Genomic DNA, 144,179 nt, shown 5'->3' on the forward strand with positions numbered 1-144,179 from the left:
CCCTTAGGGTGGGCCCTAATCCAGTCTGACTCATGTCTTTATAAAAGGAAGAAATTTGAACACACAAAGAGGCGGTAGAGATGCACACAGAGGAAAGACTGTACGAGGACACAGTGACACTGTACGAGACACACCTGCCTGCCAAGGAGAGAGGCCTCAGGAGAAACCAAACCTGTTGCCATCTTGATCTTGAACACTCAGCCTCCAGAACTTGGAGAAGACTAATTTCTGTTGTTTCAGCCACCTCGTTTTTGGTATTTTGTTATGGCGGCCCTAGCTAACTTATCCAGCTTCCTAAGTTGTGTTTCTTTGGAAGAAGCTCTGTATTGCCTTATGAAATATGTGCAGTTGTTAATGGATAATTCTTCAGTTTCTGCAGCTAGAATCCCTAGCTGACTGACAGCTGTGATTATGGATTTCGGTTGCACATGAGCATCATTTGGAGAGTTTTAAAAAATAACAGTGCCTGGGATCATTGCCTAAAATTCTGACTCCTTTGGTTGGGGTTGGTCTTGGGCTCTGGTTTTAAGGGCGTCCTAGGGACGCCTGGGTGGCTCAGGCAGTTGAACTTCTGACTTTAGCTCAGGTCATGATCTTGTGGTTTGTGAGTTTGAGCCCCGCGTCGGGCTCTGTGCTGACAGCTCAGAGCCTGGAGCCTGCTTCGGATTCTGTGTCTCCCCCTCTCTCTCTCTCTGCCTCTCCCCTGTTCATGCTCTGTCTCTCTTAAAAATGAATAAACATTAAAAAATAATAATAAAAGTAAATAATAAAGGCATCCAAGGTGGTTCAGAGGTGCAGCCTGAAGTAAGAACCATTGATGTAGAGAGAAGGGTGTCCCTCCCTAAAAGGGACTAAGGCTTCTACATTTGTCACCCGGGTTTTCCTCAGCTGACAATGAAATCCAGAAATTGATGGGATATGTTTGTTGCCTGTGTAACAGGACTTCTGAAGGCCTTGAGTAAAAATGAACCACTTCAGGTCTGCAGAAAAGCCACAGCTCTGCCTATGAGGCACTTACTTACTCATGCAGTATGGTGACCTGGCTGGGATCCTGGGTGGTTTTTTGTTTTGTTTTGTTTTTAAATCTCCTATGTCCCTGCCCCTGATATCTTGTGTTTAATTTCTTGTCCCACCCTCCATACCAGTTGAGGGTGGGGCACTAGGAAGGTTTTGGCCTTCCCTCAGTACCCTGGGCCTAGAGCTTAGAGACTGACAGAAGAAAGAGCCATTGGGAGGAGAGTACTATTAAGGCCTAGATCCATACAGTTTACCTTCCCTAGCAGCCGAGAGAGCCAGGGCCTTGCTGGAGTGTTGGACTCTCCTGTGGACTGGGCTGCTTTTTGCCACATCTCTTACAATTAAAATGGCATTTTCTTTCTTTCTTTTTTTTTTAATTTAAAGTTTATTTATCTCGAGAAAAACAAAGCAAGTGGGGGAGGGACAGAGAGAGAGAGAGAGAGAATCCCAAGAAGACTCTGCATTGTCATCAAGGAGCCCAGTGAGGGGCTCGAACTCACCAACTGTGAGATCATGACCTGAACTGACACCAAGAGTTGGACGCTTAACGGACCGAGCTACCCAGACACCCCTAAAATGGTGTTTTCTGATGTTGATGGCTATCTAAGCTTGCTGATTTTATTAGCTTAATTCCTGGCAATTTTCATTAGTCTCCCATGAGCCTGGTGGAATGAAAACATTGCCCCGTTCTAGTATTTTCCACGAACTGCCTGCCCTATTCATGTACAGAGAGTGTGGCGTTTTTGAGAGACAGATACAAGTTAACTGAGCCGGGACAGTGCTTGCCCCTTCCTTCAGAACCTCTGCCTGGTGTTTGCTATGTCTAATCTTTCTCTCTGACATCTGGCATGACATCCTGATCCCATGTCATAACTCCATTCCCTGTTAAGTGCTGTCCTGGTGAATTCGACTGTATCAGCTCAGACCTGCCTGACCTGACATACCACAGAAAACTTTAAGTGCATTCGGAAATTCCCACCGAATGCTTTATCACACAACCAAACAGAAGTGGGTCTTTTTCAGGACCCTAAGGATTATGGGTAAAAGCAAGAGTTTTATAAGGGATTTCCTTTTGGGCTAAAATAGTATCACCAAAATCCTAAAAAAGAAAAAAAAAAAAGAGAGAGAGCAGATTGCTGCATTTTGGGTCTGGAGGTTAGGAAAAGTCCGGTAATTCCCAGTGTCTCTTAAAGCTGGAAAAGGTGGGGCGCCTGGGTGGCTCAGTCAGTTAAGCGTCTGACTTCGGCTCAGGTCATGATCTCACAGTCCGTGAGTTCAAGCCCCGCGTCGGGCTCTGTGCTGACAGCTCAGAGACTGGAGCCTGCTTCGGATTCTGTGACCCCCTCTTTCTCTGACCCCCCCCCCCGCCGTTCGTGTCTGTCTCTCTCTGTCTCAAAAATAAACATTAAAAAAAAATTAAAAAAAAAAAAGCTGGAAAAGGTTCTGGCCTCACTCAGTACAGATGGATATTTGTAATTATAATTTTGAACTGGTCATGTGATCACCTATTATTTCAAGTGATGGTGTATTACAGCTTGCCTGAGTTAAAGTATGATGATCTTTCAACTCTCATATCTTTTAATTCCTTGAATGGACATGCTAAGGAAGCAGGGACCCAAAGAGATATCTTTGTAGCAATATTATTTACATTACTCAAAAGAGAGGGGCGCCTGGGTGGCTCAGTTGGTTAAGCATCTGACCTCGATTCAGGTCATGATCTTGCAGTTTGTGAGTTTGAGCCCTGTGTCGGGCTCTGTGCTGACAGCTCGGAGCCTGGAGCCTGTTTCAGATTCTGTGTCTCCCTCTCTCTCTACCCCTCCCCCACACATTCTCTCTGTCTCTCACTCTCTCTCTCAAAAAGGAATAAACATTTCAAGAAAAAAAAAAATGATAGAAGCGACCCATGTAAGTGTCCAGTGACAGATGAATGGATAAGCAAAACGTGTTACATACATGGAACAGAATATTGTTCAGCCTCAAAAAGGAAGGAAATCTTCCACATGCTACAACAGGGATGAGCCTTGACATGTAAGTGAAGCAAGCCAGTCACAAGAACAGATATTGTATGCTTCCATTTATACGATGTATCCAAAGTGGCTAAATTCATAGACACAGAAAGTGCAATGGTGCTTGCTAGGGAATGGGGGGACAGGGAAATGGGGGTTGGTGTTTAATCAGTGCAGTTTCCAAGCAGGCTCCGCACTGTCATCAAGGAGCCCAATGCACGCGGGGCTCGTGAGATCATGACCTGAGCTGAAACCAGGAGTCGGACATGTAACCGACTCTTGGGAAGACGAGAGCCTTCTGGAGAAGGATGGCGGGATGGAGGCACAACAGTATGAACGTACCTCGGGCCCCTAAACTGCTCACATAAACATGGTTAAGGTGGCAAGCTGTATACTGTGCATTTTACCACAATTTTCAAAAAGGAAATGCCGAGCAAGTAGAAGATGTTATTATAATTATTATGCAAACCAAAGTGAGCATGCGATGTGTCTTTACGAATTTCTTCTTTGGTCAGGTTGATATAGAGAAGAGCCTAAGTTCCAGAGAAGTGCTTTTATGATGACTGAGAAATAAATCTTTTTTTACATTTTATTTTAAGTTTATTTACTTATTTGTTTTGAGAGAGACAGAGAGAGAGCAGGGGAAGGGCAGAGAGAGAGAGAGAGAGAGAGAGAGAGAGAATCCCAAGCAGGTTCCACACTGTCACCGCAGAGCCCGACGTGGGGCTTGGATTCAGGAACCGTGAGAGCATGACCCGAGCTGAAACCAAGAATCAAATGCTTAACCGACTGAGCCACCCTGGTGCCCGTGCCAGAGAAATAAATCTGAAACGTGCAACACGACGTTCAAAAAATGGTCCCTTGTTAGACATTAGTTTGAGCACACTCACCTTCCAAATCTATGTGCCCACCTGCCTGCGGGGGATATCCACTCCTGTCTCAGAGGCCATTGCCCCAAACCGAGGCCACTTTCACATCACAGCGGCTCCACGTCTGCTCCACCCCGTTTCAGTGTGTTGCAGTGTCACCCGTGCAGTTGCCCCAGCCTGAAATCTGGGTGTCTTCCTCGACCCCTCCATTTTTCTCACCAAGTCCTGCATCTAATCCAAACAAACAAGGCCCCTGTCCTCTCAAAGACTTGTGCACAAATATTCACAGCAGCGCTATTCCTAATAGAGAAAATGTGCAGACAGTCCAAACGTCTGTCACCTGGGAAATGAGTCAGCAAAGTATGGCATATTTATAATGGAAAACTATTTAACAGTAAAAAGGAATGCACTATTGAAACAAGCCACGACATGCATGAGCCTCAAAAACATGCCAAGTGAAAGAAGCCAGACACAGAAGATAACATAGCTTATGTTTGCACTTATTTGAAATCGTTAGGAAAGGCAAATCTATAAAACAAACAGATCAATAGTTGCTAGAGGTTGGGAGTGGGGGCAGGGGTTAGGCACAAGTGAACTTCCTGAGGTGTAGAAATGTCCTAAAACTGGATTATGGTGATGGCTGCACAACTGTATACATTTATTAAACATCATTGATTTGTACACTTTTATTAAAGTTAGCATTTTATTTGGGAAAAACACATAGCTATTGAATCGTAGATTTATCATTTTTCTCTCTATGTGCCTCTCCCTTTACTCTTCTCCAACATTACCCTACGCCAGCCATTTAATTGTTTGTTCAACAAATCTTTGAGCACCTACTATGTGCCACACACCAGGTGCCTGAGTTAGAGTGAAGTAAACCAAGCAAAAAGCCCTGCCCTCCTGGAGCTTACATTCTAGGGTGGAGAGAATACATCGCCTCCAGGCGGTACTCCCGCAGCTATGTCCTGACTGGGCTCTGGCCTTGTCCCTTTCCCACCAGTGGCACTGCAGGCAAGGTGATCCTTTTAAAACACAGATGTGACCCCGTGCCTCTGCTTCAAGTGTTCCAATGCTTTCCCATTGCGTTTTGGTTAAGCTTCAAACTCCTAACCGGGACCTGACCTACACGTCCAGGGCCGGCTCAAGCCTCGGGCTCTGTCCACCGCCTTAGCCACTTCCTCCTTTGGGCTCCTCTCCAGCCGCACTGATTTCGTCCCATTCCTGGGTCTTCCTGAGCTCTCCTCCCTCCATTCTCTTTGCCCAGCTAACTCCCATTCACTCTCTCGACCTCAGCTGAGAGTCCTTTCCCATTTCATCAGTTCTGGTTTAGGATGCCTTCCTACAGTCCTCCAGCCTGCCAGACAGATTCCATCACACGGCACCCACGGCCTAGTAGCTGCTCAATAAAACATGTGTGCTAGATGGATAAACACCCAGAAAGAAAAATCTGTAGAGAGACAGGTTTAACTGGTATTGACTTTGTTATTTATGTGATTCTATGCCTCCATGCTTAAGGGAAAGAGTATTTCTCAGAGTTCTGATATAGGAAATGGGAGCTCGATGTAGTAAGGATACATTGAGAAAGTCAAGATTATTTATCCCTCTTTGAAAAAAAATGACATTAACAAGACTCTCTGTTCTAATTGCATGCATGGGACAAATATTAATGAAGTGATGTTCATACAAAGCTCGGAGTTCATTTGCCTAAAGTAAACTAAGGTAATATATTTTCAGAGAGAAATAAAACAGAAAAAAAATCTGTCCCTACTGTTGGCATTTAAGGTGATCGCGTTAGCAGTCATTTGTCTTAAATATTTTGATCAGATTCTTCTAACTGTAAATTAATTCTGTTACTTCAAGTCAGGGACTTAAAAAAAAAAAAAAGAAAGAGAGAGAGAGAGAGAAAATACCCTGTTTACCTCCCTTCCCAGCTTGTATTGATAGGAACAGTAAGCTCAAACTGTGTGGGATGTTTCTTGCTTTAAAATTTATTTACTCCCTTAAGAAAAGCTACTTTTATTTCATTATTTTTTTTTTAGCATACATGGGTTTTAATCTGGTGAGAAAATATCCTCGCCATTAAGAGGATTCTGCCTCATTACCTCTTATAAAAAAAGCCCTCCTCCTTCCCAAATTTGCAAAACTAAAGGAAACATAAATTAAAACAACAGTTGTTGCTTGTTGCTTTGATCAACAAACACTTACCTCCAAAAGAAAAAACTCTAAACTAGGATAGATTTTAAAAACAGTTCCTTCCCTAAAATAAATCAGTCAATATAAACTAGTGTCCCAACTGGATAAGAAAGAACAAATGGGATGGGGTGGGGATAGGAAGAGAATTTGAAAGGAAATTGGGTTGGGATTCTTATGTTCTTTATTTTGCCTGTTGGCATGACTGTCCTGTTAGCTCCCGGGATCTCTCTCAGACTTGTGATCTGGAATCCAGCAGCAAGAACCCAATTAGTCTGTTGTGTAGACTTCAAAAATGTCTTCGGCCAAAAGAGGTTAGAGAGGGAGGGAGCCAAAGCATAAGAGACTCTTAAAAAACTGAGAATAAACTGAGGGTTGATGGGGGCTGGGAGGGCGGGGAGGGTGGGTGATGGGCATTGAAGAGGGCACCTGTTGGCATGAACACTGGGTGTTGTATGGAAACCAATTTGACAATAAATCTGATATTAAAAAAAAACTTGTGAAAAAAAGTTTATCTAAAATTTAAAAAAACATGTCTTCTGCCATAACCCATTATACATACGTAATTTTTAAAACATCCAATTGGCTGGTGGTTCAGAAAGAGACATTTCTCCACAGCCTTCCTCTCTGCATCTGCAAACTCTTACATCTTTCTCTTTTTTTCCCTCTATTGTCCACATAAAGACAAAGGATATTGATGTGTAACTGTGAGGCAGCTTGGTAAGAGAAAGAAAAGGGCAGGGATGGGGAAGAAATAGCAGCCAAAGGAGCAGTAATGTATTTTCCTCTTCAGAATGTATTTGGCTACTTTCTTCTTTTTCTTATTTATCCTTTAATTTTTTTTTAAGTTTATAAAAATTTCTAGTCGTGGTAAAAACACATGACATTCACCATCTTTCCCATTAAAAAATTTTTTTTTCATAATGTTTATTTTTGAGAGAGAGAGAGAAAGAGAGACAGAGCACGAGCAGGGGAGGGGCAGAGAGAGAGGGAGACACAGAATCGGAAGCAGGCTCCAGGCTCTGAGCTGTCAGCACAGAGCCCGACGCGGGGCTCGAACCCACGAACCGTGAGATCGTGACCTGAGCTGAAGTCGGGCTCTCAACCGACTGAGCCACCAGGTGCCCCACCATCTTTCCCATTTTAAAGTGTGCCACTCAGCAATGTTAAATACACTCCCATTGTTATGCAGCAGATCTCCAGAACCTTCCATCTCCTTAAATTGAAACTGTGATGCTTGTTGAACAGTATCTCATTTCCCCCTTTACTGTTGCTTTTATTTATTTTTTATGTTTTATTTTAGAGAGAAAGAGAGAGTGTGTGTGAGAGGGGGAGAGGAAGAGAAAAAGAAAATCTTAAGCAGGTTCCACGCTCAGCGCAGAGCGTGACGCGGGGCTGGATCCCACCTGGGATCATGACCTGAGCCGAAATCAAGAGTCAGACACTTAACTGACTGAGCCACCCAGGCACCCCCCACTGTTGTTTTTAAATTAGAACTAAAAAGATGGATTCTTCTGATTCTGTATAATGTTCTCATGACCTCACATGTCAGGAAGTAAAAAAATTAAATGTTTATGAAAAATAAAAGATACCTGTTTTCCATGAACTGTGATCACTTCTCCACATTTCTCTAGGTAACTTATCTTTTCCCTTCTCCTACACATTCTGAGATAGGCGAAGGAGGAAATGAATCCTATCCTTGAACCTTTAGCAGACTGGTCTCTGGCTGTCTGTCTAACAGAGTGATCAAGGGTGAGTTGTCTTCTAATCAGACAGAATTATACTCCTTCCCAGGAGCACACATCAAACTTCCAGAAGACGTTTTCTCCCTCCCGCGCAAACCTCCGCATTTCCCCCCACTCTCCAGCAGCCATGACTTGCTGGTCTCTGGTGTCACATTTCACACCAGCTGCCAGGGTCCCCACTTGGGTTGGCTCCAGTTTTCTGAAGGCTGGCAGTTAGTTAATAAGAAAACCAGGGATGTAAATCACAGGCTCAGACAGTTTCCTGTGGGGGAGCTTTTAGGTTCTGATCAGATCTTTTCATTCCAGCACATGGAGAGGAGACCATTGCTCCCTTCAGAGACGAATACAAACATAGACCAGAGATGAGCAAGGTGGGATGCAGACGGGGAGCATGTTGGGAAGCTCAGCGTCAGGGCACACAGGTTTTCATTCTTTTGCCTAAAGCACATTCATTTACTGAAGAGTGGGGATCTCATGCTGGATTTAAGGAAAAATAGCCAAATTCTTAATCTGGCAGTTCCAGTACAGACAGAGGAAGAGTTCTCACTTGATAGGAATATGGAATTAAACACTGGTATTTCTAAAACTAGGTTTTAAACCACTGTTTGTTTTGTGAGCTATGTAGCTCCAAAACTCTGATGGAGGGGTGCCCGGCTGGCTCCGTCAGAAGAGCGGGTCACTTGGGCACCTGGGTCGCTCAGTCAGTTAAGCGTCCGACTTCGGCTCAGGTTATGATTCTCACAGTTTGTGAGTTGGAGCCCTGCATCGGGCTCTGCACTGACAGCTCAGAGCCTGGAGCCTGCTTCGGATTCTGTGTCTCCCTCTCTCTCTGTCCCTCCCCTGCTCACACTCTCTCTCTCTGTCTCTCAAAAATAAATTAACATTAAAAAAAATTTAAACAAAAAAAGAACAGGTGACTCATGACCTCAGAGTTATGAGTTCAAGCCCCACATTGGGTGTAGAGATTACTTAAAAATAAATAAATAAACTTTAAAAAAACAAACAACTCCTAATCCAAGACAAAGGAAATGGAAAAAAAAAACTGCAATGGAATATTTTTTGGGGATCTATTCTCTATCATGCATGGCACTAGACACTGTAAGTTCCCAGATGAGTAGAAAAGATGTGGTCCCTGCCCTCCAGAATCTCACCATCCAGTCATCAACCCCCTGGACTGTATTACAGTAAAGAAGGCTGAGGGCTGATGCAAGCTGAGGAACAAAGCCAGGGGACCCCAGTGTTCTATCAGGGATATGATAAGGTAAATGAAGCCCTCAGCAGAATGCGTGAGAATAGCATTCAATAAATCAAAGTCATTAATAACAACAGTGATAATCCCATCATCCAGATAGACATTGGCCCCAGGAGTAGCTCTAATTGGGAATACAGGGCATACACATAATAAAACAAACAATGCTTCAAAGCAGTATATAATAAGCACCAAAAATTTAGTTCATAAATTTGGGGTGGGAAATGGTTAAAGCAGTTGGGGAAAGATCTTGAAAGAATATGACTTATAAACAAAGGGGGACAAGAAAAACCTGGTCTCAAAAAGGAGATGATGGCCATGTGTATAATGGTCTAGGAACATTAATTTACCCAATACTGACACATGCTGCACACCATGGGCATCAGACAATCCGTGCTCCCGAAACACTATTAGTCTAGGAGGGGAGATTTCTGTTTTAATGGCACCAATAGCTGTATTCAAGGTAAAATGTGATAAAGGCAATAGTTGATGATTAAATTATGTATTTTTGAACATTCAGAGGAGAGAGAAATTGCTTTTGGTTAAGGATCAGAGAAGTTTCATTGTGAAATAAACATACTTCTGGTCCTGGGAGGTTGGCTAGAATTCCTTAGAAGAGAGATTGGAGTTGAGGAAGGAATCTCACCCCAACCCAGAGAGGGGGTGGGCGGGGGGGGGGGTAGGTAAATAAAATTCCAGAGAGGGAAACCAAAGCATGCTTGCAAAAATGGTAATTACTGGATTCATTAAAGGTAGTTAGCAAAACTCTCCCTTATAGCTGAGTTAATAAGGAGGGAATCAGGCAAAGTTAAGTGACCTTCATTTGGGAAAAGGCATCATTTTTAAAGGAAAAGAAAGTAACTTTCCATTTACCAAGAGGAAAAAAAGATCATTCTAGAAATGGCCCTTTGTTTATCCTCCATTAGACTCATAAGGCAAATGGGTTTTTTTCTAAGTAGTTTTCTTTTTCTTGGTGCTCTGAATGCCAATAAAAACTTTCCCTGTAGAGAATGGATATGTTCACTTTCCTTCACCCCCTAGGAGAAAACAAAACCTGTCCTATTATTAAAGCAGTTTAACCTGCAGTGTTATCTTGGTCATCCAGGATGGTTATAAGGACAAGGCATGGGCTTTAGAGTCAGATTCTTCATTCTGTCCCTGAGATGCTGTTGCACTTTGGCAAGTTACTTAAAATCTGAGCTTCATTTCTAGTCTTTAAAATGGGACTGGTGATAACCTCGAGGTATTATTGTAAAAGTTAGAACTAAGGTATATAAAGCCTGAGGCATGGTGCAGGACTAGTACTAGGCACAAAATGAAGGGTGCTCTTACTATAACTGATAGGCTGTGGCTCAGCTCTTTCTGGTCTACCAGCAAAAAATGGCAGCCAACAGTCTACCGAGATCTGCCCAGGACGCTGTTATCTTCTCACCTTTGGTCAGTATAAGCACACTCCAGACACCTCCCAAAGGTGCTGATTACAAGAACTTTAAACGTAAGTTTTCTCTCCCATCTTATTTTCTGGTTCCTAGGCAAGAGCACTAAAGTATGTGAAATAACACTGACATCCGGCTTGGAGTAGAACAGTTTCCTGAACACCTACTGGGAGAAAGTTGGGCTTAAAAACAAATCAGCTGGAGAGTAAAGAAAAATTTTTTTCATCGCCTGAATCTACATGTGAAAGTACAACATAAAACTGTGGGACTTGAGGGGAATGAAAGAGATCTTAGAAAATGAACTATTAGCGTGATGCTCAGTGGCTAGAATCCTTTTTAAAAGCACATTGCTTGTGGGTTTTTAAAGAATAAGGGGAGATGAATTGGCTTCTTTAAGTCAATAAAGTGAGACTGCCAAAAAAGTAAACAGGAGCTACATTTAATTTCTCTGTTTTTCTTTTGGGAGCCAGAGAAGTTAATACTTCAAGACCAGTGAAGCTGCCAACTAGCTAGTGGAAAATTTTATTTTCAAAAATAAGCTTACAAATGAAGATAAGGTGACTTTTTTTTAAACCTAAAGCACCAAAGAGGATTTAAGCCCTTTTGAAAAACATGTAGACATCAAATACCATATTGTCTAAACCTTAGTAGCAGTAAATCATCAAAGTGAGTCATCTACATTTCAAAAATTCCAATTGGTTTTCCCTAGCAACTTACCCCAGCAACTTGTTTTTGTCTCTTGAAGTTACACTTCTATAGCACCTTGGGTTGTTCTTAAAGCAGTATATGGCAATGTTGATGAAATTTAAGTGTTTAAAATATTTATATGTGGTCAAGATTTCATATAACACAGTCTTAGGAAGAAAGACTGGCCAGTGGAACAGGTGTCTTGATGCTTTGAATAAAATTAAGACATCCTTTTTGAAAGGCTAAGATTCTGATACAAGGCAAAGACAAAAAGTGCCAAATCATTGAACAATTCTTTTAAAAAGTGATTTGTGGTGAGGGTGGGGGTGGGTAATGCCTCAGTCGGTTAAGTGTCCGACTCTTCAGCTCAGGTCATGATCTCATGGTTCACGGGTTCAAGACCCATATCGGGCTCTGCACTGGCAGTGTGGAGCCTGCTTGGGATCCTCTGTCTCTCCCCCCCTCTCTCTCAAAAAATGAATAAATAAGCTTTAAAAAAAAGTTTGTAGGGGCGCCTGGGTGGCTCAGTCCGTTAAGCGGCCGACTTCGGCTCAGGTCATGATCTCGCGGTCCGTGAGTTCGAGTCCCACGTTGGGCTCTGTGCTGACAGCTCAGAGCCTGGAGCCTGTTTCAGATTCTGTGTCTCCCTCTCTCTGACCCTCCCCCGTTCATGCTTTGTCTCTCTCTGTCTCAAAAATAAATAAACGTTAAAAAAAATTTAAAAAAGTTTGTAGATGATTTCCATTGTTATAAAGAAACCATTATTGGTGATGCTGATGAATTCTCTTGGTCAGGGAAGCAGCTCTTTAACAAAAAATAAATCAGAGGTTAGCACGTAGTGGAATAACATACTTTTAGTCACTAAAACAGATTTCTATAAATCAGCTGTTCAGTTTGTATGCCAACTTAAAACATCACACCAGTCTCCATTTCCACACCTACTCTCTCCTTAGGTATCACCCGTGATCAGATTCAGGTACTTGCTTTAAAGCTCTCCACCTACCGCCCTCCGGGCATGCAGGTGTTTTCCACCCCAGGTCTGCCCTTCGCTCAGTCTTTCTTAGCTCCTGCACAGTCTCAGTAGCACTCACTCCCCACCAATCATCATGTGGGTTCTCAGAGAAGCAGTTTCTGCCCAAATACAAAGTGCAAACCATGACAGGAATTGCACTGAACTCCATCTCTAAATGGGTTATGCTTCTTCCTCCTCAGATTTTCCCCCAAATCCTTATTTATCTTTATATCTTCAGAAACATATGAACATTTTTCTGGAAAGAAAAGTTTTGTGTTTAAAAAAAATTTTTTTTTTAATGTTTATTCATTTTTTGAGAGACAGAGGCTGTGAGCAGGGAAGGGGCAGAGAGAGGGAGACACAGAATCCGAAGCGGGCTCCAGGCTCTGAGCTGTCAGCACAGAGCCCAATGCAGGGCTTGAAGTCACGGACCATGAGATCCTGACCTGAGCCGAAGTCGCACCCTCGACCGACTGAGCCACCCAGGCGCCCCTGGAAAGAGAAAGTGTTTAAAGCTTCCATCGGAACATTTCGGATCATGTCCCAGAAAAGATTCTAATCCTCAGTTCTGACGCTTCTTGGACATCAACTGAAATACTTGCTTTCCTTGACAGAAGATCATGTTGGCACTTCTGCTCAGGCACTGGTTAGGTTGAGAATGCTGACTGGCTCAGCCTTGTCTGCCCTTGCCCGCACCGCCTCCCCCCTTCCCCCGTGTACATTCTCCCCAGTGACAAGGGCACGCCAGTGTTTGCACTCCCGATGAACCTGGGCTGTTAACGACCTGTCACTTGTGGAGTTTTACCTTTCAGGATTCTGAGCCGTCAGTACTCAGTGTCACCTCTATCACATGCCTTTTCCTAAGAGTCAAATGCCCTTCACATACCAAGCGCACTTCACCTTGCTCTAGGAGGTTGCTTCCGCTAACAGGAGGTAGCAGCTGTTAGCAGTTCACATCAACCCTGTTAGAGCTTCGGAGCTGAAAAGGATAAACACCTACGCCAGCACAAACAACTGTAATCACTAGTGCGGGCTAGTCTGAATTGCAGCCTGACCTGTGCCTTTTATAAGTAAATTTACAAGGAAGATGTTCTTCCTGAAGTTTTGCTTGGTGACCAACATTTAAATGAATACCAGGAGTTGAAGATTTTACCATAATTATCCACCATAATCATCATTTGCCCATATAAAGCTAATCATGATTTTATGTGCAGCTTAATTAATAAGAGCTAAAATGCAATAAGCATTTACTTTATGTCAGGCTCCATTCTATGTGCTTCATGGGGAGTTATTACCACGAAACCTCCAGCAATCCTGTGAATCAGGTTCAGTTTTTAAGCTCTCATTTTATAGATGAGGAATTTGCCTCATGGGGCAGGTAATGACCAGCCCAAGGTCACATAGTAGAGCCTGAGGCCAGAATTCCAGTTCAAGTATTCTGCTTCCAGAGACTGTACTCTGAACCATGATGCAATGCTGGCCTCACAGGACTGGGATTCTCCCTTAGGCCTTATGGTCAAAATCTGTGAGGCCTGCACCTCCCATTCAGCCTTCCTCCATTACTGTGACTCCATTCACCATCAGTGTGACTTCTTAAAGGTGCCGATCTGGTCATGACACTGGTGTAAAACTTTTAGTGACTTCTCATGGCCTACGAGATAAAGTGTAAGTCCTGAAGATAGCCCAGAAAGCTTCACTCCCATCATCCACCTCTCCATCTACACTGTTTATCACCTGCCCCCTGCCTAGCCGTGTTACTTGCTGACCCCCAGTTGGCTTCAGGACCTTCAAACTTTCTGAGCTGACCTTTTTCTCCCCTCCTGTTATGCCAGTCAGCCCATGCACGTGCTTCAGGACCTCTCTCAAACATCTCTGTACCCTTCCCTGCCGTACATAGCCTCTCCTCTGCTGCCAGTACATAGATTAATCAAAATAAAAAATAGCTATCATTTTTTTTTTTTTTTAGCTCTCACATATTAGCCACACAGTGCTGCTTATTTTATATGTTTGGTGGGTAGAAATTTTTTTTTTGAAAATTTTTTAATGTTTATTTATTTTTGAGACAGAGAAAGAGTCAGCAAGCAGGGAAGGGGCAGAGACAGAGGGAGACAGAGAATCTAAAGCAGACTCCAGGCTCTGAGCTGTCAGCACAGAGCCTGATGTGGGGCTCGAACTCACAAGCTGTGAGATCATAACCTGAGCCTAAATTGGACACTTAACCGACCGAGCCACCCAGGCAAATGTTTTGGTTTGTTTTTTACATTTTTTTTTTAGTGTTTATTTATTTTTGAGAGAAGGAGTGAGAGAACAAGTCGGGGGGAGGGGGGACAGAGACAGAGGGAGAGAGAGAATCCCAAGCAGGCTCTGCGCAGTCAGCACCGAGCCCAGCGTGGGGCTTGATCCTACGAACCATGAGATCATGACCTGAGCCTCAATCAAGAGTCAGACGCCTAACTGACTGAGCCCTCAGGCACCCCTGGTGGGTACAAATCCTGAGCCACAAACACAGTTATGGAAGAAGGTAACCGTTTCTTTTTTAGAAACTGACTGTAATTTCTCTTTTGGGACCTCATTCGTCAGAGAGAAACTTAGTATCAGCTAATTCCGAGTCTCCTCCTGTTTCTGGGGCTGCTGGAGAGTTGTCAGGGCCTTAGGCAGGTACGTGTGTGTGTCATAGGGAGGCTAAGTGAAATTGCACCTTTGGCCTCCATGTCACCATCTCCCTATGCTGCTGTCTGATGTGTCTGCTGACCATCCAAGCTGGGACAGTGGTATCTACAGCTTCCTCAGATCCATCCAGCATCTATGCTGTCTTGGCCTTACCAGAAACATTCTGCCTCTCTTGGACCACTCTTGATTGGGAGGACTGGTGGGAAGCATGAAGCTCTCTCCTGACTAAGCACACCACACAGACATTTCTTTGTGACTCCTACTCCTGACCGAGTTTCCAACGACTCTGGGACTAAGCCAGATCTCCAGACTCTTGCTTGGGGTCAGGGCCCACATGCTTTCTGCTCTCAAATCTCTAAGCCTTTCTGGAGCTACCATCTTGCCCCACATTGGACCCAGAGGTGCTCTAGCTTCTAATTCCCCTTCACTTCTCTCCGACTCGCCTTGCCCTTCTTTGTTAGTCCTAGAAAGCTATAATGTCTGTGGTGGAGGGAAAACTGGCTCTAATTGAGTGTTCTCAAAAATCTTAAGACTTGTGCCTGGTTGCCTTTGTTCTATGAGTTCTGCTCAGTCACCCTTTCTTTGGTCAATGGATGGCACTGGCTGGGAGGAAAGACAGGACTATAACGAACAGTTATTCCCACCCCCCAGACACACACTCAATAACTATCTCATGTTATCTTCACAAAAAACTATGGGAGGTATAATTATTCTTACTTAGAGGAAAAAACTAAGGCTTAGTAAGATCAATTAAACTTCCACACAGCTAGCAAGCTCTTTAATCCAGCCCATACTTTTGATAACCACACTCTCTTCTTATCTTGTGGTACTGAAATAATTTCTTTAGATGTCTGAGTTTCTGATGAGCACCTTGAAGTCAAGGCTAGGACCTCATCCAACTCGATATCCTCAAAGCCTGGCACTCTGCAGGCACTCAGCCGGTGGTATCAGAAATGAAATGGGTCAAAGAGAGAGAAAGAAAGAGAAGGAGAAGGGGGGGGAAGTCAATGGGAAAATCTTATCTTAGGCTGTCCCGAAACTTCCCAAATGATATTCTGTCAATCAAAATATAAGTGGAATTTGCTGGTATCATCTAAATCATGTCCAGAAGAGGACTCTCTGTGCATTGTACTCTCAGATTATTCAAGGCATAGAAATTATTTCCTTATAGAAATAAGAAAAGGGTGTAATGTCATTGGTGACACAGCGATAACAAATGATGATCATATGCATATATGAGCAGTACGACCAGAACTAGTGACAGTTGTTATCAGTCAATGCAGTCCTAGTTGACACTTATTGACTTTCTAGACATTGTCATCCAAGACGCTGGTGGTGTATAAATCTGATAACTTCTTGAATTTCACAACTTTCTATTAAATTTTTGTCTGAAAACTCGTTACCCCCGCATTACATAAATCCCTCCGATAACAAATATCCTATTTATTAGACTATGCATCTAGGTGAAGGGTTAAAGCTTCAGGCTGTGACATGCCCAAGTTACAATCAAAGGCAGGTTTGCTGGATGATTTTCCTCCTTCTTCATAATTGCTTATTTACGATGTGCCTTATTTTTAAATGTTTTCTTATTTGATGTTATTGGGGCATCTGGCTGGCTCAGTCAGTGGAACACATGACTCTTGATCTTGGGGTCGTGAGTTTGAGACCCATGCTGGGGGTAGAGTTTACTTTTAAAAAATGTTATTATTTGATGTTATAGCAAATCCTATGACACAATAAAAGTAAAACAATAAAGTTAACATTCTCCCATGCTACCTCTTTCTGGTAACTTCCATCAAAGGCTGGTGTGTGTTCTTCCCTGTGTGTTTAACATATGTGTTCCAGCACATCTTCATGTTTCTAGGAGCTAGATGTTCCTTTTTCTATCCTCCCTCCTGCGCTCCCCCCTTGTCTTTTATCCTCCAGCTACCATCTCTCATTCCTCCCCTCTTCCTTTCTCCATCCCTTCTCTTCCTCTATCTTCCCTCCTCTCTATTTTTCATCATCCACCTTTTCCTCTCTTATTCCCTCTTAGCCTTGCAGTACCCAGGTTCTAGGAAATTGAGTTTTCACCCTCAAGATGTGGCAGCTCCGTCTGAGCTTGGGGGATGGACTTTATTCCTTGGGTTGCCTGCTGTCTTGCAAAGCCTCAGCCTGAGAAAGTGGGGAGCACGTGTGGGAAGAAATAAAATATTCAGTTTATCAAAATTAACTTATTTGGCTGAAATATTTCAGAACACATAATTATTACAATATTGTAAACATTCAATTCAAAGAGTAAATTATACTTACTGTTTTAAAATTATACTTATTGTTTTAAAAATGCCCCAATTCTCTAGAAATGTTAAAAGCAAAAGGTAAATTTAGGGGTGTCTGACTGGCTCAGTCAGAAGAGCATGTGATTCTTGGTCTCAGGGTCATGAGTTCAAGTCCCATAATGGGTGTAGAGATTACTTAAAAATAAATAAATAAGGAGTGCCTCAGTCAGTTAAGCATCAAACTCTTGATCTCACAGTCCGTGGGATTGAGCCCTGTGTGGGGCTGTGTGGTGACAGGGGAAAGCTGCTCAGGATTCTTTCTCTCTCCCTCGCTCTCTGCCCCTCCCCCTCTCCTCCCCAACACCCCCCTCTCTCTCACACAATAAATAAGTAAGCTTTAGGGGCAACTGGGTGGCTTGTCGGCTAAGCATCTGACTTCAGCTCAGGTCATGACTTGCAGTTTGTGAGTTCGAGCCCCACATTGGGCTATGTGATGACAGCTCAGAGCCTAGAGCCTGCTTCTCTCTCTTCCCCTCCCCCGCTCATGCTCTGCCTCTCTCTCTCTCTCTCAAAAATAAAATTAAAAAAAACCTTTACATAAATAAATAAAAATTTTTTAAAGGTACATTTATATTTATCCCCTGCCCCCACTCTAGAAATAGTTTAGTATTCACTTTCAGATGTTTTTCTAGACTATTGTAAAGCATGATAAATGTTGTATATACTGTGTATATAGCTTTGTCATTTAACTACATGGAAATCTCTGGATACTACATATAGGTCTACCTCTTGTAAATGCTGCATTATATGCTTCAGAATTAACCATTTTCGGTATGAACACTTATGTTGCTTCCAATTTCCAGGAGGCAATTCTAATCTTTCAATCAAGACTTTCCCAGGAGAATGCTGTCCATCCTTGTCTCCTTAGTGACCTGAGGCTGCTGACATGAGTGACTGTTACTTAACCAGTGACCCCCCCCCCCCATAACATTGAAAATGTCCTTTGTCTCTTACATGTCCATGAAGCAATCCCTTCCAGTCTCATCTGCTAATTTTGTTCTGTTCTTCCTTTTGGCTTCCATTTAGACCTATGCAGGTTTGATGCAGGATCCCAGATCTGACCCCCTAAGCTATGCACATGGCAGTTGGGTGCTATACTAACAAAAATTGTAGTGGCACACATAATGAGTGAACTTTTACCTACCTAGGCCTATCCTATCTTTTCCTTGGGTTCTGACCTCTGTAAGATTCTAAGTAGCTTTGCAGGTGACAGCCAGGTTTCATAAAGGCCTTTGCTTGAGACCCTAATCCTAGGGTTACAAAAAATGCTTTGGATTCTAGTGTGAAAGTATGATTCCTGATTACAGTCTTAATAGGAACGAAAAGACAGCATGACTTTACAGAGGCCATCTTTAATAGTTGTCTTAGAGTTTACCCATACATATACTTGACATGTGTAACTGTTTCATGGTCATTTACAAGTTATGCTTTGTGAAGGAAGGGATGGATCATTCTGCAGGAGCACTGAGAGGGAACTCCAGGTGAGGCGCCAGGTGAGGGAACTTACCTCTAGCTTGTGCAGAGAGACGTTAGCATAATTTTGTATTGCTGCAGAGATTTCTTCATTTCCAGTCTCAGCTTTGATCCCATGAGATAGGTTGTTTTCCTTTCATCTACAAATATCTGACAATGCCTCTGAGTTACAGATACAACTGTACAATGGAAGCCCAGGGTCTCTCACCATAGTGATGGATTTCACTGATATAATACAGGCTGCATGGGAGGTAAGATTTGGACCCAAAGTATGGCTTTAATCACCAATTTAAAGTGATATTTCATATAAGAATAGAGGGATCTTTCCACACTCATGAGATTTCACCTGACCCTGAGCACTGAGAAAACAAGATAAAGAAGCCACAGGTCTTATCTGTTCTTCCCGCAGAGCTCCTGGCTGAGTCTTCTAGCTAATACTTGCTATTTCCTCAACATGGTGGCAGACGCAATGTGCTGTCTATACTGAAGGGCTGGTCACTTATTTAAAGCTTAAGCTGTGAACATCACCTTCACCCTAAACTAGATTTCCACAGGACATTACACACAGGGCAGGCACACATTAGCCTTCCTGCTTCCAACACTTAGCAACAGTGTATATGCGTACCCTGTTGACTGCATGATAGGTGTGGATGTGTTTGTGCATGTTTGTAATATCATTTTGAAGACAAAATCCAGTTTTAAGGGGGATAATACCTTTTTGGAAGTGGGAAGGAAGCCTGTCCATAAAGATTTCAGTAAAGAGGTTTATTCAGTGGTTGCTGTGGTAGCTAATGCTTCTAATAACAAAGAATACAGCCAAGTAAAGACAAATGGTATCAACCCTCCTGGAACCGAGGCTTCTAGTTCCTACTTAATTAGGCATTCTCTTCTCTGTGTCTGTATCTATATATTTACTGCCTTAAATATAGAACCTGAAATTTTAACAACAGGGATTCTGCTTGAGTGAGAAGAAATAAAACCAATTTCAGACCTTTTTTCTTAATCTCTGACGATAACATGTGAAAGCAATTAAGAAAGGTGCTCTAAGAAAAAACTCTTACCTCCATTGAAAGAGGCTGGAAGAGCCTTTGAAGAAAGATGAAACTAAACACCCCACCTTCCTTACGACTATCAACTGGGCACTTGTATCATAAAAGCAAAACAAATGCAAATGTGTATATTGTCTAAAACCCAAGAGTTTGCAAAGCTGAATCCAAGCTCCCGATAGATAACAGCCATAACTACTGGAATAATCACCTGTCTCTCATGTAGAGATGATGCTCATGGAAACAAAAAGGGACTGGGAAGGGAGGTTTCAACAGCATTAGCCGGTCGGCAACAACCTGGATCTCTCCGGTTGACTTCTACTGAAGAGGACATACGAAGAAAAAGGATGGTTATTTTCCTTGTAATGTGAGCTTTTTTTTTTTTTTCCTTCCAAGCTGTGAACTTTTTACCTTGCTTCATTCATGCTTCATTTGATCAATTACTAACTGTATGGCCCCTGAAAAGCGAGCGCGGGCTTCTTAAAGTTGGTATTTTGCTCTCAGATTCCTTCTCATTTCAAAATGGGGCGGGGTGGGGGGAGGTAAGCCACCTTTCTGAGGGTGAGCTGAGAAAGGAGAGACGGGGAGCATGTGTGTCGGTCCCCTTAATACCACGAGGACCAGAGGACGTAGCCCGCGGAGGGGCGAGGGCAGCCTGACTCTCCCATCCCGGAATCCGTTTTCAAACCTTGGGGAGCCTTTTCTGCCATTGAAATGCAAATCCTGTCTTGAGCGCCCGGGCCAATCCGGGAGGCTTCCTGTGGGATTACCTGGTGGCGAGCGCGGAGCGAGCGCGGCCCCTCCAGCGCGGCCCCTCCGGCGCGGCCCCAGAGGCCCGGAGGCGTGGTCGTCGGGCGCCCCCGCACCCCCCGCCCCTGGGTTCCCCGCGCCGAGATTCGGCCCCTGGAGCCGCGCGCCCCGGGCTAGCCGCGCGGCAGCTGCAGTAGCCGGGGCGCGGCGGCGCAGGGCGCGGCCGAGCCGCCCATTGTTGAGCGCGGCCGAAACCCCCGGCGATGCCCTGCGCCGCCTCCTTGGAGCGGCGGCGAGGTTTGAACTTGGCGTCGGCCTGGAGTCCTGCACCGCCCGGGAGGCGGCGGCGGCCCCGCGAGCGGCGATGGTGAGTGCTGGGCTCGGGTCCGCTCCCCCTGGCCGGCGGTGGGTGCGGCCGGGGCGCACTGCTGTCTTTGAAGGAGGGGGGCGGGCGTGCCCCGCCGTCTGCTTTCTAAAGGGTGTCTATTTCAGTCCCTTCGGCGACTGTGGAAAAACCCTTTCTGTGGGGATGGGTCCCGGGGCTGGCCAGGTGGGGGGAGGGGGGCGGCGCTCTCCAAAGGTCTCCTGACACTCCTGGGCCCTGACACTCCTGGGCCTTGGCTTTTTTTTTTTTTTTTAATGGAGGCAGGAACTGCCACTCCAAGAGGAAAATAATTGCAGATTATTGACAGCGTGAAAACTTTTCAGAAGAAATGATCTGTGAAATATTTTAATTTTGATAAATCGCTCCGCACAAGGGCCCCTACTGGGTTTAGAAAGACTTCTCTTTCGTAATTTTACTGGATTGGTTTCTGTAGGAAAGGTCTCAAATGTGCTTTGAGGAGCACCCCCCGCCCCCGACTTGTTCCAGATCTTAAGGCAGTTTTTAAAAAGGTGTGTTCTCCGGTCTGTAGCAGAAATTAAATTAAGGAATTAAATTATACCTGACACACGCTCTACTCTGAATTGCCAGAGGGATAAAAGTGCTTTGCCGAAGGGAAAGCTTAAAAAATTTCAATACTGGGAGCATGGGGGTGGGGGGTGGGGGGAGTATGTTTGTCTCTTTCTCTGCGATGTATTACTTTTTTTTTTTTTTTTTTAATCATAGTGGTGTAGTAAACTTCTGTGCAGGGAGGCTTTTGGGCTGGGAGTGAACGAGCACCCACATGCGTATAATCTCCATGGAGAGATTAGCACAGAGGCTTCTAAAGATTGTTCTGTGCGTTTTCTGTTTCTAGTTATTTAATATTTAAGGACTAGTTATCAAAGGCGTGTTAGACGTATAGCTAAATCCCCCCCCCAAATGATTTCACCAGAAGTTGGTTTCCATTTTAATTAATTTTGATGGTTATTTTTGTCTTTTAAAATCTTTTTTTTTTTCCTGATTGTGAAAGTATTACATGGTCATTGCAGAAAAGGTGGATCATACAGAACTGAAAAAGAAGTAAACGGTTATTCACAACAATGTTTATATTGTAGGTTAAGGCTTGTGTTTCATAAAAGCTTAGTCATTTGAAAACTTTGCAGACATTTTTTTAATTGCTCACAAATCTGGTTTAGGAACTAAAACTAGGAAATGACCAGGGAATAACCTTGTACTTTAAAAAAGGTTGTAACCAACAATAACTTCTTCACAGAGTTCATGGAGCAGAATTTATTGTGGCAATTTCTCTTGAATCAGCTTCCCACATCTGCTCCTGACAAATGGTTTCTGTTTGTATAGCCTGTTTTGTAAATACATCTCTACCATTAAGGCAAAGTGCCCAAACACATATCCCTTACCAGTGCTTGTAGCTAGGCTGGTAGAGTTAATATTTTTATTGGTTTCTACATCAGAACTTCTTCACTGTATGCTTGATAAAACCCTGGAGAAGGTTACCAAGGGATGTTGTAGAGAATTTAATTCCCTGGCGGTTTTAAGAATAGGATAAACATCCATCTGCCTTCAGTGCGGTACTGTCTGGATAAAGGAAGACTGGGTCACATCTCCAAACCCCAAATCGAGGAATTCTAATTATATTTCAGCCTTCAATAACCTGGGACCAAAGAGTATAAAGATCCCCCACCCCCAAAGCACCTGAGTCCAGTAAGAAGTGAAGCCCTGTTTGCATTTACATAAAATGAAAATCCTCCTTTGATAAGGAAGATTTATAATTACTCCTAGGACTTGCCAATTCTTTTCTGTTTATGGATACAAAAATCAGCAATGATTTAATTGCTGTCTAGGAAGTTACAGAAGTTGAATACAGCATAAGTTGTGTGGTTTGAAGTAAATGAATGGGTTGATTCACAGGAATTAAAAGTTCTGCCTGAAAGGTGGGGGAGGGGTACATGTGTCCTAAAACTCTCAACTAAAGATGGTGTCCTTGGGAGCTCTCTTCACTCTGGATCCAACTTTCTCTTCAGGATTCCTATTTTGTATGTTAAATCTGATGACATCTTTACGTCAACATTACGTTTTACTTTATTCCTCAAAATGTGTTCTTGTGTAGCGCTTTTGTCCAGACCACGTATTCCTGTAACTTCTGTTGGAGGCTGTTCCCCTGGGCCAGCAGTGCTGCTGGTTTGTGGTTTCTTTCAGAAGGTCAGGATTTCATGGGTTGCTGCTTCCTCTCCTCTCCCGTTTGACAGAAGTATCCTGTAATTCTAACCACTGTGTGACCTCAATTGCAGTGACACCTTCCTCCCTTTCTGTCACGTCACTGGATCAGGAGCAGCCACCACGCTTTCTCCCCCCAGGATCACTGGGAGGGGTTCACTTTCTAGGAAAGGTCACCTCAAGAGGAAAATGGGGAAGTCAAGAGTCTCCTGGCTGGGCGGTTTTTCACTTTGCTTGAATGAGCAGTGCCTCCCCTCCACACCCGCCAGCTTGTCATATTTCTCCATGCATGCCAAGCATGTTTTCTTATGCTATAGTAACGCCCAAAGAAGGAACAGGAGTGTAACAATGGTCTTTCATTTGTTCAGCAAACATTTACTATGTGGGAGGCAGCCCTGGAAATGGAGATGGGTTCTTTGCCCTCTGGGTTCTTGTCCTGTAAGAGGAGAAATCAGATGTTCATAAGCTAATGCCATTGTGAGGGAGGATAGGGGTTAAGAACTTAGGTTTATTGTAAGTTAAACATATCCCAACCCTATGACCCAACATTTCCATGCCTAGCTATTTACCCAAGATAGATGAAAACAAATGTCCACAAAAAGTCTTGTACAGAATGTTCATAGCAACTTTATTAATAATTGCCAACAGCTGGAGACAACCCTGTGTCCACTAAGAGAATGGATACACTGTGGTACATCCATACAATGACCTACTTCTCAGCAATCAAAAAGAATGAACTCCTGATATATACAACCAGCTGGATGAATCTCAGAACCATTATGTTAAAGAAGCCAGTCACAGGTGGGGCATCTGGGTGGCTCAGTCGATTGAGCATCTGACCTTGGCTCAGGTCATGATTTCACGGTTCGTGGGTTTGAGCCCTACGTAGGGCTCACTGCTGTCAGTGCAGAGCCTGCTTCAGAGCCTCTGCCCCTCCTCTCTCTGTGCCCCTTCTTCCTCGTACTCTCAAAAATGAATAAATCTAAAAAAAAAAAAAAACAGACAAGAGAATACAAAAGCAATTCTATTTATGAAGAACAAGAACAGACAAAACTAATCTATGGTGGCAGGTGTTAGTGGCTGCCTCTTGAGGGGTGGAGAGAGTGACTGGAAAGAGGTAAGAAGAACCTCTCTGGAGCAATGGAAAGGTTCTAGGTCTTGTTTCGAGAGATGGTTGCATAGATCTACACAACTTTCAAGCTCCGTCAAATTGAACACTTAAGGACTTACACATTTTACTGTATGCAAAACATTAGTTCAATCAGGAGAAGCAAAACCTAGATTCTGGAGATAGACCAGACAGAGTACACATCCCATCTCTGCCTCTAGGTATATATTGCCTTGAGCAAATTATTAAATGCCTCTGAATCTGAAAGCTTTGGACAATAATGAAGCTTCTTCATAGAGTTGTTGTGTGGATTGAGTTAATGAAAGTATTTAGCTTAGCGAGGGCTCAGTAAATGTCAGCTAATAATCCCATGCGCTGTGATAAATATAAATGTGGTATTGGTGTATATAAAATTATTTGTACTTTTTGTAAAAGCCATCTCATTTAAGATTATCAAGGATCCTGTAACCTGTTAACTGATATCCTTAGCATTCTATATATCTTTTTTTTTTTTAATGAGTTCTGTTTTTGAGGTTATGGGGAATTTAAAGTTCTTGCCTACAACCTTACTTGTTCAGAGTACCAGTGTGGCTTTTCTTTGCCACCAGAGGTGAACCCTGGAGAGGAAATACCTACTAGGCAAACCCCTCTGTGTTAAAGGACTGATTTTATGAAATTTGTTGAAGCTGAACTCCCAGACTAGGTTCATAGCTTCCTCTGGGAATCCAGGTGAAAAGGTTACATTTTACATCGTCTTTCTAAAGATGTGGGGGGAGGGGGCAATGAAAGGCTTGAACTCTGTATCAAACTGATACTGTGCTGCTTTTTATTTTATTTTAAAATGTTATTCTAATGTTTATTTTTGAGAGAGACAGAGTGTGAGCAGGGAAGGGGCAGAGAGAGGAGACACAGAATCTGAAGCAGGCTCCAGGCTCTGAGCTGTCAGCACAGAGCCCGACGTGAGGCTCGAACTCACGAACTGTGAGATCGTGACCTGAGCCCTAGTTGGACGCTTAACCAACTGAGCCACCCAGGCATCCCTGTGCTTCTTTTTAAAGAGACAGACTATATAACTTCAATTTTCAGTAAAATACCTTGGATGGAGTGGTCAATATGATAATAGTTTATTTAATCTATTAAGCTTTAATTATTTCAGTTCAACAAAGTGTTTGAGAAAGATGTTCTGTGCTTTGCCAACTCCGGCAGAGGCATTTTGTTGTTGGGTTGGTATTCATTCAGTAAACATTTATCACACATTTACTGAGAACATATTAGCCCTGGGAATTCAATCATGACTGATAAGACATTTCACACTCAAGGGTTCATAGATGCCCCGACTCTTAAGTGTGAATGTGTATCCATTTTTCTGGGAATTTTTTTCAGAGCAAAGGGCTCCGTCTTAGGCTAGTCTTGTTTTTTGTTTGTTTGTTTTATAAAGCCTCTTGCTTGAGGAAGTTTAAATCCTGTCCCCTCCCCATTCCCACCCCCATTAAACACCAGAGTTTTTTCCTAAGGTTTTCTCTTTTTATCTTCCTAAAAATAAGAATAACAAGATATTCTTGTGTAAAAAGGCAGTGTAGTGAAAAGGTCCTAAGACTGTGGAGACAGAGCACCCTACGTCTGAATCTGAGCTCCGCTATCTGCTAGTGGTTTAGGGCAAGTTCCTAATTGTTTAAGCCTTAGTTTCCTCCTCTGCAGAACTGTGATGATAATACCTTGAAAGAGGTGTCAATAGTATCAGATTCAGGCAGTTCTAACAATTCAATGACAAAGTACATGTAAAAGTAAATAGCCTGGCACCTTGGTGGGTGTTAATTTCTGAAATTGATTGAGTACTTGCTAAGAGTGGAGCACTACCTGAAAGTCTTCTGTCTTCTTCACACTCCTGTGAGGTAGGCATTGTTCTCCCCCTTTAGAGGTGAGGAAACCCAAACACAAAGAGATTAAACAGCTTGCTGAGGGCGTGATGGTGCCAGGGTTGAAGCTCCACAAGATCCTGCTCCTCTACTGAGGAGTCTCGGAATGGAGGTCAGTCGCTTTTCCCTTTTAGGTAAAATTATTTTTAAGATTTAATTACTACAGGGGGAAAGTAACACCAATAAGTGGCACTGGTGCCACCATTATGGATGGCACACAAGTGAACACGGGTGATGAGGAATTAGTTGACCAAGGGATGGGGGGCAGGGGGGTGCTAATGAACACTTCAGATTCTTTCCCCAGACTCTCAAAACTCTGCCTGTCAGTGACACTCTCTGACCCTGTCCTTCACCCTCCTACCACCCCAATGGCTCCGACTAAGAAGTCAGTTTGGGAGAGGCACCAGGGTCTCTCAGTTAAGAATCTGACTCTTGATTTTGGCTCAGGTCATGATCTCACTGTTCTTGAGTTTGAGCCCCGCATAAGGCTCTGCACTGACAGTGTGGAGCCTGCTTGGAATTCTTTCTCCCTCTCTCTGCCCCTCCCCTGCTTGTGCTCACGCACGCTCTCTCTCTCTCTCAAAATAAATAAGCTTTAAAAAAAATCAATTTGGGAATAAAGACATACGGAGAACTAGGCCACCTGTTAGGATTTGGTCTAGGCTGTGTGAAGCCCTTGCAAGGATTGACATAGATTACCTTGGTCCAAGAGGGAAGGCCAGGTGAAAGATGGTCTCTAGAGCCCTGTCATAGTAAGAGGAAAAGTAAACTGACCTCGGATGTTGGTATTCCCTATTTCCATTGGCATTTCCTCAATACATGCAGAAGAACCTGAGCTAGAACTTTAAAAAAATGAAAGCCAAGGGGCGCCTGGGTGGGTCAGTCGGTTAAGTGGCCGACTTCGGCTCAGGTCACGATTTCACACTCCGTGAGTTCGAGCCCCGTGTCGGGCTCTGTGCTGACCGCTCAGAGCCTGGAGCCTGTTTCAGATTCTGTGTCTCTCTCTCTCTCTCTGACCCTCCCCCGTTCATGCTCTGTCTCTCTCTGTCTCAAAAATAAATAAATGTTAAAAAAAAAAATTTAAAAAAATGAAAGCCAAGTGCAGGTTGAGAACCCTACTGATTTAATGAAGACTTAAGAGTTACATTGGCCAATTAAAATAATGTGTGGTGGAGCACCTGGGTGGCTCAGTCGGTGAAGCTTCCAACTTTGGCTCAGGTCATGATCTCACAGTTTGTGAGTTCGAGCCTCACGTCAGGCTCTGTGCTGACAGCTCGGAGCCTGGAGCCTGCTTCAGATTCTGTGTCTCCTTCTCTCTCTGCCCCTTCCCTGCTCACACTCTGTCTCTCTCAAGAATAAACATTATTTTATTATTTTTTTAATTTTTTTAATGTGTGGAGGTCTAGGGGAGAAATGTAGTTACAGAAATTATAGATCTGATTTCCTGTGTAGATAAGAGCCTTTGCACTGGAGTAGCCTCCTGCTTCTGCAAGTCCCCGTTGTTGTACAAGGTGCTCTGTGTTAGTGTTCTCAACATCCAAGCCTCTCCTTTGCAGTGCAGCTAAACAGCCAGAATCTCAGGACTTTTTCCTCAACTACCCAAATGGTGCCAGGTCTACTTACGGACCCTCCAGAGAGGTTCCCCAGCACATGCTGGAAGTGGGCTGAAGCTGGGGGTGTGAGGAGGACTCCCATTAGGAAGTGTTGCTTGCAGCCTTGTATTTGAAGGCTATTGTGTACCAGTTGTGTCCACCCACCCATCTGCAACACTCCTGGCAGATGAAACCCTGAGGTTTCTGCTCTCTGAAGGGGAGAGAAGCAATCTGGAGGAAGAACCTGCAAGGATCTTTGCTCTCTGGCTGTCCCTGACCCTTCAAGCCTGCTGTGCCGTGTGCAAGTTCCACTTGTCTTTGAGTGTGACTCACAATAGATGTGCATGGCTAACGTGAGGAGAGTTGCAGGGCTGTCTCTTGAAGTCCCTCTCTGCTTCTTCACCGTTGCTTCCAGCCTCTGCCCCTCAACTTTAAGCCCTTTGTGTCGGTTCCCATGGTTACCTCTTCACCGCTAGCAGCTGGAATGCTAGTGAGAAAAGGCCGCCTTCCCTACTGAGCCAGGTCTGGCTGGGCAGAGGCCACCCTTCTATCCGTGGGTTCGTGACGTGGGGTCACAGTCCAGTACCTTCCCTTTGTCATGGGTGCTGTACCTTTTCCAGGCTTGGCAAGTTGGGGTTGCAGTGGGAGGGGAGATGAGGGGTGATATACAGGGTGTTTCTTGCCCTGGGCTGGCCTGGCTGCCCCATCCACGACCTGCCAAACTCCAGCCTGATGCCATCTCCTTCTGTGTGTTAGTGCCAGGTGGAGAGGGGAAGGACCTGCTCTGCCCAGTCAGATAAAAACGACCCCTCACTTCCCTGTCTCCCTTTGGCTTTTGTTCCCAATACCATCTGTTTATGGCTTAGTCAACAATAGTAAGTCCAGACTGTGTTCTTGAAGGAATTGGTGTCAAAAGCAAATTTCTAGGGCACCTGGGTGGCTCAGTCAGTTGAACATCTGGCTCTTGATTTCAGCTCAGGTCATGATTCCAGGGCCATGGGATCAAACCTCGAATCAGGCTTCACAGCCCTGCTGTGAACCTCTGCCCCTCCCCTGCTTGCGTGCTCACTCTCTCTCAAAATAAAAAAAATTTTTTTTAAAAACAGCTTTCCATCCAGCTTGGAAGATCAGGCAGGCACTGGAAACTGGGGTGTAGCCCAGGGACTTGAGGCTCAAGATGAGAATGTACTTGAAGCTCAGAATTTGTCTCGAAGCTCTCTCCTGAGATTCTCCTTTGGAGTCCAGCTGGCCTCAGAGTCAAGATAGAACTTGTAACTACAGGTGGAAATTAAACAGCCTTGATAGTGAAGGGAAGGAAAGGTAGTTACCAGTTAGAAACCACCAGAAATCGTCACTTCTGAGGGAGACCATACTGGATGAATTGTTATGCTCTTCCTAGGGCAAGGCTACCCTGTTTTCTAGAGACCCATCAGCCTGCAGATAATCTAACTGAGCTGTAGGCGACATGACTGTTATAAAAGGTGGTTAAGGCCACCCTTTGGAGCCTTATAATCTGTTGGGTCCTGGCTTTACCACTTTCTTTGTGATCTCAAGCAACTTAAAAGCATACCTCAGATACTGCAGGTTCACCTCCAGACCACTGCCAGAAAGTGAGTCAGATGACCTTTTTGGTTTCCCAATGCGTATAAACTTAGGTTTATCCTACGCTGTAGTCTTTTAAGTGGGCAATAACATCATGTCTAAAAAAAACCAGTGTATATCCTTTACTTAAAAAAAAAAAAAATTGCCAAAAATCCTAACCATCATCTGACCTTTCAGCAAGTTGTAATCACTGATCACAGATTACCGTAACAAATGTTATAATACTGAAAAAGTTTGAAATGTTGGCAAGAATTACCAAAATGTGCCACAGAGACAGGAAGTGAGCAAATGCTGTTGGAAAAATGCTGCTAATAGGCTTGCTCAATGCAGGGTTGCCACAAACCTTCGTTTTGTAAAAAAACACAATGTCTGTGAAGCACAATAAAATGAGGTGTGCCTTATTTAAACTACCTGTGCCTCAGGGTGCCTGGGTGGCTCAGTCAGTTAAGCATCTGACTCATGATCTCAGCTCAGGTCATGATATCATGGTTTGTAGGAATGAGCCTCATGTCTGGCTCTGTGGCCAACAGCACAGAACCTGCTTGGGATTCTGTTACTCCCTCTCACTCTGCCCCTCCCCTGCTCATGTGCATGTGTGTGCTCTCTCTCTTTCTCTCAAGATAGACATTTAAAAAAATTACCTGTGCCTCAGTTTTCACTTCTGTGAAAGGGGGCCATGTCTCACGGGGTTGTTATAAGAATTAAATTTGTCATGTAAAAATACTTTCTAAATTATAAAGCCTAACACAGGTGCCAATTTGTAATATTTTTAAATGATGTTTTGAGAATGCTATGCTAAACTCAAGACAGATTTTGTCAGGTCAGTCCCACTCTTGTGTGACATATGTTCGTGGGTCCAGAATTCCCCTGAAGAGGATAGGACAGTGTTGGAGTGAGTAGGGACATACAGGATTTAAAAGAAATAAAATTTCTAGACTGTATTACATCAATCCTATAGTAACCAAAGGAAAGGAAAAATGATGGGGCTAAGTTGAAACTCAGCCTGTTGACCATAGTGACAAACACCTTGGAAAGGTATATTGTAAATGGCAAATGATTACTTTTCCACAAATTGTCTATACCTTGGTACCTTGGCTTCCATTCAGACTTGCTTCCCAAGAATATAAAGCAACAGCTGTGGGAAAGCTTGGGAGACAGGGTCCTGCATTGGGTGATAGCAAAGGTTGGAAACATTCAGGTTTGTGATTCAGAGGCATTAAAATAGCCTGGAATGTCTATTATCTCCCCTAAACAGCAGAACGAATCTTGGATACTGTGGACACAAATGCAGTTGGCACGAGCTTAAAAAAAGTGCATGCAAGCTTCCTTCTAACACCCAATAATCCTCTTGGGCAAAGTGAGGATTAGGCCTTCCTCACAAACAAGGGGGTGAGTTCATTTTTTCTAAGATTCCTCAGCTGATGCCAAATTGAGCAAGGGACCTATTTTCTCTCAATGAATGACGGTCTCCATTTCCAGTTTTAAGGTCCACCCCTCTTCTCTAGGCAGGTTTAGGACAGGAGTGACTTAGTTTGCATGTAGATGGAGAGTGAAACCCTGGCTCCCACTGACTACATTGCAACCCCAGGAACCTTCCAGAGCCAGGAGGAGGGGAGGGATGTCTCGCTCCGTGCCTGATGTGGGAGGACTCCAGGGACTCAAAAAAAAAAAAAAACAAACAAAAAAAAAACACCCTGGGCCCAAAGTCATGTTTTTAACATATCCATGCACATACATTCCCTGAAGTGCCATTTCTGTCCGGTGCCTGGGGCTCCTCTGATGAGAGGAGGCCCCTGGAAGAGCTCCTTAGGCTAATTCTGTCATCCTTGTGCTTGAGGAACTATTTCTTTCATACCAGCTGCTAGGTCCTCTGTGTTCGTCCCTTCCCAAGGGGCCTTCCTCATGCTCCATATTTCTTGCTAATTATGTGCAAAAAATCCTCCACCCTGGAGTTAAATATTTATATCCCTCCCTAAATGCTTTGGACATTTGCAGTTTTCCTGTTTTGAGGAATTAAAGAGCCCGTCATTATACCAACCATGCGGTCACACCCCTTGATGACTTATCCTGTTCGTCTCTCTCATGTAGACCACTGTGATCATGTGATCGTAGCTGTGTCTGGTAGTGGTTCCCACGAGCCAGTCTCCCTGGATCTCACAGCCTTGCCACAAGGCAGATAATACTCTGTCCCCTTTTTTATACATGAGGTCCTGAGGGTCAGAATCATGGCCAGGGACTGGCCGAGCTCAGATGCAACCCAGGTCAATCTGATCCAAATCGTGTGTGTATGTGTCTCCAGCGAGACTGGAGATCAGAAATTGTCTTTTATTCCACACAGATTCTAGCTTGGAACCTGCATGTAGAAAGCACTCATCACTTAATGGATGAAGGTACTCAGAAATTGTGTTTTCTCACTCAGGATTGTTACTTATGCCCTTTTTTTTCTCACCTCGGTTCATAGACCATTACAGGTAGAAGAAACCCTATAGCTCATCTGTCCTAACCCAGTGCAGGTCTCCCGGCTGCCGGTCCAGTATTATCTCCCTCTATGCTAGTGTGTGCGCATATGGCCATTTTGGGTGTTCCGCTTAATCATCCCAACTGCTTTTTCCTAACGTGTGGAAAGAAGGGAGGAAGTGTTACCAAATGTTTTCCTATGTTACTTCTACCACATTGCTGCTTATTCTCTCTCTCTTGCTCCTCTCACCTCAAGTGGATCCTTTCTTAATTTTTTTTTTTTTTACATTTATTTATTTTTGAGAAACAGAGACAGAGTGTGAGCAGGGGAGGGGCAGAGAGAGAAAGGGAGACACAGAATCAGAAGCAGGCTCCAGTCTCCGAGCTGTCAGCACAGAGCTCGATGCGGGGCTCGAACCCACGAACCGTGAGATTGTGACCTGAGCCAAAGTTGGACGCTTAACCGACTGAGCCACCCAGGTGCCCCTCAAGTAGATCCTTTCTAACACACTGTCCTAGTGGTCATCGCTGGGACTATGCCATGCACTGTGGTCTGGGAGAGGGAAGCCATAGGAATTTGGACTGGGACATTTTGTATTTGGCTCCAACCTTACCCTCCCATGATGTAGGATGTCAAGATTGTTTCCTGTGTTCTTTGCTGTGTCAGCTGAGGGTCTGGGGGCTGATTGCATTATATTCTGTGCATCCCTCCCCACCTGCCTCATGAGACCAAAAACATACCTGTCTGGTCCAAGTAGGGCATCAGCAACAAAACTTCCCTCCGGGAAGACAGCAGTGCCCATCCACGTGAGACAGAGTGGGCAACTGCAGGGAGCCCACCAGGAAGCTGGCCAAATGTCCACTCGGAGCATAGTTTTATTAAATATTCATTGGGCATCATCTCTTAGAAGAGCACCTTACCTGGCCAAGGAAGAAAAGAGAAACTAAGACTGTTGCATGGGGGTGAGGAGCACAGGCTTTGTCATCAGCCAGATCTGGATTTAATTTTTGTTCCAGTAGAGCATGTTCAATTTTCTCTGCTTCTCTGAGCTTCCTTTTCCTCATCTGGAAAGTGGAGATGTAACAGCATAAAAGTACCTGCCTTAGAGACTGGTTGTGAGGATTACATTAGGCTGTGCAGGTAATGATTATGGCCTGGCTCGGAGCACTCCATAGGGTAATTGCAGCATTACTTGCTGCAGTATTGCTTTGATAACCTGCCCTCCTTGAAGCATATGACCAGGGGAAACAAGCATATATATAGACAAGGAAAGAGAGGGAATGGAAAGGAGAGGAAGGTGTGCTGAGTGTGGACTACTCTTGTGGTCTCATGTACTCTCTCTCTAGTGCTTACCATGGTTTGTCATTGTATATTTGTACAGTTGTCTTGCCTGTCTTCCCATTAGTTTGTAATTTCACAGGAGGGGTCCACTCAACTGCCATTGCAAGCCCAGGGCCTAATCCATTGTGTGGTCCATTGTGGACCTTAGTGATTGTTGATGGAGGGGTTGGATGATTGGGCAGGGTATAGAAGTGGCCTCTGAGTCTTGGCATGAAACACGTGCTGTGTGTTTTCAGCAGCATGACCAGTGTTAGGAAGTTCTGAGTCAAAAACAGGAATGCAGTTTTGGTGGCAGAGGTAAGGATGAGGAGTCCTTCAAAATCTGACCTCATCATCTCTCTAGATCTAGGGACATTTAGGCTAGGGCTGGAGAGGGTCCCGTTTGGATTTCAGTAGCTTTCTATTTTCTTCCAAAGAAGCTTTCCCTTTGAAGAAGTCTTGGTATTAAATGTTTGTCACCTGTATCAATGGACTCTTAGGACTGTAGGATCCAAAAGTAATATGAAATGAGAGAGGGTGAGAGTTGGAGTTAGGGGCCGTGGCTTCATATGCCAGTTGTGTATCTTACAAGTCCTGCACTAGGGCAAGTTAGTGTCTCTCTCTGAGGCTGTGAATGTAGATCTGTTCAGTGGGGCTAAATAGTACCCATTCTATTATGTAGGATTATTTTGAAGGCCAAAAGGAATAATGTATGGAAGGTACTTTTAAGCTATAATGGGTGAGAATAAAGTAAGGAATTATTACAGTTCAGTGTAGAGATTTGCATGGTTCTTTGGGAATGCATGAGAGGGGGTGTTGGGAAAGAAAGATGGAGGCTGAATTTTCTCAGGAAGCGTTCATTTCTCTACTGATATTTGCTTCCCAGAAATTCTGCTTCCTCCTCCAACAAGGATTTTCAGTGGTTGCTAGAGCTCCCAAAGTAAACCTGCCACGAGTGTAGTCTTTCCACTGCCCAGATTTCCTCCCAGGAGAGATCTATCCACTTTCATTCCCTGACAAAGATTTCCCTTTAAAAATATGGAGAAACCAGACTCTTAGACTCATTTTAGTTAGGAAAAAAATAAGGCTAATTTACTTTTTCTGGTAATTATACTGTTAATTGTAAACAATTTGCAAGATACAGAAAAAGAAAAATATCATCTATAATCACCCAGTAGTAACATTCTGGTATATTTGCTAGTCTTTTGTTTTCATGCATATCTTTTTGTCTCCTATAAGTAGCAAAAGGGTGATGTGGAAGAAATGCCAGGCATGCATGGCTTAACATGTGGCAATGCTTAAGAAAAGAGTATTCAGGGGTGCCTGGGTGGCTCAGTCGGTTGAGTGTCCAACTTCGGCTCAGGTCATGATCTCATGGTTTGTGGGTTCGAGCCCCGCTTCGGGCTCTGTGCTGACAGCTCAGAGCCTGGAGCCTGCTTCTGATTCTGTGTTTCTCTCTCTCTCTCTCTGCCCCTCCCCTGTTCTCGCTGTGTGTGTGTCTGTCTCTCTCCTTGTCAAAAGTAAATATTAAAAAAAAAAAAAACACACAAAAAAGGAAAAGAGTATTCAAAGCCAGTGATCTCAGGGGCATTTAACGAGGGGTGACATGGAGGAGAGGGTGTGGCCTTCAGCCATTCCCGTTTCTACTTGTTTTATTTCATTTTGCTTTCTTTATCTGTAATGAGGATCATCACTGTTTCACATGATAAGAAAATTCACTGAATAGCTGTTTTTAAAGTCCAGTATCGGATACATACCATGTGCCCAATAAATGTAAGTTTCTATTCTAAGTTAACATTTATTGCCAGGCTCTGTTCTAAGTGCTTTAGGCATATCAACTTGTTTAAGCCTCACAACTACCCTTTGGTGTAGGTGCTATTATTATCCTATTTCATAGCAGAGGAAACTGAGGCATAAGAGGTTATAAGTGATCTGCCAAAGGTCGAACACCTATTAGGTAATAGAGCCCAAATAAGAATGTGAGCAGCTGGCTCCAGAATCCACATTAATCCATATTACACAGCCTGCCACTTATCAGAGTTGATTTAAGGTCAGGCTCTGAGTATTTGAGGGGAGGACTGTACTCCTCCAGTGGTAAAGATATCATCAATTTAACTATAGGGCCTTGCATGAGTGCCCTTGGTTTTCTTACGCACTTGCTCTGGGCTGCCTGTGCATAGGCTTCAGTGGGTGGAGGGATTACAGTCAAAGGTAAATCTGAAGTGATTAAATATTTATTAGGTACGTGAAAAGATCTGGCCAGTCATCTGGCTTTTTCCCCTACCCACCCTTTTCTAGTCCTTGTGCAAGGTCAACATAGAAGTCATTACCTAAGATCTAGATATGGTTAAGCTTACTATGGTTTCAAACATCATCAGAAATACGTTGAATGCCGGTGGTACAAATTGTACATGTGGATCCATTGAGAGGTTTCAAGGGATATGAAGTGAGAAAAAGCAGCAGCAAGAGCAGGAGGTACAGACGGACACGGTCTGAGGCCTACCGATCACGACAATGCCTGACTGAAGGGTTATGCGTGGCCTTCCTGGAGTGAGCAAGCTGCCAAATGAGGGTGCATGAGCAGAAAGAAGAGGTTTGTTTTTTTTTTTTTTAAGTTTTTTTTTAAGTTTATTTATTTTGAGAGAGAGGTAGAGAACGAGCAGGGGAGGGGCAGAGAGAGAGGGGGGGACAGAGGATCTGAAGCAGGCTTGTGCTGACAGAGAGCCCAATGCGGTCTCGAACTCACAAACTGTGAGATCATGACCTGAGCCAAAGTCAGGCACTTAACCGACTGAGCCACAGCAGGTGCCCCAGAAGGAAGAGGTTTTTAAATACAAATCAGTGACATCGCTATGATGGAGAGCACCAGATAGGGTTTAGGCCTGAGAGAATACAGAGCGAGCTTCCTAGGTGGGTAAATAGTGATTTTAAAAGCAAAAAATAAAATTAAAAAAAGAGAGTAATGGAGGGACCCTGACCCAGAAGGCTAAGTCTAAATACATAGGAACCAAAAGGAACGGGGGGCTTTTAAAGAAAGGACAGTTCACTGAGGATGTCTGAAAACTTTGATAAATGGCTCAATCATCCAAGAATGGAGAACAGCTATATTAGGCTAAGAATAGAAATCTGTTCCCAATGGCATCAATTCTTCCACTCTTCTTCCAGACACTGGAGAAACCAAGAGTCCAGGCTTTTTACCCCCTCCAGGAGACAGAGGAGAAATGTGTGGGAAGCCTTTAGTAATGACCCTCAAACCTGCTACCGAGAGAGACCTGGTAATTAGGCCAGCTTCACGCATGATGGACATGGAACAGGACAAAACAAAGCAAACAAACACACAGGAAACCAAGAACACGACTTTTAATAAGGCAAATTATGAAAATGAGCACACAGTGGCATCCAGCATAAGTCCACAGGAATTTCTCCAGTGGGCTCTGAGGACAGGCTCAGGCCTATATAAATGCACTTCTGTCTGCTTAATCTGAGAAAGCATTCTGGCTGCTTCAAAACATCAGGCAGCGAAACTGCACCAGGCCGTGCCAACTGTTTGTTTGGAAGGCTCGGCCAAGGTCCCTCAACACCGGTCCTCCCCACCCCACAAACCCTGCTGCTAATGAGATGGACCAATAGGGCCAAACTGTGCTTTCTCAAAGAAATTGGCTGACAGTCTTGTAGAGGAAGCAACTGAAAGAAGAGAGAACCACCTTCCCCAAAACACGTGCAGTAAAGAACTTAATACCTTTAAGAGTTGACAGGCAGAGAGCTCCATTCTGGATGCATCCCAACTAGTCCTTTTACAGTCTCCTGTGATCCATTCAACAAATCTGTATTATGTGCCTACTGTGAACCACTCAATGTGCTAGGCCCGAGGTGTGTAGTGGCTTAAAAAAACAAAATTGGAGACAGACCAGCCAGGGGCCCAGACCTCACTGAGCTTGCCATTTAGTAGAGGAAATAGACCATGTGCCAGTGAATAATCACAGGCGGCCAGTAGTGCCATGAAAGAAAAGACCAGGTGCCAGGAAAGAGACTTTGGCAGTAGCTGGGGTGATGTTCGACCTGGGACCAGAAGGCTAAGGAGGAGCCAGCCAAGTGAAGAAATTGGGAGGAAGACTGTTCCGGGCAGTGGGAACAGCATGTGTGAAGGTGAAGAGGTTGGTGGGATGGGAGCTTAAGGCTGGCCTGTGAGGTCAGGGCGAAGTAGGTGGGTGATGTGTAAGGGAGGACTGGAAGCCAGGTCACTTGGGCCTCAACAGCCAACTTAAGGAACTTGAATTCTATCTGAAGTGCAGGGGGTAGATACACAGGGTTTTATTAGAAAGTGACATGAGCCATTTGCATTTTTTTAATTTATTTTTTATTTTTAAAATTTTAAAAAGAAATTTTAGAGTGTGAACAGGGAAGAGAGAGAGAGAGAGAGAGAGAGAGAGAGAGAGAGAATCTCAAGCAGTCACCAGGCTCCTCAAAGAGCTCAACGAGGAGCTCGATCCCATGACCTGAGCTAAAATCAAGAGACGGATGCTCAACTGACCAAGCCACCCAGGTGCCCTGAGCCATGTACATTTTTTAAAAGTGTCACTGGCTGCTGGGTAGACGCTGGATTGAAGGGGGACAGGAGTGGAAGCAGCCAGTGAGGAAGCTCTTCCCTGTTGGATGAAACACCACAAAAAGGGAGGAATTGCTGCATTTCCCTAATGTTGTAACAGTCCCTGCCAAGGAGAGATGATTCTTTGCCACTCTGCCCCAAGACAAAATAAAAGTATTTAAACTCAGTAGAAAGCAGGAATCTAAAGGGATCTGGAAAGACCATTTAAAATGTCTGGCTCAGTTCCTCACAGCTCTTACTCCAGCTTCTCCAGGCCTCCCCCCAATTTTCATGCTGTTCAGGAGAGCCACAGGGAACAGAATGATCTGGAACTTCTGATGTTGGCTGACACTCAGTTCAGAAAGCAGTGAATAACTCTACTAAAATATCAAATAGTAAAGTAGCCAGTGTATATTCATGAGTTAGGAATATTGGGGGTGGTGGGGGAGAGGGTGGACAAAATATGAGTGTAATCATCACAGGGAGTAGAAATGGAGGCAGTTGGCCTGGATTTCTTGTTTCTTAACTGTCTGGGGAAGAAAGATGACAAGAGGATTGTGGTTCACAATTTTGTTTTTAGCTCCTCCTAAACCTTGATCTTGAGACTGGGGAAGAGCAAGAAGCAATATACAAACAGTTCCCCCCGCCCCCGCAACCCTCATTAGCTTTGCCAGCCAGTTAAATGAACAAAAAGGAGATGGGAAGGAAGACACGTTACAGATCTGTTGAACATTTGGCAATATTTCGTTCATGTAACAAATGATTATCAAGCGACTCAGTGTGCCAGGCAGCAAGCTGGTCTGCTTGCCTTTCTAAGCATGTAGAGAAAGACAGACCAGCAAACAGGTGGTCAGAAGACAGTGTGCATTGCGCTTTGAAATGCACACCTATAGCTAGCACGGGGCGCAGCACCTCATGCCAACTTGCACCCGGAGGAGATGATGCCCAAACCGAAACCTGAAGGGCAAGTATGGATAAGCCAGGAGAATGTGGTGCCTTTTGGGATCTGGAAGTAGCTCCTTAAGGCTGGAGAGGCATATGGTTTACCACTGTATTTTTTCACTTGAACTTGTTTCATTGAGTCTAAGGCTTCTGCAGTGTATCTGTGGGTGTCTACCTTTGAGTATCTTTTAACTAAAAAATAAGCTCATTTGGCAACATGTTTAGTTAAAGTCCCCACCATCACCATCTCCACCCATTCTGACCAAATCTGGGTGTACTTCGAAGGCCTACAGAATTTGTGGTATAAACTAAACAAGTTTGAAGCTTTTACACTGAAAGGAAGAAGAGTAACTGATGGTTGGTGATTTTTATCCCGCGTGAGTGTGATTCCATGTATGGTTTGAGCCAAGATATACAACCTGTCTGTCTCGGCATATTCATCTGGAAGACGGGGCTCAAACAATTAGGTTTTGCCTTTATAGAGAAGTTGTGAGAATGACTCCTGATATATGGGAAAGCACACATCTCCTTCTATAGGAAAGACTTGGAATAATCTGTCCCGGGCGTGTGGAATCACAGTAGCACCAGTGGGGCACGAGATCAGAGCACATTGTAGGCTTTGCCAGTTCCACTCTGCTGAGAGGCCGGAAGCATAGTAACCTTAGATGGGTGGGAAAATGTGCATTGCAGAGACAGGCCAAGTTCAAGGTGCAGATAAGATAACTGGCGAGGGGATTAAAAGGCGAAGTGAGGAGTCCAACGGGGAGGTCTTTGGGGTAATAGGCTTCCCAACACTCATTCCATGACTAATTTAGGTCTAGATTCATCATGGATTTTTTTTTTTCATTAGAACATATAAATGTTTTAAATGTTTGTCGTCCAGATGATTCTAGAAAGAGTTTAAGGCAGAAAAGCTGTGTTCTAGGTGCTGGCGATTCTTCCTGCATTCTCTCTAGCCTCTTTTCTAGTTTGTATGATACATCCAGAAAGCCCACTCACAGAGTGCCAGGACCTCCATCTGGCCTCTGGAGCCAGCCCATCCAGGGTGGGGGGAGGCGTAGATTAGCAGGGAGGCCGTGCTGTGGTTTAGCAAGGGGGGGAGTGGGGGGACCGCAGTCAGCAACAAGCTACATGAGTTCCATGAACCCTCACACCCAGTTGCTGACCTCAGTCGGTCTCCTGGAGGTGGCAGGTGACCAGACAGCCAGTGGCCTGGAGAGCAATGCTGGGGTGCCGGTCTCTGCTTTCCTAGGGTTGCGAGGAATCCTGTATCGAAAGTCCTTGAAAGGATGAGATCATCTCCTGTTCCTTGTGCTTCCATCTCTTTCCCATTTGCCTGTCCTTCCTGCCAACCCTTCCCCGTGACAGTGCCCTCCTGGACCTTCCATCACCTGGCACCTCCCAGGAAGGGGGAGCGGGCGAGGAAAGAGGAAAGGGCTTCGCTGTGGTGCAGAAAGGACAGAGCCAGCAATTGTGGTTCAGGCCCCAAATGAGGAAGGTATTAAATGCCACAGAGGTTTTATGAAAGCTCAGGCTTGGCCTTTGCTCTCCACTAGCAGACACATAGGCATCTAGAGGAGACTAGAAAGGAAAGCTTGCTGTCAGAATGGATTATACCGGTGAGTGGTCCTGGGTGTGCTCGTGACGCACATGTAATCTTTACATTCACACATCTGATGGTGAGATACCCTTGAGTCTGTTTTCCGCCCCTGGTTTAAGCCAGGTGGTGTTGGTGCCTCTGAGGGTTGTAGGAGTAATCCTAATTGGGGACCACGGATGAATTCTGCAAAAGGCTTTGACATATTAACTCTCTGGCCAAAGCTCTTCCTGCGATTATTCCCAGCATAGATACGGTCTTTTTAGTGGTGTCTGTTTCGTAGAACATCTTTGCTGAAAGGACTTCTAACATGGAGGTACTGCAGTAAAATGATTGTGAAAATAATTCAAATACCACCTGTAGGCAGTGTGCTAGACAGGTAACAGACATCATTTAGAAGACTTAGCAGCAATTTCGCAAGATGGGCATGATAATATTGGCTAATTTGCTGAGTACTGAGCATGTGCCAGGCTCTATCCTAAGTGCTTCATCTGAATTAGCTTCAGCTTCTCAACAGCTCTATGAAAAACAGTGTTCTTTTACGCCCCTATCAGAGATGAGACAGCCAGGACACAGAGGGGTCAGAGTCACAGAGCTAGTCAGTAGGAAGAGTCAGGACTCCAAATCAGAGAGGCTGCCTACGGAACCAGCCCCCTAGTCATGCTGTGCCCTGCCTCTTATATTTATATTACAGATGTGGGGCCTAGGTTCAGAGGGCATTTGCCCAATGTCTTTCATTTAAGTGACAGAACCTCAACTGAGCCTTCAGACTTCAAGCCTAGACTTATATTGACCATACTCAACTCCAGGAATCCTAAATTTGATGAGAAAAAGTAATGTACAGAAAGGGGTAAGGGTACTTAGCTAAGGAAGCATATCTTAGAAATGGAAACTCCTTGGTCATCTCCCTCTGTGTCCTGAAATAGAAGAAATTGACAGCCGTTTGATAATCCCACCTCTTCTCAGCCAAGGCTCACACAGAGGAGAAGCTGCATGCATTTGCCTCTTCTCCGATTCCTGCTCACAGGACATGTGTGGGGGCCACCGGTAGGCTCTCCTAGTCTCAGAATGATCCTCAAAGACCCACACTGAAAACACATCACTGGTACCCAGCAGAGCAGAATAATGACAAAACTGCTTCAGAGCCTGATGCAGGCGACCGTCTGATCAAGAGGAGGCCTTCAAGTTAGGCATTTGGAAATTCAGAAGCTGAGAGTCTCCTAAGGGGAAGAAATACACCTGTTCTTGTGGCAGAATGTGTGCCACATATTGGTCACGCAGGGCTTAAAATTTTCTCTGACTGCCTGGGACTGGGGAGGAAAAGAGAATGGTGTTAGGGACCTGGGGGGTGGGAGGGTGGACTTAAATGGACACATAAAAGGCTTGCCTCCAGCACGGTGGAATCTAGACAATCTGAAACAGCTAAGGCTTAAGAGTTGGCATGCTCTTCTGAGCTGCCACTCACTGAACAGAGGAGGCCTGCTCCCCTTGGAGGTCACTCTCCTTATAATGAATTGAGAAGGGAGGCAGTGGTCTGGGGTGCCTGGGTGGCTCAGTCGGGTAAACGTCTGACTCTTGATTTCCGCTCTGGTCACAGTTTGTGAGATCAAGCCCCATTTCGGGCTCTGCTCTGATGGCACGGAGCCTGCTTGGGACTCTCTCTGTCTGTCTGTCTCTCTCCTCCTCCTCCTCCTTCTCCTCCTCCTCCTCCTCCTCCTCTTCACGCAAACGCACTCTCTCTCAAAATAAACATTAAAAAAAAGAAGGGAGGCAGTGGGGCCTGGGTTTCAGGGATGTTGCCTGGCCATTTGCTTTAGTGAGTCCAGTTTCTCACTTATTTACTGATGGAGGCTGAAATATAGGGGGAGTTCACCTTCATTGTAGTGTCTCTTCCCCCTTGGTTGGAAAACCTGGTATTTTAAACTGGGAAGTCTACTTTAGTGCTGTACAGAAACATAGATGGGAAAGGATGAAGCCCCGCAGGCATGGGCCTGCCTTCTTTGGAGCAGAGCACTTCAGTGGGTGCAGGCTGAGAACTCTGCACTCAGCCTGCAGTTCTGCTTTAACCCCTCTGTTAATTTTCATGCATTTTTCTTGTTGATTCATTAGTGCGCCCTTCCCATGAACACCATCATATTTTCCCGTTTTCCCATTCTTTTGTTTTGCCAGAGATGCGTGTGCAGACCCAGGCCCTGCAGGTACCGGTACCTCTGACTCCCTCAGCCCAGAGCCCCTCACCTCGGACCCCCAGCACAGGAAAGCAGCATGGTCAGGAGGAGTTAAGCTTCGGCCGAAGCACAGGTAAGAGACACAGAGTCTGTGCCAAGCAGTTCAGAAAAGGAATTCGGCTGCTGGAAGAAAAGGGACTGGGGCAAGGCTGGTCAAGATACAGGTAGGAGGGGCTGAACAAGGAGGTCTGATAGCAGCTCAGAGTACAATATTGATGGTTTTAAAAATAGGTTCTGAAGAACCCTAAAGTTCCCGGGAGGTAGTCTGGGGCTCCCTCAAATCATTTGAGTCAGATCTCTCTCTCTTTTTTCTTTTTGTATGTTTGTTTATTTTTGAGAGAGAGAGAGAGAGAGAGAGAGAGAGAGAGAGAGAGACAGACATAGTGTGAGGAGGGGAGGGGAAGAGAGAGAGGGAGACACAGAATCCGAAGCAGGCTCCAGGCTCTGAGCTGTCAGCACAGAGCCCGACGCGAGGCTCGAACTCATGAACCGCGAGATCATGACCTGAGCTGAAGTCAGAAGCTTTACCAGCTGAGCCACCCAGGCACCCCTGATTCAGATATCTTTTTAAAAAACACATCCGTAACTGTTTTTGAAACTACAATGAAAAACACTCACAGCAATATACCAACCAAGGTCTTACACTTTGGAAATGACAAATGTGTTAAATTGTATAGCAAGATTAATTCGTCTTTGAACTGATGATCATATAAAACTCTTGTCCTCTGTTAACTGAGGAGTGTCCTGATATTGTAAAGTTAGCCTAAAAAACATTTGCAGCTAGTCACCTGTGCATCCTCTGTGCTCCTGTGTGCTCCCACAGCTGTGGGAATTCGGTTACTGGTAGAGGACAGGTGAGATTTGCAGAAGGTGCTGGCTACAAGGGAGCCAGCTGGCAAAGGCTGTTCTGGGGCCAGCCTGAAGAGGCAGAGCCCTGAGAACTATGTCCTTTAGCCTCCTTGGATTGTCAATGTAGAGAACCAGAGCCTTCTACTTGGGAAGACTCCACTGGGCTGTGTAGGTTGGTGTGCCATCAGCACCAACGTGCTCAAGGCCAGAGGTTGTAGTTAAGAAGTTACTGCGATAGCCTGGGAAGGAAATGATCGGGATTGAACCACACAAGCGGTGATGGGACAAGAGAGGAGACATGATTCGAGATGAATTTAGGAAGCAGATCGATAGCAGATGAGGATGGGAGAAGGGAGAAGACAGATTAAAGAGTGTGACTTCCACGCTGCTGCCAGTGGGGCCCTTGGGAATAAGTGTGGGACCATTAGGCTGATGAAGGCAGGAAGAGCATAGATTGACTGAAGCCGTACTTGAGCACTGGAATCACACAGACCTGAGTTTGAGCTTGAAACAATGAAAAGATTTTATAAATCGATCTTTAACAGTTGGATGAAACAAATGAACCTGATTGTATACCTGGATGGTGTCCTATCCATGAAGAGACAGTCTTTAAAATGAGCTGGGGTTGGGGCACCTGGGTGGCTCAGTTGGTTAGGTGACTGACTTCGGCTCAGATCACGATCTCACGGTCTGTGGGTTCAAGCCCCATTGTTGGGCTCTGTGCTGACAGCTCAGAGCCTGGAGTCTACTTCAGATTCTGTGTCTCCCCTCTCTCTACCCCTCCCCTGCTCACGCTCTGTGTCTCTCTGTCTCAATAATAAATAAACGTTAAAAAAAATTTGGGGGGTTGCCTTCATCAGCATGGTCAAAGCTGGCCATCAGTGGTCTGTCTGTGTGAAGGGGGACAGGAAGGGAGTGGATGGGCAAGCAACTTCCTTTTTAAAAAGGATACATTGCTCCCACGCATATCCCTTTAACTCCGTATACTCTAGGAATTTCACGTGTGTGTCTTGACTCCACAACTATATTTATTGTAAGCCCCTGCAATAGCTGGCTTCCTCTTTCCTAGAGGAAGAGATCTCTGTATGCCAAGTGTTACTGATGTAGGACTGAACTTGGAAATGGGAGTGGTTCTCATCCAATTATACTCCGATCCTAAATCCTGCCCATTTTGGGTTTTACTTTTTATTTCAAAATAATTTTAGAGTCATAAAAAAGTTGCAAAAATAGTACAGAGATTTCCAGTACACCCATCACCTAGCTCTCCCTAATGTTTACATCTTTTATTATCATAATCCAAATATCAAAACTAAGAAATTGCTACTGGGACCTTATGAAGATAAAAAGCTTCTGCACAGCAAAGGAAACAACCAACAAAACTAAAAGGACCAACGGAATGGGAAAAGATATTTGCAAATGACATATCGGACAAAGGGCTAGTATCCAAAATCTATAAAGAGCTCACCAAACTCCACACCCGAAAAACAAATAACCCAGAAATGGGCAGAAAACATGAATAGACACTTCTCTAAAGAAGACATCCGGATGGCCAACAGGCACATGAAAAGATGCTCAACGTCGCTCCTTATCAGGGAAATACAAATCAAAACCACACTCAGATATCATCTCACGCCAGTCAGAGTGGCCAAAATGAACAAATCAGGAGACTATAGATGCTGGAGAGGATGTGGAGAAACGGGAACCCTCTTGCACTGTTGGTGGGAATGCAAATTGGTGCAGCCACTCTGGAAAACAGTGTGGAGGTTCCTCAGAAAATTAAAAATAGACCTACCTTATGACCCAGCAATAGCACTGCTAGGAATTTACCCAAGGGATATAGGAGTACTGATGCATAGGGGCACTTGTACCCCAATGTTTATAGCAGCACTCTCAACAATAGCCAAATTATGGAAAGAGCCTAAATGTCCATCAACTGATGAATGGATAAAGAAATTGTGGTTTATATACACAATGGAGTACTACGTGGCAATGAGAAAGAATGAAATACGGCCCTTTGTAGCAACGTGGATGGAACTGGAGAGTGTGATGCTAAGTGAAATAAGCCATACAGAGAAAGACAGATACCATATGGTTTCACTCTTATGTGGATCCTGAGAAACTTAACAGAAACCCATGGGGGAGGGGAAGGAAAAAAAAAAAAAAGAGGTTAGAGTGGAAGAGAGCCAGAGCATAAGAGACTCTTAAAAACTGAGAACAAACTGAGGGTTGATGGGGGGTGGGAGGGATGGGAGGGTGGGTGAGGGGTATTGAGGAGGGCACCTTTTGGGATGAGCACTGGGTGTTGTATGGAAACCAATTTGACAATAAATTTCATATATTGAAAAACAACTAAGAAATTGCTATTGATAAAATGCTATTAACTACAGGCTATATACAGAAGACTTTATTCAGTTTTTATCATTTTTCCCCCTATGAATATCCCTTTTTTGTTCCAGGATTCTATATTGTATTTGGCATGTTTCCTTAGTTTCCTCTAATCTGATATTTCCTTAGTTTTTCCTTGTCTTTTCCAACCTTGACACACTGAAAGAGTATGGGCGAGTTATTTTGTAGAATGCCTTCTTTTTGGGTTTGTTTGATATTGTCTCATGATTAGATTGAAGCTATACATTTTTGGCAAGAATACCACAGAAGTGATGGCGTCCTGGTTGCATGTCCTATCAGGGATTACGTTATGTCCATATGTTTTACTCCTGGTGATGTCAACCTTGATGACTGGGTTGAGGTAAAGTCTGCCAGGTTTCTCTACCGTACAGTTATTCATCTCTTTGTAATTAATATCTTGGCAGAGATAACTTTGAGACTATGTGAATATCCTATTTGTCCTCAGACTTTCTCCATTGGTGGATATAGTCCCTGCAACAGTGATTACTATAATGTTCTAAGGTGATTCCATATTTTCTTCATTCCTTCTGTATTTATTAGTTGGAATTCTTCTGTAAGGAAGAGCTGTCTCTTTCCCTACTTATTTTAACTGTATCAGTAAGGACTCCTTCATGTTTATTTTCTTCTCTGTGTTGTAATCCAATGCACTTTTGCTCTTACATTATTTTCATTGCTTACATTATTCCAGCTTTGGTCATTGTTTCTCTTTCAGGCTGGCTCTGGTCTAAATCCTGTCTTGAAATATGGAAAGGGGTGAGGTGCTGATGTCCTGGTCTTCCACTTTGGGCAGAAATGATGTGCTTATCAGCTTCTTAGGAGTCTTCTAAGTGTCGAGTTGGTAGGTTAGTAGTGGCCATTGAGCAAGTCTACTTTGTGATAAGTCGCAACTCTTGGAATTGGAAAGTGCTGGGGCTACTTCATGAGCCAATTCCAAGTGCACTGGGTCAGAGTTATAGATAGTTCCTTTTTCATGGAGCAAATAGCCAGGAAGGATTTTCCTCATTTACGCATAAGAAAAACAAGAGTAAGAGCAAGAAACTCCATCCTCCCCCAGATGTAGACAGCGACCAGCCAAGCAACCAGATTTAGAGAGAGAAACTCTTTCTGGCCCAGGGCTTAATATTCTCACAGATCCAATCCCATCCTTCCCTTCCTGCTGAGACCCCTGAATGCTCTCTTATCTAACTCTGTCAGTAGGAATCCTGTGATCTCATTATCTTAACAGGAACATCTCCGTAAAACCTGTCAAGCCTTCGGCCAGGCTAGTTCAGTGAGTTGGTAAAGGAGACAAAATGTTCTAGCTTGAAATTCAGTATTTCCTGAACCAGTGCTTTCCTCCACAAACCTCTCCCCCCACCCCCACCAGTCGTACCATCATTATAATAACAGCCTCATTTACTCACTAAGCATTTACCACATGGTGGTCTGTGCTCTGTAAAATAAATCAAGACAAACAGATAACACAAGCTCAGGGTTTCACTCCTAATTCTCAGCGGAGCAACACAGTTAGTTCAGCTGGGACTTTGTACGTCCCTTGGCAGTGAGTTTTGTCCCGGGGCTGCTGACTTCGTGTTCTCCGGACAGTGTGTCTAGCAGGTCTCAGAGGATGTTGATTTGGACCCCTGCCTCAGTAGCCTCCCAAACTGGGAAGCTTAAAGCAATTAACACACACTTTTGCAGACAGTGGCATTTTTGCATGTGAAGGAGGCTGAGGGTTTGGCAGAGATCATCCAAGGGAACTTCCTGATTCCAGTTGGATGCATTTTATCAGCAGATGGTTTTCCTTGCTTCCCTCCTCCTCCTGCCCACAAAATGGAATTCTAGCATTTCTGAGCTGCACGCTATTGTCTAAGGTGCTGGCTCTTGCCGGAAAAGTTACCAAGGGTCACCTTCTCTTCTTCCCTCTTATTTGGCAGGAATTGAATTTTAATTGGCCGTTTTGCAGAGGTGACTGGGAATGTGAGTCCCACCCAGCTAGCTGCACGCTTAGCGAGTTCCGGGTGGTTCGGGCGGTGTGACGGGAGGTGCAGGGGACCGTTGGGAAGCCTTTGCAACCCCGACAGGAGCAGAGAGGGCAGTAGTTGGGAGAGATGGCTTTTTATCCCAGCCCTGAATATGACATGCAGTTGGCCAGAGGGCTGTTATCTAGGATGCTTCTGTTTGCCACAAGGTAAGTCCACTACTATGTGAGAGTGAGAGTTCGCGCTTTCATTGCAGCGTTCGCAACTGACAAGCCTTTCACAGGTGTCTTTTTGATGTTGTGTTGTACCTGTTTATAAAAAAAAAAAAAACAACTGCACGCTTAAGTTTCTCATTATATGCGCATTCATGTAATTCAGTACTATTAGTATTTCTGCATAGGAATGTTTAATTATTCTCTCCTGTGTATGCAGTCATCATATTTCCTTTTTTTAAGTTTCTTTTTTTTTTTTTAATGTTATTTATTTTTGAGAGAGAGAGAGAGAGAGAGAGCGAGCGAGCAAGGGAGGGGCAGAGAGAGAGGGAGACAGAGGATCCGAAGCAGGCTCTGCACTGACATCAGAGAGCCTGATGCAGGGCTCAAACTCAGGAACCGTGAGATCACGACCTGAGCCCAAACCTAGAGTCGGACGCTTAACTGACTGAGCCCCCCAGGTGCCCCACAGTCACCATATGTCTTAGGATGCACGTGCGTATTTGGAGTGGCTTTTTATCTCCTTCAAATTAGCAATTGCTTTGTGTTGTGTACTTCATGGCTTTGCTTCCCCATTTCCCTGGGGAATTCCTAGATGACTGTTTCCATTTCTCACAAGGAATGGCTGTCTGTGTCCTAGCAGCCAAGTTCTTCTCTGTTCTCATTGCCAACATTTGTTGGAAGAGAAGGAACCTGTGACTGTGTTCTCAATGTTAGAGGAAAGGTAGGTCTCCTCATTCAACTTTAAAGTTACATGAAAAGAAGTGGTTACTGAGATTGCCGGCTGTACATTATGTAACCCCATGACAGCTGAAGGTATAAATGCTTGATTATCTTTTCCCCATTCCCACTCATTTGAATCCGCTTTTATTCTTATATAATCTTGATTCAAAGTTTTTGCTCAGAGGTCCGCTTAATGCGAGTGCTTGCTTCTAGGGAATACTGTCACTTAAGAGAACATATGGCATGGGAAAGAACAGGTGGGTGCAGCAGTCATGGTCATGTTCTAGATCTCAAGGTGATTGGAGTATTGATTACTATGGAGATTCCTCTGATCATCAGACCATGTAAAAGGTAAAACTGAAAATATGAACTGCTTATTTTATCCAACACAGAGAAGGATCACAGGGCTGGTTTTTCAAGTTTTATTTGGCATTCTTTCATTTGAAAGTGAATAAGAGGGAAGCATTCTTCTGAGCTGTATTATTTTCTCCTCCACCGGTGTCAGGTTATGTGTGAGTGGTGGTAGGGGTGGCTGGTGGTGGTTAAACGCCTGGTGTAAAATTTATTATGAAGATACAGGTAGGTAGGAACAGAGGGGCTGGAGCAAGTATTCTTAAAGTTTTTAGCTTCTCTGTCATCTTTTCAATCAGGTTTCAATGATCTTTAAAAGTTTTTTTTTAGTGAGCGATCCCTTTCTGGTATGATTTTTAAATGTAGATTCTTTTGACCACTGTTGGAAGTTTTTCTCTAAAAATGAATGCTTTCTGTCCTTTCCTTTGTTTTCTTGTTGCCTTTAATTGCTTATTTGTGGCCTCTTTCTCTAAATGACAAGCAGGTGAAATAAAGAAGAGAAAAACAGTGGGATGCATCAGACTTATCCCAAAAGAGCCAGTGTCTTTAGTGTTGGAGGTTTGGGGGCCATCTATTTGTTTTTGTTTAATGGAGTGGTGTTTGGAAAAAAGTCCCTCCCAAAAGGTAAGGCTTTTGCCTCACACACACAAAAACCCTTCCTTCGCCTGTTTTGGCAAATGAAGAGCAATGTATACTTTGGCATTGTATGAAAATTAATTAGCTTAATTTTGAAATATCTTGGTTGGTATTTGGCCTCCTTTAAACTCTCCAAGGACAGTCTTGTGTGGGTTTATATATTAAGGAGGAGTGTTTCCAGCTGCTGTGGTAGATACCCTTCCCCTCCCACCCCGAAGCCCACTGGGTGGAGGGAACGAGCCATACACACCTTTATTGTGCCCTGCTGAACTGCTTCTAACTTATCCAATGGGAGTCCTCTGGCAGACCTCTAAGCAACTTCTCTGTCAAGGGGAGCAGTAATTCAGGGACACACAACGATATTTCCAGTTCTCTGCAACTATCTTACCCTGAGATCCATGAGGGTACGTTTATTCCATCTGTGTGTGGAAGATAAAAACAAACCAGCACAGAAGTGATTTCTCCTATATGAGCTCTAGCAACACATTCTATGGCACACGGAAGTAGAGAAGAAAATCCTAAAATCATAATATGTGATATCTAAAGAAATTGGTGAAAGCCAATCTCTCCTTCTTCCTCCAACAAATAAAATATCCGATTGCAAATTGAGATTTGAGAAGAAGAAATTATCAATAATTAGAACTTATGCTTCTCGGGGCGCCTGGGTGGCGCAGTTGGTTAAGCGTCCGACTTCAGCCAGGTCACGATCTCGCGGTCCGTGAGTTCGAGCCCCGCGTCAGGCTCTGGGCCGATGGCTCGGAGCCTGGAGCCTGTTTCCGATTCTGTGTCTCCCTCTCTCTCTGCCCCTCACCCGTTCATGCTCTGTCTCTCTCTGTCCCAAAAATAAATAAAAAACGTTGAAAAAAAAATTAAAAAAAAAAAAAAGAACTTATGCTTCTCTATTTATGCTATGCTATTTATCGTAATTGGATTTTGAAAGTCCATGAAAGACAAGATGAATGCTGTTAGAGATCAGAGATGTTAGAATGTCTGTATCAGCTTCTGCCATGGCTTGGATGCAAATGTTGAAGTGTGGGAAGGAGAGTTGACTTTTCTGCTTCCTCAGAGTTGAGAGGAGGAGGATAGAAAGAGAGGGATATTGAGAAAAAGACATTTCAACGCCATCATCCATTGGTGACTAAGTGAAAGATGCCCACCCCATTGGTGGTCCCTCTCCTGTAGGATAATAGCTTTGTTTGGACATTAATAAAATTTAAATCTTAAAAAAAAATATGTCAGAATAGAGAGTGGGGAGGAGATAAACCACTAGTGAAAGGACATTGGGACAGGTGTGAGAAGTGGAGTAAAGCATCTTACTTGAAAAGGTTTTTCATCTTTTATGCAAATTTTAGGTGTTAGAGTCTTATGTCTATCTGTTAGCACACTTCACTCTTACTTATGATTCACTCCTCAAAGCCAAACGTCCCCAGGGTGTATTATCAGGATGTGACATTTAAAAAGAACTTCTCTTTCCAGAAAGGACTGTGTGTTGCTATGGGGTTATATTACCTAATGCATACCTTTCTACCCACCGAACCACTTGTTTAAGACACAGATGTTGGTGAGGCAATTATAAAAGCCTTAGAAAACTTTGCTTGGATTTTTCTGTGAATCTCAAAAGTCTGAAATACAGTCTTGAAGAGTCCTGTAGTCCTAGAAACTAGAGGTTAGCGATGCTGTAAAGGGGAGGTAAAGGATTTCTCAAGAACAGTGTCTTTGCCAATAGTGTTATGGGACAATTACCACCTTTTTTCTTTCCTTTTCTTTTCTCTTTTCTTTTCTTGTCTTTTCTTTTGTATCTTGGAAGATAATGGGCTTTTTCAACCCTTTAAAAATTTTAGGAGCTTTTCTGCCTCCTGTGAACATGTAGAAAACCTATCTCAATGTGGGGTAATTTTTATTCCAGAGAGAGTTCCATGGGGATCTATGGAATAAAACAGTGTTATGAGTACAGCTCAGTGTAGCTTGACTCAGTCATGGTTTTCACTTGCTGTATATTTTTGTCATCAGTATTTGGGGCCTATCATTTTCCTGTAAACAGCAAATGCCTAAAAAAGGCATTGTTGTTCAAATACAGATCATCTGTTCCACTATACTAAAGATATAATATCCTTCACCCTCCCCCCAAATTACTTGTACAGTGACGCTTAATTGTTCATACTGAATTTGTTTCCTCTTTAAAGTGTGAAAGGGGCAATTTAGCTTTAACTATCAAAATCACAAGTGCCTATTTTGAGCCAACAATTCTACTTCTGGGAATTTTTGCTGCAATAAGTCTGCATAGATAGAAATCAGTGTATGGGCATGGTTATTCACTGAAGCATTATTTGTAATAGCAAGAGACTAGAAATCAAAAAGTATCTACAGAAAGGGTCTGGTGAGTAAATATGATGTATGCATTCAAGGGAATACCAGGCAGCTAAAAGGAAAAAATGGTATGAAGAGGCTTTCTAAATACTGAAGAGAAATGGGGGGAGTGGGCTAGGAAATGTGGAGAGTAAGACTTCTCAATGGCTTTGATCTTTTTTTAAGAAAAAAACTATATGAATTCAAAAGAGTACCTATACCTATTCAAAAGAGTACCTCAAATAAAACGGGGAAAATATGAAGATTTGATTAATCTTGGTGATGTGGTGATCTTTATATTAATTTGAATACATTTATATATGTTTGAAGGACTTTATAATTTTAAAAATAGATTAGGAGAAAAAGGGGAAAATAGCAGTGACACACAAAAGGAACCTTAGGAAACATATTTTATCCTGGGCCAAGCATATGGTGTTCAGTAAGTCTATCAGGAAGACCCTCAGCCCACATCCATGACACGTTAACTCAGACCTGATTTACAGAATATATTAATATATTGTTTTGGGGGGTCAAAAGTGGGGGGTTAAGACTGGAATCTTGTTAAGTTGGACTTGGTCATCTATTGTTTTTTTTGTTTTATTCAAGTTCATTAACATACAGTGTAGTATTAGTTTCAGGAGTAGAATTTAGTGATTAACACCCAGTGCTCAACACAAGTGCCCTTCTTAATGCCCATCACCCATTTAGCCCAACCACTCCCCCCCCACCTCCCCTCCAGCAACCCTCATTTTGTTCTCTGTATTTAAGAGTCTTTTATGGTTTGCCTGGACTTGGTCATCTATTAAAGCATATTGTGTACTAAACAGATGATGGGTGGGCAGGTAGGTGGGTTAGTAAGTGGATTAGAAAACAGGATGTTTTATTTGGTAGTGCAGGTAGTCTATCTTGTATTCTTACATATTCAGCTCATGTCTGGTTGATAACTGGCAAGGTTTTATAATGTTCGCGCACCCAGAAGAGTCAACTCAAAGTGTCAGTCATAATAGCTCATTGAAGCACAGCATCAACAAAAAACTGAACTCTAGCTCTTGGAATTTTTTATGTTCCAAGTTGTGGTTGTTACCTTCTTGATTTATGCAAAGCATACCGATCCTTCAAGGTCATCTGAAGTCCCGCTCTATTTCTAGACCTTTTGGCCAGCTTCAGACCCTATTCCTGATCATGGGCAGCATGTGAGATGTTTGATGCTTACATCCAAAGTCCCTCTAGAGCTTACGTGGCCCAGTACCATTTGATGACTTCTACCATCTGCTTTTTGCTCCTAAGGCTTCAGTCACACTGTTGTGCTTCTTGAAAACCCCAGATTTATTCCCACATCAAGGCCTTTGCATTTCATTGTTCCTTCCATCCTGAATACTCTGCCCCCAACTCTTTGCATGGTTTATCATCATCATTTAGGTCTCTGTTCAAATGCCCCTCTCAAAGATGCTGTCCAAAAGCAGGACCCTCATCTCACTCTCACATTACCCAGTTTTATTTCCTTCAGAACCCTTAGAACTGTGTGAAAATATCCTGTTTATCTGCTTACTGTCTGTCTTCCTACTCTGCCCACCCCACCTCATTTACACTGCTCGTTGCTTAGATGGTAAGAGCACAAGCTCTGGGGCCAGATGTGTGAGTTTAAATATCAGCTCTTCGGGGGGTGCCTGGGTGGCTCAGTCTGTTAAGCGTCCGACTTCGGCTCAGGTCATGATCTCACGGTCTGTGGGTTCGAGCCCCTCGTCGAGCTCTGTGCTGACAGCTCAGAGCCTGGAGCCTGCTTCGGATTCTGTCCCCTTCTCTCTGCTCCTCCCCTGCTCGTACTCTGTCTCTCTCTTTCAAAAATAAATAGACATTTAAAAAAAAATTTTTAAATAAAAATAAATATCAACTGTGCTTACTACCCTTGTGACTATGGACAAGTTGCTTAATTTTTCTTATTTACCTCATTTCCTCATTAATAGCCCTGCACGTAAAGATAGGACAAAGAGTAAGTGAGAAAATAGGCATCAAGTGTCTAGAATGGTGCTTGGCACTCAGCAGGCACTCAGGTATTTTTTGAATGAATGATTAAGTCTGATTCTGTTTAACACTTTTTCTTGCATCTAAGACTCCCCAGCAAGATTGTAAGCTCCTTGTGGCCATCTCAGAACTCCCAACTAGAATTCATTGGAGTAGAAGGCACACAGTAGGTGATCAACGAAAACTGCTTGAAATACCTGAACTTCTTTATTATAGATTTCTCAGAAATATGCTCTGCATTCCTGACTCTGTGTTAGGACAAAATCATCTAAGAAGGACACCATGTCACTTGCTAGTTCCAGTTTCATCAGCCTACCCATCCCACGCAGTTAAGCTTCCTTGTTTGTGGTTAGGAATGCAACAAAAGGGCTTTGTTTGAATTACACCCACACACAAAACTCAGTCTGCTCAAATTTTAAAATTAAATTGTCTTCTGACCCTTATTGATATGCTCATGATGTAATGCCCTTTAGGAAAGTATTTCCTTATCTTCTTAAAGATCAAAGTGATCCCAAAATATGAAAGCATGCTGTGCTCTTTAGGAATGTTTATTAAATTATTTGCATCATTGAAAAAGTCAGTAAACAGCTGTTTGACTTTTTTTTTGGTTATCTCCAGCTATTTTTAAAATGCTGTGCTTTTAAATAGGTAATACAAGTGCATGATACACAATTCAAAGGTTACAAAAGGAAATAACAGTGAAAAAAATAAGTTTTCCTGCCCAGAGTCACTCATTTTCCTAGTTTCACAAGCATCACTCCAGAAATATTCTTTCCACTAAGACCTGTTAGGGGTTATGTATATTTTCTCTTGCATACTGCATCAAGAGATGCACAACCTTATAGTTGTCATAGATTTTGGAGATCTTTTCATATCAATATGTATAGAGCTACTCCATTCTTTTAATGGCTACAAAAGTATTCTGTTTTATGGATGTACTGCAAAGATTTAACTGGTCTGCTACTGATGAGCATTTAGCTTGTTTTTCAATCTTTTGATAGATGTGTTATTTAAAAATTTTTTTTCGGGGTGCCTGGGTGGCTCAGTCGGTTGAGCTTCCAACTTCGGCTCAGGTCATGATCTCGCGGTTCGTGAGTTCGAGCCCCGCGTCGGGCTCTGTGCTGATAGCTCAGAGCCTGAAGCCTGCTTCAGATTCTGTGCCCCCCTCTCTCTACGCGCCACCCCTGCTTGTGTTCTCTGTGTTTCAAAAATGAAGAAACATAAAAAAAATTTTTTTTTCTAGGCGTGCGTGGGTGGCTCAGTCAGTTAAGCATCCGACTTCAACTCAGGTCATGATCTCGCGGTTTGTGGGTTTGAGCCTCGCATCGGGCTCTGTGCTGACAACCTGGAGCCTGCTTCAGATTCTGTGTCTCCCTCTCTCTCTCTGCCCCTCCCCTGTTCGTGCTCTCTCTCTCTCTCTTTCAAAAATAAACATTTTTAAAAAATTAAAAAAAATTTTTTTTTTCTAGATGTTGCCAGACTGCTCTTTCTTCAGGTTGTGCTGATGTATACTTCCCCTAGCAAAGCGTAAGAGTCACTGGGCTCCATTCTGGTCCTCGTTTTTATTGTTCTTTTCCCTCATTTCATCACTTCACTGCCCACGTGGAAGAATCTTATAAAAAAAGAACTTCTCTCTGAAGCCTTCTCCCAACAGACGCATTTTTGTTTTTTAAGACCTTTTGTTTGTTTGTTTCAAGATCACTCTGTTCTTAATGTCTTAGACCTGTGGTGAGACCTGACACCCACCCAAGGGCCAATAGTTACCTGTCCAAGCTCCAGAGAGAAAAATCTCTCCAAGTTGGGTTTCCTGCCTTGGCATTACAAGTCTTGGACATATATTTTATCTTTACTGTAGGAATTATTTCTTTGTGACGTATTATTTACTGTAGGAATTCCTTCTTTTGGTCTCCCTACCAGGATGTAAGCTCCTTAAGGGCAGGACCATATCTTAGTATTAATTCTTAGTTATTAACTCTTAGTTATAAATGCTCATCAAATTTTAGCTCTTCTGGTCTCACTGTTATGTGCCTTGAGCCCCAACCTGCCACATCAACCCCCTCATGTTTCCCTCTTCTGGCATCATCATAATGAAAATAGAGGACATTGGGTGTGAAATCTCCCTGACTCGCCTCCCATCTGCCCTCTTTCATACTTAGGAGCATCAACATCTTACCTCCTACTTTCTTATTTCAGTGGGACTGCCTTTACGCATACATAAATGAGGTATACTGCCCACATGTACTGTAGAATGCCATCCCTTCCTACTTTCTCATGAGTCTTGAGGAGTGTCCTCTTTGTCCTGTATCCTTAGCTCCCTGTCTCACATAAACTTGCTTATACTTATCTTTGTTTAAAATAGGGGTCCCCAGGAGGCTCAGTTGGTTAAGCATCTGACTTTGGCTCTGGTCATGATCTCATGGTTCATGAGTTCAAGCCCCGCCATTGGGCTCCATGCACAAGCAACTGAGCCACCCAGGTGCCCCATGATCGGTTATCTCTTTAAGTTCACTGCCACTGCCTTAAGTGCCAGACCCTCATTATCTTTTACCCTGGCCAAGAGAAAAGCCTCCAGTCTTGTCTCTCTCAAATGTATTCTCCTTGTCATTATCAGGATCTTACTGAAACCCATATTTGAACATGCTCCTCCCTGGCTAAGGTTCTTTGGTGGCTTCCAAATCCACAGGACACTGTCCAGACTCTCTAGTGAGGCCTGTTAAGATCTGGTCCCTCCTACCTCATCACCTTTATCTACTGTTCTTCCCTTTACTCATCGTCTCCTCTCCAGCTTCTTTGTGTTGTTTTACCATATTCTTGTACATCTCCATGCATTAGTCATGCTATTCTAGCTAGATGGCCTTCCTTTCCCTACCCTCTTCCATCTGGAAAACCTTCCTTTCCCCACCCTCTTCCATCTGGAAAACCTTTCATGATCTAGGTTAAAGTGAAGCTTTCTCACAGTGTTAGTGAGTCCCTCCCCTGTGTTTACCAAGCATCTTGTATGGGTCTCAATCATGGAGCCCATCGCATCCCAGGTTACTTGGCCATCCTCCTCTATACTGTGAATTATGTGGGTCTACTGATCCTTTGTTGCTCTTTGTATCCCCACTGCCAGCATAGTGACTAGGATATAGAAAGTCTCCCTGGATGTCTCCTGAATGAATGGGAAAGAAACCAAAGAAAGGTTTCATGGGTTACATTTTTTTGAAAAGCCTCGCTCTTGCCTCCAAAGCACAAGGAGAAATTGTCTTCCCTTAATGTAGGTGAAACAGCTCCACTTGTCTTCACTGTTCTGTGCACAGCCTCCTTGTACACCTCAGTCTGATTCAGAACTTTCAGTGGGATGTCTGACCCTTCATGAATGTGCTGTACTAACTGATATACAAAGTCTGGGTGAGTAGATTGCACTTCAGGGCACCTCCTCTCTTTTTTCCTTTGAGATTTCAGACTAGAGGGCTTCTCCGGAACTCCTGAAATTATTATTGGAAAACAGTAGCTCACGCCTCATCTCCTTGACTAGAAGCGAGATGTTTCTGTAGAGCCTTTTGAGTTTATCAGGGCCTGTCCATTTCTCTTGGGCAGGGAAGGCTTCTTGGCACCAGTGTTTTTAGGTAGGCGTGGTCAGATACCGCTGGTAGATGAAGCTGCTGAAGGGTCATCCCTAGGATTACCACCCTCAGGTGCCGGGCCAACCTCACTCTGCAGCTATATCCATTGGCTTCTCAAAGTCCCTAGTCACAAGTCCTGCCAACTCCTCTCCCTAGGTAACCAGACATGAGGTGGGAAGATGACAGTTTATTCTTTCTCCGTATGTATTTTGGACCCATTTGGATCATTTGAACCCATATGAAATGTCTCCAGGTGCCTCGTGCAAAAAAGAGACTATATTTTTTCAGCAAGTTCTCAGTTTTTCCTTTATGGTTATTCAGTAACATCTCTTGAGGGTCTGAAGTCATAGGCAACTGGGTTTCAATCCTGACTGTGGGACTTAGGGCTGTGTGATTTGAGCCAGCCTCTGAGGGGCTTGGGGCACCAGAAAGGATTTCTAATCCCTGGATGGAACTGGAAGACAAAGCAGGAAATCTAAGTCAGTGAGGAATTGAGGTCCCAGGGAGGTAGCCTGGCTTTGAGGAGCTAGGTGAGGATCCAGTTCCTGGGGGGCTGTGTGTCCAAGGTCAGAGGGAAGCTAGCAGCAAGAATGGCAAACTGTGGAGACACTGAGCCATTAACCTGGGGCTCCCAGATGGCCCCTCTGAGAAGAGGGCAGGTTCAACTTTGGGGCAGAGGGTATGGGTTGCCTGGGACCTGTTAGGGGGATTAGAGAGGTATGGGGGCAAAGAGCCAGACAGTTGTAATATTTTGCCTTCCGCTGTTGATCTCCTGACTTTGCACCCTACGTCCTCTCTTTTGCCCCAAGACAGTGCTATTACTTGCTTTCATTCTTTCCTAGCTTCCAGGTGGGCAAGGTCTGTTCCCTGTTGGCCGGTGTTTACTTCCCTAACTAGAGGTCATGGCCACTGCCCTGGCAGCTCCCTGCTTCACCACTGTGGCCAGGGTCCTCCAGGCTGTGAGCACCATAACTCTCTGCTGTAATGATCTCTTAGGACCTTCCTGGGGAGCTCAGATGTGGGTGACTTCTGCGCCATCAATGGTTCCTGCACATTCCCCTCGCCATTCACTCCGGGCTTCTCTCACCCCTTTCCTGTCCTGCATTGTAGATCTCTCTGATGGGGTTGTCTCCCTACCCTCTAGTCTTTACCAATTCTTTAATAATGAATGATGGAAGATAATCATACTTAACATTCGTTGAGCTCTACTATGTGCCGGTACATGACCTCATTTTTAATCTTACAAAACCCTATGAATAGGTTCTGTTATAATCTGCCTTTTACAGATGAGGTAGCTCAGAATGGTTAAGAAATTTACCACCAGTTTTTAGCTTTTGGATTTGAGGTATCAGCATTAGAATCCAGGTCTATCTGATCCCAGAGCTGATAACCTTGCCACATTCCACCTTCTGTCTATCCCCAGTGTTGTATCAAGAGAGATTTCCATTTTTCTCACTTTCCTTGGCCCATGTGGCAACACAGATGTTAGCATATGACTATACGTTCCTCAGTTCAATCAGCATTTATTGACTGACAGCTAAAAATCTTGTGTGTCTGTATCTCTTGCTTCACAGAAGACCATTTTCCTATCCTTTCCTATTTTTCTTCAGAAAAAAATATGTGCACTTTTGGGAAGTCATTATCTCTCTTGCAGTCCTCCCTACACTCTTACAGATTTTAAAAGTTATTTCAGATTAAAATGAGGCTAATACAGCCTCTTTGATTAATGTCTTCATTTTTTTTTACATGAACAAAGGCTCAGAGAGGGAAAGTAACTTATACAGAGTCATACAGCAAGTTAATAAAGTCAGGGTAAGAACCCATGTCTTGACACCTGGCCTAATATTATTCTAATATACTTAACACTTTTTAAATTTGACTCATATTGGGGGAACGGTTTTTTCATTTAATTTAGCAAATGCCAATTTATCGTTTCATAGAAAAGAAACAGGTGTGTGTACTTTCAGCTTTATTTTCAGTGTATCAAAATGCACTCCTGGATCTCATACACGTGTTTCTAAACTGCAGAAAAATGCCCCTGCGTTCCTACAGTTCAAACGTTTTCAGCATGAGATACCCTAGCACACCTCACTTTTTTGCCAAAAGTACGGCACAGCCCCTCTCTCCTGACTCTGACCTTCTATAGCAGTGTAATCCTTACCAAATTTATTCTTCAGTATCGTAGCTAAAGGACACCCGTTTTTTTCCGTTTGGCTTTGTCAGCTCTTTGTGTTATAAAGGCAGGATATTTAAAAGTTGAAGTCCTTGACTTGCAAAATGAAAAACTATTTTCGAGAACATCTTGCCGTTTAGGCCATGTAGCTTAGAGCAGTGTTAACCCTGAGGTAGCTGCTAATTTTTATGTAGTTCTTACCAAGAAATTAAAATAATGTAATTTATCCAGCATCAGGATAGGACAGAGGACTTCAAAATCACCAGAAAGCTTTTTACCATACAGCCACACAAAGTCCCTTGGGAGGTGGCAAGGAATTACTGCTCCCATTTTCATATATGGATAAGCAGAGACCAACAAACAGTAAGGCAACTCTGTGTGCTTTAAATTAATAAAGCATAAAATGTTAACATACAAGGAATCTAGGTGAATGTGAAATTCATTCTTCTTTTTCTTCCAGTTTTTATTGGGATATAATTAGTGTGTAACATTGTGTAAGTTTAAGGTGTACAATATACTGGTTTGATACATTTATAAATTAAAGAATGATTCCCTCTATAGTATTAGCCACTCGTCCATCCTGTCACGTAGTTACAATTTCTTTTTTGTCTGAGAACATTTAAGATCTAATCTCTTAGCAACACGCAAGTGTATGATACAGTATTATTAGTTATAATCACCATGCTGTACATTAGATCCCCAAACCTGTAAATCTTATAACTTAAAGTTTGTGCTCCTTAACCAAATCTTCCCCTTTCTCCCATCTCCCCAGCCTCTAGTTAACAATACTCTGTTATTCTGAGTTGTCTTTTTAATTTTTTTATTTTTTTAATATTTTTTAAATGTTGACTCATTTTTTAGAGAGAGAGACAGAGACAGAGTGCAAGCAGGGGAGGGACAGAGAGAGAGACACAGAATCAGAAGCAGGCTCCAGGCTCCCAGCTGTCAGCACAGAGCCCAATGTGGGGCTCGAACTCACAAACCACGGGATCATGATCTGAGCCGTAATTGGACGCTCATCTGACTGAGCCACCCAGGTGCCCCTGAGTTTGTCTTTTTTAAAAAGATTCCACATAGAAGTAAGATTGTACGGTATTTATCTTTGTCTGCCTTATTTCACTTAGCGTTATGCCCTCAAGGTCCATCCAAGTTGTTGCAAACGGCAGGATCTGCTACTTTGTCATGGCTGAGTAATATTCCACCGTGTGTGTGTGTGTGTGTGTGTGTGTGTGTGTGTGTGTGTGTGTCTCACCTCCATTCATCAGGTGATAGACACTTGGATTGTTTCCATATATTGGCTCTTGTGAGTAATGCTGCAGTGAACCTGGGAGAGTAGATATCTCTGTAAGATCCTGATTTCAGTTTCTTTGGATATACACCCAGAAGTGGGGTTGCTGGATCATATGGTAGTTCTATTTAATTTTTTTAAAGGAATCTCCATACTGTTTTTCATAGTGACTACCAATTTGCATTCACATAGTGCACTAGAGTTTGTGTGGGAATTCTTTATACTAAGTTACAACATTTTTAGGTAAGTCTGAAATCATGTCAAAATGAAAGTAAAAATATTATAAAGCAGAGAGGAGCGATGGTTAGTAAGAGAAATAAGCAGTAAGCTCTACTTTCCAGTATTTACTTAATTATTTTTTATCTCTAAGGCTACAGCAGACTCTGCTTTTCAATCAGTAAATCACATCAGTGACGAGACTCCGCTGAGAATGCTCCTGATGTTGAGAGGTCTCTCTCCCATGTCTCCTCAGGCGCAGCGACCCTGCAGGCCGACCTCACTCTTGGCATTTAACCAAATTGGGGGAGAACCAACCAGAGGGCAGCATGATGCAAATCACTCCGGGCACGATCGGCAGTCCTTGGCCCCAAAGATACCATTCCAGGTAAGTGACCCAGCCAAGATGCAGGGCTTTGCTTCTTTCAGAGCTCTTGTTCCCAGAAAAGGTGTTCTTCTGTTTTGAGAACATTTCCTTACACTCAACCTGAGGATCAAACCTCTCTATCCACCACCTTCCTCTTCCTCTTCCTCTTCCTCTTCAAACTCTTAATGTATATGTCACCTTCATACCCTGGGCTAGACTGGCAGGAAGGGAGGCCATGTGAGATCATAGCAGGGTCTGCTCATTCTCAGTCAGACCTTTCTCAATTGCACATTGTAGCACTTCACTAGAAAAACTGACAAACTTCTTTCCTCAGTGCTTAATGTCCTTCTCAACCCAGTATGTGTCTGCTTTTTATGGAGTGATTTTATTCATGTATTTGAACTCCTTACTTGCTTTATATCCTTCTGTTAAGGTTAGTTATCCAACTTAGCTCCAACCAATAAAACGAGCACACTTAGGGCTACTCAGTGTGCACTCCTGTGATTATCTCCTGTGATACACACCTTCATCTCCACCTTTAAATCAGATACAGTGTTTTTATTTTTTTTATTGTTTACTTATTTTTGAAGGAGAGCGAGAGAGCGAGCGAGCGTGCGCATTAGCAGGGGAGGGGCAGAGAGAGAGGGAGACACAAAATCTGAAGCAGGTTCCAGGCTCCGAGGTGGCAGCACAGAACCCGATGCGGGGCTCGAACCCAGGAGCCGTGAGGTCATGACCTGAGCCGAAGTCGGACGTTTAACCGACTGAGCCACCCAGGTGCCTCTAAAACAGATATGTTATTCTTAACCCCATTTTACAGAACCTGAAATTGAAGCTTCAAGAGACAAATTTGTCCAAAGTCAAACAATTGATCAGGACCTGAGTCCAGACTCCAGTCCAAGCCAGGTGTCAGAGCCCCTGTGCATAACCGAGTTATACTTCCTCTGCTTTTCTAGTCATTGTGTCAGTCAGGGTTCAGTCAGAAAAAGGCAAGGCCACCACCGGTGTCATGGGAGAAGGGATTTATTGTAGTCATCAGATCTTACACAACTGAGAGGGACTGGGGAGAAGGAAGCCAAACTTGACCATCCAGACATATTAAAGTACTCAGTCAGGACTCCCCTACATTTATGACAAACTCAGAATCCATGCAAATTAGAATCCATTTTCTGATGCCAGGGAGTTAGACTCTCGCTTAGGACTTTTTGAAAGTGCTTGGATAAGGGTAACGGCAGAGAGGTGGGACGGTCAAGAGAATATGGGTCCTACATACAAATGAGATACAAGTGCTGATGAGTCAGGTGGGGGAGGGGGTGACTTCTGGAAGGATTACTTAACTGACAGATGGTGGCTCTGCATTTAGCAAGGACAGGACTCAGAGCCCTTAACACTCGGTCTGGTCAAATCAAGAGCCAATTCCTAGACTTCTCATGGATAGACATGGCTCTTAGCACATCTGGGTAGGTTTCAGGTCATAGAAAAGAATTTCCTGGTGACCCTCCTTGTTACAGACACTCCTCTCCCTTGCCCATGTCCCTCCCAGTAACCTTGAAAAAATTTATTCTTGCCATCTAAGCTCAGAGAACAGGGCCCACCAGCAGGGTACTGTTGGTACCCAGGCACAGCGTTTTCACTCTCTGGGCCTTTAGAAGAATAGGGGCTCCTGCGTGGCTCAGTTGGTTAAGTGTCCAACTTCAGCACAGGTTATGATCTCGTGGTTCGTGAGTTCGAGCCCTGTATCCAGCTCTGCGCTGACAGCTCAGAGCCTGGAGCCTGCTTCAGATTCTGTGTCTCCCTCTCTCTCAGCCCCTCCCCAGCTTGTGCTCTCTCTCTCTCTCAAAAATAAATAAATATTAAAAAAAAAATCAGAAGGTTAGATGTGGAGGGCCTTGCAGTGTGAAGGAAAGAAGGCACGGTGATACGGTACTTGGGCTTTTAAGTCAAACCTAGGTTTAAATCCCAACTTCACCACCTACTGGATGAGCTTGAGCAAATCATTTAACCTCTTTGATCTTGTTTTTCTTGTCTATAAGATGAAATTAATAATATGTATCCCATTCGATCACAGTGAGGATTAAACAGAACATGTAAAACATTTAGTGCAGTTCCTGCAACATAATAAGCATTCAGTAATTTTGACAATGATAATAATTAGGCTGAAGACTTACCAGAGGCACAGTGAAACCTGATAATAAACGTTAAGGTTAATGGCATAAACCAGCATGCACATAAAATGCAACTGTGCATTACCAGAGTGTCCCTAAAGAGTGGAGCCCTGTGGGGCCTCCTCACGCCTACACCGCACCAGAGCCTCTAAATCTGGTCATACTGTGACCTGAAAAACATGGGCCGAAGTTAAGACTACTGTAGCCAGCACTCAGAAGAGCTGCGTGCGGGAACTGTGGTGAGCTCCAGGAGGCCGCTAGAGAATGGCAGAGCGGGCTTCAGAAGGGCAGTAGCTCCGAAGAATGCATTTCTGCATGTCCTGCTTCCTCCTTCCTGTCCAGCCTCCAGAGGGGCTTCAGTAGGTCGATCTATCGCCATGCCCCTCTAATACAAGCTTCAGGACAGATCCCCCCGACCGTCTGCACAAAGCACTGTGTGGGCTACAAAGGAAGAAAGGCAAGCTCGCATTACCCACAGCGCTACAGACCTGGGTATGCTCTTCTTCCCCGGCACAGGTCACCCTGTGGTCTGGTGTGTCTGGTCCACACCTCAGGCTTGCAGCTGCACTGAGGGCTTCACCCCAATTCTGTTCCCCTCAGAGGGCCTGAGGTTGGTGGCTGTCGATGGAGAAGTGCTTCCGGCGCGTTTCCAAGGAGCACAGTGGCATCTAGTGGTCTGGTGTGCCGAACCAGTTGGGTGGCATCCCTCTAGTAGCCCTCCTTTAGTTCTAGAAACCCAATCTCAGTCCTAAGTTCATGGATTCGTTTGTCATTAAGAAGCAGGAGAATCAGGGAGCTTGGGGCAGAGGGAAGCACAGGACAAGTAATTTTAACTGCCTGTGAGCTGGTTTAGATCTGAATTTCACTGAAACTGTATTGCAGCTGCTTCCTGTCAGACCCAAGTCACTGTCTTTTTGCTGTTCTACAGAAACCACACGATGGTCCTAAGTAGTTAAAGTACTTCAGAAGAGATCTTGAAAAGTCAGGTAATCCAGCCCCCTCACAGGAGGCTGAAGTAACAGTATCAAAATGCTAAAGAACCAGTACTGTGTCTCAGATGGTTTCTAGTTATTGAGGGTATAATGCTGAATGAGACATAAAAAGCCCCCACCCTGTAATATTTGTGTACCAAGGTCTGTTCCATGGAATGATAATCCATTTAGATGCTTTTTGGAAAAAAGTTTCTAGGACCAACAGAGACTGTAAGATCATGACCTGAGCCGAAATCAAGAGATGGACGCTTAACCAACTGAGCCACCCAGGCGTCCCTAGAAAATACTTTCAAACACACACAATAAAGAGTAATATTATAAGAACACATGGATCTACCACAGAATTAACATCTTGTCATATTTGCTTCAGATCTTAAGCAGTACAGACACAACTGAAGTCTCTTTCATACAATGAAAGGAATAAAAGGTAACCTTGAGTAGTGGCAAGTGCTGTGAAGGAAGTAAGCAGACTAACGGGGAAGAATGGAGGAGATGCTCTTTAGATAGTTCCAGGAAATCTTCCCTCAAGTAGAGACTTGAATAAAGGGAAGAAGTGAGCCAGGAGAAGAGCATAGTGTGTGGCGGGAACGGTGGGTACAAAGGCCCTGAGACATGGGGATGCCTTTCATGGGTCTGAGTTACAGTAAAGAGGCCATTGCACTGGAATGCAGTGATCGAGAGGAGTCTAATAGAAAATGAGGTTGAGAGCTAGCCAGACCACAGTAAGAAGCTTGACATACTTATCTTGACAGTAAGGCTGTCTCTGTGGGCTGGAACCGTTGCAGGGAATGAAGACCTCATTCCAAGTTGTTCTTCCCCACTATTAAAAGTACCATCTTGGGGGGTGCCTGGGTGGCTCAGTTGGTTAGCATCCGACTTTGGCTCAGGTCATGATCTCACAGTTCATGGATTCCAGCCCCACACAAGGCTCTGTGCTGACAGCTCAGAACCTGGAGCTTCAGATTCTGTGTGTGTGTGTGTGTGTGTGTGTGTGTGTGTGTGTGTGTGTGTCCCTCCCCCACGTGCGTTCTATCTCTCTGTCTCTCTCAAAAATAAACACTAAAAAAAATTTTTTTTTAAAGTGCCATCTTGGAAGCAGGAATGGCAAAGGTAGTCAAAATGACTACTTCCAGAAAGTGGCAGAAGAACTTTGCAGAGGGTGATGTCAGCACACTTGTGGCATAGCATACCAATTGGTCATACTCCTCGCGCAGCTTGGGAAGGGAGATTCCAAAGGGGTGGAGCTCTCCCCGAGTAGCAAAGAGCATGTTGCAGTCCTCACATGGTGCATTCCACCTGAGGTGTGGTGGCTTAAGTTTCCTTGAGCTCTGTAACCCATTCTGCCCTTGCTCTGCCTAGAGATAGTTCTACCAGTGATTTTGTATTTCTAGACATCATCTACATTTTGAGATAGGTTAGTGATGACCCTTGTTCCCGCTCAGTAGTGAGAGTTTCAGTTATTCAGTTTATTCTCTTTGACTTTTTGTGTGTTCCCAAGTAGATGTGAATTATCCTTTCAGTGAAAGACTGCTAAAACTCTCAGCAGTTTGGAGGGGGATTGAGTAGTGCCTACCACCTGCATGGAATTGGTGAGCAAAACAGCCATTATGGATATACGGCTTCCATTTCCATTAGAAGTGTTAGCTCTGAATCTCTCTTAGAGGAGATAAAGGGAAGCATAAGTGGGTCATGTGGGATTATCCCCAGCTGAGCTGTCATGTACATTTTTAACACAATCTCTTCATTTCAAAGAGCTGGGAAGGGAGGGAGGAGGGGTAAAATCTGGCAGTGACATATGCCATGCCATTGAGTGCCAGGACTGATATCTGTAATCTGGCTGGCTCGTGAGCTGTTCCTTCCTGTCTCCCTTGAATCTCTACCTGTTCCTCCCAAAGTAGGGTGCTCCATTCAGTAAACTGACTTTCTCTAAAAAAGAAGAGTTACATTCTTGAGGTGAGTTGCTGAAAATGTACTCTTCCTTGAATTCCGGTGCCAGTTTTGAGTCAGAATATGATCCTTTTAGTCTCTTGCCATAGACCCTGGATTTAGGCCAGCCACAAAGCCAATAAGGCACTTCCTTAGCCAATAAAACACTGTATTTACTTACATAAGATCTAGAAATATAGTAATAACCCCATGAATTGTAACAGTACTTAAATGCCAACTCATTTAAAAGTAGAAAAGCTTAGGGGCACCTGGGTGGTTCAGTTGGTTAAGCGTCCAACTTTGGTTCAGGTCATGATCTCATGGTTCATGGGTTCGAGCCCCGTGTTGGGCTCTGTGCTGACAGCTGAGAGCCTGGAGCCTGCTTCGGATTCTGTGCCTCCCTCTCTCTCTCTCTCTCTGCTCCTCCCCAGCTTGCACTCTGTGTCTTTCTCTCTCTCAAAAATAAAGAAAAACCTTTAAAAAAATGTTTTAAGAAAATAAAAATAGAAAAGCTTAGCAAAAACTTTGAGTGATTTATCCTTCAGTAGAGAGCAGTAAGTCACAAACATTTGAACAGTTTTGAGATTATTGTTTGACTTCTGGACCCTATATTCCTTCCTTATTTATTTTTATTTTATTTTATGTTTCATGTTTATTTATTTATTTTGAGAGAGAGACAGAGCAAGAGCCGGGAAAGGGCAGAGAGAGAGGGAGGGAGAGAGAATCCCACATTGATAGCTAGAGCCCAACACAAGGCTTGAACTCACGAACTGCAAGATCATGACCTGAGCTGAAATCAAGAGTCAGATGCCCAAGTGACTGAGCCACCCAGGTGCCCCCACTTACTTCTTCCTGTATGCCCTCACTTCCCCAACATGCTGGGTGAAGTATATCTTGAGTTTATAACTAAAGCTAATTATAAGTAAGTTTGTTTTGAGGCAACTTTTTGGGGTATGCCATGCCAGGATTGAAAGTCATTCCCCCTCTTGCTGGCAGAGGATTTTGTAAAGGAGAAAGGCTTACCTTTCTGAGTGTATGAAGAAGGCTTTGCTCAGGCTTTGGGAAGTCATTCATAGGGATGGACTCCCGCGATTAAGACTTCTTAGTAAGCTTCCCTCTCCTGTTAGCCTTCTCTGACTCCCATTTCTCTGTATTTCTCTCATTCAGCTTTGTGTTTAGCTTTCTCACTACAAACAAATTGTCTCTAGTACAGTCGAGATTCCAGGAAGATTGCCAAGGTGTAGCCCTTCAATTCCATAAAAAGGAAAGATATTAACTAAAAACATACACACGTGCACACTGAGTCTCCCTCACCCGGTTCACGTGCCTGGTCTCTTAGTGAGCTCTTCCTCTTCTTCCCACAAACAGCCCCAAGGGACACAAAATTGCAGTGTCTCTCACCCCTCCTCCTCTTCCTCTCTCCTTTCCTCCCCCACCTCTCTCCTTTCTTGGCACATGTAGAATGTCATTTGTAGCACGGAGCAAATCACATCAATGTGATTTGGTCACATGGCTTCCTCTCTGCTCCCTGTTCCTCCCCTTGCAAGCCTGGGTGATTAATTAGAGCCACATAGGTTACACTGTCGGGCAATCACTCCTAGTAACAACATACAAGGAGGCCGAGCAAGGCCCAAATATGGCCCTTTTCACCCACCCTTCCAAAAACGAAACATCTTGCACAAGAGTACGTTTATAAGCTGGGTCCTGTGCCTGTAAGCCTACCAAACGGTAGCGGCTCATGGTGCTGACTGCTGTGTCTCCCTTTCTTCCAGCTCCTCTACCAGTGACCTCTCCAGCTATGACCACGCGTACCTGAGGCGAAGCCCTGACCACTGCAGCTCCCAGGGGAGCATGGAGAGCCTGGAGCCCAGTGGGGGATACCCACCCTGCCATCTTCTCTCCCCTGCCAAGTCCACCAGCAGCATTGACCAGCTCAGCCACCTCCACAACAAGAGAGACTCGGCATACAGCTCCTTCTCCACCAGCTCTAGCATCCTCGAGTATCCGCCCCCCGGCATCTCTAGCCGGGAGCGTTCAGGCTCCGTGGACACCACTTCTGCCCGGGGCGGCCTCCTAGAAGGGATGAGGCAGGCAGACATTCGCTATGTCAAGACAGTCTATGATCCCCGGAGGGGGGTCTCAGCAGAGTATGAGGTGAACTCTTCAGCCCTGCTTCTCCAAGGGAGGGAGGCCCGAGCATCAGCAGATGGCCAGGGCTATGATAAATGGCACAGTGTTCCTCGGGGCAAGGGGGCGCCCCCCCCATCCTGGAGCCAGCAATGCCCCGGTTCCTTGGAGACGGCCACTTCCAACCTGGCTCCTAAAGCGGCCGCACCGCTGCCCCCAGCTCGGAGCGACAGTTATGCAGCCTTTCGGCAGCGAGAACGGCCCAACTCTTGGTCTAGCCTTGATCAGAAGCGGTTCTGTCGGCCTCAGGCAAACGTCGCAGCCTCCCTGAAATCTCCCTTCATAGAGGAACAGCTGCATACTGTGCTAGAGAAGAGTCCAGAGAACAGCCCCCCAGCGAAGCCCAAGCATAATTACCCCCAGAAGGCCCAACCCGGCCAACCTCTACTGCCAACTGGCATCTACCCGGTACCTTCTCTGGAGCCACACTTTGCCCAGGTGCCCCAGCCTTCTGTGAGTGGTAATGGCACGCTCTACCCAGCACTGGCCAAGGAGAGTGGGTATACAGCTCCCCACGGAGCTTGTGACAAAATGGCTACCTTTGATGAGAATGGGAACCAAAATGGATCTAGCAGGCCTGGGTTCGCCTTCTACCAGCCTCTAGAACCTGATTCAATGTCCCTGGTAGAGAGGAAACCTGAAACTTCAGCCAAATGTGTCCCCTACAGAGTCCATTTCCCTTCAGTACCTGAAAATGAGGAGGATACCTCACTGGAGAGACAGCTCGCCCCTCTCCACGGCAGCAGCCCGCATCCCAATGAGAGAAAGAGCACCCACAGCAACAAACCATATTCTAATCACCACAGCCTCAAAGTGGGTGAAGACAAGAGATCTTCCAGGCCCTCAGAGCCCTGGGAGGGTGATTTACACGCAGACCACAATGCCAACCTGCAGCACAGGCTGGAGAGGGAGAGCCTCCAGAGCCCGCCGAACAACTTTGGCAGGACCAAGTCAGCCTTCTCCTCTCTCCAGAACATTCCTGAGAATCTAAGAAGGCAGAGCAGCGTGGAGCCAGGAAGAGGAGCCCAGGACGGCTACCAGGATGGCAGGTCCACCTGTGTAGTCAACAGCAAGGGGGAGGACTCTGGCAGGAAAGCTGTTCCCGATCACAGGAGCCACCTGGACAGGCCAGTTTCCTATCCAAGGCCCGAGGCGAGAACCAGTGCCTTGGCCTCTTTCCCAAGTTCAGACCCAAGGTACGAGGACCCTCCCTCTCCACCCCACCAGCAGACATCCAGTCTGGGCCGGAGGCGGCTCAGCTCCAGCAGCGCCTCGGCTCTGCAAGGCTTTCAGTATGGGAAGCCTCACTGCTCCGTGCTAGAGAAGGTTTCCAAGATAGAGCAGCGAGAACAAGGGAGCCAGAGACCCCTAAGTGTGGGCAGCTCTCATTATGGCCATAACTACAGGCCCAACAGGACGGTTCCAAATTCTCATCCTTTTGGGAAGGACTTTGAGGAGACAAAAGGCAATATCCGTTTTTCCGACCCCACTGAACCCATAGGCAATGGGGAGCAGCAGCACTTCAAAAAGGAGGAGCCAAAGCTGGAAGAGGTTACCCGGCAGCCACACGGTCAGCAGTTGAGGAGGGGTGCGGATGGCGGCCGTGGCCCCCAGCTCCAAGGCAGCGAGCCCCCGAGGCGGGACACGCACCTGCTCCGCAGCCAGAGCACCTTTCAGCTCTTTGGCGAGACGGAGCAGGAGCCCGTGTGGCTGGACGACAGGCCCAGCACGCCCGAGTCACCGGTGCTGGATGCCCCGTTCAGCCGTGCCTACCGGAACAGCATCAAGGACGCGCAGTCCCGCGTCCTGGGGGCCACCTCCTTTCGACGCCGGGACCTCGAGCCGGGGACACCCGCGGCTTCGAGAGCCTGGCGTCCAAGGCCCGCCTCGGCCCACGTGGGGCTGCGGAGCCCAGAGGCGGCGGCTTCCGCCTCCCCGCACACCCCTCGTGAGCGGCACAGCGTGACCCCGGCCGAGGGCGACCCTGCCCGACCCGCGCTCCCTGCCACCCGAAGGGGGCCGCGCCGTCGCCTGACCCCCGAGCAGAAGAAGCGCTCCTATTCGGAGCCCGAGAAGATGAACGAGGTGGGGATCTCGGAGGAGGCCGAGCCGGCGCCCTCTAGCGCGCAGAAGAAGGGGCTGCGTTTCGCCGAGAGCACGGTGGCAGACCGGCGCCGCATCTTCGAGCGCGAAGGCAAGGCCTGCTCGACGCTCAGCCTGTCGGGCCCCGAGCTGAAGCAGTTCCAGCAGAGCGCCCTGGCCGACTACATCCAGCGCAAGACCGGCAAGCGGCCCTCCTCCGCCGCCTGCAGCCTCCAGGAGCCCGGGCCACCGCGGGAGCGCTCCCAGAGCACCTACCTACAGCCCGGCCCCGCGGCGTCCGAGGGTCCCGGCCTCACCTCGGCCTCCAGCCTCTGCTCGCTGCGGGAACCGAGCCTGCAGCTCCGCAGGGAGGCTGCCCTCCTGCCCGCCGCAGCAGCGGGGGACGTGGGGGAGTCCCCACGGGCCCCCAGAGATCGCAGCAGCTCCTTCGCTGGTGGCCATGTCTTTGGGGAACTGCGACGTGGGGACCAAGCCCCGAGGGAGCTGCTCGCTGGAGCTAACTATGGGCCGAAGGGCACCCAGAGGGTGGACAGGACCCCTGGGGAGCCCTCCTCGTGGGGGGCCGCAGCCAGGAGGGCTGGGAAGTCCATGTCTGCTGAGGACCTGCTGGAGCGCTCAGACGTCCTGGCGGTTCCTGTCCATGTGAGATCACGGTCCTCTCCCACTGCAGACAAGCGTCAGGTAGGTGCAACCAGAGGGTCCTAGGATGGGGCCCTTCTGGCCCTGGAGCTTTAGTGAGGCTCCCCTTTAATTTTCCTTTGACATGCAAAAGGGTAGCATTTGTTTTCATGGGGTGATTTCTTTCTGGGTGCCCGGTACCCTTACAGAGATCTAGAGATTGATATGTAGATATATAGAGTTGTATAGGTATCTTATATAGACCCATACATCTTACATAGAGGTACGCATACATATAGATTGTGTGTGTGTGTGTACACGTACACACTTCATTTTAGGAAGTCACCATCTCTCAGTGCAAGAATGCATGGTTAGGAAAAGTTAGTGATTTTCTTTTTTACTGTGTCCCCCCCCCCCCCCCACCGTGGAATACAAACTGTGTCTTGGAATTTTAAAGATTTTGGCTTTGAATCCTCTATTAGACTTATGCATTTATAAAACATGTAGAATTACTGACTTTAATAGTTATAGTTATTGAAGTCCTGGCCCTCAGCTAAGTATGCTTTACATTTTTTATCTCATTGATTCTCACAATCATCCTGTGTAGTTATATTACCCACACCAAACCTATGTCTCCCTGCTCCCATCTGGATCCTTTCTGTGCACTGTCTTGAGGAGATAGGAGAATGATACGCTTTCAAATTCTCTCATAAAAGAATGTTCTCATAAAGGTTTCAAACTACTCGAAGTTTATCAAGTGCTTTCCACTGGAAATTTCAGCACAGTTCGCAATAGAACCCGAGCACTAAGTCCCAGGAGTGTATTAATTTCCCTAATTCTCAGTGGCTCCTCGCTGTGCAGGCCCTGCAGATCAAAGGCTCACCTCATAGTTCCCTTCCCACCAAAGATGATATCAGGAACTAATATATATATTAGGCATTCATATTTATGTTAGCTCAGGGGAACACGCCTCCATTGTCCCTTCTCAAATTCTGTTTTCCCCAGCAGAGAAGTCCACCATTTAGCAAGCATCTGTAGAACACGTGTTGTATGAAAAGCACTGTATTAGAAGGTTGAAAGAAACACAAAACAAAATAAGGTTCATGCCTTTCTGGGGTTCACAACTGAACAAGGACTTGAACTTAACTATAAATAACTAACATGACTAGTGAATGCTTTTGGAGCAGTGATAAATAATATGCTATAGAGGGGAGAGTTATTAATTCTAACTGAGGGGATCTCAGGGCTTCTCTTGAAGAAGATGGGGTTTTTTGATCGTTTCTAAAATTTTTTATTTATCTTTTTAATATGAAATTTATTGTCAAATTGGTTTCCATGCAACACCCAGTGCTGACCCCAACAGGTGCCCTCCTCAATGCCCATCACCCACCCTCCTGTCCCTCCCACCTCCCATCAGCCCTCAGTTTATTCTCAGTTTTTAAGAGTCTCTTATGGTTTGCCTCCCTCCCTCCCTCTCTTTTTTTTTTCCTTCCCCTCCCCCATGGTCTTCTGTTAAGTTTCTCAGGATCCACATACGAGTGAAAACATACGGAATCTCTTTCTCTGACTGACTTATTTCACTAGCATAACACTCTTCAGTTCCATCCACGTTGCTACAAAAGGCCATATTTCATTCTTTCTCATTGCCACATAGTATTCCATTGTGTATATAAACCACAATTTCTTTATCCATTCATCAGTTGATGGACATTTAGGCTCTTTCCATGATTTGGCTATTGTTGAAAGTGCTGCTATAAACATTGGGGTACAAGTGCCCTTATGCATCAGCACTCCTGTATCCCTTGGGTAAATTCCTAGCAGTGCTATTGCTGGGTCATAGGGTAGATCTATTTTTAATCTTTTGAGGAACCTCCACACTGTTTTCCAAAGTGGCTGTACCAGTTTGCATTCCCACCAACAGTGCAAGAGGGTCCCCGTTTCTCCACATCCTCTCCAGCACCTATAGTCTCCTGATTTGTTCATTTTAGCCACTCTGACTGGTGTGAGGTGATATCTCAGTGTGGTGAAGGAGATGGTCTTTGAACCAGGCTGTGAAGGATGGGGCAGGAGGTTTATAAAGGATTGGGGGTTGTGTGGGGGGAGGCATTAGTTGGTAGAAACAGCTTCAAAAAAAGAAAGATTCAGACATTACTGCCTGAGAAGTACTTTGCTGCACCATTTCTGAAACAAAATTCTGTACCCATCGAGATATTTTCTGTTTCAAAATATCCAGAAACATTTTTCTCCCCAGTATAAACCCACAAGAAAATTGTATAGAGGCAATCCTCCATAAGCATTCTCTAACCATTTTCCTCCCCTCAGAAGGAAAAACAGAGCTAATTTCTACTCCTTATCCTACAACTAAAACACTTAAAACCCACATATGTAACATAAAATTTCAGCGAGTTTGATGGGCTTCAGGAGCATAGTAATCCAAACATCTTCTTAATTTTTCTTCCCATATTCTACAGAAAACAAATGTTTAGGTGAAAACTAAATCGTCTTCTGCTATTTATTTCTTATGAGATGTCCTCCTTCTCCCTTGGGGAATTGATTGGATGGCTGTGAATGTTCCTTTGCTTTCTCCCCAAATACCTCTCAAGCCTGGTAAACTGGGAAATAAAGCTAAGACATAGGTGGTATAGAGAAGTGATGAAATTCTTCTAAATCCCAGCTAAATATGTTATTTGAAAAACTTTTTCAAAAGACAAATACAGAACATTATTTACATCCTCTGCAATAGAGTACCATATTTAGATATTATTTAATTTGGGGACTGTGATGCCAGAGGGGGGGAAACACTTCAAAATCAAAGAGTTTATCTGTGCTGCCTTGCTCCTATAAATTCTGTAAATAGAATATCATCCCCCAGATTGTAACGGAGCCAGGACTGTGCTCCTGACCTTCCTTCTCCCGTTCTCCCACCCAGCACCAGACCTTGCCAGCCTGGAGACCAGGTCCATGGCAAGGTCTGCTCCTTGATTCTTCTTCATACAGCCATCATCTACCCTATTTGTAGAACTAGTTAACAAAAAAACAAAACTAGGCTCCACACAATTATTGTGGTTATTATTTTAGGATATTTTATTGGTTTTTTATCTGCATAAATTCGAGAAACTTTACCATTATTATTAAGCTTTAATGAAGGTATTCAGTAGGAATTTGTCTCAATCCGAGCTTTAGAGAACTCTGAGAAATTAAGGAACCCTGTGGAAACTGTCTGCCTCAGTTAAACCCAAAATATGGAGTCTATTTATGGTCCTGAACACATGCTGCTTGTTCCCGCCAGCCAGATGCTAGAGCAGGATTTTACAAGCTTTTGACAAGGATTCCATTCCTTTTCAAAAATCCATTATCGAGGATTGTTTCTGCCTCTAAAACAAGGTCAGCATAGACATCAACTCTTCCAAGGGGCGCCTGGGTGGCTCAGTTGGTTAAGCATCTGACTTTGGCTCAGGTCATGATCTCACAATTTGTGAGTTCGAGCCCCGCGTCGGGCTCTGTGCTGACAGCTCAGAGCCTGGAGCCTGCTTCGGATTCTGTCACCTTCTCTCTCTCTCTGCCCCTCCCCCACTTGTACTCTGTCTCTCAATCTCTCTCTAAAATAAACATCTAAAAAAAATTAAAGTATCTTAAAAAATCAGTTCTTCTGTTAATAAAAATTGATCACTCTTGGGCCTAAATAACTACAGAAGGCCGCCACCACTTGTAGACTGAGACCTGCTCAGTCAGCAGCCCTGGACCTCTCGTTAGCCAGCCATGGGCCTCTCTAGAACATGCAGCCTCTTATTACTTCTCCTTTACCTTCTCTTCGTTTGAAAAGTATAATTACAGAACAGTGGATATTAGTGATGGAGCTGAAGGGCACACCAAATTCTTACCTATTTCCTACTTTCTATGAAGCTTTAGAAAATTTAACCTTTTTAAAGTGGATGTGCCCTGCAAAGCTGCCAGAGAACATCCAAGTAATTCTGCTTGGGAGATGGAAATTTACACCTATTCATCGCATAGATTTAAAATACAGCAAAGGCTATAAAAAGAAGCCTTTGGAGAAATAAGATTCCTGGCTGGGAGTTGTTTTTCCAGATGCTGAGTTAGATTCTCTCCTTCTGCCTGTTTTCTCAAAGACCCTGGTTCCTGATATATAAGATGTTCACCATGTGATGGTGTGACAAACATCATTTAACTACTGAGGAAACTGCTTAGTGCATCCTACCATGTCGGATGTAGGCTTGATTCTGTAGAATGCAGCTTGTAACTCATTTTGGCACCCCTTCAGTAAGCACCCATTCAAGCTTGTGCATAAACAGAATCACCTTTCCACCAAAGGGAAAGTTGCAAATAGCTAATAATAAATGTTTACTATGTATGTACCAGTTGTCGTACTACATGTTTTAGAAGCATAAAAATAATCCTTACATCTGTGCAAAGTAGATACTGTTGTTATCTCTGTATTACAGAAGGGGGATATGAGCACAGAAAGGATGGGAAATTTGCCCCAGGTGGTGGGAGCAAGGTTTTGACCCCATGTTGTTGGACACCAGATTCTGCAAATCCCTATACCATGCTCCCTCCCTGAATAAAAAAGTTTGGGAAAAGGAGGAGGCTAGCGTTAAATATCTATCTGAAAACTTCAGTCAATGAATTGATTTCATTTTAACATCTACTGATTACTGTTATTTACATTTAAAAAAAAATTTTAAGATTTCTCAAGTGGATTTGATTCATTTTAGCAGACACTTGAAACTGGTATTCCAAAGTAGATGAATACTATTGTCTTCATATTTTATTGGCTATGAAGACACTAAGTAACTCAAAACCCAAAGCAAGAGTGAGGATCGGGACTCCATAGACTTTAGGTTTGCAATTTTAAGTTTGCTATTCCTAATGAAGAATAAGAACTGGGGTATTTTGAGGTCCATCATCAAAAATCAGATAACTAATAGACACAAATAGACACTTGTCCAAGTGTCTACTAGAATAACTCAATACCTTGTATTTCTCCCAGAGCCATTGCTTTTTCCTAAATTGCCCTAAGTACTTTATACTTCTTAACAGGTTATAGAAAATAAAGTCTTCTTTGGCAGTGAATGTATGTCCAAATCATAGCAAGTAAATGCAACAGAAATTGAGCCTCCTTGGGCTTGTACTAGGCTGGACTTCTGTCCAAATGGTATTGTCAGCAACAGGAAGTTTAGAGAGTTCTCTCAATGGCCTGTAAGTGGGTCTCACTTCCTTTATTTTATTTATTTATTTATTTATTTATTTATTTATTTATTTATTTATTTATTTTGGTGTTTTGCTATCCTATGAAGTCTTTTTTTTTCTTCCTTTATCTTATGCACACCCACATAAATATCAACTTAAGCACCTTATTCTGAGGGCCAACTCGTGTGACTACAGAAGTTAAACTCATACTGAAATTCAAAGGAAATAAGAAAAATGGAAAAATATACCTAATTGTTAGTGGGGAAAGAGCTTAAAGGGGAGATAGAAGCGTTCCCACTTAATTATTGGCAAAGCTGTACATTCTTGTCAAGAGGGGTTGGAACAGGGAAAGACCTCAGAAGGACCAGAAGGTGGAGAGCAGGAATTCCCATTCCCTCTACCAATATTTGAGCAAATAAGAGACACATGGAACTCCTTTCTCTCAAAGCATCGAAATCTCATTGCATCCAGCACAACCTCTACTCACCTGGAAGATTCCAAGGAAAAATCTGGAGCTTTGAAGAGATGATGGTTTGAATCCTCCCTCCTCCACTTTAACTGTGGGCAAAATACTTAACCTCTCTGAGCTGCAGTTACCTCCCTGCTCCCTCGTATTATAGGTTAACTTACAGAAGGACCGTCAGGGGCCTGATACAATTCCAGACACATAATTTGAGCTTTGTAAGGTACTTAGCAGAGTGGCACTCAGTAAATGCAATAAGGGATCACTGCTATTAATATTCAGGTGTTTGTTTTCCCTTCAGACCTACTACTGCCTTTGGCTCTTTCCTGTTGCCTTTGAGTACCTCTACCACTGACTGGGCCAAAAAAAAAGATTGGAAAGCAATTAGCCCATTGGAGAGAGTAAATGGTGAAATGAGTTGCTAAAACTAAGTGGAAGATCATATATGGATTTAATTTCTCTGTTTTCTGCCTGTCGCCTGTTATAAATAATTGAAATAATTATATTCAATAAATTTTCAATTTATAATTGAAAATTAAATATATTATCAATAGCAATATCATTGTCTTCATCAGGGACCTGTTCACATGGGCCAAATTTTATACTATCGAAAACTCACACAAACCAAACAAATCTCACCTACCACCCTTTTGGGAAACCAATATATACCCTTACTAAAACCAAAAACACAGGTGCCTGGGTGGCTCAGTCATGAAGCATCTGACTTTGGCAGAGGTCACGATCTTACGGTTCGTGAGCTTGAGCCCCACTTCTCTCCACCCCCCACTTCTCTCCCTCTTCCCCTCCTGGGATTCTTTCTCTCTCTGCCTCTCGCACCCTCTAAGATAGATAGATAGATAGATAGATAGATAGATAGATAGATAGATAGAAAGAATCAAAAGAAAATCCCTGAAAAGTTACCAGAGTTACTGATAGTACATGTGGGTGAGATGTTTTTCCTGGAGAGAATATACTTCAACCTGATTACAAGCCAGATACTTACCGTTTTTCTAATTATACATCAGAACATTTGAGATTTTTGTTAAATTCAATAAACTATCCTTTTCTTGTCATCTCCCATATTTCCCTATTGCTGGTTCAAAAGTTTGGCCCTTTGAATTAATTTTCATCGTTCTGTTTCAAGTCCAGTGGTTATTTTGAACCCTGGAGATAACTGCTATCAGACTTCTGCTTAGAAAATGTCCTTGTTAGGAGAGGCACCCGGCGAGACAGACTGAGGTGCAAATCCTGGCTCTGCCACTTGTGACCTTGCGACAGTTAAGTGCTTTGGATCTGTGTCTTCCTCAATGCACCAGGGTTCACAACACTTCCTGGGGCACTGAGGATGAGGAGGGGTAGTATGTAACAGTCCTGCATTGGTACCTGACCGTAAGGAGTAGGCATCCAATAAAGGTTCCTTCTCCTTTCTACCTCCACCTTCTTGGTAAATTTCAGTGCCTGTTTTTTGGGAATAACGCTGTGCCTTTCTTGTGTTTCAAGGATGTGGTTTTGGGGGAAAACAACAGCTTTGGCCCTGTGAAGGATCCGTGTTATTTGGCTGGCCCTGGGTCCAGGTATGTACGTGTATTTATGATGCCCTCTGCCTTAGGAATGCCACCGGAGTTCAGATTCTGTGTCTCCCTCTCTCTCTCTCAGAAATGAATAAACTTAAAAAAATTTAAAAAAATGTTTCTATTCTTCTCTCCAAGGAAGGGAAACATGACATTAAGATGTTTCATAGGACTGTGTGCTGCCTCTGCCATTTGTCTGTACCATAGGGACCTTCTACGTTTTTTATTTACAGATGACTTCCTTTAAGGATGAGACTTCTTCAAAATAGATTTAGAATGTGTACTGTTGAAGCAGTGGTTGACTTTAAATAAGTGTAGCCTCAGAATAGTTCATGGAGATGCTCCATGCATATCCTATGATGGCTGTCACACATGGGGCCTCTTTGTGTGGCTGTCTTCCAGTCTTGTGCACAAAGGGTCAGGTCTGGTGACTAGAACACTAGAGGAGGAGTGACCATTTCATGAACAGCTTCACAGAGCAAGACAAACTTACAGGAAGCACACAAAATAAAAAGTAAAACTCCCAAATCATAATTTTTAGGCATTTAGGGATAAAAAAAAAATAGCAGGAAAGTTAAAAATTGTCATCAAAATCATTTCTCCTAAGTAGAAACATATAATGGATACTTGTTTAGACTTTGAATTTTTGAGCTATTCACATGGAGCTTAAGTAGAAATTTCCAAGGAATTTCTCCTGACGCATGTGCCTGTATGTGGTTTTAAGGCAACATCATAGGGCTATCTACTATAATTTGTAGTATGCATTTACATCTTCCCTCCTACCTTCCATGTTTTTTGAAGCCAGTTTCTTTTTTCTTACATTTAATTCAATCCTTGTTTCTCTTTTTTTCTGTGCTGTATTCACCTTCTCAGTAGCTCAGCCTAATACTGCCACCTAAAAGCAGCCTATGTGGTATCAGGAGGTGGGTATTAAGTTACCTTCTTTATGGCCAAGAGCAGACGTCCACGGTTATGTGCTCTTGCTCCCATAGCTGTGCCTAAAGTGAAGAAAATATTCAAGGTGAGGCTGAGAACTTTGGTTAGTTTGGGTGCATTGCTTACAAGCTAGAAACAAGGGAAAAGTAACAGTGACCTAATGTACTGCCAAAAGAGAACTGTCTGAAGTCAAAGGCGAAAGTAACTCAACCAAAAAAAAAAATCAAATGCCTCAGTTACCAAAAAGATTTGAGGGGTGCCTGGGTGGCTCAGTTGGTTAAGCATCTGACTTGATCTCAGCTGAGGTCTTGATCTCAGGGTTGTGAGTTCAAGCCCCAAGGTGGGCTCTACACTGGGCATAAAGCCTACTTTTTTTTAAGTTTATTTATTTATTTTGAGAGAGAGAGAGAGAGAGAGAGACAGACACACCAAGCAGAGGAGGGGCAGAGAGAGGGAGAGAGAATCCCAAGCCTGAGGCGGGGCTCGATCCCACAAACCATAAGATCATGATTTGAGCCAAAACAAAGAGTCAGACACTTAACTAACTGAGCCACCCAGGTACCCCAAGCCTACTTAAAAAACAAACGTGCGCCTGGGTGGCTCAGTTGGTTAAGTGTCCCACTTCAGCTCAAGTCATGATCCCACAGTTCATGAGTTTGAGCACCGTGTTGGGTTCTGTGCTGACAGCTCAGAGCCTGGAGCCTGCTTTGGATTCTGTGTCTCCCTCTCTGCTCCTCCTCTGCTCATGCTCTGTCTCAAAAATAAACAAACACTAAAAAAAAATTTTTTAAACAGAACTTGACGAGACATTTCTCCAAAGATGATAAAAAATGCCCAACAAGCAGATGAAAAGGTGCTTCACATCACTAATGATGAGAGAAACACAAATCAAAACCATAATAAGATACCACCTCATACCCATTTGGGTGGCTACTATCAGATATATCGAAAGGGATGTGGAGACGTTGGTCCCCTTGTGCAAACATGACTACTAGGCTCCTGCCACCTCTAATTTATAGCTCAGTAATAAATGTCTTTCCCTCCACCAAAAATAATTGTTGGTGAGATTGCAAAATAGTCTCCATTGCTTTGGGAAACAGTATGTCAGTTCCTCAAAAAAATTAAAAGTCTACCATATCTGAGCATACATCCTTAAGAGTTGAAAGCAGTATCTCAAAGAGCTATTTTCACACCCGTGTTCATAGCATCACTACTCACAATAGCAAAGAGGTGAAGCAGCCCAAATGCCCATCAATAGATACAAATGTGGTATATACATATACTGGGATATTATTTAGTCTTAAAAAGGGAGTCTGACACATGCTACAACATGGATGAACCTTGAGGACATTATGCTAAGTGAAACAGGCTGGACACAAAAGGACAAATACTCTGATTCCATTTACATAAGGCATCTATAAACTAGTGAAATGCATAGAAACAGAAAGTAGAGGTTTCAGGGCTGGGGGAAGGGAAAAGAGTTGTTGCTTGGGTATCGAGTTTTGGATTTACAGGTAGAGAAAGTTCTGGAAATCTGTTGCACAGCAATATGGATATACTTAACACTACCAGACTGAACATTTAAAAATACAGTCATAGGGGTACCTGGGTGGCTCAGTAGGTTAATTAGTGGCCTACTCTTGATCTCAGCTCAGGTCATGATTTCACGGTTCATGAGTTCAAGCTCTTCATCGGGCTCTGTGCTGACAGTGTGGAACCTGCTTGGGATCCTCTCTCTCTCCCTCTCCCTCTGTCCCTTCCTTGTTGGCTCTCTCGCACGTGTGTGCTCTCTCAAAATAAATAAACTTAAAAAATAGAATAGTAAATTTTCTGTGTTTATCACATTTTAAAAAAAGCTATGAAGGAAAAAAATAAGACTAATTGCTTTCAAACTCCATTCTTGAATGTTAGGATTCCTGGATACCTGTGAACAGATGTTTGCCTCTCACACTCTAGTATAAAAGAGACTCAAACATCTCTTTCACCCTATCTTTTGTTCTTGAAAAAATACAAAACAATCCCCTAGGAGAAGCATTCTCAACTAGACTAAGCATTTAACTCCAATATTACCTTCAAAAATATACAACTGAAGTATGGCTGCTATAAACTAAGAAGATTCAACATAAACTAAAAATACATGAAAGATTAGAGGTGCCTGGGTGTCTCAGTCGGTTAGGTGTCCGACTTCTGCTCAGGTTGTGATCTCTCGGTTTGTGAGTTCAAGCCCCACATCAGGCTCTGCACGGTCAGTGCAGATCTTCTGTCTCCATTTTTCTCTGCCCCTCCCCCGCTCTCTCAAAAATAAATAAACATTAAAATATATATCTCAAAGTTTATTTGGGCTTTAAATAAAGGATAAATATTATATTTTGTGGGGGTTTTTTTTAGTGATGCTTCCCCTTTTAAAAAAGTCTCAAGATACAAATATAATAAAATGAAGGTACCCAGGTTAGTCATTAAAACTGATTCCAGTTATTCTGTGTCCTATTAGAGGGTATGGAGTTTGAAAAGAGTTTATATCCTACAGTCTAAACTGCAGTTGGGCAGAGTTGTTCAACAGACATTTACTGAGAGAGCCCTTTTTTTCTTAAGTTCATTTATTTATTTTGAGAGAGAGAGAGCACGTGAGCATGAGTAGGGGAAGCAGAGAGAGGGGAGACAGAGAATCTGAACCAGGCTCCACAATGTCAGCACAGAGCCCGATGCAAGGCTTGAACTCATGAACTGCGAGATCATGACCTGAGCTGAAGAGTCAGAAGCTTACGTGACTGAGCCACCCAGGCACCCCCAAGACAGGACTTTGTACCAGGTACTGAGGATACCAACATGAGTAAGACATGAGAGAAAAGCCTCCCAGCGAATTTCCTGCCTCTGGGTTTTCAGTACCCCCATTTGGGAACCCACCAAGAAGTACAAAGTAGCCAATCTTAGATATTGAGACTTTCCTGGTAAAGATACTGCCTCTGAATGAAAAGGATATCTGAGGGGAAGGGAGGGGCTGCATCCGAGAGAGAGATGGGCCCCTTAGCCATCTGCATTTATAATGCAGAAAAAATAACATCCCGAGAAGAGCTAATTTGGTTCTTTGCAGTCTTCTCCTTCCATATGCTGCATTATCCTTGCCTGGCACTTGGATGGTTTTGTGGCAGGCCTGGGCTGGGGTTCTCCTGGGGACTGAGCCACAGCTTCCCTCGGGACTCAGATCTGCAAAATGAGAAGTTCCATCTGCTCTCCAGATTCACTTGCATACGAGTCAAGGAGCGCCAAATGTGGAATTTTCAAATTAGGGTGGTTTGCCGGCGCTTTGTTTTTTCCCCACATTAACTCTTGGGTGGCAGCAGGCAGTGCTACAGATTTCTGTTTTGTTTTCCTTTCTTCCTTTAGAGCATAATGACAAAAGTATTGGAAGTTGTTGGGTTTTTCCTCAGAGCCTAGATAGAGGGCAGGTGTTTAACTCACCACGTACCCCATTTGCCCATTGCTATTGCTCTCTTTCTCCAGAGATGATTGCTTATTAGCTCCTTGGGGAGACTCCCCTCCCCCTCCTGACCTTCCATTGTAAAAAGTGAAAACAGGAGGAAACTGAGGGAAAACTGTAAATAAAACCATCAAGTTCACAGCCCACACAGGTGCTTTCCAAACAGACCTCTCCCATGGGGATCACACTGGGACTACTTTCCCGAAGTAGTCCTGAAAGGGGCAGAAGAAATGTACCTGTTTCCTTTATACCCCAAAGCCTGCCCCGAAAAGCTGCCTTATGTGGGATGTGTAGAGGGGGTGGGGAGGTCAGTGAGAGAGAGCTAATAAAAGGAAATGCCTTATGACCCCCATGTCTACCATCTGACATTTCCTGTAGGACTGTATGTCTGGAATCTTTTTTTTTTTTAATTTTTTTTTAACGTTTATTTATTATTGAGAGACAGACACAGAGCGTGAGCAGGGGAGGGGTAGAGAGAGGGGGAGACATAGAATCCGAAGCAGGCTCCAGGCTCTGAGCTGTCAGCACAGAGCCCGATGCGGGACTTGAACCCACGAACTGTGAGATCATGACCTGAGCTGAAGTCCGTCACCTAACCAACTGAGCCACCCAGGAGCCCCTGGAATCTTTTTTTGTTTTTTAATGTTTACTATTTATTTCTAAGAGGGAAAAAGGGAGGGAGACACAGAATCTGAGGCACACTGCAGGCTCCAGGCTCTAAGCTGTCAGCACAGACCCTCATGCGGGGCTTGAACCCATGAGCCGCAAGATCATGACCTGAGCAGAAGTTGGACACCTAACCAACTGTGCACCAGGCGTCCTTTTTAAACTTGGTTCTTTGTGTGAGCAGCCTGAGGGACAGTGTGTGGCTCCTCTGAGGCCCTGCTTCCTAAATGCTTTTCCCGTCTGTGTAATGAACTTAGGATTCAGAGTTTGCCCCTTCTGAGCTGTAACCCTTGTGTTTGTATATCCTGCTCCAGGTCCGTCAGTTGTTCAGAAAGAGGCCACGAAGACATGCTGTTGCTCAAACACCATCCTAGCCTTCGTTGGGGTGGTTCAGGCTGCAAAGCAGTTGGTGATTCCTCTGTACCCAGCGAATGTCCTGGACCCCTGGACCATCAGAGGCAGGCCAGCAGAACAACGCCTTGCCCCAGGCTGTTGCCCACAGGAATGCAAGGGCATCTCACAGACACTAGGGCTGCATCCCTGACCCCGCTCAGCTCAGCTCTGCCTTCCCCTGTTCCCTCCAGCTCCCAGGCTGCGACCGATCAGCTGACTGGAAGGGACTGTCAGACAGGGCAACAGCCTCTTCCTCCATACACCCCAGCAGTGACCCACAGAAGCAATGGTCACAGCCTGGTCCAGCCTGCCAGTCCAAGAGGCCACGAGCCCAACAGCCCAGAGCATGGGCTAGAAGAGGCAACAAGGAAGCGGGTCTCGTTGCCTCAGCGGCCTGCCCCACCTCGGGTGAAGTGGGCCCACACGGTCAGAGAGGACAGCCTCCCTGAAGAATCCTCGTCACCTGATCTTGGAGACCTGAAGCACTACAAAACACAGCAGACTCCTCCAAGCTCAGGCAGCACTCTAGACTCGCCTCTTGGGGCCCCAAGCACTCCAGGGAGGATCTCCCTCCGAATATCTGAGTCGGTCCTGCTGGCCTCCCCACCACCTCGGGAAGATGATGATGATGAGGTGTTTGTGAAGGACTTGTACCCCAACGCCGCTTCCAGCCCCACATTTGAACTTCCCCCACCCCCACCGCCTCCGCTGAGCCAGGACACCCCAGTGAATAGCTTGGATGACTTTCCTCCACCTCCTCCCCACGCTCTGTATGAGGCAGAGCTGGACAGTGAGGATCACAAGGAGCCCTGTACCAGGTAAGTGAGCAGACTCTGGATAGGACAAGCCCCCAGCTGAGGAACAAAAGGGTGCCCCTCTCCAGTAAGAGTTTTACCCTGCAGGCTCCCGGATCCTCCTTTCATTGGCCACAGGAGAGCCCTGTTGTGGACATTTTCTACAGAAGCTTAAGTCGCGCGACTGGCAGAATGGTTTCATTTGTTTACCTTGGCAGGCTGTGACCCTAGTACCCCATACTAGCATCGGGAACAGAGGAACAAGAGTAGTGAAAAAGCCCAAAAGGCCTAGTTCACTTCTGTGGACACGATAAGTTCAAAGGGTCTTCAATAAATAGCATCCCTCATTCCTGCTTGAGTTCTGAATCAATTAAGAAATAAGACAAAGGAGGAAGACATATAGAAGACAAAAGTATCGCTCTTGTTACTGATAGAGCTGATACTGGAAAATATGGCTCCTCTCTTGAGTGTAAGCGAGCCTCCTGATGGTGAACCCCAAACAGGTTTACCTACCTAGTCTCAGGCCATGCTAGATACACACTGGTGTGTGTGTGTGTGTGTGTGTATGGAGGGAGAGAGAGAGAGGTGTAGATTAGCCTAGAGGTAGCCTCACTCTCAAAAGAAAGAGAAGAAGCTGGATTATGGACAGGATATGGTCAGCTTTCTTTCCACAGTCACTCCGTGTCCATTGGAAAGGATAAAGAACAGAGCTAAAGGTCAGTAATGTTGAGGGAAAACCTCTCGGAAGCCAGAAGAATAGAGAAGAAGCATTTCCCAACAAATACTTCCCAGGACAAGCAGTCTCTAAACACCAAGAGAACACGTTGCCTTTGCGATTAACTCCTTCTGTTCACCTGGACCTTTCAGAAAGCTCTAGAATCTCACAGCAACATTCACCAAAACTGAATTCCTACTAGATCCCTTAAAAAGTTACACACTCCCATGTGACCAACTGCTGGGGTGAGGAGAAAGCCCTCAGGACCTTGCAATTTGTGGGGACTGATAACCTCAGGGCATGACTACCTTGCCCCCACCCCACCACTCCTCATGTGGGAAGCCACAGCCCTGATGTGGAAAACTTCTCCTTCAGTCTTCCTACCCTTCTGTTGACTCCTCTCTTACCCTCTCTTTTTTAATATCCCTAGCAGCTCCAGCAAATTTGCCAAGGTGACGGTTGCCAAGGAAAGGCCCATGCCTGGTACAGTCCATTTGGTTGGCAGTCAGATACCAGCTTCCAGATCGCAAACTTCTATCAAGGGTTCAGAAGCCAACGAGACCAACCCACCCTCCACCATGGGCACTCTGCCCCAACTTGCTGGGGCTCTTGCCAAGCAGCCAGGCCCCGGGCAGCCATCTCCCATCCACAACCCAGTCAGTGGGACTCAGAGTTTAGAAAAGAATGTTAGTTCTGGTCCTCAGAAGACCTCAGAAGACATCAGAACAGAGGTTCTGGCAAAGGAAATTGTCCACCAAGACAAATCTCTGGCAGACATTTTGGATCCAGACTCCAGAATGAAGACAACTATGGACCTGATGGAAGGTTTGTTTCCCCGAGATGTAAACTTGTTGAAGGAGAACAGCATAAAGAGAAAGGCCATGCAAAGAACTGTCAACTGTGCAGGATATGAAAGCAAGAGGTAAGTCCCTGGTAATGCCCTCAAAGAGACTTATATTTAACCTCCTTCCATGGGGGTGGTAATAGGTCTAGGACAACTTGTGTGACATTTTCCTGCTTCCAAAGATTCTGACCCAAGAATGACACGCCATCTCAGCCTTAGCAGAATGGGTGTGAGGAGTAGAAAGTGGGGCAGACTGACCTTGAGTTACTAGGCACTTGCCCAACAGCAAAAATAGTAATAGTGGTGACAATTGCCATTAAAACCATTAATATTGTTGATGTCTTTGTGTTAGCCCTTGTAGTAATTTTTTATATAAACATTATCTCACTGAATCTTCACAAGAACCTCCTGAGGTTGTGACCAATCTTACCTCCCTTTTACAAGTGAGGTCACTGAAACACAGAGAAATTAAGACTGCCCAACCAAAGCCCCAGAACATGTGAGTGATGGCGTCTGGATTTGAGCTTGGCCCGGTGACTGTGCCTGGTGACTGTGCCTGCTCTCATAATGATTTCACAGTGCCCCTAACTCAATAAGCAACAGAGTCACCTTTGCAGACAGCACCACAGGGGTCAGTGCTGAGTGGCAGGGAGAAGTGGTGAGCAGAGCAGAGGCCTCCTCAAGGTGGAGGTGAGCACAGACTTCTAAGAAGGAAGAGAGCCCAGGGCGCCTGGGTGGTTCAGTTGGTTAAGCATCTGACTTTGGCTCAGGCTGTGATCTCACGGTTTGTGAGTTTGAGCCCCCCATTAAGTGAGCTCAAGCCCCATTTTGGGTGAGCCCTGCTTCTTTCTCTACCCCTTTCTCTCCCCACCTCCCCCTCTCTACCCCTTGCTCACTTGCACCCTATCTCTCTCAGAAAAAAAAGAAAGAAGCAAGCCCAGACAAATGGATTTACTACACTGACATTCGCCCTTTTCAAGAGTTAGGTGGATGTTGTGTAACCCTAAAAATCAAGAGAGATCTGAACGTGGATGCAGTCTCACGGTGTTGTTCAGCCAGCGAGCCTCTGCTCCTGAAGCTCCCTGATGGCACGTGTTTACAGTCGTGCAGTGCGTCCCAGCCCCCAGCCACAGGGGTGAAAGGACCCTGAGCAATCTGTATTTTTCATTCTTTTTATTTCTCCTGGGTGATCGCATATTTTCTTGTATGTTTGATTTCCTTAAAGGACTACTATGGGAAAGGTTCAGAGTGGTTTTTGTTTTCTTTTTAATTTTCATTGAAAACTATGTGGATTGATGGATTGGTACTCCACAGTTAGTGGCTTCTAGACTAAATAAAAACAGAGCTTTTTGTCTAAATTTGGGCTTGCCTTTAGAAATTTCCAACTGATCCTAACTAAATTACCAACAGGAATACTGTGTTTTGATTTGGGGGAGGGGGAGAGAGGAAAGAGCGATGGAGTCCTTACAAGCTCTTTGATAGGTTGTGGAGACTCTCCTAATACAAGGCCTGAACTGTCACCTTGTCCGTCCCCTTCTTCAGATTTGGCAGACAGAGACTTACTGAGGTGAAGTGACTTATCCAGGGTCAGGTGGTTAGCACACATTTACTGAGTACCTACAATGCGCAAGACAATCAATCCACTGGGTTCCACGAAGGACCCAAAGATGGGTTTCTCTGGGTGTGTCAGTTCCCCGTGGGTAGGTGTCATAGATCAGTTAGGGGCTTCCATTCATTCTGTTCTCTGACCACTTGCTGTAAAAAGGCCAAGGCAACTTACAAATACATCCTTAGCAAAGTATTTCCTAGCATTATCACTGAGAACATTCGTTCTCTCCATTTAGAAATGGAATAGTCATGTAGCTTTTGCAGCACGGAGACCTGGAGGAATTTCAAAAGGCTGGCATGCGCCATCTTCTGGTGAAAATAAGCAATGTCCTGTTGTGCATGAGACTAGCCATTGTGAGGTTTAGTCAGTCAAAAGCCTGAGAAGCATTTGTAACGCTATGAATATATGGGGGGGGGGGAGCATATCAGAAGACTTTTTTCCTATATTTTCAATTAACTGAATTAAATGTAACCATATTGCTTAGAAGAATAGTCCTATCAAACAGAAAATGAGTAAAAATGACTTCTTCTGTGGCTCTTTATTCCATAGTAAAATGATGGCCTAGATGTTAAAGTCACAAGATTGAAATACCTCTCCAAGAGAACCTCACCTACTTCCATAGAGTCATTTATTCAGTTAGTAGGCTCTGACCTCTACTCGAAAGACAGCTTGGTGATAGTCAAGCAGAGAACACTAGACATCAGGTTTCTCAATTCCTAGTTTGTTCCCCGGCCTCGAAACCCCTGCTGTGTACCTAAGGAGTAGACTTCACATCTCGTGGCCATTGACCAGAAAGCTGTAGATTTCTTAGGCTTATCTGGGCTGTCATGCTTATATGAGAAGGAAACATGGCCAAGTGTCCATGCAACAATCATAGTAGGCATCAGAAAGATGACGGGTAACCCTGGAAGAGTAGGAAATAACCCACAACTGGAGATGGTGCAGCACCTTCAAAATACCCTCACACTCAGGGACTCATACTTTTTATATACAATTTATTGTCAAATTGGCTTCCATACAACACCCAGTGCTCATCCCAGCAGGTGCCCTCCTCAATGCCCATCACCCACTTCCCCTCCCCCACCCCCCATCAACCCTCAGTTTGTTCTCAGTATTTAAGAGTCTCTTATGGTTTGGCTCCCTCCCTCTCTGTAACTTTTTTCCCCCTTCGCCTCCCCCCTGGTCTTCTGTTGAGTTTCTCAGGATCCACATATGAGTGAAAACATACGGTATCTGTCTTTCTCTGACTGACTTATTTCACTAGCGTAACACTCTCCAGTTCCATCTATGTTGTCACAAATGGCCAGATTTCATTCTTTCTCATTGCCAAGTAGTATTCCATTGTATATATAAACCACATCTTCTTTATCCATGCATCAGGTGATGGACATTTAGGCTCTTTCCATAATTTGGCTATTGTTGAAAGTGCTGCTATAAACATTGGGGTACAAGTGCCCCCATGCATCAGCACTCCTGTATCTCAGGAACTCATATTTATCACAAAAGGAGAAACACGTAGGGAGGTCAAATGTCTTATCCAGAGTCATCTAGCAAATCCACAGGCCTGATGTCCAGTCTCCTTCCCAGCACTCCCTTTGGTGTTTTCCAGCCCAGGTCTGCCTGGCTTCCAAGAGCCCTATACATAGTAATCACTCTTTGGTAAGTATTTGTTCATCCTAATTTCTGGGAAGGGAATGAATAGCATTTTTTACACCTTTCTGAATGCGCAGACATGTGGTAAAATGAAGCTTCTGGAATGTGCTATGTACTTTTTTGTTCTTTATGCCTCAGGAGTGAAGACAAGGAGGCAGTGGGCATGCTGGTGAACTGTCCTGCCTACTACAGTGTGTCTGCTCCCAAGGCTGAGCTTCTGAACAAGATCAAGGATATGCCAGAGGAGGTGAATGAGGAAGAGGAGCAGGTGGATGTCAATGAAAAGAAGGTAAAGGAAGAATTGAGGCCTGTGTTCTGCTCTCTCCAAAAAGAGAGTCAAGGTCCGAGCAAGGATACTGGCTCCTTAGGGCAGGAGAGGAAGAAAGGTCTGTCACATCACCAACCTTGCCCATATGGTCCTTGGACTCCTGACTCACATGGCACTTTGAGTGACTTCCTCATAGCTTTCCTGTCATTTTCATCTTTACAGATGACAAAAGTGAAAGTCATTACAGGGAATAAGTTACTTCCTAAAAGTCTCATAGCTGAGACTAAAACCCAGGTGCCCTACCTTCACTTAGACCAACACAGAGACCCCAGCTCTCTTCTCCGAGCTGACCAGCCAATGCCCGCAATCGGTAATTTTCCGTTCATGTTTCATTGCCAAAAGGCAAACCAGAAAATATAGAAACTTTAAGGAAAAAGACCAATTGTCAAAAGACACTTCTGAGAGGTGGTAATGTTAATCTTTACGTTCCCCCAACTCTGTCTGCAGCGCCCCAGTGAATAGCTTGGAAGCACAGCACTGAAATTTAGTTAGCATTTGATACTCCTACAGAAATTTTACATGTAAGACATTTAAAAAATGACACCATGATGCCGCTGCTGTCTTCCCACATACCCTGAAGATCTAAGCCCAGCTGTGCCTGCCGGGGAGAGAGTTCTTGCCATTCCGCCTTCCCTACAGCCCCGGAAGGGCCACCTGCCACTGAGTTTTCAGTTCTTCATACAAGCCAGGCCCGTACACTGAAAAAGGACTCTCTGTTCAAACGCTTGTCTTTTGCTGAGCCTGGAATGTAAGTGGTTCTCAGTGGTACCAATCCCAGGAGAAGCCTTCTTAGGTGATTCTATTTCATTTACTCCATGTGTCCCAGGCTCTCTTGTTTGTGTGTGGAACGAGACCACAGGACACAGACCCTCGAGCAGGGAGTAACGGGGCAGGAGGATTTGGGGATTTTAGAAGCACCTCTGTCAGGGGTGTTCTTCTCCCTCCCACTGCTCCTGGCTCCGTGGACGCACAAGCGCACGGCTGGCACTGTAGTACTGAACTCTCCCAGCCCAAGGTTTTCCCATTTAAACACCTGCTTCATGGCACCCCTACTTCTGGCATATCCCTACTTCAAATGCCGCCGAATGCCTCCATTTAACGGGTCCTCCGATGAGGGAAAAAAACGACATGCTCTAGTCTCTACTTATCCCAAAGAGGGAGCTATATAAACACCATTCATTACAGGTACCAAGTTGCCATGGTGCCTTTCACTGAATATTTTACACTTTTTTGTTTCATTTTTTTTTGCATGTAGAGATACTTTATTTGATAGTAGCAGTGTGACAAATTACTCATTGCTTTTAAAAAAAAAATGCTTTCCCATCAGTTTATTATCAGCCTCTCACTCTGATGATTATATGGCAAAAGTATTTTTAGATTGAGAGTATAAAGGCACAGAGGATTAATCCTCACAGGAAATAACATTAGGTACAATGTGCTGAGCACTTCTTACCTTGTTAAGTGTGGGCTGTGTTTTTCATACTGCTATATTCTCTTTATTTCCACAAAACTGCTCTGATACCTATACTGCCACATTTTACACCGAAGTAATCAGAATGAGTCAGAAGGAGTCAGGGCAAGAGAAGAACATCAGGCATTCAAGACAAAGGGACTGGCCTGGGTAAAGACCCAGAGATGTGGAAAAACACAGGGAGTGTCTGTACTGAAGAAGGGTATCGCCAGCAGTTTGATACTTTGGAACGCCAAACAAAAAGGCTCATGCCTCAGTTAGAAATGACCAAATCTAGAGGATCACACAGGAAGGCAATGGATCCCAGAAGATAAGGCTGGGAGGCTCCACAGGGGCCAGAAGGTCATGGAGGTCACATAGGGCTTTGTTTGAAATCCTGAAGAGTTCAGATCTTCCTGCACGGCACTAGAGAATCCTAGGAGATGTTTTTAATGAACTGCAAGCTTATTCGTGCGTAATAGAATTTTCATTAGCGTCATTTGTGTTTATATTCCTGACTTAAAAACAGAAAATATGGAGCGCCTGGGTAGCTCAGTCAGTTACTCATCCAACTTCGGCTCAGGTCATGGTCTCGCGGTCCGTGAGTTCGAGCCCTGTGTCAGGCTCTGTGCTGACAGCCCAGAGCCTGGAGCCTGCTTCAGATTCTGTGTCTCCCTCTGTCTCTTGCCCTCCCCACTCATGTGTTCGCTCTCTCTCTCTCAAAAATAAACATTAAAAAAATTTAAAAACAGAAAATATAAAGGGGCGCCTGGGTGGTGCAGTCAGTTAAGCGTCCGACTCTTGATCTTGGCTCTGGTCATGATCTCGTGTTTTGTGAGTTTGAGCCCCACATCCGGCTCTCTGCTGATGGTGTGCAGCCTTCTTGAGATTCTGTCTCTCCTTCTCTTTTGCCCCTCCCCAGCTTGTGTGCTCTCTCTCAAAATAAGTAAACTTTAAAAAAAATTTTTTTTTAAGAAACAGAAAATACGGAGAGGGGCAGAGAGAGGGAGAGACTCCCAAGCAGACTCTGTGCCGTCAGCACACTGCCTAACTTGGGGCTCGAACTCATGAACCGTGAGATCACGACCTGAGCTGAAATCAGGAGTTGGACGTTTAACTGAGTGAGCCATCCAGGTACCCCAAAAATATGTGAGTTTTAAATGATGTTGTAGAAGGCATCTATTAATATTTGCAGCATAGAGTTGAAAATGCAGTCCCCTTCCTGATATACAGCAAGCTTTTCTAAGGGTGATTTTAAAAAATTATGCTTCATCAAGATTGTTCCAAGGCAGAGACTAGCCTCCCACCAACCTTCCCAAAGAAATAACTTATTACCTGATATTTAAAGTTACTAGTTGGGGCGCCTGGGTGGTGCAGTCAGTTAAGCATCCGACTTCAGCCAGGTCACGATCTCGCGGTCCGTGGGTTCGAGCCCCGCGTCAAGCTCTGGGCTGATGGCTCAGAGCCTGGAGCCTGTTTCCGATTCTGTGTCTCTCTCTCTCTCGGCCCCTCCCCCATTCATGCTCTGTCTCTCTCTGTCCCAAAAATAAATTAAAAAACGTTGAAAAAAAATTAAAAAAAAAATAAAGTTACTAGTAACCTAAGATACGTCGCTAGTCATGAAATTCACTAAGACTCAATGGAAACCAGAGTCCCAATTAATAAATATTTTTAAAAATTGAAATTAGCCTTTTAAACCAATTCTACTTTAATATATTTTCTATGTATACATCATACATGACGAATTATAATGTTCCAAGTAAACAGAAGTTTGAAACACTTTCATTGTCTGAACTATCTGAACAAAAAATCTAAAGACAGTCTAATAATTAGAGCTTTAAGTTCTTTGCCTAACCCAGCTATGTCTATTAGGCAAAAATCTGCTTCAACAGGTCCCATGACTCTTTGTTCTGAAGGCCAAAGGGCTTTGGCTTAGAGACTTAGTGGAATATTTCAGAAGGCAAAAATAATCTGTTGTGCCGCCGAATTGGCTTTCCCCAGGAGATCATTAGTGACCCAGATGGTTCTCAGCTGCCCATTTTTGTTGCTCTTCCTTCATTCCTCAAGTTCCAGATTTCTCTGTGGTCTTTCTTCCTTTCAGCCTGAAAAACCTCAGTCTTCCTTCCTTCCTTCCTTCCATTTCTTTTAAAATAGGTCTACTGGTGACGGTTTCTCTTAGTTTTCCTTCATCTAAGAATGTCATTATTCTGCTGTCATGGCTGAAGGATATTCTCACTGGATATGGAATTGGGGGTTGACTGTTCTTTTTCTTTTAGCACTTTAAAGTTGTCATTCCGCCTTCTTGCTCCCATGGTTTCTGACAAAAACTGCACAGTCATTTAAATATTGATTCTCCTGTATGCAATGTGTTGTTTTTCTCTGGCTGCTTTCAATTTTTTTTTTTTCTTGGTCTTCAATTTTCACCAGCTTGATTATGACGTGCATGAGCCTGATTTTCTTTGGTGATTCCTATTTGGCATTTACTGACTTCTTGATTTAGGTCTTTCACCAAATTCAGGGAAGTTCTCAGCCATAATGTCTTCAAATATTTTTTATGCACTAATCTTTCTTCTGCTTTTGAGACTCGAGTACCACAAATATTAGACCTTTTGATGTTGCCTCACAAGTCCCTGAAGCCCTAGTTCATTTTTAAGAATCTGTTTTCTGTCAGTTCTTCAGATTGGATAATTTCTGTAGGACTGTCTTCATTCCACCAGTAATTCTCTTAATTTCAAATATAGTTTTGAGTTCCAAAATTTCCATTGACTCAGTTTTTTGTAGTGTCTGTTTCTTTGCCAAAGACTTCTGTGTTCAAGAGTGTTTACTTTTACCATGGAGGAAGGTTATAAAAGTTATTTTAAAGGCTTTGGAAATCCCAGCACTGGGGTTTCCTCAGGATTGTCTTCCCCTGAGAATTGCTCATGTTTTACTGTTTTTTTGTTTTTTTGTTTTTTTAATATTGGGTAATTTTGTGTTGTATTCTGAACATTTTGAGTATTACGTTTTGAGCCTCTGGGTTCTGTTAAAATCCTCTACAGAATGTTGATTTTTTTTGTTTTCATTTTAGCAAGTAATCTATTCAGCTTGACTACAAGTTCTTTTTGTGTTTAAAGTTTATTTTATTTTGAGGAAGAATAGACTTATTTATTTTGAGGAAGAAATAGAGCAGGGGAGGGGCAGAGAGAGAGGGAGAGAGAGAATCCCAAGCAGGCTCTGTACTGTCAGCACTGAGCCAGATGCAGAACTTGATATCACACACTGTGAGATCACAACCTGAGCCGAAATTAAGAGTCAGACGCTTGACTGAGCCACCCAGGTGCCCCTTGACTATAAGTTCTGTCCCACCTTCAGGTGCCAATTCCAACATCATGTTGGTTTTCAGAGCCTTTGCTGTGTTGCACAGATCCTTCCCAAACATGCACCATTCAGAGGTTAGTCTGGGACTTGGTTAGTGCTTATCATAGTTCAGTTCTCAGAGTCTTTGTTGTGCTGCTTTGGGTCTACTTGAGCGTGAGCCTAGGACTTCTGTCAGTTCATACACAGAATTAGGGGATCTTCTTTCTGGCTGTTCCATGCAGTATCCCCCCCCCCCCCCCCGCCCAATACTGTCTGGCTCCCAGCCACCCCTCTTCCTGGGCCTCTGGCTAGAAAGACCAGTTCTCATGACTATAGCAGCCTGGGCTGCTATGCTGTTCTGCATGGCTGGGACCTCCCTCAATAAAAGAGAAAGAAAAAAGAGTGGGAATTCCCCTCACACCGTTTGGACCACTTCCTCTGACCATAAAGAAGACTTGTTTTTGTTTTCGCTTCTCTCTCTCGGGGTTTTCAGTGCCTGTGCCCCCACTGCGAGTGCAGCTCAGGGAGTAGAGCTACTCTTGGGAGCCAGGGCTAGGGGAAGAAAACAAGGAGGGTTAAAAACAGGATTTTCCCCACACGTTTTAGCTCGCGGAGGCCCCTTTTTTTGGTCCTTTGTTCGAAAGGCAGGACTTTTCTCAGAGTTTTGCTGCCACTCTCTGCGTGCACTTCAGAGCTAGAACACAGAAGGGGGAGGCAGGCAACTAACCCCCATTCCGGGTCATACTTCACATTTGGCTCCCCGTCCCGACACGCTGCCATCCTTCACTTTACAGAGTCCCCTTCAGAGTCCAGGGATGTTAGTTGTGGTAAGTGGGGCCGGAGGCGGTAGGGGGCGTATACCATGTTGGCTAACACCAGGAGTCCCTCACCCTTCCTCCACCCTGGGGTTTACCAGCAGGGAGAGAGCTGACAGGCATTTTAGAAAAGGCTCTCTGGCAGCTGTGGAGGCAGAGGCGGCAGTTGGGAGGGTGTTACAGGGAAAGTGACGGTACCTGTGTAAAGGCAGTGCGGTAGGGGCTGTGAGAAACAGGTGGATTTAAAAAAAAGGTGGGGGGGAAGCAGAGTGGACAGCACGTGGGGACAGATTAGATGTGGAGCATGGTAGAGAGGAAAGGGTCAAGGATGACTCTCGAGCTCCTGGCCTTACATGGCTGTCATAACTGAAATAGGGAAACAGAGATCATTTAGGGAGGGAGGATGATGGGTTTAGTTGAATTAAAAAAAATTTTTTTTAATGTTTTATTTATTTTTGAAGGAGAGAGAGAGCGTGAGCAGGGGAAGGGCAGAGCAAGAGGGAGACACAGAATCTGAAGCAGGCTCCAGGCTCTAAGCTGTCAGCACAGAGCCCAATGCGGGGCTCAAGCTCAAAAGCCATGAGATCATGACCTGGGCCAAACTCGACACTTAACTGACTGAGCCACCCAGGCGCCCCTGGGCTTAGCTGAATTTAAAGAAATTTAATACTGTTTCTTGTCAGAGAGTCCTGATACCCAGAACCAAGAGACGGTACTAAGTAAATAGGACAGCGTTCTGATCACAAGCCTTCCTGAGAGGAAGTGAATGGTAAAGAGCCACTCTTGCCAGAGAATGTGCCAGAGAATATTTGAAATGGTAGCTGAGTCCCCAAGACCTGTTTTCGTTGAGGTCCCACAACATGGGATGGAGGTTTGATCCCATTTCTGTCACTGGGACAAAAATCACCCCTGACTTTTCTCCTGGATGAAGTTCAGCTGTGAAAACAACCATGTACTACTGCCTAGATCCTCCCATTTAAAACCAAAGAAACAACAAAGCCTGTGGTTGAAGTGTCTTTATCTTCATCATTTTTACTAGCAGGAGCCTGAACTCCACTCTGCCCCTGAATTCCAGCCATGCAGCTAGGAGTCCTGAATTACTCTTCTTTGAGATGAAGATGATCCGTCAGCACAGGCCAGCCGTGTTATTAGCAACGTATTGGGAACATGGTCAGCACAGATCCCTGAGCAGAAGGCAAAGTGCCATGGTCACGTGGGGGAGACGTTGAGTATTCCTCTAGAGGTGCGCCCTAAAATGAGTGTTCCCCAGAGTATTGCTGAATCTTAATGATAGCACAAGTAGCAATAACTTGAATGTGTATAATACTTTTATACTTCCCAGAATGCTCGCACAAGCTTTATTATAGTTGAGCCTCAGAACATTCCGATGAGCTATTTTAACGTAGTGACTAAAACCCTGATCCCTGAAGCCAGACGACCTGGCTCTCGCAAGTTAAATAACTTCTAGCCACCTCACTTTGTGCAGCAGTAAAACCGGGATAATAATATACTACCTGTCTCATCAGGTTATTGGGAGTAGTAATTGAATAGTAAAATATTTAAGTGGTTCCCGGCACAGAGAAAGAGCTTAATATTCAAACATTATTAGTTTTAGGCAGATATTATTATCCCCTGGCTATGAGTGAGAAAATGGAGGCACCAAAGGTCAAGTGGTTTGATGGGGGGTGAGTTTTCTATCAGAGCCTAGGTTCCTGACTTCTGGAGGCAGTGAGGAGGCCGGAAGGGGCCCAGCAGGGTTGCTGCAAGCAAATGGTGAGGTGGGAGGGGGAGGGTCTGTTAAACTATATTTAGAGGAAAAAAAAACCTATAAATTGCATCGCACACAGGGTGACGTAACAGTTCGCACCAGATGAGAAGTGAAAAAATGTGAATGACTTTGCAAATTAAGTAGCTCCTGAGAGACTAGTATGTTATTGAAACAAAACCCCTCAAAAGACCTGTTGTCCCTCCCACAGTGAATTCTGCAGCTAGAAGTTGGTAGGGTTTGGTTTTTTGTTTTTGTTTTTTGAGTTTTTTTTGAAGAGGTCTGCCTGGCAGAGAAATGGTTGTTTGGTATAGCCAACTTTCCCTTGTTGCCTTCAGTTACTCACATCCCTTTTAACTGCAGTTTTAAATCCAAATTTCCATCACTTAAATGTGGAAGCATTTTAAAAAATCAAATACCATCCAAATATGTACCATTTGGGCCAGGAGTGACAGATGAGACTGCTCAGTAACTTCTATATCACAGCATGGCCATACGTGCTAACACATCACCTTATGGCCCAGCAAATAGCTTTCAGAAACCAGAGTGCCACGAAATGTGCCCTGGTTCTTCCCACCAAATCCTCCCTGCATCACTCCCGGACATTTCCGTCTCCTTCTATTCTTCCTTCTACCCTGAAGCCCACAGTACACATCAGCTCCTGCACAGAGAGGCTGTGGTTCTGCCCGGCGTTTGGGTCTTTGAAAGCCCAAACAGGCTGTGCAGAGGACAGACTGAGAGGATTAGGCTGCCGAGTCTGATCTCCCATTGCTGTTCCGCTGTGTCACTTCTTTGCCTGCTGCCCGCCCACTGGACCAGGCCTGCCGGGGGGCTGCCCTTTCGGCACTACTGACCTGAGTAGGAGCCCCGAGCCGAGTCCAGAAGAAACTCCGCCCAACACGTGAGGACGGACGTATCCTTCCTGGTCTCTGCTCATTCACACATTCAGAGTCTCCTGTCCCTTCAAATACCAGCTTCTGAGGCCATGATGAGAGTTTGTTTTTTAATGATATCAAATAAACTATCAACAAAAGTGCTTTGAGTTCCAGAAGTGATGACACAGTATTAGTTTCAAAAGAAGTCCTAATGAGAAGAATGAAAAACGCAAGGCCGTTACCTTCTTTTCCATCTCCTAGTTCTGTTTCAAGACTTTTCTAGAAACTATACTTCTCAAGACAAGAGGCTGAAATGGATCCCACATTTGAATAATCAGAGAGGCTGGAGTATAGAAATGCTGCGTAGTCATCTGCCCCTTTGGATTTGGTGTGACTGTGAGAAGGTATCGACCGGTGACGGAGCGGTGAGCCTAGGGAATGCAGGCAGCAAGATGAAAACCTCCTGGCCTGACTTCATGGAGATGTCAGAGTCTCTCACTGTCTACCTGAAAAGCAGCTGTAATGACATTTGACTTCTCTGAACCTTGTCTGGTGGGAATGCTGGAAGCTGTAACAGCAGGCAGGGTTTATTTTTCCTACTGCTTTCCATCCGTCTCCTTGCTGTTCTCTTCGTAAGAACGGATAACACCACGCAGGATCGTCACGCCCTGCTGGGCGTGTCTCTGGAGCTGCCTAGCAGGCTGGGTAGCAGGCAAATACCAGAAATGCCAGCCACAATTGGTGGGGGTTTTCTGGAAAATCTGTTTTTCGGGAGAACATAAGGAATAGTAAACAATATTCTCTGCCACCTGCATTTTTTCTGGGTTTAGTCTCCTCAGTTGGGGAGTGATATAGACTGTACGGGTTTTTCCTCTACTGAAAGTATCCTTGCATTGACTTTGTCTTAACTACACAGCTTGAGGAAAGCCAAAGATTATAACCTATGATGAGGCAGTGCAGCAGATGAGAATTGTGTTAGTCACTGTTTAGCCTTTGGGCTTCGGCGAGTCGAGAAGACAAGTTGTCACCGTGAAGGCCAAAACGTAGACATTTCAAGGACACTCTGAACCTTAGATTGGAAGACAGAGTACCGCTCATGGTCCAGCTCCAAGATGAGCACAACATGGAGAAATATTTCCCCATATCATTGTAATTGTTGTATTTTCTGGTGATGAAGAAATAGTACCAAAAATCCTCAGGACCCTTCAGTTCTGTTAGTCAAAATTATTTCTATTTTTCCCCTTTTCCTTCCTTTAAAAATGAAGATTTTACTCTAACATCAAAATTGTGATCCTTTCTTACCAAGTTTCCAATTGAAGCCACATGGCTTGATTTTATATATATGCATAAAAAAATTTTTTTTTTGAGCTGGAACTGTTTTAGTGGTAAAGAAATAGGTTTTAACCAAAAAAAGATTATGTCCTTTTTCCATCTGGCTACCTTAGGCTGAGAGAAAAACAAAAGACTAATTTAAAAATCATGAAGTTTAATTTCTCTTGTAGCAAACTAGTAGACATTTAGTATAAGTGTAATCAAACTGGAAACCACTAAGACCTTTACTTCATTCCTTCAGTTAAATATATTGGATACTTGTGTAACTGTTTCATATGCATAGACATTTGCAATAAAAATGGCAAATTATATAACTCAGGCAAGTGGAGATAGTGGAGCACGATGGAAAGATCACACGGCTGACTTCTGATAAAGGTCTCGGTGAATATTTATGATGACTGTATAAGGCTAGTTCCTGAATCAAGCTGACTTGAGTTCAAGGCAGCCCCGCTTAATGGTATGTGTGTCTTGGGCCATCACCTCACCGGAGTCTGTTTCTTCACCTGCTGTATATGTATGATTGTTGGGAAGACTAAATGAGATAATCCATGTAGAGTTTATTGCACAGTGTCTGGCACATAGTAACTGCTCTGTTGAATGGTAACTATCTTCAATACTCCATTCAGCTCTCTGACCTTGGGTAAGTCCCTTCGTTCCTTTAACTCTTGGCTTCTCTATTTGTAAAACAAGAAATCTATACCCTACCTGCCTGTGGTATCGTTATGAGGACCAAAAGAGAGCATATCTTGAAAAGCCTTATAAAAGTGAGTAAATGGGGCATCTGGGTGGCTCAGTCTGTTGAGGTCCGACTTGGGCTCAGGTCATGATCTCACAGTTTGTGGATTTGAGCCTCGCATCGCACTTTGAGTTGACAGCGGGGATCCTGCTTTGGAGTCTGTCTCCCTCTCTTGCTGCCCCTCACCTGCTCATGTACACTCTCTCTCTCTCAAAAAATTGAACTAAAAAAAAAAAATAATAGTAAAATAAAAGTGAGTTGACAAGCCAGTTGGGAAAACTGAGCTGTACAGAGCATGACTCAATTGGGAAACATTACAAGGCGATGATGTGTAGTCAAGTGTTGGCCTGTGAAGACTGAATAGGCTCAGAGAAAGGCAGTTGTAGACATTCAGGGAAAGGAAAGAATATTGTGGCGTCATGTTGAGAGGCAGTCCAGACAGAGTAGGGGACCTTCAGCTTAGCCTTGAAAAGACAGGATGTGCCTGGGAGAAATGAATCCTCTTTCCATTGACAATTCCGCTGGCTAACGTTTGCTGTGTGTCTTCTCTGGGGTTACAGGCCGAGCTCATTGGAAGCCTCACCCACAAGCTTGAGACCCTGCAGGAAGCGAAAGGGAGTCTGCTGATGGACATCAAGCTCAATAATGCCTTGGGGGAAGAGGTGGAGGCTTTGATCAGTGAGCTCTGCAAGCCGAATGAGTTTGACAAGTACAAGATGTTCATCGGGGACTTGGACAAGGTGGTAAACCTGCTGCTCTCCCTCTCAGGGCGCCTGGCCCGTGTGGAAAACGTCCTTAGCGGCCTCGGTGAAGATGCCAGTAATGAAGAAAGGGTAGGTGGACTAGCGATTTAGTTCAACGGCTTTTCCCTCTGAACCCACGTACATAGGTGCAATTGAACATGACCCCTTCTCTGGAGAAGATTATGATCTCTGGGGCAGGGAGGGCGGTCCAATGTATAGATTACTGGGAAACACCAAAGAAGTCACTTGCATGCCAAGAGGTAATGCTGGCACTTCCGGCTCAGGGAATACTTAGGAAAGTAAAAACACAGGTACCAGAGTTTTCTTTCCTAACTTTCTTTCCCAGGAAAAGGAAGAGACAGAAGCATGGTGGGAGGGTGACATTAGAAAGGGAGAGAGGGACAAAAAGAAAAAAAAAACTGCTGGGGCTGAGCAGAGTTCCCACGTGGGAATGTGGACTCAAGCTCCAAGGAATCTGTGAGCGAGGGTCTGCAGGCACTTGGGGACGATGTACCCAGGTGTCTCCACTGCGCCCTCTACTGGAAGAAAGAGGACAGGTAGTAACAGCGGTAGCAACACTGGATAACATTCAAGTCCTTTCCTCTTTGCCCAGCACTGGGCTCACTGGATCCTCACAACAAGCCAGCAAGTGACGGAACCAGGATCTGAGGGGTCCTGCTGCAGACCCCAAGTTTTATTCTCTATGATGAACATAATTCCAGAGCTGCATAGCATTCTTCACCTACTCATCAGTACAGCAACTATTTGCTGGGATGCATGAGGCTCATGAACAAAGCAGACAGATCCCTGCCTTCAGGGACCCTATCAAGACAAATCAGACAATAAACATACCTGTAACTATTGTACATAGATGTTTATGCTAGAAGGTGATGAGCGCTCTAGCCACTAAGAGACTCCTTTGCTTTCTGGCTCCTCCTATCTATAGCTCTTTCTTTCGGGGCTATCAGGGATTTCCCAGTTATTTCTCCTAATGTATTAAATTAAAAGGGAAGATGTCATTTTTTGAAATAGAAAAAGTCTAGATGGTATTCTGAATGTGCTTGGGCATCCAAAAACTTTCTGCAGCTCCTGTCCCCTTCCGGTGAGTGCCCTCCTCATGCAAATGTGCTGAGTCTTTGCTTCCTCTTCTAGAAATCGTCTAGAAGTGCCTGCCTCAAAAGTATCATCCTTTCCTCCTTCCCTCCGCTCATCAAACAAGCACCTACCAAATGTCTGGTGCTGCGCATTCTGGGGATGAACACCAGCCAAAACACAGGCCCCGCCCTCAAGGAACTCACCGTGTAGTGAGGAAAACCAGTATGGAAGCAGCAAGTGCATCCACAATGCTGCAGCACAGCGACAGACGCAGCCACGAAACGCTTCTCAGGTGGTGGGGGGAGGCCAGGAAAGACTTGGCACAGGTGACACTTGACCAGGGTATAGAAGAATTTCTTAATTCTACGTGGAGGGCTTCACCGTTTAGAAGCAATGTCATGGACAAAGTCAAGAACGACCATGGCATGTTCAAGAACCATACATGGTTGCTTGGTTTTTAAAAATCGTGGATTGCAGGAAATATTAAAAAAAAGTGTACAGTCAGGAAATTGACAGGAAATAGAGGGCTCATTCAAAAGGGATAAACAATGTTCAGTGAAGGTGTGGGAAGGGGTGAGGAAGAAGGGATAATGAAGCTTCCCTGTCCCCCCAAGGTTAGCATCACTTGGAGGAGGAAGAGAGCCCTTATCAGAATTCTAACTGTGTCTGTCCTACAGCCCTGAGGCCATGGTGAGCAAATGTAGTCCCCACTACCTGGCAAGGAAGGAGCCAGGGATAGATGCCCCGGGCTCTTCCTCCTGCGCCCTCCCTCCAGTCTCCTGCCCGTGACACCCATGATCAAGCCCAGAGGGAGAGGACACCAGTTGATGCAGCCTTCACCATTCAGCTTCCTTAGGCCCAGGGCATGGCTGAGAAAAGTGGATCTAGAGGCACAGGCAGTATCCAGCACAGAAAATAGTCACAGAGACCTTGTGGGTCACACTTTACAGACTTAGGACTTTAGCCTGGAGGCCAGGAAGAGCCATAAACTAATTTCATCACCTAATTAGCCTGGAGAGTGGTGGGGCTTAGGCTAAGAGTCTACCAAGAAGGAGTTAGGCCATTCACTTAGGCAACTACCACAGGGGTACAGACTAGGGAGTGAGAGAATGAGTTTGAAATAGTAAGGCAAGCTGGACGAGAGGTAGGGCAGAGCGGAAGCTAACTTTAAGTTTCCTGTTTGGCTGCTGGGATGGATGCCACAGGTCTGTGAGAGAAGAAACAGTGAGCAGTTTTCGTTAGGGGAAGAGGAGTTGTTCCAGAATGGAACTCCGCTCAACGTTTAAATGTACACACCCTCGAATACAGATGTGTGCTTGCTCACATGCATAATACATCCATACTCGTTTTTATCATGATTAGTCTTCATTAAGAAACCCAGTATAATAGAAATTTGAAGGAAGAAGAAGTGGTTCAACAAATGCAAACTGTAGAATGGTCACCAGTGGGGCGAAGGGGAATATATGTAAGGCTTCAACTGAATCTCTAGTTTTTGCTTTTAATCTGAAGCAAATATGATAAATGCCCCTGTTAAGAATTGGCATGGCTTGGGGCGCCTGGGTGGCGCAGTCGGTTAAGCGTCCGACTTCAGCCAGGTCACGATCTCGCGGTCCGTGAGTTCGAGCCCCGCGTCAGGCTCTGGGCTGATGGCTCAGAGCCTGGAGCCTGTTTCCGATTCTGTGTCTCCCTCTCTCTCTGCCCCTCCCCCGTTCATGCTCTGTCTCTCTCTGTCCCAAAAATAAAAACGTTGAAAAAAAAAAAAAAAAAAAAGAATTGGCATGGCTAATGATGGGCACACAGGTATTATTCTCTATTTCTCATGTTTAAAATACTTGCTAATTTTTTAAAGGTGAGAAAAGAGGTTTTCACTTTTTCTTTACAGCATTTTGAAAGGTGTCTTCATTCAAATTCAGTCCCTAAAGGTATTTAAGGTGTTTTGGTTTTTTTTTTAAATTCCAGTTAACATGCAGTTTAATGTTAGTTCCAGGTGTACAATATAGTGATTCAACACCTCCAAACATCATCCTGTGCTCGTCACAGGAAGTGCACTCCTGTATCCCCATCCACCCGCCCCTCCACCCACCTCCCCAGTTTGCTCTCTATATTTAAGAGTCTCTTTTTTGGTTTGCCTCTTTCTCTTTTTTTCCCTGTGCTCATTTGCTTTGTTTCTTAAATTCCACATACGAACAAAATCATACGGTATTTGTCTTTCTCTGACATATTTCACTTAGCATCATACTCTCTAGCTTTGTCCATGTCATTGCAAATGGCCAGATTTCATTCTTTTTGATGGCTAATACTCCATAGTATGTATAGCACGTCTTCCTTATCCACTCGTCTATTGATGGACACTTGTGCTGCTTCCATAATTTGGCTATCATAGATAACGCTGCTATAAACATTGGGGTGCATGTGTCCCTAAGGGCTTTTTAAAAAAAATTTTTTTTTCCAAATTTTTACTTAAATTCTAGTTAACATGCAGTATAATATTGGTTTCAGGAGAAGAATTTAGTGATACATCACTTACATACAACACCCAGTGCTCCTTACAAGTTCCCTCCTTAATGCCCATCATCACCCATCTAGCACATCCCCCACCCACTTCTCTCCATCAACCCTCAGTTTGTTCTCTATCATTAAGAATCTCTTAAAAAAAAAAAAATTAAAAAAAAAAAAGGGGCGCCTGGGTGGTGCAGTCGGTTAAGCGTCCGACTTCAGCCAGGTCACGATCTGGGCTGATGGCTCGGAGCCTGGAGCCTGTTTCCGATTCTGTGTCTCCCTCTCTCTCTGCCCCTCCCCCGTTCATGCTCTGTCTCTCTCTGTCCCAAAAATAAATAAACGTTGAAAAAAAAATTTTTTTTAAAAGAATCTCTTATGGTTTGTTTCCCTCTGTTTTTCCCCCCTTCCCATATGTTCATCTGTATTGTCTCCTAAAACTCCACGAGTGAAAGCATATGGTATGTGTCTTTCTCTGATTGACCTACTTCGCTTAGCATCATACACTCTAGCTGCATCCATGTCGTTGCAAATGGCAAAATTTCATTAAAGATTTTTAAGCAATCTCTACACCCAGTGTGGAGCTCTAACTCGTAACCCCGAGATCAAGAGTTACATACTCCACTGAGTGAGCCAGCCAGGCCCCTCACCTACGGGTTTTTTGTTGTTGTTGTTGTTGTTGTTGTTTTAGATGTGTTTTTCTTAGTAGGGGAAGGAAGCCATGAAAATGGAGATATTTGTAAGATAAACCTAAAACTTTGTACTTTCCCCCCTGGGCATTATTTTGTAAGATCTGACATGCTAGTTCAAGGGAAGATAAGGCACATGGCCTGTGAGCCTTTCATAAGCCTACATAGCCAATTTATATTGAAATAAAATTACAGATCTACCTTGTAATTAGATTTTCATTTTAATATTTCTCAATGACTTTGGCCTGAAAAATTTAAATGATTAAACATAAAATGAAAAAAAAATGATTCATTATATGTCAACATGATGAGTAAAAAGCCATGTTAAAGATTTTTATAAAGAAAATTAGCCTACACATGCTATCTTACCATTGGGTTTGTGTAAGAAACGCTCAGAATATGAAACTACCATCATCGTTAAACAGAACTTCTCTCATAGTAGATTCAAAGGCGTAAAAATTGGTAACAGATTTCTTTCGATATGGAAAATCTGATGTTCCCATGGTTTGTGGATCAGAGCAGAGGTTCTCAAACTTCAGCTGTGGAACAATCGCCTGGAAGGCTTATTAAACCACAGATTTCTGGGCCCCAGCTCCCAAGCTGTGGATTCAGTAGATCAAATTTGCATTTCTAACAAGTTCCCAGGAGATGTGCCACTGCTGGTCCACACTTTGAGAACCGCTATCAGTGTAAATACTTGTACCGTGAAGATTGGCCTTTCTTTCCCCCCTTTCAGTTAATTTTTTTAATGTTTATTTTTGAGAGAGAGAGAGAGAGAACAAGGGGGTGGGGAGGGGCAGAGAGGGAGACACAGAATCGGAAGCAGGCTCCAGGCTCTGAGCTGTCAGCACAGAGCCGGATGTGGGGCTTGAACCCACAAACCGTGAGATCATGACCTGAGCCAAAGTTGGATGCTTAACCGACTGAGCCACCCAGGTGCACCATGCCCCCTTTAGTTTTCTATCATGATAAACTACATATAACCTAAAATTTGCTGCCTTAACCATTTTAAAGTATTCAGTAGTGATAAGTATGTTCACATTGTTGTGCAACAGATCTCTAGAACTTTTTCTTGTAAAACTGAAACTTTATATCCATTAAACGAGTCCATATACACCCCTTCCCCCCAGCTCCTGGCAACCACCATTCTACTTTGTATCTCTATGTTTTTGATTACTCATATAGATACATGCAACCTTTAATCATGTGAGTGGAATCACTGATGGTCCTTTTGAATCTAGAAGCCTAGAGCCGAGCTTTTACCCCAGCCAGTTTAATGTAATCTCTCTTAAAGCTGCCACATAATTTGACAAGTTAGAGAACTATATACATGCAACAGAAGGGTAATAAACTGATTTTCCAAAAAGTAAGCCTCCTTACTCTAGAGCAACAGTTGAAATACACCCTTGGAGATTTCACAGTCCTGTAAAAGGTGTTTTTGCAGTTTCCTTCCTTGCCCTTGCCCTCTGCTGATCTCTTGGTTTTGCCCTGGCAGAGCTCCCTCAACGAGAAGAGGAAGGTCCTGGCTGGGCAGCACGAGGATGCCCGGGAGCTCAAGGAGAACCTGGATCGGAGGGAGCGTGTAGTGTTGGACATCCTGGCCAACTACCTGTCAGAGGAGCAGCTCCAGGATTACCAGCATTTCGTGAAAATGAAGTCAACACTCCTCATTGAGCAGCGAAAGCTGGACGACAAGATCAAGCTAGGCCAGGAACAAGTCAAGTGTCTGCTGGAGAGCCTCCCATCTGATTTCATTCCCAAGGCAGGGGCCTTGGTTCTGCCCCCAAACCTTGAGAGTGAAACGGCTCCTGTTGGGGGGTGTACTTTAAGTGGTATTTTTCCAACATTAACCTCCCCACTTTAACCTCTTCTAAAACACCCAACCAAAAGATCACCCTTTCTCTCAACACTATTTAATCTGAAAAATGTTTCAGTACAAACCACCATTTAAACTCTATGGGTTATTGGGGTTTTTCTGGATGAAAGGAAAACAAACAAACAAACTATCCAGGAAAAAGCCTGTTTCTTCCTTCTCACCCTACATGATTGATCTGAGAGCTTGAATGCTGCTGGGAACTTACTCCTTTCTATGATCACTTTCTAGTAGAAGGAAAATTAATGAAACTGTGAGAACCGATGGGAGGGCGTTCGATTTAGTTTTTAACAGGCTGAGGCAACATGATGAGTGTCACCCTCAGGAATGTATTCACAGTGGCCTTCCTTGCTTGTGGGTGGTATATCTTGACAACAGGTATAAGAACTCATTAATGAAGGGTCTGCAACATAAAGCCTTAAAGAGAAACACCCACAGAAGAAAACTGTAAAACCTTGAACATTGTCGTTATTTATATTTTTTAAAATGAGAAAGATCATTATGTTTGTGCGCTAACCACTTATTTGATTCTGTTTTGTGGTGGACATAGGCAGTTATGTTTGAGCTTTGTACTTTGTGAAAACCTTAATGAAATGAAGAATTCCAAAGATAATCACATTGAGCGTGGAGACTTTTTTCTTGAGCCCTTGGCTTGTCTGCCTGATTTGTACCTTTTTCGTTTGTGTTAGAATGGGTACGGGGGAATCCCAGTTTCTGCTGACAGTCATCGCTGCTTCACTTCCGGAACCAACAGGACCACCCCCTTCCCCGGGAAGGAGGTTTTGTGCCACATGGCTGTCACATCATTTCCTAGTGCTTCACTGCATGATCGCTGGGGCGGGGAGACAGAGCTAAATTTTACCAACAAGGACAACAGCTAATCTGTGTAAGAGGAAAGTCAGCAACCAAATCAATTCCACTGAAGTCATGCAGTGCTTCTGCAGGGGATTTGGGCTAAATGTAGCCTACATTAAGAGATCTATTCTTAGGCTGTTTTAATGATGCTTTTTAAAAAGTTTTCCTAAATTCTTAAGCCTATCAACCACCATCAAAAACTGCCTCCTTAATATCCAAAGAGTGATTTTGCACTATCCATTTGGAATTTGGACGGGGCATCTGAAGACTGTGATTTTGCTTCAAAGTTACGACTTTTTGGAGGGTACTCTAGAGCCCAAGTTATAAGTCTATTCAAACAGACCGGGAGGTGGCAGGAGGTGAGGACCAGCGGCCAGGCTGTGCTAATGGCTGCCGGAGATGGCCTAGTACTTTAAGCAGGTGGTGCAACCTAGGCTTTTAGTTTTTTTTGTTGTTTTCACATGTGCTTGACCCGTGGCTGGTGGCCAGTTCCGCTCATTTGAGCTGCAAGTACTAGAGAGAATTGGGAGAATAAAATTTGTTCAAGAGACCAAATGCCCTCTTCTGTCCTAGACATTTTAATTACTTAATGAAATGTATCTCCTGGTTTTAAGAACTTCAAAACTATAGTTTTGGTCCCCAATATAGATGTCTTTTGAAGAGCTTGAACGAACAGGCCACCCAGAAGTTTCTTGTGAGCCATCAACACCAAAGCCAAAGCTTTCCTTTTTTGGAGGCTATACGCTGACTCCATCAGTACAGAAAGAGAGCACCTCTGTTTCCCAGGAATGTCGTCAAAGCTTCTCTCTTACATCCAGAGTTCCCATTTCCCAGGGACTCCGTGGAACCAGTGACAGTGTTCAGCAGCCACACCTCATGGTTCTTTTGAGGTAGAGAAATAGAGTGCATCTGACATTTCCTCAGACTTAGGCCAACACAGGAGCCCCAAATCAACTCGTTGGTAATTAGCTGTGTCTTGCTGATACTGAGTGGCTCCCTGCATTAGACCAGGTGGAAGCCAGCCAGTAAATGTCTTCAGCTGCTCTTAGTCAAATTCCTCAAGGGGATTCTGGGGGCTCCCAGTTCCTAACACTCTCGAAAATTATTCCTCTGAAGGATTTGACTGGATACACTTTGCACATTCAGTCTTTTTTCAATCACTTTTCTGATCTATACATGTCAAAATAAGCGGCCTTCAGAGTAACATGCTTGTCATGACATAAACACCTGAAAGCATAGGACCTGCCAGGATATCACTCCCTCCTCTGCTACACTGAACTGTTGTCTGTTACATGAAATGAGGGAGGTTTTACATGCAACTCTGAAAATGAATTCTCAGGTGGGTGTGATCCCTACTGTAGCAAAACTTGACCCTTGCTTGGTGAGAAGAGACCGCTAACTTCACCATTATTAACTTTCAAATACCTTTAGGCCCAACAGTAAGCCTGTTCTCTATCCCTTTCCTATTTTCCATTCTCTTCCCACTATTAAAAACAATCCTCTACAGTGGAGGCCATCCTTTTTCCTCCCAGCAATATCCTCAGCCAAGATCATGAGCAAATCAGTTGTAAGCATGTTGTTGGTCAAGACTTCAAGGATGTTTGTTCAGTCGGTACTGTGGACGTGATCATTTCTGAAATGCCATGTCCCGTCAGAAGTGGTGGATGTGAGGTGGCCTCACAATAATCCAAATGCTGACACTCAAGAAACCTGTGAAGTTCTAAGAAAGGACGAGGTCTTGTGACAACTGGGAGGTCTCCCAACTTCCTGGGCCACTTGAGAAGTTCTGGGCATGTTGCTACATGCTGGCTGACTCAGGGCTTCCTCCTGCTGTTTTGTTTCTTGTGGTGGCTGCTTAACCCCAAAGAATGCAGGGAGGTTCCATAGTGAAAGTGTCTGAGTTTTTCCAAGAGACACTGTAGAAACCAAAACTTTTTCCTCCTCTCCAGGAGAACATTTTAGGTTCTGTTTTGCACAACTGATTTCGAAACTTGAAGATTAGCAAGCGTGGGTCAACCCCTAAGAATCAGAAGCTATCTGTTGAAGTGAGGGCCTTTGAGGCATACAAGAGAGAACCCAGCCTGCGACATCCCAGTTTTCCTATTATTCCACTGTTAACATCTGATCTAAAATCACTTCTGAGTGTAAAAGATCACAGTTGTTCCTAATATGAGCACTACCTTAAGTTCATATTTTATTCAAGCATCTTTTACCAAGATATTGAGTGTTTTGGGTTTTTTTCTGGATACTGGGAAAACATGGGCTTTTTATTCTTTGATTGTTCCAAATGCCTTTAATTTTCCATGTTACTGGCTTTATTCTGTTGGGTTGAAATTATTTTTTGTTTCTTTAGAAGAGCACGAGTCTTATGCACCTTATTACTGGCAAGAAAAAGGGAGAACTTTCAGCCTTAAGTAACTTCTCCATCTCTGGCAAATTATAAAATGATCAGACAAACGTGAAGGTGCTGTTCTACACAGAAATAGTACGTTGGGGACAAGATATTCATTGTTGCCTTAACTCTGGGATGAAGAATGGGATAAAATGATAAAGACCATTTTAAAATCAGAAAGGAACACATGAACGGTTTGGGTTTTTTTTTTTTTTAATTCTTATTTCTAAATAGAAACCTCACCTTTTTTCTGGAAGCTCATTCAGACACCAGCTAATGCATGGTTTCTCAAAAATACCATGCATGAGAATCATGGGAGTGCTTGTTAAAAATGCCCATCGTTGGGGTGCCTGGGTGGCTCAGCTGGTTAAGCATCCAGCTTTGGCTCTGTTCACGATCTCACAGTTTGTGGGTTTGAGCCCCAAATCAGGCTCCGGGCTGACAGTGTGGAGCCTGCTTGGGATTCTCTTGTCTTCTCTCTCTGTCCCTCCCCTACTTGTGCTTTCTCTCTCAAAAATAAATACATAAACTTAAAAAAAAAAAAAATGCCCGGGGCGCCTGGGTGGCTCAGTCGGTTAAGCGGCCGACTTCGGCTCAGGTCACGATCTCGCGGTCGGTGAGTTCGAGCCCCGTGTCGGGCTCTGGGCTGATGGCTCAGAGCCTGGATCCTGTTTCCGATTCTGTGTCTCCCTCTCTCTCTGCCCCTCCCCTGTTCATGCTCTGTCTCTCTCTGTCTCAAAAATAAATAAAAAACGTTAAAAAAAATTTTAAAAAAATGCCCATTGTTGAGACACCACCAAGGGGGCTAGGAATCTGCATCTCTAAGTTCCCTGGGTTATCCTGATATACTTCACTGTTTGAGGGCCACTGATACCAATCATTGTACAGTCTTTATTAATATCACAGAAAGACTAACATGAATTTATGTAATAACAACTCATTATGAGTTAATATTGTCCCATTTTTGTGCAATCCCCAGGTTATGATATGGGTGTTTTTCCCTGCTCACTTTCTCCCAGATCTGCTTTAAATTTGAACAAGCTAAGCACATCTTGAGGCTCAACTGCACTATTTTTCCTCAAAAGGAATCAACCTGTCACACAATGTCAGTAATCTGAAGTTCTGCCATGAGATCTGCACTAACCTGAAATCATGACTGACCTTTTCAGCGGGGACCTTACTTAGATTTCTGTTGCCCCATCCCAAGTCTCAGGTACACAGGAGTTAGAATTTCTCTCAGCATGGATTGGACAGTCTAGCTTAGGACACAAAAATGTCAAATTTCCAAACCCTAAAATCAGAATTAGGTAAGAAAAAAGCTGCAAATGAAGAAACCGGCTCATTTATTCCTACTTCATTCTATAAATTCCTCTCTAATATTCTATCAGTGGAAAAACAACTCTGTTTCTTGCTAAAACATCAGTATTGCCACCCCTTGACACAGCAGGTTGAACAGGGTAAGTTTAATATAAAGAATTACTTAATTCTGATGAGTGCCTATAGGATATAAGGAAATTTGATACCCTGAGCTAAGGGAGAGTACCTAAGGAAAGACAATCTGGGAAAGGGTCCCCTTCCCCAAGGCTTGGGTTCAGACCTCACTGGAGAACTTAGTGCACCCTCAGCAGAAGAATGTGTTGGTTTACCCAGGCCAGAGCTGGTCTGCAATCCCTGGGCAAGCAGGAAGCAACCCTCCAGAGCACAAGCTGGGTACAGTCTGTCAGCAGCCAATGGCAAGGATGTTCACAAGCAGTGGGGACCTGCGGGGGGCGGGGGGGGGGGCAGCCTCTCAGTGGAAACCATCTGAGTCACAGGTGATCTGCATGGTGGAGCAGGTGTTGGCAGAATCACCGATGCAAAGCATGAATCCTTCAGGGAACAGGCTTCTCGTCCACAGGGCCGGGAGATGGCTATCGCCTGTTAAGGCTGCAAGGTCATCAAGACAATTCATGGTTGGGGCAGAACTCCATCAGATGTCCCATACACACACTACTCATTCACCAGCCAAATCAGCAGGACAGTCCTTTCCTTCCCTCCCGCTCCTCCAGTGCCCTTGGCTGAGAAAGCCTAATATCACAGTCACTGTAATGGAGATCGAAGCGATCTGTCCACTACTGCAGAACATACATTCAAGAGTAGACATGGAGCGAAGACGCAGTAAGGTGATAACTGACACGGATTTCTCCTTCTGGATTATCACCCTAGCGTCATCTTCTGGCATCATAAAGAATTCTGTAGTTGTTAATTCTTTAAGAACTACTTCCATGACAACAAAGAAAAACTAGTGACTTCAGACCTCTTGCAGGAGAAGGAATCAGAAGGAAAGCAAGTTCTCAAATGAGCTTCCTACGCCCATATTCCTCAAAGTGCCTAAAGCAACAGATTTAGACTTAGGCCTATTTAGGAACATACATAACTTCTGTATCTGTTCATCTCTGCCTTGCTCTGCTTCCACGTCCCTCTACGTCTCCTGGTGTGTCCAGGGGGGTAAGCCTCTGTCTCTGCGTGTGCTTTGCTCCACCTCACCCTCTACACGCGTCATCGTCCTGCCCGTCCACTCCCAAAGGGAGTCCAATTATATCCTTTCCTTCTTTTTCTTTCTGGTGACTTACAAAGGATCAAGTGGGAATGAGTAAAGAACTAAAGCAAAGACCTGTGAGTAAAGTTAAAAACATGCATTTTTTTCATTTTCAAGAAAAAAAATCCAAGCTAAAAAAAAAAAGATACCTAAAGGAATATTTTGCAATATGTTTAAATGTGTATAAGAATGAAAGAGAGTAATGTCCTTCCTAATTAGAACAGAATACAGGATTTGACTATATTATGTGACAACAGGAGCTGAGTTGATAAGAAGGAACAACCCAGCAAAGAGGGTTCAGAGCACTGGAATGAGAATTTAAAATACCAATCTTCCTTTCTGACACTTAAAAAAAAGAACACAGATCCATGTGGTATCACATGGATTTATTAAAGGGCAAGAAGACAGTCTGATGTCCATCCAGGACTAGGATTCTGTGCCAATAGACAGGTAGAAAAGGAACTTCAGCTTAGGATAGAAACACATTTTCAAAGTTTACTCCAGAAGTTTAATAATGAAGTTAATAATAAACTCAGTTTAATAATGTATCACTGAATGTGTTTTGATGTTATTATGTAAAACTCCAAAGAAACTTCCCCCTAATCAAGGAATAATTTTTTTAAGTTTACTTATTTTGAGAGAGACATGGACAGTGTGAGTGTGGGAGGGTGAGAGAGAGGAGACAGGGAATCCCAAGCAGGCTCCACACTGCCAACACAGAGCCCAACATAGGGCTTGAACCCATGAAATCGTGAGATCATGACCTGAGCTGAAACCAAGAGTCAGACGCTCAACTGACTGAGCCACCCAGGTGCCCCCAAGGATAATCATTTTAATCTGAGTTTAAAACCCTGAGCAGTCATATATTGTCGCGTTGAGAATGCAACTCCTCTTATTCCTCCATTTTTCCTTCTTTTAAAAATGGATTCCTTGACCTTTTCTACAAATCTTACTGAAGACTTGTTTTTGAATACATTTTGAAAATGATATAACAGGGTTTAAGAACAAATTGTAGGGTGCCTGGGCGACTCAGTTGGTTGAACGTCTGGCTCTTGATTTCAGATCAGGCCATGATCCCAGGGTGGCGGAATCAAGCCCCACGTTGGGCTCTGTGCTGAGCGTGGAGCCTGCTTGGGATTCTCTCACTTTCCCTCTGGCCCTCTCCCCTGCTCGTGTGCTCTTTCTCTCTCAAAAAAAAAAAAAAAAGTAAACAAAATAAAATAATAAAATAAAAAAATAAAAATGTGCCTCCACAGGTAGATAAGAGAGTAACATCTTTGAAGGGCACAGTGGGAAACATGCATCCTCATCATCACTCTGGATACTTAAATTTGCACACTGGCCCAGCTAATTTTGAAGATATAGGAGTTGCCTGCTAAGAAAAGTAGAACCACAGCTCTTCAGATCAAATTGATCAGAAGTCAGTGGGAGGTAGCTTACAAAAAGTCTTCTGTCCATAATGCATAAATGCAAATATGCATGACACACGAATACAAATCAGCAACAAAAACAATCCAAGTTTTTAAAGCTTGGCAAAAGAAGTAGACATTTCACAAAGGAAGATATATTGTTGGTCAAGAAGCACATGAAAAGGTGAGGAACATATTTAAATCATCAGAGAAATATAAATTCAAACCACAAAAGATTCCATTACCCACTTGCTAGAATGACTAAACTCAAGTGTTGGTGGGTCTGTGGAGCAAATGAGGTTCTTATGCTTTGCCGGTGAGTGTGTAACACACTAGAAAACTGGTAGGTTTTTACAAAATTATACATATATTTACTCTACAGTGTAGCAACTCCCCTTTTTTTCTTTTTGAGAGAAAGAGTACAAGTGAGTGAGGGACAGAGAGAGAGAGAATCCTGGGAGAGGGGGAGAGGAAGAGGAGGAGAGGGAGAAAGGAAGAGGAGGAGAGAGAGAGGGAGAGAGGAGGAGAGGGAGAGAGGAGGAGAGGGAGAGAGGAAGAGAGGGAGAGAGGAGGAGAGGGAGAGAGGAGGAGAGGGAGAGAGGAGGAGAGGGAGAGAGGAGGAGAGGGAGAGAGGAGGAGAGGGAGAGAGGAGGAGAGGGAGAGAGGAGGAGAAGGAGAGAGGAGGAGAGGGAGAGAGGAGGAGAGGGAGAAGCAGGGCTCACACAAAACAGGGCTCCAGCTCACTCGATGTGGGACCAGAACTCACTAATCATGAAATCATGACCTGAGCTGAAGTCAGATGTTTAATGACTGAGCCACCCAGGCGCCCCAGTAATTCCACTTTTAGATAATTACTTGGAGAAATGAATATATCTCCATAAAAAGACTTGTAGAAGAATGTTAATAGAAGCTTGAATCACAATAGTCAAAAAACTCAAAACAGCTCAAATCTCCATTAACAGGTTAACAAATTACCATTAGCAGTACATTAATACAGTGAAATAGTATTCATCAGTAAAAAACAACTATTGGGACGTCTGGGCAGCTCAGTCAGCTGAGCATCTAACACTTGATTTCTGCTGAGGCCATGATCTCACCATTTATGGGATTGAGCCCTGCATTGGGTTCTGCGCTAACAGTGTGGAGCCCGCTTGGGATTCTCTCTCTCTTCTCTCTCTCTCTCTGCCCCTCCCATGCTTGAATGTGCATGCATTCTCCCTCCCTCTCCCTCTCTTTCAAAATAAATAAACTTAAGGGGCACCTGGGTGGCTCAGTTGGTTAAGCATCTGACTTCAGCTCAGGTCATGATCTCGCAGTTCACGGGTTCAAGCCCTGCATCAGGCTCTGTGCTGACAGCTCAGAGCCTGGAGCCTGCTTCAGATTCTGTCTCCCTCACTCTCTGCCCCTCCCCCACTCACGTTCTGTCTCTCTGTCTCTCAAAAATAAACATTTAAAAAAATTTTTTAAATAAATAAACTTAAAAAAATAGAAAGTAGGGGCATCTGGGTGGCTCAGTAGATTCAGCATCTGATTTCAGCTCAGGTCATGATCTCATGGTTTGTGGGTTTGGGCCCCTCATCAGTCTCTGTGCTGACAGCTCAGAGCCTGGAGCCTGCTTCAGATTCTGTCTCCCTCTCTCTCTCTGCCCCTTCCCCACTCATGCCCTGTTTCTCTGTCTCTCAAAAATAAATATTAAAAAAATTTGTTTTAATAAAAATAAATAAATACAAAGTAAAAAACAACTATTGATATACATGTAACAACATCAATGAAAACCATTATGTTAATTAATCAAAAGAAGTGACAAAAAGTTCGTACCGTATGATTCCACATATCAATTTCTAGAACTGGCAAAACTAATCTATAATGATAGAAATGAGAAAGTGGTTGCCTGGGAATGGGGGGAAGCTAATTGACTGAAATGGAATGCAAGAGAACCTTCTAGAATGATGGAAATAATCTGTTGTATCTTCCTTTCAGTGGTAGTTACATGAGTATATAAAAATTGTCAAAATTCATCAAAATGAACATTTAAGACCTATGTATTATATTGACTGTGGGTTATACCTCAACTTTAAAAAACAGTGGAGAAACAAGTGAGAAACTAAGGCAAATTAGTTATCTGTTATTGACTAAATGGGTAACTGGGTTTTATCCTTCATGCAGTTATTAGAGATCCTGAAGACAGACACTTCCAGGAATTTTTATCATAGCTAGGTGTAGTTTAAGCTGCTGTAACAGATTTTTTTTTTTAATTTATTTTTGGGACAGAGAGAGACAGAGCATGAACGGGGGAGGGGCAGAGAGAGAGGGAGACACAGAATCGGAAACAGGCTCCAGGCTCTGAGTCATCAGCCCAGAGCCTGACGCGGGCCTCGAACTCAGGGACCGCGAGATCGTGACCTGGCTGAAGTCGGACGCTTAACCGACTGTGCCACCCAGGCGCCCCACAAAGAGATTTTTAAAAAGAAATACAGAGTGTGGTTCAAGATGATGTCATAGAGGCTTCAGGCTCACTTCCTACCATGGACACACTGAACCACACCTACATATGGAACAATTCCCTCTGGGGGGGGGGGGGGCGGAAATCCAGAAACTAGCTGAACTACTCCTATACGTCAGGTAAATGAGAAATGGTGGGGGTGGGGGACCCATATCAGAACAGGTAGGAGAGGATAAGACACAATCTCACAAAACTCCACCCCAGGCATAACAACACACAAGCAGGAGGGAACCCACAACTCCCAGCTTCTCCTTGAGGAGTGAAAAGATTTGAACACATATCTGTCACCCCAACTTTTAAGATTTCCAACTAAGAGACAGCCCCCAAAACATCCAGCTCTGAAAGACAATGGGGCTTTCATACACAAGCCCCACAAGGGTATCGCAAACTAAGAAACTGTTCTTAATGGATTCACACAGACTCACTGCACCTATTTCCCCAGGACCCAGTGCAGGGGCAGCAGACTGAAAAACAGGTCTTTCTGTGAAAGAGGCCTATTTGCACATCTTAAAAGCTGTGGCCTGAAGGCCAGGTTGTAGGTTCGAGCCCCATATTGGGTGCAGAAATTACTTAAAAATAAAATCTTAAAAAAAGTCAACAGATACATGAAAAGGTGCTCAACATCACCAATCATCAGGGAAATGCAAATCAAAATGACAATAAAGTACTACCTCACACCTGTTAGAATGTCCATGTATCAAAAAGACAAGAAAACAACAAGTGTTGGTGAGGATGTGGAAGAAAGAGAACCCTTGTGCATTGTTGGTGGGAATGTAAATTAGTACAATCACTATGGAAAATAATATGGAGGTTTCTCAAAAAGTTAAAAATAGAACTACCACATGATTCAGCAATTCTACTTCTGGGTATTTATGTGAAGTAAACAAAATCACTATCTCAAAAAGATATCAGCATTCCCATGTTCATGCAACATTATTTACAATAGCCAAGAGATGGAAACCACCCAAGTGTCCATCAATAGATGAGTGGGTGAATGAGGTGGGTGAAATGGGTGAACGTTTCCAGAAAATACAAACTTTCAGTTATAAGATAAATAGGTCCTAGGGATACAATGCAGAGGGTTGACTGTAGTTAACAGGGCAACATTATGACTAGATTGCATTATGTATTCCAAAGTTGCTAGGAAAATAGATCTTAAGAGTTCTCATCACAAGACAAAAAATTACAACTCAACATGAAAAGAAAAAAAAAAGCACACACACACACACACACACACACACACACACAATTAATCCAGTTAAAAGAGGGCAGAAAACATGAATAGACATTTCTCCAAAGAAGACATACAGATGGCCAACAGACACATGAAAAGACGCTAAACATCACTCATCATCAGGGAAATGCAAATCAAAACCACAATGAGATATCACATCACACCTGTCAGAATGGCTAAAATCAAAAGCTCAAGAAACAACAAATGTTGCTAAGGATTTGGAGAAAAAGGAACACTCCTGCACTGTTGGTGGGAATGCAAACTGCTGCAGCCACTGTGGAAGATAGTATGGAGGTTCCTCAAAAAATTAAAAACAGAACCACCCTACAATCCAGTAACTGCACTACTGGGTATTTACCCAAAGAATACAATAATACTAATTCAAAAGGATATATATATATATATATATATATATATATATAGCACTATGTTTATTGCAGGATTATTTACAAGAGCCAAATTATGGAAGCAGCCCAGGTGTCCATCAATAGATGTATAGATAAAAAAGATGTAGTGTATATATACAATGGAATATTATTTGGCCGTAAAAAGAATGAAATCTTGTCATTTGCAGCAATATGGATGGATCTAGACAGTATAATGCTAAACGAAACAAGACAGAGAAAGACAAATACCATAAGATTTCACTCATATGTGAAATTTAAAAAACAAATGAACAAAGGGTAAAAAAAAAAAAGAGACAAACCAAAAAAAAAAAAGACTCTTAACTCTAGAGAACAAACAGATGGCTACCAGAGGTGGGAAGGGGAATGGGTGAAATAGGTGAAGGGGATTAAGAGCACACTTATCATGATGAACACTACTAATGTATGGAATTGGTGAATCACTACATTGTACACCCAAAATGAATATCACACTGTATGTTAACTACACTGGAATTAAAATAAAATAAAAATTAGGGACACCTGGGTGGCACAGTCTGTTAGGTGTCTCACTCTTGATTTCAGTTCAGGTCATGATCTCATGTTTTGTGGGTTCAAGCTCCACGTTGGGGTCCTTGCTGACAGTGTGGAGCCTGCTTGGGATTCTCTCTCCCCATCTCTCTCTGCCCTTCCCCTATTCTCTCTCTCAAATAAACTCAAAAAAAAAAAAAAAAGAAAAGAAAAGAAAAATTAAAAGAAAAAACCAGTGTTTTTAAAATAATATTTTCAACTGTATTTGAGTCAGCAAAATAATTAGAAATCTATATATAAAAGAGATAGAAAACTCTGCATAATTCTAAATTGTTAATGCCAGAAGTCTCCAGTAGAGAAAAAGAACTGTAACACTTACTGTGGTCTATACAGCTTTAAAATGTACTCAAAATATTCCCGCTTTTAGGGGTGTCTGGGTAGCTCAGTCGGTTAAGCGTCCTACTTCGGCTCAGGTCATGATCTCGTGGTTCGTGAGTTTGAGCCCTGTGTTGGGCTCTGTGCTGACAGCTCAGAGCCTGGAGCCTGTTTCCGATTCTGTGTCTCCCTCTCTCTGCCCCTCCCCCACTTGTACTCTGTCTCTATCTCAAAAACAAATAAAACATTTTTAAAAATATTCCCACTTTTATTTAATTTTTTCATCTATTATTCTATTTGGATGCCTACATAGGGAAAGTGTGTAGAGCACAAATAGCATGTAACTTAAGAATTATCTGTATTTTTACGTGATATAATAGCATTTTCAAACATTAGGTTCTACTCCTTCTTATTACTGAATGAATTAAGAACACAGTATGTGCTTGTGGCAGACATTCAGTGACTATCTTAGTCACTGCCTCCTTACAGTTTGCTGGCAGTTTGAGTGTCAATTTCCCATCACAGGACAGGGAATAAACACAGATCAGTTTCTGTCATTAATGATAATCCTTTTCTCATTGCTAGCAATTGGTTTAGACTGCTCATAGGACCCAATTCTAGACAGATAAACAAAAGATGTATCTGACAAATTATTTCTGGAAAAGATTTCCTCAAAGATTCAAGAAACCATGCAGGGTGAAATGGAATCTTAATCTTTTTTTGGACACCTCCTTGTCTGGAGGTAATGTCTCGTTATGTCTTTCAAAAACGAATTACGACTTAAGTTCAGGTAAGAAGGCTACTCATGCCACTAGGGCTTCAGCAGGTGGTAGATACATGCTTCCAGAAGCAAAGCGTCATTGATGGCATCCAAACCTATGCCTGGCTTCTGATAACCATCATGACACCAGGAAGAAAGCTTAGAGCAGTTCCACACACCAGCCCACCAGAGACTACCAGCATCCTGCTTCCTTGGCTCCACCAGCTCCTGAAACGCTCTCAGTGCTGTCAAACTCTGCTGACACTGGTCTCCATTCGCACCGTACTCCAAGACCTCCTTGAGCCAGGCAATTGCCTCCCCTGTCTCTGGATGGTCCATTCCATCCTCAGCACCGTGACAATCTGGAAGAAGTGCTAGATGAAATTCTGCTATCCTTTAGCTTTTCCTACAGAGTTCCTATCAGACTGAGATCAGCCAGACCCTGACCTCATCACAGCCCCCCAGGGCGATGAGGATCTTGGCAGATTCACTGCAAAGAGGTACAAATCTATTGTCAAGCAGAAGACAGCTTTCTACTCCCTCTATCTTCCCGTACTGCTGCCATGTATGTGGCGTGCACGGACGAAGAGAAAGAACATGCCAGTGCCAATAAGATCCTGAGATGGGGGAGTTCTTTCAGATTCAGGATGATTATCTTGATCTCTTTGGGGACCCAGTGTGACAGGTAAGATGGGCACTGACACCCAGGACAACAAATGCAGCTGGCTGATAGTTTAGTGTCCGCAGCGGGCCTCTCCAGAACAGCACCGGGTCCTTCAGGAGAATTATGGCCGAGGATGTACCCCGGGTGAAGGCACTATATGAGGAGCTGAACCTGCCAGTTGTGTTCACACAGTGTGAAGACAGCTAAAGCCACCCTATGAGCCTCATCGAGCAGTAGGCCATGCCCCCACCTCTAGCCATCTTCCTGGGGCTAGCACACAAGATCTATAAGAGGAAAAAGTGACCTAGAGATTGTGAGGGTGGGAGAGGGAGGCTCTCAGTAAACTATCTAAACTTCAAAAAAAAAAAAAAAAAAAAGAACCTGGTACCTGAATGTTGTTACTGAGCCACTGAACCAACCAGTCTTGTAGCCATTCTGCCTCTGGACTGTTGTTTTTTTTTGTAAAGGACACCTCTGGACTATTTCTTTTGTGAAGGACTAAATTTATCCTTAAGACAGTTGATTTAGGGTGCTCTGTTAGTAATAATGGAAGGTACAAATTTCAATTTTTATAGGAGTTATGTAATTCAGATGTAGACTTTAAGTAGATCATTTATTTTGATGTATTGATATAGAGATCTGTTTTCTGTACATTTTGACATACATAGTTTGAACATTATAAATCAGCAAGAAACAAATGGGTACACTTTCTTAAATTGCTGTATCACTGACTTAAGAAATGAACTTTTGAACCTGATATAATGGCAGTATACCTCCCTTTTTATAATGCTTAACACAAATTCTGTTGAGTTAATTTAATTTACATTATTATTCATGAATCATTGCTACAATGCTAGTTGACAATATTTGGTATGACGTAAGGGTATACTTTTATTTGCATTCAAATGATTGTCTGGTAGGCTCTATTATTGAATAATTTACCCCTTTACTACTGAGCTGAAATGTCAATTTTTTTCATGTATTAAAAACACCCATGGCTCCCGTTAAAAATAAATGAACAAAAATAAAGATATAATAACAATACCTTGGAATAAACCTAACCATAGAGGTGAAAAATCTATACACTGAAAACTATAGAAACCTTATAAAAGAAATTGAAGAAGACACACACACACAAAAATGGAAAAATATTCCATGCTCATGGAATGGAATAATGTTGTTAAAATGTTGATACTACCCAAAGCAATCTACATATTCAATGCAATCTCTATCAAAATGACACCAGCATTCTTCACAAAGCTAGAACAATCTTAACTAATCTTAAACTAATCTTAAATCTTAAATCTTAGTTAATCTTTTAACTAATCTTTAACTTCTAATCTTAAAATTAGAATGGAACCAGAAAAGACCCCAAAATAGCCAAAGCAATCTTGAAAAAGAAAACCAAAGTTGAAGGCATCACAATTCCAAATTTCAAGATGTATTACAACGCTGTAAACATCAAGACAGTATGGTACTGGCACAAAAACAGACACATAGATCAATGGAACAGAATAGAGAACCCAAAAATGGACCCACAAACATATGGACAACCAATCTTTGACAAAGCAGGAAAGAATATCCAATGGAATAAAGACAATCTCTTCAGCAAGTGGTGCTGGGAAAACTAGACAGTGCAGTCCAGACGTGCAGAAGTGCAGTGAAGTGCAGACGTGCAGAAGAATGAACCTGGACCACTTTCTTACACCATACACAAAAATAAACTCAAAATGGATGAAAGACCTCAATGTAAGATAGGAAGCCATCAAAATCCTCGAGGAAAAAGCCAGCAAATACCTCTTTGACCTTGGCTGCAGCAACTTCTTACTCAACATGTCTCCAGAGGCAAGGGAAACAAAAGCAAAAATGAACTATTGGGACCTCATCAAGATAAAAAGCTTCTGAACAGCAAAGGAAACAATTAGCAAAACTAAAAGGCAACCGATGGAATGGGAGAAGATATTTGCAAATGACATATCAGGTAAAGGGTTAGTATCCAAAATCTATAGAGAACTTATCAAACTCAACACTCAAAAAACAAATAATCCAGTGAAGAAATGGGCAAAAGACATGAATAGACACTTTTCTAAAGAAGACATCCAGATTGCTAACAGACACATGAAAAAATCCTCAACATCACTCATCATCAGGGAAATACAAATCAAAACCACAATGAGATACCACCTCACACCTGTCAGAATAGCTAAAATGAACAACTCAGGAAACAACAGATGTTGGCAAGAATGCGGAGAAAGAGGAACCCTTTTGCACTGCCAGTGGGAATGCAAGCTGGTGCAGCCACTCTGGAAACCAGTATGGAGGTTCCTCAAAAAACTAAAAATAGAATTACCCTACGACCCAGCAATTGCACTACTAGGTATTTATCCAAGGGATACAGGTGTGCAGTTTCAAAGGGACATATGTACCCCAATGTTTATAGCAGCACTATCAACAACAGCCAAAGTATGGAAAGAGCCCAAATGTCCACCAATGGATGAATGGATGAAGAAGATGTCATATATATAAATACAATGGAGTATTACTTGGCAATCAAAAAGAATGAAATCTTGCCATTTGCAACAATGTAGATAGAACTAGATTGTATTATGCAAAGTGAAATTAGAGAATGACATACCATATGACTTCACTCATATGTGTAATTTAAAATACAAAACAGATGAACATAGGGGAAGGGAGGCAAAAATAATATAAAAACAGGGAGGGGGACAAAACATAAGAGACTTAAATACAGAAAATAAGCTGAGGGTTGCTGGAGGGGGTGTGGGTGGGGGGGGAAGGGCTAAATGGGCAAGGGGCATTAAGGAAGACACTTGTTGGGATGAGCACGGGTGTTATACGTAGGGGATGAATCACAGGATTCTGCTCCTGAAATCATTATTGCACTATATGCTAACTTGGACATAAATTTTAAAGGTTAATAAATTTAAAAAATAAATAAATAAAGATATAATAATTGAACTGAAATTTGAGTTGTCCCAAAGATAGAGCTTGAGATTTAATTCCAACTTCATGGTCTATCAAAACAAAAATATCAAAAGTCTTTGGAGAAATATACAACAGAATACAGAATTTCCAGGATATACTATTCACATCATCTAGGTTAGAATCCAAAATTACTTGACATAGGAAAAAGAAGCAATTTGTGACCCAATCTCAAGAGAAAAGATAATCAGCAAAGAGCAACCCTGAGATGACCCACAGGCTAGAATTAGCACAAAAAGATTTTAAACCACAAAAGATTTTAAACCATTTTAAACTACCATAAATATGCTCAATGAGACAAAGGAAAATGTTTGTTAATGAAGGTGCATAGCGAATCAAAGAGATAGGAAATCTCAAGATAAATAAAAACTATACAAAGGAAACCAAGTAAAATTATCAGGTAAACATATAATACCTGAGATGAAAAATACACTGGATGGATTTAAAAGCAAAACAGAAGTGATAAAGGAAAGCATCAGTGAACTTCAGAATAGATCAATAGGCATTACCCAATTTGAAGAACAGAAAAAAATAAGGATTTTAAAAAACTACAAAGAATCAAGACCTGTAATTGTAATCCTTAAGCTATCAAGTTAAAAATGCAAAAACTCGGGGCACCTGGTGGCTCAGTCGGTTAAACACCTGACTCTTGGTTTCAGCTCAGGTCATGATCTCACAGGTTCATGGGGGCAGGTCCTGATCTTATGGTTGGTAGGATCAAGCCTCACGTCTGGCTCTGGGCTGGCAGCACTGAGCCTGCTTGGAATTCTCCCTCTGTGCCCTTCCCTGACTCATGCTCACACTCTCGCTCACTCTATCAAAATAAATAAATAAACTTTAAAAAAATTAAAAAATAAAAGATTTAAAAAATTCAAAAAACTCTAACATAGCCAATTCGTAAATTAAAATGGAATTTTAAAAAATGCTAAATCCAAAATAAGGCATGAAAGGAAGAATAGAGAAACAGAAAACAGAAACAAAGAGAAAACCGTGTTGTCGCCCTATAACTAAACCTTATGAATAATTACATTATATTTTAATGGCCTAAACACTCCAATTTAAAAGTGGAAACTGTCTAAATAAATTATAAAAATCAAGATCCAAGTGTATATTTTCTACAAGACACATTTATATATATAAAGAAACCAATAGATTGAAAGTAAATAGATGAGAAAAGATAAACGAAGCAAACACTAGTCATAAAACTGAAGTGGTTAAATTAATATCAGATTAAATAGACTTCAAGATGAAAAGTATTACCACAGATAAAGAGGGACGTTTAATAATGACAGAAGTGTCAATTCTTCAGAAAGATATAGCAGTCATAAATATCTATGTACTTATTAAAAGAACTTCAAAATTAACAAAGCAAAAATGGACAAAACTGAGGACAGAACACAAATCCATGATTTGTAACATCTCTCCCTCATCAACTGACAGAAAAACTAGACAAAAAAAAAAAAATCTCAGTAAGAACACAAATAATTTAACCACTATCCCAAACCACCTTGACCTGAGTGATATTTATAGAACATTACAGCCAACAATATAAGAATACAATCATTGTCATTACATATAATATGTACCAAGATAGACTATATGCATGGCCATAAAATAAGTCTCAATAAAAAGGATTGAAGCATATTGATTATAAGCATACTGATTGAACATACAGATTATGTTCTCTGTGGAATTAAATTAGAAATACCAGCAAGATACTTAGAAAAACCCCAAATATTTGGAAATTAAACCACTATTCTATAACATACCTGGATCAAAATACAAATCATAAGTAAAATCAGAAAATATTTTAAACTGGTATGAAACATACCAACAATTGTGTGATATACTTACAAAAATGAATAGAAGTAAATTGATAGCTTTAGACACTTGTATTAGGAAAGAACACTCTAAAATCAATACTTAAGTTTCAACTTTAAAAAGCTAAAGAAAGAGCGATGTATGCCAAAAGTAAGGAGAAATAAGGAAATAATAAGGGCAAAAGTGGAAATTAACAAAATAAAAAAGATAAGAAATTTAAAAAGGCAAAAGGCAACAAAATTGATAAATTCCTAAGGTATCTAATCCAGAAAGAAAAGCAAGAACACAAATATCCTATATCAGGAAGGATCTACAAATTGTATATTAAAAGGGTAATAAGAGTCTCCATGAAATACAGCCAGACCAACATTAAACCATCCTACACACCTAGAAAACTGATCTGAGGATTAACACAACAATCTGCACAAGCTGAACCACAGAATTCAGCAGGAATTCACCCCAAAAGAAAGAGCAGAAAGAAACGATAGCCACGGACTTAACCAACACAGACACAAGCAAGATGTCTGAACCAGAATTAGAATCACGATAATAAGAATACTAGCTGGAGTCCAAAATAGATTAGAATCCCTTTTGCGGATATAAAAGAAGTAAAAGCTAATCAGGATGAAATAAAAAATTCTATAACTGAGCTGCAATCTTGAATGGATGCCGCAGCAGCAAGGATGGATGAGGCAGAACAGAGAATCAGCGATAGAGAGGACAAATTTATGGAGAATAATGAAGCAGAAAAAAAGAGGGAGATTAAGGCAAAAGAGCACACTTTAAGAATTAGAGAAATCAGTGACTCATTAAAAAGGAACATCAGAATCATAGGGGTCCCAGAAGAGGAAGAGAGAGAAATAGGGGTAGAAGGGTTATGTGAGCAAATCATAGCAGAAAACTTTCCTAACCTGGGGAAAGACACAGACATCAAAATCCAGGAAGCACAGAGAACTCCCATTAGATTCAACAAAAACCAACCATAAACAAGGCATATCATAGTCAAATTCACAAAATACTCAGGCAAGGAGAGAAAGCAGCAAGGGAAAAAAGTCCTTAACCTACAAGGGAAGACAGATCAGGTTTGCAGCAGACCTATCCACAGAAACTTGGCAGGCCAGAAAGAGTGGCAGGATATATTCAATATGCTGAATCAGAAAAATATGCAGCCAAGAATTCTTTATCCAGCAAGAGTGTCATTCAAAATAGAAGGAGATATAAAAAGTTTCCCAGACAAGCAAAAATTAAAGGAGTTTGTAACCACTAAACCAGCCCTGCAAGAAACTTTAAGGGGGACTCTCTGAGGGGAGAAAAGATAGATAGATAGATAGATAGATACATACATACATACATACATACACACATACATACCAAAAGCAACAAAGATTAGAAAGGACCAGAGAACATCACCAGAAACTCCAACTCTACAAGCAACTTAATGGCAATAAATTCATATCTTTCAGTACTCACTCTAAATGTCAATGGACTAAATGCTCCAATCAAAAGACATAGGGTAACAGAATGGGTAAGAAAACAAAATCCATCTATATGTTGTTTATAAGAGACCCACTTTAGACCTAAAGACATGTTCAGATTGAAAATAAGGGGATGGAGAACCATCTATCATGCTAATTGTCAGCAAAAGAAAGCCGGAGTAGCCATACTTATATCAAACAATCTAGACTTTAAAATAAAGACTGTATCAAGAGATGCAGAAGGGCATTATATCATAATTAAGGGGTCTATCCACCAAGAAGACCTAACAATTGTAAACATTTATGCACCAAATGCGGATGCACCCAAATATATATATCAATTAATCACAAACATAAAGAAACTCATCAATAGTAATACCCTAAGAGTAGGAGACTTCAACACCCCACTCACAGCAATGGACAGATCATCTAATCAAAAAGTCAACAAGGAAACAATGGCTTTGAATGACACACTGGACCAGATGGACTTAACAGATATATCCAGAACATTTCATCCTAAAGCAGAATATACATTCTTCTCCAGTGTACATAGAACGTTCTCCAGAATAGACCACATACTGGGACACAAATCAGCCCTGAGCAAGTACAAAAAGATCGAGATCATACCGTGCATATTTTCAGACCACAACACTGAAACTTGACATCAACCACAAGAAAAAATTTGGAAAGGTAACAAATACTTGGAGACTAAAGAACATACTACTAAAGAATGAAAGGGCTAACAAGAAGTTAAAGAGGAAATTAAAAAGTATACAGAAGCCAATGAAAATGATAACACCACAACCCAAAACCTCTGGGACGCAGCAAAGGTGGTCATTAAGAGGAAAGTATATAGCAATCCAGGCCTTCTTAAAGAAGGAAGAAAGATCTCAGATACATAGCCTAACCTTATGCCTTAAAGAGCTGGAAAAAGACCAGCAAATAAAACCCAAAACCAGCAGAAGATTGCAAATAATAAAGATTAGAGCAGAAATTAATGCTATCAAAACCAAAAAAAAAACAGTAGAACAAACAGATCAATGAAACCAGAAGCTTGTTCTTTGAAGGAATTAACAAAATTGATAAACCACTAGCCAGTTTGATCAGAAAAAGCAAAAGACCCAAATAAATAAAATCAAGAATGAAAGAGAAATCAGAAATAAAATGATATCAGCAGAAATAAAACAGAATAAAACAGAAATAAAATCAGCAGAAATAAAAACAATAATAAGAGAATATTATGACCAATTATATGCCAATAAAATGGGCAATCTGGAAGAAATGGACAAATTCTTAGAAACATATATACTACCAAAACTGAAACAGGAAGAAATAGAAAATTTGAACAGATCCATAACCAGTAAAGAAATTGAATTAGTAATCAAAAATCTCCCAAAAAAATAGGAGTCCAGGGCCAGATGGCTTTCCAAGGGAATTCTACTAAACATTTAAGGAAGAGTTAACACCTATTCTCTTGAAGCTGTTCCAAAAAAATAGAAATGGAAGGAAAACTCCCAAATTCTTTCTATGAGGCCAGCATTATCTTGATTCCAAAACCAGACAAAGACCCCACTAAAAAGGAGAACTATAGACCAATTTCCCTGATGAACATGGATGCAAAAATCCTCACCAAGATATTAGCCAGCCGGATCCAACAATACATTAAAAAAATTATTCACCACGACCAAGTGGGATTTATACCTGGGATGCAGGGCTGGTTCAATATCTGCAAAACAATTAATGTGATTCATCACATCAATAAAAGAAAGGACAAGAACCATATGATCCTCTCAATAGATGCAGAGAAAGCATTTGACAAAATACAGCATCCTTTCTTGATAAAAACTCTCAAGAAAGTGGGGATAGAAGGATCATACCTCGAGATCATAAAAACCATATATGAATGATCCAATACTAATATCATCCTCAATGGGGAAAAACTGAGAGCTTTCCCCCTAAGGTCAGGAACAAGACAGGGATGTCCACTCTCACCACTGTTATTCAACATAGTATTATTGGAAGTCTTAGCCTCTGCAATCAGACAACATAAAGAAATAAAAGGCATCCAAACTGGCCAGGAGGAGGTCAAACTTTCACTCTTTGCAGATGACATGATACTCTATATGTAAAATCCAAGATTCCACCAAAACACTGCTAGAACTGATTCATGAATTCAGCAAAGTTGCAGGATATGAAATCAATGCACAGAAATTGGTTGCATTCCTATTCACCAACAATGAAGCAACAGAAAGAGAAATCAAGGAATCAATCCCATTTATAATTGCAACAAAAACCATAAGATACCTAGGAATAAATCTAACCAAAGAGGTGAAAAATCTAAACACTGAGAACTATAGAAACCTTATGAAAGAAACTGAAGAAGACACAAAAAAATGGAAAAATATTCCATGCTCCTGGATAGGAAGAACAAATATTGTTAAAATGTAGATACTACCCAAAGCAGTCTATATATTCAATGCAATCCCTATCAAAATAACACCAGCATTCTTCACAGAGCTAGAACAAATAATCCTAAAATTTGTATGGAACCAGTAAAGAGCCCAAATAGCCAAAGCAATCTTGAAAAAGAAAACCAAAGCAGGAGACATCACAATCCCAGACTTCAAGCTATACTACAAAGTTGTAATCATCAAGATAGTATGGTACTGGCACAAAAACAGACACTCAAATCAATGGAACAGAATAGAGAACCCAGAAATGGACCCACAAACATATGGACAACCAATCTTTGACAAAGCAGGAAAGAATATCCAATGGAATAAAGACAGTCTCTTCAGCAAGTGGTGCTGGGAAAACTGGACAGTGACATGCAGAAGAATGAACCTGGACCACTTTCTTACATCATACACAAAAATAAACTCAAAATGGATGAAAGACCTCAATGTAAGACAGGAAGCCATCAAAATCCTCGAGGAGAAAGCAGGCAAAAACCTCTTCGATCTTGGCCGCAGCAACTTACTCAAAAGTCTTCAGAGGCAAGGGAAACAAAAGCAAAAGTGAACTACTGGGACCTCATCAAGATAAAAAGCTTCTGCACAGCAAAGGAAACAATCAGCAAAACTAAAACGCAACCGACAGAATGGGAGAAGATATTTGCAAACGACATAGCAGATAAAGGATTAGTATCCAAAATCTATAGAGAACTTATCAACCTCAATACCCAAAACACGAATAATCCAGTGAAGAAATGGGCAAAAGACATGAACAGACACTTCTCCAAAGAAGACATCCAGATGGCCAACCAACACATGAAAAAATGCTCAACATCACTCAACATCAGGGAAATACAAATCAAAACCACAATGAGATATCACCTTACACCTGTCAGAATGGCTAACATTAACAACTTAGTCAACAACAGATGTTGGCAAGAATGCAGAGAAAGAGGATCTCTTTTGCATTGTTGGTGGGCATGCAAGCTGGTGCAGCCACTCTGGAAAACAGTATGGAGGTTCCTCAAAAAACTAAAAATAGAACTACCCTATGACCCAGCAATTGCACTACTAGGTATTTATCCAAGGGATACAGGTGTGTTGTTTCAAAGGGACATATGTACCCCAATGTTTTTAGCAGCACTATCAACAATCCAAAGTATGGAAAGAGCTCAAATCTCCACCGATGGATGAATGGATAAAGAAGATGTTGGAAATATAAATACAATGGAGTATTACTTGGCAATCAAAAATAATGAAATCTTGCCATTGCATCTTTGTGGATGGAACTGGAGGGTATTATGCTAAGCAAAATTAGTCAGAGAAAGACAAATATCATATAACTTCACTCATATGAGGACTTTAAGAGATAAAACAGATGAACATAAGAGAAGGGAAACAAAAATAATATAAAAACATGGAAGGGGACAAAACATAAGAGATTCTTACATATGGAGAACAAACAGAGGGTTACTGGAGGGATTGTGGGGCGAGGGGTGGGCTAAATGGGTAAGGGGCACTAAGGAATCTACTCCTGAAATTGTTGCACTATATGCTAACTAATTTGGATGTAAATTTAAAAAAATAAAATGTTTTAAAAGGGTAATAAGAGAATATTATAAACAACTTTATGCCAAAAAATTAAACAATATAAATGAAATCAACACTTCCTAGAAAAATACAACTAACCCAAACACTAATAATTAGCATCATACTTAATGATGAAATATTGAATGTTCCCTCCTAAAACTAGGATCAAGGCAAGGATATCCAAAGTAACGACTTCTATTTCAGATTCTACTGGAGGTCCTAGCCTTTGCCATAAGGCAGAAAGAAAAGATAAGAGGCAAAATTTTGCAAAGGAAGAAGTAAAACTATCTCTATTTGCATATGGCAAAATTGTTTACCAAAAAAATTCCTAAGTAACCTGCAAACAACTGTTAAAATAATAAGTGAAATTAACAGGGATTCAGGATACATGGTAATAGACAAAAATAATTAGGTTCTTATATACTAGCAGCAAACAATTGAAAATTGAACTAGAACCAGTAGATAAGTCCTGAAGATCTAATGCATAGTATAGTAATTACAGACAATAATAGTGTTATAAACGAGCTTGCTAAGAAACTAGATCTTAATTATTCCCACCACAAAGTAATAAATGATAATTATGTAATGTGATGGAAGTGTTAGCTAAGGCTACAATGGCAATCATATTGCATTCTATAAATATATCAAATCAACACATTATACACCATAAACTTAACATGTCACATGTCAATTTTAACTCAATTTTAAAAAGAAAATTGAACTAGAAACTTAATTTATAATTATATAAAAAAACATAAAACATTTAGGAATACATTTAGCCAAAGACATGCAAGAACTCTATACTTACAATGAAAAACATTGTTGAAGGAAATTCAGTAAGTTTAAATAAGTGGAAAGATAACAGTTTTCCCCCAAATGGGTCATAGATTCCTTGTACTCTAATCATAGTCTAAGAAGACTTTTTTCACTGACAAACATTCAAAAATTAGTACAGAAATTCAAAGAATCTAGGCAGGATACCTGAAGTATTTTGGAAAATAACAACAAATTTAGAATACTTACATCATTTACAGACTTCAAGATTTACTATAAAACTAAATTCATCAAAAAAATGAGGTTCTGGCTTAAGGATCAATAATAGATCTGCAGAACAGAATAGAGCCCAGAAATAGGCTGGCACTTAGATGGTCATTTGAAAAAAAAAAAAAAGTCGCCAAAGCAGTTAAATAGGGAAAAAAGTTCTTCAACAAATAAAGCTGTAATAACTAGATGTTCATATGAGAAAATATGAATCTGGCCCCTTCTTCTTCACCATACAAAAAAAAAGTTAATATTAAATGAGCTATAGACCTAAAGTAAAAGCTAAAATCATAAAGTTTTTAGAGGAAAACGAGAGAATATCTTTGACTTGGGAGTAGGCAAAGTTTTGGCAAACTGCTCACAAAAAATTTAACTTCATCAAAATTAAAAGCTGCTCATCACAAGCTATCATTAAGCTAACAAATTCATAAGCCGCTGATTGGGAGAAAATATTCACAAATCATATACCTGACAAAGAACTGGTACCGAGAACATACAAAAAACTACAATATAATAAGAAAAAGAGAGGGGTACTTGGCTGGCTCTCCTAAGAGCCATTCAACTCAATCTCGGGGTTGTGAGTTCGAGCCCCATGTTGAGTATAAAGATTACTTAAAATCCTTAAAATTAATAATCAGAAGAAAAAGACAATCAAGCAATTTTTAAAATGGGCAAAAGAGCTGAGCAAATACTTCACATAAGATAGACAAATGGCCAATCACCAAATAAAAAAGTGCTCACTATCCTTAATCATCAGGGAAATCCAAATTTAAAACACCATGAGTTACCACTATACACCCACAAAAATGGCTAAAATTACAAAGACAATTCCAAATGTTGGTAAGTATGTGGAGCAACCAGAACTTTAAGACACCATCCACATGAGTGCGAAATAGTACAACATTAGAGAAATCATTGGACGATTTTTTTAGAAAACTACACACAGACTACCCTTAACACCCAGCAATTCCAATATGTCCACAAAAAGAATATGAGAATGTTTATAGCAGTTTTACTCATTATACTCCCAAACTGTAAATAGCCCAGGTATCCACCAATAGAATAACCATTTGGTATTTCATATAATGGCTTACTACTCGGTAATAAAAAGACATGAACTACTGACATAAGCAGTAACATGAATGGATCTCAAAAAATATTATGCTGTGGGACAGAAGCCTTTCACAAAAAAAAGTACATGCTTTATGGTTCTATTTGCAAATTGAACCTACGGTGGAAAAAATTTAAAATGTGATAGTCTCTGGGGAAAGAGAGGACAGAGATTGAGTGGGAAAGAGCATGAGGGAACTTTCTGAGGTGACAGTAATGTTCCATGTCTTAAAAAGGGTTTGAGATATACAGGTATGTGCATTTGTTGAGAGTCAGCAAAGGTACCCTTTAAGACTTGTGCATTTTACTACATGTCAATTTTACATCAAAAGAAAGAAAACTGAACACAGGTTTAGCTCTGATTTATGGTATGCATGCTGAAGTATTGGGGAGAAGGAAAGTTTCTGCAATGCCTCATAAATTAGGTGGATTAATGGATAGAGAAACACATGACTGAATAGACTATGCTAAAACAAATCAAAGAAAATGCTAATCATGAAACTAGGTGGTGAGTATACAAGGGATCACTATAAAATTCTTTCAACTTTTTTGTATATTTGGAAAACTTTTATAACAAAATGTTTGGGGACAAACTTGGCTTATACTATGAAGATGGGTGCATTTTATTGTATTTAAATTTTACATCAAAAGAAAAAAATAGGGGCACCTGGGTGGCTCAGTTGGTTAAGTGTTTGATTCTTAATTTCAGCTCAGGTCATGATCTCATGGTTTGTGGTGCTATCTCTGCCCCACCCTCCCTTGCAAAAACCCACTCTCTCTCTCATTCTCTCTCTCTCTCAAAATAAATAAATATTAAAAAAAAATAAGTACTAAATTCTGGTTATTAACAAGCATGCTAAAGAATTTAGGAGTTTCTGCAATTATCTTTGAAATGTGTCAAAAATTTAAATGGATTGAAGGGTGAGTAGAGGGATAGAATGGATTGATAAAAATTAACAAAAAGAAGAGTAAAATATCAGTAGAATCTAGGTAGTGGGTCAATATGTTCATGCTGCAAAATTCTTTTATTTTTGTTGTATGTTTGAAATTTTGCAAAGTGAATTGTTGAGGGTAAAAACTCAGTGAGGGAAAAGTTTCTTTATTACTAAATGAAGCAATTTAAAATAGATATTGGAAACGACAGCACGCCTCCGTAGATAATGTTTACCAGCTGTCTGAGGTGGCCCATTCCCTTCCATCCCACCTTCCCAGTGAGTTAAATTGCGTCCTTAGAGAGGCATGCCTTTAACTAAAATTAAGCCTTGTTGAAATTCAAATAGCCTGATTGTTTCTTATTGTCTCCTTTGGCCTTGTTTCCTGTATGCCCCAGCCCCCTATCCCTAACTGATATATTCATTCCATAACATTCACTACCAGCATGCATCTGGCTCCTAAACCCAGCACTGACCTCCTGTCTTGAAGCTCCACTCCCAAGCATCCAGATGATTTGCACTCAGGTCCTGGGAACTATACCCCTGTTACCTCAAAGCGAGTATTTTCAAAACCAAAACTATCTTCCCTCCTAAACCCTTTTTACTTCCTGTCTCTATTTCAGTTATCAGCATTACCATCCTTCCCAGGGCATACATTTACCTTATTCATTCATTTATTCAACAAACAGTTTTGAAGTTTTACTTTGAAATGCTTCTGCTAGGGGTATTGAGCAAAAAAGACATGATCCCTATTTTTAAGTTTATTTATTTACTTTGAGAGAGAGTGAGAGCAAAGGAGGGGCAGAGAGAGAGGGGCAAAGTCCCAAGCAGGCTCCACACTGTCAGCGAGGAGCCAGACAGGGGGCTCAAACTCACCAAACATGAGGTCATGACCTGAGCCGAAATCAAGTCAGCTGCTTAGCCTACTGGGCCACCCAGGTGCCTCACGATCCCTGTTCTTGAGAGGCGCATAGCGTATTACCATGTAGTTGTTCCTTCTCCCTTTTTCCCTTTCCAGGTTTAATGATATTCATTTTACCTTGATGGCATGCAGGCCCACTCCCCACTCCCAGCATCACCCAGAGATGTGCCAAGGCCCCCCAGGGCTTAGGCAGTGCTGAGACTTGGGGTTGGGGAAGCGCACCACCAATTAAGTATCACCCAGGTTATCACTGGGACATCCACCGATTTCTCCTATTTACAGGCCCCTTCGGGCCCAGGGGCTCCATCCTTCTGTGCTCTGCTTAGGGCATTCAAGTCTTTTCTGAGGCAGCCTGTGTTCCCAGTTTACCTGGGACAGTCCTGCTTTATGCTTAGTGCCCCAGTGTAATGGTCCTCGTTCGGTCAATAAATTAGGAGAGGGTGGCTATCTTCTCCTAAACCACACACAGCCATTTCTAATCTGAGTACTTACTACTTCCTAACATAAGCCGGCAGAAGGGCCCCATTTCCAGAATCTCTTTCTCATCTAGGGGTTAAGAATCAGCACCACTCCTCTATTCTTCTAAGAGGGATTGTTTGTCCTAGGGCATTTCCTTCTCTTAAGAGTTTGGACTTTTAGATATAAAAGCCAAAAAGAGGAGCAGCCTCCTTCCAGTTTCCCCAGTCAGCCATAACCCTTGCCCTAGGTCAGGAGGAAGAAAAGAACACAGAGAGGAAAAAGACCTGACTTATCTAAAAATCTTACCCCAGATTTAGAACCCAATTATTTGTGTATGTGCTTTATCTCCTGTCCTGACTAAAAGCTCTTTAAGAACAAAGATTTGTCTTTTTTTTCCCTAAACTCATACTCATTCCTCCCCTTTCCCACATAGGAAATAAGGCCTTGAAAATTTACAAACATGCAACAAAAATAAAAGAATTTTATCGTAAAAACACATATACTCACTACCTAGATTCTACCAACATTTTCCTTTTCCTGTCTTAATCTATTTAAAAAAATTTTTTTTTAATGTTTATTTATTTTTGAGACAGAGATGGAGTGCAAGTGGGGGAGGGGCAGAAAGAGAGGGAGACAAAGAATCCAAAGCAGGCTCCGGGCTCTGAGCTGTTAGCACAGAACCTGACATGGGGCTTGAACTCGGGAATCCCGAGATCATGACCAGAGCTGAAGATGGACACTTAAGCCACTGAGTCACCCAGGTGCCCCCTAATCTATCTATTCACCTACCTATCTTGCAGGGTAGGCTCTTTCAATAAATGCCTATTCGAGATATAAATGTTATTAGTCATTTTCACCTTGGTGTGAATGAATTTCTCTTCTTTTTCCAGGTACAGGTCTAGACAGAAAGAAAAAGTTGACTTTCTAAGAGTTAAGATCTAGGTGGGAAAATGTAGACCACTCAGACAAAATTCGTTCCATTCACATTTATCCAGCTGAATATGGCCCCACCTCTTCACTTTCTCACAGAATATTTTTTAAAAATTCTGTACAAAGGTACTAGAATTTCATTTTCCCCTTGTGATCACTGTCTCCCTGCACCATGAGCAATAATGTCTGTGCCTCAGAACTCAGGTTATTGGCCCAACTCCTAATGAACCGCAGTGAATGCAAAATATGAGCAAGACTTTTAGGGTGCCCTACTCTCAAGTGTCTAAAGAGCAGAAAGGTGAAAATAAAAGATCCCCCCCAGCCCCCAAAAGCCCTCCCATGTCTCCTAGTCATTCTTTAAGTCCTGAATGAAATGCTTCCTCATCTCTGAAGGCTTTAGATTCTCCAGCGCAAATCAATTTTTCATTTCAAAATATCTCATTTCAAATGATCTCTTATTTACAGGATGGTGATGAAAAACATTAGTTTTGTAGCCAGCCAGCCTACATTCCAGATTCAAACCCAGATTCACCATGCCACCTTGCACAAGCTGCTTGATTATCTCATGCCTTAGTTTGCTCGTCTGTAAAATGACGCATCTGTACACACACAGGCACACTTTACATATAACTTTACATACATATAACTTTACATTATACATATATGTACATATAATAAATATCTCATAAACACTTAGTCAATGGACGCTCTCATTACATTTGCCAGGACTTACTCTAGGTGAGAGTGAGGGAGCAGTGAACAAGACAAACACCCTCGGTTGCTGCCGGCCCCCATTTGCACCCCAAATAACAATAAACATTAAATTATTGTAACAACACTGACTTAACCCACGCCGGGCCCTGACTGCGCCTTGTGAATACCGTCTAGAATATCCACATTAGCACCCACCACTCTGTCTTCTAATTTACTTCCCCCTTGGCTGAGGGCCCCGCTGCGCACAGACAGCAGAGGCGGCTTGTTCCTTACCTTGGCACCCGGTGGCCCTCCCAGGCCCTCACGACTATCCTTGTTGACCACAAGAGTCGGGGGGCCGTGCTGGGGCAGTGACACCACACGCGAAGGGGGTGCTCAGCCCTAAGGGCCTGCTCAGAGCCTGTCAGTCCTTCCGCCCCGCGGGCCTCAGTCTCCCCCCAGGTGATCCTCCACAGCCAGCAGCCCAGCGTCCTCTCTCTCTGGATCCCTTCCTCTCTCCTCTCCATTTGCTCTCAGGAATCCCAAAGGGGGGAAAGCCGCTAATTAAAGTCTCAGACCTGGTTTTTCTCCTTGATTTGCCCTCATTTGCTCCCCTCGGTGCATTTACATCCAATCCCGGGCCCGCATGATGGCGCCTCCTTCCCCTATGCCCCCCAGCTGAGATTCCCCCGCTAGAAGGCGCCTCGCTTCCAAGGGCAAATTAGGTTTTCTTTTAGCAATAAGCGTCCGTCTGGTGACACTGTGCGGGCAGGAGGGAGCAGGGTGAGCAGACCCCACACTGCCAGGCTCTCCGGGCCCTGAGGATGGAGCCTCAGGGCGTCCAGAGAACAGCGTGGGCCCCTGTCTGCGTGCGCCCCGTGTCTGCTGGGCGCCCGCACAGGCCACAGACGGTGGAGGGCGCCGGTGGAGACGGGTGGAGAGAGGGAGTCTTTCTGGAGACCCTGCATGATAGATTCTGCCATCTTCCCCCGGGCTTCTTAGAGAGGCGGACCACTGCATGCGAAGAACCTCTACCCTCCATTCCTCAACCCTGACGCTGTGTAACCGAAAGGCTACGCAGCGTGTGTGCCTTTGAGAACTCTGCGCTCAGGTCTCCGAAGGTGCAAGAGGCCTCTCCGTTTTGAGGCTCTGAACGTATCTTTAAAATGAAGAAGACACGCCAGGGGCACCTGGGTGGCTCAGTCAGTTAAACATCCGACTTCAGCTCAGGTCATGATCTCACCGTTCCTGGGTTCGAGCCCTGCATCAGGCTCTGTGCTCGCAGCTAGCTCAGAGCCTGGAGCCTGTCTTCAGATTCTGTGTCTGCCCCTCCCCTGCTCATGATGTCTCTCTCTCAAAAATAAATAAAACATGAAAAAAAAGTTTAAATGAAGACACGCCAAAACAAGTTACAGACATTTTAATTGTGGTATATTTTAAAGATCCTTTCATGGCACGCATGCGCCGGTATGACTGCGTGCAGAGAAGCTCGTCTGATTCTGCCAGAGGCCATATGTGAGGCTCTGGATGTACATGAAGCCAGAACCGAATGGCCCTTCTGCTCCTCTGCCACCCCTGATGTTGGCTTTGTGCCTACAAATGCTCAGGAAAGGGAGAGGAAGTAGCTTCAAAGCGGGGGTGGGGGACACAGGGGCTGGGAATTAAGCCTGTACTAGAGGTAGTGAGGTCTTAAGAGAAGCCTCCTTGAGAACCAGGTTCGTGTTGGATTCCAGCTTGGATGCTTCACCTTCTTCATGCCTCATTGCCTATCTATCAGCTGAAGAATGTTGAAAGAGGCTATAAGGAGAACAAAGATAAAAACAGAGTTCTAAGGAAGAAAGATGCATGGACTCGGGAGGCAGGAATGCATTACTAAATGCACCCTAAAGATGTTTCCTCCCTCCCTCCCTCCCTCCCCTCCTTCCTGACTTGGAATCAAAATGCTTTAACAGGCAGTTGGCAAAGAGCATCATTCATCCCAAATAAGTAGTTTTTCCCTGTGTTTGCTGTTTATTGCAATCTTGGAATTTCATGCCTCATCCACATTTCCGTGTAGCTGGTCTTCGTGCATAAACATCCAAAAGGATGCAGCTTGTTACGTAAAGGTGTTCGACCGCAAAAGCCTAACATGTGTTGTTGTTTCATTACAGAGAGCCCCGCACAGCTTAAAGTCGATCAAATTAACTAGGCGGTACAAATTAAAAATAGTTTCAAAATGTTATTAATAATTATTGCTGTAATAAAATCACATTATTTTTAGATTTCTGGCAATGTATTTCTGAGTTATTGCCATTGCACATGCTCACCACACTTGCTACTAGAAAGGAGAAAGAACATTCTCTTGGTCTATCCACACCCTCTCCTGCACATACTGCGTGCTGACTCACAGGCAGAGGAAACCGTCATGACTGCATATTGTTTAGCTCCCTAACCTTCAGCTGTGTGAACTGCTTCTTGGGCACCACAGTTGCTGGTCATTTAACCTGCCTGGATGAATGAGCTCATTAACGAACCGCCCCAGAGGCCTTCTCTATTGGCTATTCTCCCAGACCCTAGTTGTCCTTCCCCACCCTACAGCCTGTCACTGCCATGGTCAACAAGCCTTCCCAGCCTGGCCAAGCAAGTCCTCACACCCTCTCATTGTGCACCCTTCTCCCTCCTGGAGGAGTACTCAGGGTGGTTGGGAGGAGTCATCCCAAGCATCCAGCTGAAACGGCACTTTTCACAAAGGCCACCCTTTCTCCAGGACATCACCAACTCAGCAATGCCTCCCCTACCCCCACTCCCCGGGTTTCTAGGGAAGGAGGGTGGACCTCGTCAGCAATTCTGACTGCGTGCTTTACCAAGGGGTTGCTTCCAATCTGGTCAGTGCATGCTTGGTAGGAAACCCCGAATTCCTTCATTGTTCCCCCTTACTGGGAAGCTGGACAGCCCAGGGAGGGGGTGGAGAGCCCTCTGGGATCTAATTGAGAGGGCTCTGGTGTGTGTGTGGGGGGGGGGGGGGAGATGGGTGCCTCAGGGTATTCCTTTTCCTTTAGGGCAGAAATTCCCTTTTCCATTTGTCTGTGCTGTGGTGAGCATCCGCCTGGAAATCTCTAGGGCAGGCATCGTGGGACTTGCTTTCAAGGTTTTACAGATTTAATTACTAGGATTCCACCTTTTGGGCCTTGGTTTCTCCTAGGAAAGTTGAAGACATTTGGATTAAATAAAAGCTAAGTTCAGATTTCCTTTCATGGACCCCAAGAGCGTGGTGCACTCCCCTTTCTCACACTTCCAGTCTCAGTCTGTCTGCCACATCTCTCTCCTGTTTTTTCCTTCTTGCTGCCTCTCCAGCCAAATGTTCCCCCGTCACCAGTGACTTCTTTGTCTTTTTTCCTTTTTTGCCACTCTTGGACCCAATTGTAACCTTGGCACTCTTTCCACCAGCGTCAGACAGGAGCCCCTCATGATGAAAAGTGGGGACAACACTGAAGACCTCAACTTTTTCTGAATCCCAACCTCCACCAGTCTTTCAGGGGTCAAGAGCATCCCAGGGAACTTCCATTTGCTGAGGTTCCCAGAATACCTTTTATTTTTTTTTTATTTTTTTTAATGTTTATTTATTTTTGAGGCAGAGAGAGACAGAGCAGGAACAGGGGAGGGTCAGAGAGAGAGGGAGACACAAAATCAGAAGCAGGCTCCAAGCTCTGAGCTGTCAGCACAGAGACCAACGCGGTGCTCGAACTCACAGACCATGAGATCATGACCTGAGCCGAAGTCGGAAGCTCAACAGACTGAGCCACCCAGGCGCCCCCCAGAATACCTTTTAAAGAAATTGATAAATGCCAGTAAAGTCACAAGAGCGAAATATTCTAGATGTTTACATTAAACAAATTAATCCCTAACACACACTCACAAAACAATATAGTTGGACTGTTTCTGAAGGATATCATGTAAAGTCTAGATACAGGTCACTGTGAATTTAGGGCTCCAGTCAAAACCTTTATCTGCTTCCCTTCAAAGAAACTTCTGGTCGAATTCTTCTTCTTTTCAAGCTTTCAACCAGCTTCTGATGAATTTGAGCAGAAAAGGGAAAGGGTTTTTGATTCTCCTCCACCCCCAAGCTGTCAGCCCCCCCCCCCCAAGGCAGTCTGGGTCCTCTTCCTCCCTGCTCCCTGATAACAACATGGAGAGGAAACTAATGATCACACAGTGATTCCTGTCTTTAGGTGTTCACTAATGACCAGATGGTAGCTGTTACTGTCATTCTTTTAAAAAGCATGACTGGTTTTGCAATGTCACACCCAAGGGTATTTTTAAATTAATTTAATTGTTGGCATCATTTGAAAGAAGAACAGAAGAATGTTGGTAACTATTGGAACTGGTTGATAGGTACTCAGGGAATCCGTGCACTGATCTCTCTACTTGTGTGTAGATTTGAATTTTCTATAATAAAATAGAACAAAAACAAGTAAATATTCTTGATTCTATATTTGCTCTAAATACTAGCATTTAGAGTAAAATAGTCTGAATTTCCCTTTGTAAGTCAAGAACATGACATTTTACCTCTTCCTATTTTCTGGTTTTGTTTTGTTTTGTTTTTTAATTATCTTGCTTTGTGGTCGTGTGTGTGTGTTTTTTTCTTTCCAATATAATCTGAGGTTTAAGACCTACTTTATTATTAAATTATGATTTTTACATTGGAAATATTGTTTTAAATCATTTGACTCTTGAAAAACATTTATTAAAACTTATGAAGACACAAACTTCCAGTTATCAAATGCCATGGAAATGGAAACGTATAGCATGATCACTACAGGTGATAATACTGTGTTGTGGGAGCACCTGGGTGGCTCAGTCAGTTAAGCATCTAACTCTTGGTTTGGGCTCAGGTCACGATCTTGCGGTCATGAGACGGAGCCCTGCATAGGACTCTGTGCTGACATCAGGAAGCCTGTTTCAGATTCTCCCTCTCCCCACATGCTTGAGTGCGTGCTCTCTCTCTCTCTCAAATCAATCAATCAATCAATAAAAATAATACTGTGTTGCATATTTGAGAGTTGCTAAGAGAGAAGATCTTAAAAGTCCTTATTACAAGAAAAAATTCCTAACTATGTATGGTGATGGACGTTAACCAGACTTACTGTGACCATTTTTGCAATATATACAATATTGAACCATTATGTTGTACACTTGAAACTCATGTTACATGTCAATTATACCTTTAGACAAACAAACAAAAAAAAGACTTACTAAATGCCTCACTGAGGATGCAGCAAGTAGGGTGAGAAGAAAAAATCAACTTGTCAGTAAGTGTGGAGTAGAGCTATCTGGTAAGTACCAAGAAAAGCTCCGAAGAAGCAGCAGCCTGTCTGTGGAAGGGGCAATAAGAAAGGTTCTCAGAAAGGCTGGCTTTTCAACTGGAACTTGAGGAGTAAAAGGAATTTCACCAGAGTGAGTAAGTGGGAAGAAGCGGAAGTGGAGTTATTCTGAGAAGGAATTGTGTGAATTCAGGTACAAGGGTAAGGGGCCAGCATATTCCAAGTATGCCCAATGCCTCTGTGTGCATCTGCAGTGTGCGTACTTGTGTGCAGGGGGCAGCAAGTGCAATGGAGAGGACCAGCCAAGATGAAGTTAGGGGAGCAAAGGCGAAATTAGGAGGAACCTCATAAACCATGCTAAGTTCAAGCTTTATTAAGTCTAAGATGTGGCTCAGGACTCTGCATTTTAACAAGTACTGTAGGTAATTTTGATGCAGGTGGTCCAAGGATCCCAGAGGACACGTGACATGTACTTTGGAGGCAAATAGACCTGACTTCTGGTTTTGCTCTGCCGTGTACTGGCTGGCTTATCTGTGGCAGGTTACCTATGTCTAAATCTCAATTTTCTCACCTATAAAATGGGAATAATAAAGACACTTGCTTTCTAAGGTTATTGTAAGGATTAAGTGAGCTACTTAGCACAGTGCTTGGAACATTGGAAGGGCTCAAAATATATTCGTTGCCATTGTTATTTTGCTTAAAAATCTAACTCTGGCAGCTCTGTGGTAGGCAAACAGAATTTGGAGAAAGTGACAGAAGACCTGTATTCATAAAATGTCAGGCATGGCATTAGATGCGAAGTACTAAAGACACCTAAGGCTTGAAACTAACCCTCACACACAACATGGGCTGCTAAGAGTTATTAGGGCCATAAGTATGGTTGTGCAGGTTGCACACTGCACCACAACACTGCATCTATAAAGGTACCATTCACATTTTAGACATCATAGATTTGCATACTTACTGTGATAATTTTTTGGAGATGGCAGCCAAGTGTCTTATATTAATAAAATGAATATACTACAACCAGTTTTCAACAGATGAAAATAAAGTGTCCTGAGGAAGGAAATGGCAGATTGTTATATTAATGGCTCCAATGAATCATGTGTTCTGGTATCCACACCTTTGTGTAGTCCACTGCCATACTGACTCTGAGCGCGGCTCTAGCCTTCGGGACATCAGCAAATTGACACAAGCAGAACTTGCAGAATTCCCATCAGCGCCAGAATCTCTGTGATTTTCTAGGACTTTCCTTCATCATCCAAAGATGGTGGCTGCAGATCCAAAGCAGTTATAGGCTTCTCGTCTTCATTCAAAGCAGGAGGAAACGAAGAGATGG

The 144,179-nt window shown here is 43.3% G+C and overlaps 1 protein-coding gene and 1 pseudogene across 1 annotated transcript; both read left to right on the forward strand.

Moving 5' to 3' along the window:
* Nucleotides 1–20,310: 20,310 nt before the first annotated feature.
* On the forward strand, nucleotides 20,311–108,030 carry SHROOM3 (shroom family member 3). The gene is made up of 12 exons (XM_047092265.1): nucleotides 20,311–20,838; nucleotides 37,050–37,220; nucleotides 38,545–38,615; nucleotides 42,360–42,491; nucleotides 61,463–61,594; nucleotides 68,429–71,627; nucleotides 78,736–78,809; nucleotides 84,201–85,097; nucleotides 86,219–86,710; nucleotides 90,033–90,183; nucleotides 101,092–101,364; nucleotides 107,050–108,030. Exons 1-12 carry the CDS (start codon nucleotides 20,311–20,313, stop codon nucleotides 107,416–107,418), a joined length of 6,489 nt encoding a protein of 2,162 aa, XP_046948221.1. The 3' UTR covers nucleotides 107,419–108,030.
* A 12,462-nt stretch (nucleotides 108,031–120,492) lies between these two features.
* LOC124521089 (farnesyl pyrophosphate synthase-like) lies at nucleotides 120,493–121,414 on the forward strand (annotated as a pseudogene).
* The last annotated feature ends 22,765 nt before the right edge of the window (nucleotides 121,415–144,179 follow it).

The sequence above is a fragment of the Lynx rufus genome, unplaced genomic scaffold (genome assembly GCF_022079265.1).
Source record: "Lynx rufus isolate CCGP_SWC_20201006 ecotype Redwood Valley unplaced genomic scaffold, mLynRuf1.p SCAF_3, whole genome shotgun sequence".
In the NCBI taxonomy this organism is placed as follows: domain Eukaryota; kingdom Metazoa; phylum Chordata; class Mammalia; order Carnivora; family Felidae; genus Lynx; species Lynx rufus.

Bases quoted from the DNA above. Each gene is read 5' to 3' on its own strand.
- SHROOM3 (XM_047092265.1), top strand. From the start codon at position 20,311: ATGTGTGTCGGTCCCCTTAATACCACGAGGACCAGAGGACGTAGCCCG. The intron at 42,492-61,462 runs GTAAGAGACACA...ATGTCTCCTCAG, and splicing joins AAGCTTCGGCCGAAGCACAG to GCGCAGCGACCCTGCAGGCC. The intron at 71,628-78,735 runs GTAGGTGCAACC...TTGTGTTTCAAG, and splicing joins CCACTGCAGACAAGCGTCAG to GATGTGGTTTTGGGGGAAAA.